Source organism: Choloepus didactylus, chromosome 24 (genome assembly GCF_015220235.1).
Source record: "Choloepus didactylus isolate mChoDid1 chromosome 24, mChoDid1.pri, whole genome shotgun sequence".
Lineage (NCBI taxonomy): Eukaryota > Metazoa > Chordata > Mammalia > Pilosa > Megalonychidae > Choloepus > Choloepus didactylus.
The window spans coordinates 2,540,910-2,654,014 of NC_051330.1; the positions used below are offsets into that span (position 1 = coordinate 2,540,910).

General features: G+C 47.5%; 4 protein-coding genes, 1 long non-coding RNA gene and 8 other non-coding genes across 18 annotated transcripts; 5 read left to right on the plus strand and 8 right to left on the minus strand.

The window, feature by feature from the left end:
• Positions 1-13,949: 13,949 nt before the first annotated feature.
• On the plus strand, positions 13,950-14,897 carry LOC119520049 (olfactory receptor 2V2). The gene has a single exon (XM_037817801.1). The coding sequence runs from the start codon at positions 13,950-13,952 to the stop codon at positions 14,895-14,897; it is 948 nt and encodes a 315-aa protein (XP_037673729.1).
• Positions 14,898-39,675: 24,778 nt separating this feature from the next.
• TRNAV-AAC lies at positions 39,676-39,748 on the minus strand. The gene has a single exon. It is a non-coding gene; the product is annotated as a tRNA-Val (tRNA).
• Positions 39,749-40,139: 391 nt separating this feature from the next.
• TRNAP-UGG lies at positions 40,140-40,211 on the minus strand. The gene has a single exon. It is a non-coding gene; the product is annotated as a tRNA-Pro (tRNA).
• A 2,864-nt stretch (positions 40,212-43,075) lies between these two features.
• Positions 43,076-43,148, minus strand: TRNAT-UGU. Its single transcript has one exon. It is a non-coding gene; the product is annotated as a tRNA-Thr (tRNA).
• Positions 43,149-44,930: 1,782 nt separating this feature from the next.
• TRIM7 (tripartite motif containing 7) lies at positions 44,931-62,003 on the minus strand. Of its 5 annotated transcripts, none has more exons than XM_037817565.1 (7): positions 61,444-62,003; positions 60,387-60,482; positions 53,677-53,907; positions 51,683-51,705; positions 51,288-51,397; positions 50,763-50,798; positions 44,931-46,667 (listed from the first exon to the last, which is right to left on the minus strand). In XM_037817565.1, the coding sequence occupies exons 1-7, from the start codon at positions 61,948-61,950 to the stop codon at positions 46,156-46,158; spliced, it is 1,515 nt and encodes a 504-aa protein (XP_037673493.1). In that variant the 5' UTR covers positions 61,951-62,003; the 3' UTR covers positions 44,931-46,155. The 5 variants fall into 5 exon arrangements, 3 of the variants coding, with proteins under 3 accessions (XP_037673493.1, XP_037673491.1, XP_037673494.1); XM_037817563.1 differs by having other exon boundaries at positions 44,932-46,667; positions 51,288-51,403; XM_037817566.1 differs by lacking the exon at positions 61,444-62,003 and having other exon boundaries at positions 44,937-46,667; positions 51,288-51,403; positions 53,677-53,965; positions 60,387-60,471.
• A 2,071-nt stretch (positions 62,004-64,074) lies between these two features.
• On the plus strand, positions 64,075-64,146 carry TRNAA-UGC. The gene has a single exon. It is a non-coding gene; the product is annotated as a tRNA-Ala (tRNA).
• Positions 64,147-64,190: 44 nt separating this feature from the next.
• LOC119519842 lies at positions 64,191-66,211 on the plus strand. Its single transcript, XR_005214091.1, has 4 exons — positions 64,191-64,218; positions 64,943-65,005; positions 65,508-65,656; positions 65,999-66,211. It is a non-coding gene; the product is annotated as an uncharacterized LOC119519842 (long non-coding RNA).
• On the plus strand, positions 64,587-64,659 carry TRNAK-CUU. The gene has a single exon. It is a non-coding gene; the product is annotated as a tRNA-Lys (tRNA).
• Positions 66,212-68,101: 1,890 nt separating the features above from the next.
• Positions 68,102-68,174, minus strand: TRNAV-AAC. Its single transcript has one exon. It is a non-coding gene; the product is annotated as a tRNA-Val (tRNA).
• A 3,287-nt stretch (positions 68,175-71,461) lies between these two features.
• Positions 71,462-71,534, minus strand: TRNAV-CAC. The gene has a single exon. It is a non-coding gene; the product is annotated as a tRNA-Val (tRNA).
• A 1,934-nt stretch (positions 71,535-73,468) lies between these two features.
• Positions 73,469-82,924, plus strand: TRIM41 (tripartite motif containing 41). Of its 2 annotated transcripts, none has more exons than XM_037817561.1 (6): positions 73,469-74,592; positions 77,881-77,976; positions 79,747-79,977; positions 80,557-80,579; positions 80,675-80,907; positions 81,272-82,924. In XM_037817561.1, the coding sequence occupies exons 1-6, from the start codon at positions 73,786-73,788 to the stop codon at positions 81,871-81,873; spliced, it is 1,992 nt and encodes a 663-aa protein (XP_037673489.1). In that variant the 5' UTR covers positions 73,469-73,785; the 3' UTR covers positions 81,874-82,924. The 2 variants fall into 2 exon arrangements, with proteins under 2 accessions (XP_037673489.1, XP_037673490.1); XM_037817562.1 differs by having other exon boundaries at positions 73,472-74,592; positions 80,780-80,907.
• A 982-nt stretch (positions 82,925-83,906) lies between these two features.
• RACK1 (receptor for activated C kinase 1) lies at positions 83,907-88,491 on the minus strand. The gene is made up of 8 exons (XM_037817567.1): positions 88,275-88,491; positions 87,382-87,553; positions 86,670-86,817; positions 86,363-86,458; positions 85,831-85,941; positions 85,079-85,219; positions 84,433-84,543; positions 83,907-84,022 (listed from the first exon to the last, which is right to left on the minus strand). The coding sequence occupies exons 1-8, from the start codon at positions 88,381-88,383 to the stop codon at positions 83,957-83,959; spliced, it is 954 nt and encodes a 317-aa protein (XP_037673495.1). The 5' UTR covers positions 88,384-88,491; the 3' UTR covers positions 83,907-83,956.
• LOC119520151 lies at positions 88,013-88,080 on the minus strand. Its single transcript, XR_005214142.1, has one exon. It is a non-coding gene; the product is annotated as a small nucleolar RNA SNORD95 (small nucleolar RNA).
• Positions 88,492-113,105: the final 24,614 nt, after the last annotated feature.

A 113,105-nucleotide genomic window follows, 5' to 3' on the forward strand; every position in this document is an offset into this window, starting at 1 on the left:
TTTGCCCATTTTATAATTGGGCTGTCTGTACTATTGTCATTGAGTTGTAGGATTTCTTTGTATATGCAAGATATCAGTCTTTTGTCAGATACATGGTTTCCAAAAATTTTTTCCCATTGAGTTGGCTGCCTCTTTACCTTTTTGAGAAATTCCTTTGAGGTGCAGAAACTTCTAAGCTTGAGGAGTTCCCATTTATCTATTTTCTCTTTTGTTGCTTGTGCTTTGGGTGTAAAGTCTAGGAAGTGGCCTCCTAATACAAGGTCTTGAAGATGTTTTCCTACATTATCTTCTAGGAGTTTTATGGTACTTTCTTTTATATTGAGATCTTTGGTCCATTTTGAGTTAATTTTTGTGTAGGGGGTGAGGTAGGGGTCCTCTTTCATTCTTTTGGATATGGATATCCAACTCTCCCAGCCCCATTTGTTGAAAAGACCATTATGGCTCAGTTCGGTGACTTTGGGGGCCTTATCAAAGATCAGTCGGCCATAGATCTGAGGGTCTATCTCTGAATTCTCAATTCGATTCCATTGATCTATATGTCTATCTTTGTGCCAGTACCATGCTGTCTTGGCAACTGTGGCTTTATAATAAGCTTCAAAGTCAGGGAGTGTAAGTCCTCCCACTTCGTTTTTCTTTTTTAGAGTGTCTTTAGCAATTCGAGGCATCTTCCCTTTCCAAATAAATTTGATAACTAGCTTTTCCAAGTCTGCAAAGTAGGTTGTTGGAATTTTGATTGGGATTGCATTGAATCTGTAGATGAGTTTGGGTAGAATTGACATCTTAATGACATTTAGCCTTCCTATCCATGAACATGGAATATTTTTCCATCTTTTAAGGTCCCCTTCTATTTCTTTTAGTAGAGTTATGTAGTTTTCTTTGTATAGGTCTTTTACATCTTTGGTTAAGTTGATTCCTAGGTACTTGATTTTTTTAGTTGCTATTGAAAATGGTATCTTTTTCTTGAGTGTCTCTTCAGTTTGTTCATTTCTAGCATATAGAAACATTACTGACTTATGTGCATTAATCTTGTATCCCGCTACTTTGCTAAATTTGTTTATTAGCTCTAGTAGGTGTATCGTTGATTTCTCAGGGTTTTCTAGATATAAGATCATATCATCTGCAAACAATGACAGTTTTACTTCTTCTTTTCCAATTTGGATGCCTTTTATTTCTTTGTCTTGCCGGATTGCCCTGGCTAGCACTTCCAGCACAATGTTGAATAACAGTGGTGACAGCGGGCATCCTTGTCTTGTTCCTGATCTTAGAGGGAAGGCTTTCAGTCTCTCACCATTGAGTACTATGCTGGCTGTGGGTTTTTTCATATATGCTCTTTATCATGTTGAGGAAGTTTCCTTCAATTCCTACCTTTTGAAGTGTTTTTATCAAAAAGGGATGTTGGATTTTGTCAAATGCTTTTTCAGCATCTATTGAGATGATCAATTGATTTTTCCCTTTCGAGTTTTTAATGTGTTGTAATACATTGATTGTTTTTCTGATGTTGAACCATCCTTGCATGCCTGGAATGAACCCCACTTGGTCATGGTATATGATTTTTTTAATGTGTCTTTGGATTCGATTTGCAAGTATTTTGTTGAGGATTTTTGCATCTATATTCATTAGGGAGATTGGCCGGTAGTTTTCCTTTTTTGTAGCATCTTTGCCTGGTTTTGGTATTAGATTGATGTTAGCTTCATAAAATGAGTTAGGTAGTGTTCCATTTTTTTCAATGTTTTGAAAGAGTTTGAGTAAGATTGGTGTCAGTTCTTTCTGGAAAGTTTGGTAGAATTCCCCTGTGAAGCCATCTGGCCCTGGGCATTTATTTGTGGGAAGATTTTTGATGACTGATTGGATCTCTTTGCTTGTGATGGGTTGGTTGAGGTCTTCTATTTCTTCTCTGGTCAGTCTAGGTTGTTCATATGTTTCCAGGAAATTGTCCATTTCTTCTACATTATCCAGTTTGTTGCCATACAGTTGTTCATAATATCCTCTTATAATTTTTTTAATTTCTTCAGGATCTGCAGTTATGTCACCTTTTTCATTCATTATTTTGTTTATATGGGTCTTCTCTCTTTTTGATTTTGTCAGTCTAGCTAGGGGCTTGTCAATCTTGTTGATCTTCTCAAAGAACCAACTTTTGGTGATATTTATCCTTTCTATTGTTTTTTTGTTCTCTATGTCATTTATTTCTGCTTTAATCCTTGTTATTTCTTTTCTTCTACTTGGTTTAGGATTGGTTTGCTGTTCATTTTCTAGCTTCTTCAGTTGATCCATTAGTTCTTTGATTTTGGCTCTTTCTTCCTTTTTAATATATGCGTTTAGTGCTATAAATTTCCCCCTTAGCACTGCTTTTGCTGCATCCCATAGGTTTTGGTATGTTGTGTTCTCATTTTCATTCGTCTCTATATATTTAGCAATTTCTCTTGCTATTTCTTCTTTAACCCACTGATTGTTTAGGAGTGTGTTGTTTAACCTCCAGGTATTTGTGAATTTTCTAAGTCTCTGATGGTTATTGACTTCTAATTGTATTCCATTGTGGTCAGAGAATGTGCTTTGAATAATTTCAATCTTTTAAATTTATTGAGGCTTGTTTTATGTCCCAGCATATGATCTATTCTGGAGAAAGTTCCGTGAGCACTAGAAAAGTATGTGTATCCTGGTGATTTGGGATGTAATGTCCTGTAGATGTCTGTTAAATCTAATTCATTTATCAGATTGTTTAGGTTTTCAATTTCCTTATTGGTCTTCTGTCTGGTTGATCTATCTATAGGAGAGAGTGATGTGTTGAAGTCTCCCACAATTATTGTGGAAACATCAATTGCTTCCTTTAGTTTTGCCAATGTTTCTCTCATGTATTTTGTGGCACCTTGATTGGGTGCATAGACATTTACGATTGTTATTTCTTCTTGCTGAATTGCCCCTTTTATTAGTATGTAGTGGCCTTCTTTGTCTCTCAAAACATCCCTGCATTTGAAGTCTATTTTATCTGAGATTAATATTGCTACACCTGCTTTCTTTTGGCTGTAGCTTGCATGAAATATTTTTTTCCATCCTTTCACTTTCAATTTCTTTGTGTCCCTGTGTCTAAGATGAGTCTCTTGTATGCAACATATTGATGGTTCATTTTTTTTGATCCATTCTGCGAATCTATATCTTTTAATTGGGGAGTTTAATCCATTTACATTCAACGTTAAAACCGTGAAGGCATTTCTTGAATCGGCCATCTTATCCTTTGGATTATGTTTGCCATATTTTTCCCTCTCTCTATTAATATCCTTTATTGTACCCATACCGAATCTCTTTAGTACTGAACCTTTCTCCAAGTCTCTCTGTCCTGTCTTTGTTTCTCTGTCTGTAGGGCTCCCTTTAGTATCTCCAGTAGGGCAGGTCTCTTATTAGCAAATTCTCTCAGCATTTCTTTGTCTGTGAAAAATTTAAGCTCTCCCTCAAATTTGAAGGAGAGCTTTGCTGGATAAAGTATTCTTGGCTGGAAATTCCTCTCTCTCAGAATTTTAAATATATCGTGCCATTGCCTTCTCGCCTCCATGGTGGCTGCTGAGTAGTCACTACTTAGTCTTATGCTGTTTCCTTTGTATGTGGTGAATTGCTTTTCTCTTGCTGCTTTCAGAACTTGCTCCTTCTCTTCTATGTTTGACAGTGTGATCAGTATATGTCTCGGAGTGGGTTTTTTTTGGATTTATTCTATTTGGAGTTCGCTGAGCATTTATGATTTGTGTATTTATGTTGTTTAGAAGATTTGGGAAGTTTTCCCCAACAATTTCTTTGAATACTCTTCCTAGACCTTTACCCTTTTCTTCCCCTTCTGGGACACCAATGAGTCTTATATTCGGACGTTTCATATTATCTATCATATCCCTGAGGTCCATTTCGAGTTTTTCAATTTTTTTCCCCATTCTTTCTTTTATGCTTTCATTTTCCATTCTGTCATCTTCCAGGTCACTGATTCGTTGTTCAACTTCCTCTAGTCTTGTACTATGAGTGTCCAGAATCTTTTTAATTTGGTCAACAGTTTCTTTAATTTCCATAAGATCATCCATTTTTTTATTTAGTCTTGCAATGTCTTCTTTATGCTCTTCTAGGGTCTTCTTGATTTCCTTCATATCCCGTACTAGGGTCTCATTGTTCATCTTTAGTTCTTTGAGTAGCTGCTCTAGGTGTGTCTCTTCTGGTCTTTTGATTTGGGTGCTTGGGCTTGGGTTATCCATATCGTCTGGTTTTTTCATATGCTTTATAATTTTCTGTTGTTTTTGGCCTCGTGGCATTCGCTGTCCTTGATAGGGGTCTTTTAGGGTTTGTAGACCAGTTGAAGTCCTTATCTCTAATTTATCAGATCTACAGCTTCGTGGAGTACACTTTCTCTAACTAACCAGCAGGTGGCGTCCACGAGCCACCTGTTCTCCACAAGCCAGATCTCCCCTGCTTAGCCTTTTTGGTGAGTGGGGGAGTGAGTCTTGTGGGGCCCAATTGGTGTCCCAAGCTTGCGTGTGTAGTTGGTGTTGCCTGCCCTGTATGTGGGGCGTGTTTCTGGGCAGTCGGGGAGGGGGGGTGGCCCTAACAATCAAATCTCCCTGATGATCCTAGAGTTTTAAAGCTACTGCAATAGTCTAATCCTTCAGTTCAGTCCTGCCACAGTTTGTCTCTGCCACTGACCCACAAGTCTTTGGTATTGGCGTATGGCTCCTGAGACTTGCAAGTGGGCCCCTCTTCCAGGCTGTGCACCCCGGGTCCTCTGTTGGGATGACTGTGCTATGTCACAGGTGAGTGCCGTCCCCCCAGGGCAGTTCTGGGCTGCTGGGCTGTGTTGGGAGGCTCCCAGTCTGCTCAAATGATGGCTGAATGGGGCTCTGTTAATTCACACTGCTCCCCCTTCCCAGCTCTGGGACATTCAGCTGAGGTTGCAGGGAAGGCTAATGTCCACGCCCAGTTTTGTGGTGTGTGCCTGTTATTTGAAGCACTTCCGTCACACTGGGTTGTCTGGGGCAGCTCTAGGCTATGGGGCTGGCGATGGGCAGGAGTGTTTCCTGTCCACCAGGATGGTGGCTGTGAGCGGACACCCCCCTTTTCTTGGGAAGTTGTGTTGTTTAGTGAATTTTCTCAGCCACTGGATTATTGCCTTTTGTCTCAGAGCTCTCTTAGTTCTGCTCTTGACTTGACGTGCCCAAATTTCAATTCTTTGAAGCTTTCTGTATTGAGCTTCTTAGAGTAATTGTTTTAGAAAAAGCAAAAAGGATTTAAAAAAAAAAAAAAAAAAAAAAAACGGCCCTCCTCAGAGATCTAATGGGTTATTGAAATGCTAATAGACAAAGCAACCAGGGCCATTAAGGAAAGGTGCCCTGGGCAGAGAGATCAGCCTTGCTTCGGGATTTGCATATGCGCCTCAAGGCCTGATCTCCGCCCTTCCCCTTTCTGTGTTCACCAGAACTCCAAAAATCCTCTGCTTTTACTTTGGAGCTTCTCGTGTTGTTTTCCTTCTATGCCCGTCTCCTCTCTGCTGGGCTGGCTGCTCTCAGAGTCTCTGGTGTCTGGCCTCAGTCTATCTATGGTTGGAGTTTGAATCAGTAGAATGAGTTTCCGATGAGAGCAGCCACTGCAATTCTCCCTTCTCCTTCCTGGAGCTGACAGCCCCTCCTCCCCCGGGACTGAGCCTGGCAGGGAGGGGCGCGGGTCCCCTGGCCGCAAAAACTTACAGATTTCGGTGATCTCAGCAGTTCCACGTTTTCATGAGTGTTGTATGAAGTATGCCCAAAGACAGATTGCTCTGTGGTGTCCAGTCCACGCAGTTCCTGGCTTTTTACCTACTTTTCTGGAGGAGTAACTAAAACATACAGCTCACCAGTCTGCCATCTTGCCCCGCCTCCCAACTTTATTGAATTTTGAAAGAACAAATTTTAGTTTTATTGTTTCTCTCTATTGTTTTTGGTTCTCCATTTCATTTATTTCCACTCTAATCCACTCTAATCTTTGTTATTTCTTTCCTTTTCCTTGTTTTTGGATTAGTTTGCTCTTCTTTCTCTAGTTTCTCCAGTTTTTCAGTTATGTCTTTGGTTTTAGTTCTTTCTCCTTTTTTAACGTACATGTTTAGGGTTATGAATTCCCCCCCTCAGCACTGCCTTCAAGCATCCCATAAGTTTTGATATGTTGTGCTCTCATTTTCATTCATCTCAAGATATTTATTGATTTCTCTTGCAATTTCTTCGTCCCACTGATTGTATAAGACCATATTGTTTAACCTCCATATATTTGTCAAATTCCCAGTTGTCCATTTGTTACTGATTTCCAGCTTCATTCCATTATGATCAGAGAAAGTGCTTTGCATAATTTCAGTCTTTTTAAATTTATTACATCCTGTTTCTTGCCCCAGCATCTGGTCTATCCTTCTCCTATTGGGATTTAAACTCCTTGGGACAAAGAATTGTGTACAATTTCCCACCTTTGATTCAAGAACATCTCACCTAGTACTCTCTTATTCATGGATGCTCATGTAGTTGACGTCACAAGACAGAGAAAGGACACATGTGGGTTGTGGGGTGCAGGAGAGAGCAAGCTGGGGCAGCTACTGGTGGAGACACCATGAGGGCCTGGGTGTCAAGGAGGAAGAGCTGAAATGTGGGGGGAATAGGGTGAAGGTGGAGCACAAAGGCAACTTGTTCCCCAACCTGTCCCTGGGTGGCCCCATGGCCCTGCCCTGACTGATTTCCTCACCCTCTCCCCACTGGCCCTGTGCCCAGTCCCACCCCAGAGCTCCCTCTTTGGGTCTCTTTAATTGTAAGCTTGGGAGCTCCCGTTCCAGGGCTGGAGTGTGTTGTCTCCTGTGGGAGTCATCAGCGTCACCTTCCTCACTCAGTTTCTGTGTTAAATTGTGGTGGGCTGAAGGAGATGGTTCTACAACCTGGGCTGAGGAGCAGCCCCTCCAGCCTGGGCTGAGGAGGTATTGTGGCAGGTGGGTGGACATCAGTGCGTGAGTTTGGATGCTCTGACCCCACGTGCCCACCACCATTTCCTTGACTAAGTCTTCTGTCTCCCTCTCTTCTTTGGCTGAACGGAGGCTATTGTCTGTCTGAGACCCACTGAGCTAAAGGCTGAAGCTGAGGGTAACGTGGGCATCTAAGAGGTCAACTGGTGAGAGGGGCTCCTCCCTGCCCCCTCTGGCCCAGTATTTACAAACACAGCAGAAGGAAGATGAAATGATTTTGGTGCTGGAAACTTCTCCATGGGGTTTCTCTGTAGAATGTTTTTTCCTCCAGTGGAATTACCCAAAGGTGAATGAGAATCTCTCCATTTTTGTACCCCAACCGCAACCCCACCCAACTTCTCTCTTCCTTGCAGTTCCTGTTATTGGTTGCTGGTTCATTTCTCCGTTTCTAATTATCAGCATTTATGTTTCCTCCTCCTGTCTACTTCTGTCAAGATTTCTTTCTTTTGGCAGGCTGTGACTCACCCACTGGCATTTCTAATCTTCATTTCTTTCACCCAGGTCCTCTTCCTTTGAGCTACTTCTCCTGCTCTTTTCTTCGTGTCTTATTAACTTTTTTCTTTTCTCTTTTCCTGGATTGTGGGGAAAGGGTCAGCTATGAGTTTCTGGGTTGAGAGTGATCCAGAGCAAGAAATAAAAAGACAGTAGGGAGAAATGAAGAAGAAAGAGACAGGAGAGAGACTGATAAAGAATATACAGTCATCACATCCCCAAGAGAATATTAAAGAAACAAGCTGATTTCTTTTATGCTGTCAATTCTAAGGAGAAAAATGAAGCTGAGAACTAAACAGAAGCAGAAAAGACTGAAATTAGGGAGCAAGAAAAATGAGTGTATGAGACACTAGAATAACGTCTTGAGGTATTTGTACTTAATACAATTATTATTCATTAAAAATAATTCACTGAAGTCATAATATATGCCAGGCACTGTTCTAGGACCTGGGGAGTCCACAGTGAGTAAAACACAGCATCAGGGAACATAGGAGTGAGCTAGGAAAGCAGAAAACAAACAAACCCTTAGAAATAACATGTGGCACATCTGATGGTTTAGAGAGCTGTGGGGAACATAAGGCAGGGAAGGGAAAAGGGAAGGCAGAGGGATTAAATATTAAATAGGATGCTGAGGGAGGTCCTTGCCGAGAAGGTGAGAAGGTGGTCAAACAAGGTGGAGGATGTCCAGGATGATCCTTCCGTGAAGAGGTAAGAGCCAGGACCCAGGTCTGCCTTAGCAGGGAGAAGCAAGTCTGAAAATCAGGGAGGCCAATGACAGAGTCTAGGGTACACCACGGAGAGCAGGAGGAAAGGGGTCTGGGCAGTGTGGGGGACCAGCTAGGAAAGTTTTGGTTTTATTCTTTTTCTCAAAGCACCCTAGCTTTTATTCTTATTGTGATGGGTCTGCTCCAGCTGGGTGGAATCAGGAGACAAGTCCAGTTAGGGGCCATTACAGTTCCTAGTGAGCAGTGACAATGGCATGGCAAAGTGGGAGCAGGAGAGGAGTGAAAAGTAGTCAGGGGGTAGACGTATTCTGGAAGGAGAACTGCAGGGTGTTCTGTTGGACTGGACGTGTATGAGAGATAGAAGAGTCAAGGATGACCCAAGTTATGGGGTCTGGGCAACCTACATGGACCTGCCATAAGTGACATGGGAAAGAACGGGGAAGGAAGACAGGTATTTCTCTAGCAAACACCAAGAGCTCTGTGTGGCCACTTAGGGAAGACAAGCTTATTAGGTATCCAAGTGGAAGATGCTGAGTACACAATGGATATAAGATTTTGGAGTTCAAGGGAGTTATCCAGGATGGGGCAATAAACATTACCAGTCAACCACATTGTATTGACGGATGAGTAACTTAAACTTTAGAGCCTTTTCCTGGAAAATTTCACAGAAACTTCTTTATTAGAGGCCCACAGGAGTGCAGTGATGGAGGATGCGTGTAATTACCCTCATCTCACAAATGATGCAGCTGTGTCTGGCAGAGGCTCAGAGGAAGTTCACCCTTCGTGGTAGCAGAGCTGGTTCTTGGACCCAGAGTTGCAGATGTCCTTTGGTTTTCTGCCTGTCATTTTTGCTGTTTCTGCAGATAAAATTCTCTTCTAGGGAAAAGCACCTGTTACATAAACGTATTGTGTAACAGTTTCTGACGTGAGAGATGTGTGAAAATTGCGAGGAGGGATCAGAGAGAGAGAGAAGAGGGGAGGGAAAGGAGAGGCATATCCTTGCAGGTGCATGAAGCTGATGTCGTCTGCACACGATGGACAGCGCTGTGTGTCCTCAGCACATAAGGAAGAATTGCTGCTGTGAGATGTAGCAGGACCTGACTTTCCTGCTGGTTGGTTGAACCTGGGGATAATGCAGCCAAGAAGGTGAATGCAAGCTGTAGAAACAGCGATATACTCATGTCAAAAACCTCTTCAGCATCACCCCTGGGTGTTTTGGTGGTGTGAACACCCGGGCATGGCTTCCTGGGCACGAGTCAGGACTGCTCCCTAGTGTAGGGACGAAGCTTGAGGGGCTCACCTTCCTGGTCATGGATCAGGGCAGCCCCATCCTAGTTTAGGAAGTTATCCTGGGTACCGAGACTGTGTCCTGAGTAATTCCCTCATGTCCTCTTTGCATGAGATAAGATAAACATGAATATATCAGTATGTGAATGTCTTGTAGATCCAACAATCATCCATTTGTGGAGAACACCCTTGGGTTTTGTACATAGCTGACAATACTTCTTAGTTTATCACTCAGTGTCCCTCATAGAAAGGAATCAAGCAGTGACCCCCTTTACATTCAGGTATAGGTGAAAGCCTCCTGCAGTTATGGAGGCAAGCTTTCTGCTTTCAGAAAATTTCATCTGCATTCAATTCAGTCAGCACATGTTTATAGTAGGAACTTCCTGGGGCTAGAACAATGAGCAAAGGAGACAGTACACCCTACTTTCATGATGCTCACCTTCCAATGGGATAGAGCTGATGGTGAAAACAAAAACAAAGCAAAACAAACCATCAGATCAGTAAGCATGCAGAGTGTCAGGGGGTGGTGTGAAAGAGGAGGAGCACGGAGCAGTTTGTAGGAAAAGGTAAAGGCCTAAAGTAGGAGCATGTCTGTCTTGAGTGAAGGGTGAAGTCAGGACACCAGGTTGGGATGTTGTCTGTGTGGAGAAGGTGGGGTAGGACTTGTGGGGTCCTGCAAAGATTTGGGCCTTATTCTGAGTACATTGGAAACCAATGACACGTCCTGAGCACAAGAGTGACATCATCTGACTTTTGTTTAAGATCATCATCCTGGTTGCTGGGTAGAGAAGCAAGGAGACCACCACACAAGACAGAATGTTCTTTGTGTCAAATGAATGTGACATGAAAAACCACAGGCATAGGGGCCACCTGCCATGGGGATTGGACGGAGGACCCTTCACACAGAAGCAGGGTTGAGCTGAGCCCTGAAGTGCACCACAGCATTGTCACAGGAGGAGGGTGGAGGGAGATATGCTGGGTAGGTGGAACAGCATGAGAAAAATCAGGAGGGGAAAACAGAAGTCATATTTGGCAAGCTGCTTGTGGCAGGTATGTGCAGCCTAAGGTTTTTTTGAGAAGGTGTATGGGAGAAAATTCAGGAAAGGGAGAGTAGGACCACACAGGGGACTTAAATCTGTTAGAGGCAGAGATCTGCTCAAAGTCTTGAGCAGTGAAGAGAGTGTAGTTTGAAGGTATATTTGGTACATGAAGAACAGGTAGGAGGCTGTTACAGGAAGCTGGTGAAACGACGAAGTTCTGAATTACAGACCTGACAACAGGGGTGAAAGTGGATGGCCATATAGATGTAGGAAGTAAGTGTTCCCATTAAGGGTACATCTGCAGGACCTGGAGATTGATTGGATTTGGGAGGCACAAGGGAACCCAATACGGGTAGTTTTGAACTTGAATGATTGGGAGAGTAAAGTGTCATTTTAAGGAAATAAGACGAGAGGGGAAGGTAAGAATTACAGCTTAGGTTTAGGTTTTTTCTGCTTGAGGTGCCGGCAAAACAGGCAAATGTATATAATCTCCAAGGAAACGCAAGTTTGGTGCTGAGGCTGGGGCTTGGGAGGGATGTCTGGGATATGAATGCAGATTTTGACATCATTTGGAGAGCTGACCAGACAGGCAGGCAGCTGGTTTCTCTCGCTCTTCAAACCAAGCCTCATCATCATCAGCTCAACATCTTTCCCTTAGTTGTGTGGGGTCCGAAGTGTAATTGTAATTTTCATCTAGGCTTGGAGAATTCCATTTAAACTAACCAAACTCAGATGGAGGAACTTGATAACGATAACTGATCATTTATTAATCTTCAACGAGAGCTTACGTGACAGGAAACCAGTCCTACTCTTTAGCAAAAGGAGCCACGGTTTTTAAGAGCCCAGATTATGGGTCAGAAGGCTTCTGAGTAAGCCAGGAATTGAGAAAAAGGAATTGGAAGTTCTTAACTGAAAATTTCTATAAGATAAGGTAGCTTGCCATTTGAAAGATGTTTTTGCTCATAAACAGCCTGATGTAATAAAAGTATCTATAACCTAGATTCATAAGAATCATAAGAATGATGTAATAAAAGTATCTATTACCTAGATTCATAAGAATCTAGGTTAAGTCTTGGTCCTCCATTTACTAGCCGTGTAACCTTGGGCAATCCAGCCAAGTCCTCAGAGCTTCCTCATTTGAAAAAGAGGGTCTATTTTAACAATCACTGTGCTTTCATTGCAGAGTCACTTTGAGGTCAAATGGAAAAATGCATGTGTGCACTGTGAGATGCAAAACTCAAACACTATTTTTAGTGATTTGTATTGCCTGTCACTAGACTCAGGCAGAGCCCTGACTTTTCAGCAGCTTAGAGTTAGACTGACAAACTCAAATCTTGATTCTTTGTTTTCAATGCTTTGTATCAATTACCATCTTTCTTGTATGACAAGATTATTTGCTAAAATTAATCAGAGTCCAGTGTCTTTATATTAGTAATCAGGATACACAAATGAAAGGGTGTGGTAGGAAGATGCTAAGATAGTCCCCGTTGGCCCTCACCTGCTGACATTCACGCCCTTCTGCAATTTTCTCTCCTTGAGTGTAGACTGGATTTAGTGACTCGCTTCTAAAGAACAGGATGCAGCAGAACTGATGGGATGCCTCATCTGATATTGGGCTATAGCAACTTCAGCTTCTATCTGGGATGTCTTCCTCTTATCTCTCTTGGATCACTCACCCTGGGGGAAGTCAACTGCCAGGCTGTGAGGCAGCCCTGGAGAGAGGGAAGAAGGATGTCAACAGCCACATGAGTGATCCCGGAAGTGGATCCTCCTCCAGTCAAGCCTTGAGAGGACTGTAGCTGGGCTGACAGCTTAACTGCAACCCCATGAGAGACCGTAAGCCAGATGTATCCAGCTAAGCTGCGCCCAGATGCCTGACCCACAGAAATGGTGAGATAATAAATGTCTGTTATTTTAAACACTACATTTTAGAGATATGTATTACACAGCAATAGATAACTAATATAAAAGTTAAGGAACAAATATTGCATTGCAGTGCAGTGCTACTTGTAGATCCACCAAAATGCCTGATAGAGCAGCCCCTGGATGGATAAAGGGACATGTGAAATTATAAAGATGATGATGAATCAGAGAGCAGGGAGGCTTAAAGGGACTGAAAATGCCTCTGAGGGTGGAGACAAGGTTCAGTTGGTGGTAGTGTGAGACCAGTAATAAAAGAGCTGTGGTTAGAATATGGTGATGTGCTCCACTCTGTGCTTTATAACTGTTTATTCCTCTATTTGCATTGGGTTCATATACTATAAATATCACCCAGGGAACTTTTTTTCTTATTTAAATATGCATGACTTTCATTTCGATTTGACTTCTGTCCATGTAAAATCAAGCCATGTCTCTGCTTCCCATCCATAATAAGGTGTTCAGAAAAAAATCCTTGACCAAGGATCAAGGGAAGTCCCTTTTCACTGGCAGGCCCCAAATAAATTAATTGGAACTTTTATATAGCAGTGAATAAATGGATCCAAAATCCAAGTGCAAGACGTGCATTGGAAGAATTTTATAAAGGCCCTTTGACTTCTAGTAATGACACCTTAGTCGGCAGATATTACCTGTCTTGGTTTGTCAGCCCACTTCTACCGAGACCCCATCCTCAAGTTATTTTCAAGGGTGAGCACAACTCGAGACGCTAACTGTCCCTGAGAGGTCTGTGAGCCAGGTCACTGCTTCTTCCCATTGACCCTGTGACTTTCCTGTCACTCCCAATATGATTGACAACAATGTCACCCAATTACAAATCCTCCTTTCTCATGTGGGACACTAGAGGAGGACTTTGTTTATATTATAAATATAATAGGGTGGCTAGCATAATAAAACTCTCTGAACACAGAGAAAAATATACAGAATAAAGAGCAACTCCGTTGCAGTACCACATTACAAATGTAATTAACACCACTGAATTGTAAACTTGAAACTGGTTAAAATGGTAAATTTTATGTTTTATATATGTCACCAGAATAAAAATTTTTTAAAACCCTAGTATTAAAACATGTAAAGAATCTCAGGAATGAAATGATCCAAGCCCTGTTAGAGCTAGTTTCCTAATTCCGTGTGATCCCAGATGAAAGTCAGTGTCAAATGGCAAAGCTAAGACTTTGCTGAAGGAAGATTGCCCAAAGATCCTATGACACCTAAAATAATTCAGTTTCTACTCTGCTTTGTGTGGATACATGCAAGTATAGATATGTAATCCAATTCAGTGAGCTAGGAGAGCTTGTTTTGCTCATGGGGATATGAAGGGGTCTCCCCTTTTATATCCCAAAGCTTGTGTTTTTGAGGCCTGATGAATTACAAAGAAAACAACTGGTGAAAAAAGTAGAATTCAGGGTTGAATAAAGAAATGTCAGTCAATCCAATAATTTTTTTGCCCATATTCTCAGGTGACCAAGAAACTAAGCCATGGGGACATGGTTCAACCAGTCATCCATGGAGGATTTCATCCTTGTGGGCATCTTTACCCACAGTCCAGCTGATCTTCTCCTCTTCTCTGTTGTCATGGTGGTCTTCACGGTGGCTCTCTGTGGGAATGTCCTCCTCATCTCCCTCATCTACAACGACCCTCGACTTCATACACCCATGTACTTCTTCCTCAGTCAGCTTTCCCTCATGGACCTCGTGTTGGTCTGTACCAATGTACCAAAGATGGCGGCCAACTTCCTGTCTGGCAGGAAGTCCATCTCCTTTGTGGGTTGTGGTGTACAAATCGGCTTCTTTGTCACCCTTGTGGGCTCTGAGGGGCTCTTGCTGGGACTCATGGCTTATGACCGCTATGTGGCCATTAGCCACCCACTTCACTATCCCATCCTCATGAGTCAGAGGGTCTGTCTCCAGATTGTTGGAAGCTCCTGGGCCTTTGGGATAATAGATGGTTTGATCCAGATGGTGGTAGTAATGAGCTTCCCCTACTGTGGATCCAGGAAAGTGGACCACTTCTTCTGTGAGATGCTCTCCTTGTTAAAGCTGGCCTGTGTAGACACATCCACTTTTGAGAAGGTGATCTTTGCTTGCTGTGTCTTCATGCTCTTCCTTCCTTTCTCCATCATCGTGGCCTCTTATGCTCGCATCCTCGGGACTGTGCTCCATATGAACTCTGCTCAGGCTCGGATAAAGGCTCTGGCCACCTGTTCCTCCCACCTGACAGCTGTGTCCCTCTTCTACGGAGCAGCCATGTTCATCTACCTGAGGCCCAAGCGCTACCGGGCCCCTAGCCACGACAAGGTGGTCTCTGTCTTCTACACAGTCCTTACTCCCATGCTCAACCCCCTCATTTATAGCTTGAGGAACCGGGAGGTGATGGGGGCACTGAGGAAGGGGCTGGCCCATTGTAGGATTGGAAGCCAGCACTGAGGCCAGGACATGCAGTGCCTGGCTCTGCTACTTCCTGGCTGTGTGATGTTGGTCTCTCCCCGTTTGTGAGAATCTGTTTCCTCGCCACTAAATGGAAATCATGACACCTGCCCTACTTCCCAGGGATGTTGTGGGAGTCACTGTATGTAAATCTAAAGCCTTATGATTGTCTCTTATTTTTGTCATGTCTCAGGCTATTATAGCCTCACACAAGAATCGTAGATGAAAAGTTTCCACATGGCAGAATATAAGCCTAAATAATCCTCTTCAAAGTATTCCAACATAAATCTTTTGTTACTGCAAACTTTAAAAAGACTTCTTCAAGGAATAAAAATGAGAAGGCATTGAGATTCATGATGAAAGGGGTAAAAACTTCTTTATTTGTGTATTCACAGTATCCAGCACATAGCAAATATACATGAAAGTGCTGTATATATACAACCTTTGTGCAAAAATTTCCACTTTTTATCATGCTAGTGTTTGTAACAGGAAAACTGGCCAAACTGATTCCCCTTTGAGAGATGAAGATTGGAACATAACAGAATTTGAGCTGTTATTTGAAAATTTATTTGTATCCATCCATCCAAATACTCTATCAGTCTTTTGTACATTTTGCAATTAATGCAAGTATTTTTTATTGGAAAAATTACCTCTGTTGAAGGAAGAAGGAAAAGAGGGTACAGATTAGGTTGTGGGTGTTAGGCTAAACCCAGGAAAGCATTTGCTCAGCTTTCAGGCTTGGAGAGAATGGGGGACACTGGCACTAATAATAACTAGCTTTCTTAGGTCCTTCCATGTGAGATGACTCTTGTCTATTCAGTTTAATTCTCACAACAAACGTTTTGAGGTGAACATCTTTATTTCCCGTTTATAGATGAGGAAACTGAGGTCCCGACTGGTTAAGTCCCTTGCCCTCACTGCCTGGTTTTCTTCTCCACCCTCCCCTGGGAAAGAGTTCATTTGTTGGAGCAACCAAGATGAGCAGAGAACAATTTTGCAGCAGGCTCCCTTCCCCTGGAGGTTAAATTGCCAGAGACTGGGGACAGAGGTGGGGCAGAGGAGAGGCCCCTGAGGATTTGGGAAAACAGGAGCAACTTTCCTTAGTCATAAGCAGAGAGGAGAACTGTGGGTGGGAGGGGGGAAGCAGGGAACAAAACCTCTCAGCCATGAAGTTCTGAGACATGCAGCATGGATGAACCTTGAAAACATTATACTCAGCGAAAGAGGTAAGGCACATAAGGTCAAGTACTGCATGATTTCATTCACATGAAATATCTAGAATAGCATATTCATAGAGACAGAAAATAGGTTAGAGGTCACCAGAGGAGGCCGGGGGGGGAAGGGGTGGTTGTTGCCTGGCAGATATGTAGTATTTGTAAATTTTGGAAATTCTTAAATAGAATTAATTAAAAAACAGAAAACCATCTCAGCTGAGCTCTGGACCTGGTCCAGGAAGGGGTCTGTTTTCCAGGTGAGAGGCCCTGCATTGCCTCCCTGCAAGGGGCCCCTCCCCACCACGTGCAGCCCACCCCAGACCTGCTCTGCTTTTGGACATGGGGGGCATTTTCTCTCTGTGATATCATTTTTGTTTCTGGAAGACTTTTTCTTAACTCCTCAAGATTTTGCCAAGGTTTTAGGATGAAGTTCTCCTTTCCATATTTTTCTGTGTTCCTTGTTTCAGAATCTGTTTTCTTCTCATTTTAGCCAATCGCAATGCATTTCTTCAAAATCTATCCACAGCCCTAGTGGAAGACATCAGGTATTTCCTGCGTGTGGATGGGGTGTTCTGCAAGCACTTCAGTCAATTCCTATTTTCTCATGATAGGAGGAGATTCTAGGATATTTCTGATCACACAAGCACTTCTTCCTCCTGGAAATTTCTCTTCTCTACCTTTTCTAGGTCTATTCTGCTTCTGTTTCAGGCCCGTTTCCTTCAAGAAGGTGGAGATGCATTGGCTTTTCTGCACCGAAAGAAACCCTATTGCAGACCTGACTTACACTCAGAGCACACCCCACACTTCACAACCCCAAATAGTGATGATGTTCTGTCTCAAGGACATACAGCTCCAGATAGGGACGCTGCCCTCTGGGTTCTCCAGCCTCTCGTGGAATCACTGATTAGTTATTTCTGTTAAAGGTCTTCCTTTCTGAATATATTCATTCACTACCTCTGTCATTAGATATTTTAAAATATTTATTCTTAATTCATTATCCCAAAAGGTGTTAAATAAAAGGAAGGAATGAAACAGTTGTCCTTTTTCTGTATGAACTTGTCAAAGGATAATTTTTTAAAAGTTAAAAATATGACTCTCAATCAAATATAGAATGAACAGAGATTTTATTAAATTCATTGATTAATGAGGAAATCAGACAATAAAGCTAGTTCCAAGAAAACAGTGTTTATATAGTTCATCAGAAATCTCATTAAAAATTAAAAGAATGTTAGAATAAGATTTTGAGTTTAGATACAAAACTGGTTGATATCCTATAGGAAAATAAAACCATAATCTTTGAAATCATATTTTATACTGGATATAAATCTACAAATTAATATGGAATTTCACAGATCAAGTCAAATAGTAATAGCAAAATCAAACACAGGTACATTCTCCAAAATTAGATAATTCTTGACTGAACCTGTGAAACAGTGACATCGAAAGAAAAAGCAATCACCCTATTTCTCTACTTTGTAAATTTTGATAAGTTTTCTTAACATGTACCTCTTCAGATCATAAATTATCTCTAAAGATTATTTTTAATCACAGACATAAAGGTTGACTCATATTTTAGCCTGATTATCTATATGGGTGCTGCAAGAGGAGTTAACACAGATAAGTTTCCTTGAATGGAAAGAATTAAGCAAACTAAAGGCAAAGAATTAACTTCTGTCTAGAAATTTTCATAAGGAATCTCAACTTGGACTTTTAGAAGATTCTGTTCTTCTCTCTCAAAGATAGGAAACCTAGCTCAAGACACTTTCTCCACCAGATTTCACCCACAGTACCTACAAATTTGGGTAAATTCCTCTTTTCTTGAGGTCCCCTAAATTTGCTTCGGTTCCTGGCCTGCCAAAAGGGGATCTTGTTCACCACCTGTAAGAGGCCAGTTTTTATGGGAAGACTTTGTAGGCATTGGCTCCACGTATGAAACAAAATCTGTATTCATCGATGTTGGACTTGCCACTCCTGTTTCAATGAGAATCATTCTCAAGCATGACTTTGCAAGTACGAACAATGCAATTGTACCCTTGTGAAAAGAACAGATTCTTACTGAACCCATGCAAATAACTGTATTGCCATGAAAAGTAAGGAAACTCAGTAAAGTATTTGTCTCTGATTTCTGAGGGTTCAGCAAGAATTGGATACTATTAAAAACATTTCATTTCAATTTGCATATGCATTAGTTACTAAACTGAAGGCAAAAATAGCTTTAAAAGAAAGAAAGCAGTCTTTCTCATATATCCATCAAAAAAGAGAACAACAAAAATTTTGCCCACTCTCTCAGCGGGTGAACTCACTGCCCTCCCCGCTATGTGGGACATGACTCCCAGGGGTGTAAATCCCCCTAGCAACATGGGACATGACTCTCAGGGATGAGCCTGGACCTGGCATCATGGGATTGAGAACATCTTCTTGACTAATAGGGGGAAGCGAAATGAAACAAAATAAAGTTTCAGTGGCTGCGATAAGAGATTTCAAATGGAGTCAAGAGATTATTCTGGAGGTTATTCTTCTGTGCTATATAGATATCTCATTTTAGTTTTTAGTATATTAGATTAGCTAAAAGGAAATACCTGAAACTGTCAAACTGCAGACCAGTGGCCTTGATTCTTGAAGATGATTGTATAACTATCATAACTTACATGGTGTGACTGTGTGATTGTGAAAGCCTTGTGTCTCACACTCCCTTTAACCAGTTTATGGACAGATGAGTAGAAAAATGGGGACAAAAATTAAATGAAAAATAGATTGGCATGGGGGGATGGAAATGTTTTGAGTGTTCTTTTTAATTTTATTTTTATTCTCATTTTTAAAATTTTTGGAGTAATGAAAATATTTAGAAATTGATTGTGGGTGATGAATGTACAACTAAAGGATGGTACTGTAAACAATTGATTGTACACTGTGGATGACTGTATGGTATGTGAATATATCACAATAATACTGAATTTTAAAACAATAATGCCCAAAATATCCCAACAAACAGCCTCAATTAAATTCCCCTTATGGGTTCATTCTATACTATGAAATGATTCTTGTTTCACTGGATGTGATGGTCAGCAGTCTGCTTTAGGGAAGGGCATCTGCTTCTGGATTAAAACGAATCCTTCTGTCCTCTGTCACAGTACAGCAGTTGTACCCAAGAGTCCGTTCTTTGAAATATCTACACGTAAGGGGACGTAGTAATGTCCTTTACACAGACTGAGTTATCCTTTGTTGAAGACACAGATTCTAGCCTGTAGCGTCTAGCAGAGTCTTTGGGCAAGTACAAGAGAGAAGACTAAATGGTCATAGTTAATTCATTATAATTAGCTAAAATATCAGAATGGAGAGTAAAATTCTCAACTGAGACTTTTAAAGTTCATTGAATACACAAGTTCATCATAAGAATTTAATAAGTTTTCCCTATCACTAAGAGCATTTTCAGCAGTATATATATTAATTCTCCAGGACCTTTCAATCATTCTGTAAAGTGTGCAGCATTTTACCTACATACATTATCCTTTGATTTGACAGCTCCTCCCATGCAGCTCTTACAAGAATATTGAGCCAAGTAAGAACTATGGAGCATTCCAAACAAATATAATTATTTATAGCATTTCTCTTTTTATAAGATGAAATGAACATCTTTGTTTTTTCCAGGGATCTCTGAGAAATCTCAAAAGAATTTGTAGGTGTAAAAGATATCCTGATGTGGCTTATGAGGGGTGACAATGTGATTGGGAAAGCCATATGGGCCACACTCCCCTTTGTCTAGTTTATGGATGGTTGGGTAGAAAAATGGGGGAAGAAAAAAAAAAGCACCCAATGTTCTTTTTTACTTTAATTGTTCTTTTTCACTTTAATTTTTACTCTTATTATTTTTGTGTGTGTGGTAATGAAATGTCAAAAATTAATTTTGGTGATGAATGCACAACTATATAATGGTACTGTGAACAATTGAATGTACACTTTGTTTTGTATGACTGCATGGTATGTTAATATATCTCAATAAATATGAACTAAAAAAAAAAAAGATATCCTGAAAAAATTTTTTCTAAGTGGAGGATCTGATCTCGGGAGGGCAAAAATCAAAAGAAAGTGTCAGAGTAAATTTGGTCACTTGACTGAGATAAAATCATCACAGCCTGATAAAAATGCTTGACTTAATAAAATGGCAATTCAATATTAAAATAGGCATAAAAGAAGGTAACGCTATGAAGGAAACTTTGGCTTTTTCAGAGGTGAGGAACTTTTGTTCTTTTTTGTTTGTTTTCATTGTTTAAATAATTGAGGACATGATAAAGTCAACAAAAAGTACAGAAATTATTCTGATAATATACAAAATATTTTCTAATTGAGCAGATTACACAGACGATAAAGAATAATCTTTTACCACCAGGCATTAAAAGAAAGCTAAATAGTTCAAGATTATAATTTTTACAGACAGAAAATCAAATCCTAGTTTTGCTTTACTATATTTGACAGTAAAGGATTCATAAGCTGCTTTTTAAAATTATCCTATGAAACAGAATTTAGCTCAGCAAACTTTACCAAAATTTTAATGCATATCTCTGTGTCATTTTAGCTCCAGTTATTATAAGCCAAGGCACATCGAATTCACCTCCCTTGAATGCTCTGGAGGGAAAAACACTCATGTTTTGTCCTTCATTGTGGTCTTTCATTCTGGAGCACAGGGACACTTTATTTTAGGACAAAACGTCTTTTTTTTCTTAATAAATAAAACTCATTCCATTACTAAGCACACACAGATCTTTTCTGTTATTATTGCTTTAGTCTTAATAACCCAAACTAACTATAACCGCTAAAGAAATTAACTAAGCATTTTTTCACGGAGAAAAATGGCAGGCAGGTCACCAAGAACGGTGTGTCGGATACCAACACTCCAGGAGAGCAGCAGAACTCACGCACACACACAGTGCAAACACCTGCAGCCCCCTCGACACTTCACACCTTCCGAAAGCAGCAGAAACGAACAGACTCAGTAACTCAGCCCCAGAATACAAGACTTTCTTGGACACATCAAAATAAGAGGCAAGTGCATAATTTTTAAGTTATGCTTAACAGTAAATGTTTCAATGTTCTGTCTCACTTAGAAATTATCCAGGAATCCAAAAAGTATCCATGAATTACCTCAAATTCTCAACTTTATTTCAAATTCTATTCCAAGCTTTGAAAGTTAACTAAGGATTTTAGAAATCATGTTTTAAGTTGACAAGCTATAAAACTAAATTGCTCTTGACTTACAAATTTTTTTCAGAATTATGATTCAATTTAGATGGATAACGATTTTACATTGTTCATAATTTAAACATTGCCTAGGAGAATTGTTAACTTGTTGGATCAGTAAACTAGTATAAGAAGTTTGCAAAGTTCATATTAACTAGTTTTTTCATGAGAAAATAAACCCAAATCTTATAAAAATAAAATAGACACTTGTATTATATGCCAACCTGACAAAACCAGGAGGAGATCATATAACTGTGTTTTCTTTTAGCCAAAACTGATTTATCCATGGATTCACCTTCACTCCCCAAACCTGAATTGTTATATAAAAAGTTTTCTAAATTAGCAGCTTCTGTAAGAAGGATTTTTTTCTTGAAAGTCTACTATATGTAAAGTATTAGAAGTTCATTTCTTTCATTTTCTCTGAATCTTGGAAATATTAGATTTATATAAGCACATATTGGCCTCTATAAACCAACCAGCACCAAGCTCTTTAATTTAAGAGGCTTTATAATCTAATTTGTTAATACCTCCAGAGGGAGGAAAATATCTCACATTTAAACAGATAAGACACACTGAGAGTCTGCACTTTGCATCTTTAGCCTCAATCACGGCCCAAGGGAAACACAGAAACACAAACCTCACCGGTCTAGAGCTCAAAAACTCAAAAACTGTTCTCCTTTCCAGTGAGCCAAAATAATTCCTTAATTGATTTGCGCTCACAACTCTACAGACTAACAAACAAACAAATAAACAAAGAGAACTAACAAACCAGGGTCTCTATTTTTTCCTAGTATCCACTCAGCAGAGACTATCAAATGGATTTGGTGATTCCCAATCATTGCTGCCACCAAAAGAGAATTTTACCCTGTTCTCTGGTTTCTGTAAAACCAGAAGCAAACTTGGCCAAGAGGCAAAAACAAAAATACAGAGTCAGAACAGCAAGAAAGAAAAACAGAGGCTCACCACGATAAAGTTCTTTTGCCACTGGGGAATCACTCTGGAAGCCAGGACAAAACACGCTAGATGCTTGGGCTCAAGCAGCCCGTGAGGTAGCTTCTTTAGCTAAGAAGTTTGCTTGACTCCATCAGGAGAGTCCACTCAGGCATCTGAGTGGGTCTCCAGAGCCACCAAGTTTTAATTTTTAAAAGATAAAACATGACTTTCATACCAATGTAAAATAAACATGTGCCGGCGATTTTATTTGACCTATTAATTACTGAAGCCACCAGTAAGATAGTACGGCTGACTCAAAGAGCACTCGAGTAGCTGGGGATTTATAGGCAATTTAATTAAAGAATGGGAGAATAAAACTTCCAGGTTAAGTAAAAAACTGGTTAATATCTTACCAGGCAATAAACCATCATCTTTGGGATTATTTTTTCTACCTGATAGAAATTAAGTTAATGGTGTAACTTCATAGTCCGAGCTCCAATCAAATATTGTCATAAATAGCAAAGCCAAACATATTCATAGAGAGTATACATACGGTACTCTCCTAGAGGATCCAGTAATCTGTAGTTGAGTCTATTAAACAATGACATTGAAAAGCCATCCAGCCATCCTCCAGCTTTATTTCCAAATGAATAATTTTTCTTAACACAAGGTACAGATGATACTTGAAGCCATGGGATTGAAGGAAACAGATTATGACTGTGTTGAACTTTTCCTGAGCCCTACATTGCCTGAAAACAGATACTGTTAGGAAATCCCCCTACCCTTCTGAGTTCCTAGAGATGACTAATGGGCTAACCACAAAATACTACCCTGTTCTCAAATATTCCAAGATAAGACCCACCTCCACCCTTCTCCAATGACTCCCTTGATTTACAAAACCCCAAGTTTTTATCCTCTTCTCTGAGACTTTCCTCATTAATGAACATTCTCCCTATTGCAACAGCCTGAGTAAATCATCTCCTTAATCATATGGTGCATTTTGTTTCTGATAATCAACTAAGGAGTAACTGTTAGGAAAGAAGAGACTTTACTTTGTCTCTGAAATCCTCCATTTGTTACCCACATTTTTGCAAATTAATTATTGTCTGCACTTTTTTATATGTAAAGCCTAACTTATTGTCACAAAAGTGAACAGCAGTGCAGCTACCACCAGGGTCAAAAAACAGAATGTTACCAGCCTCCAACAAGCCCTCGCACGCCCGGAACCCTCTGGAAGCGCGGGATGAGTGTCTGCTGCTGTGGATGAGCTGAGGCCCAGGAAACACGCAGCCACAGGAGGCCAGCGGAGAGCCGGAGAACAGCCTTTCACGATGGAGCAAGGAGTTTTTACAGAGGGATGGACTGGGCCAGACAACAAAGGGTGGGTGAGGGTTTTGCTGCTGTTGTTGTTGTTTGGTGGTGGTGGTTGTTCTTTAAGAAATATAGCGTCCTGAAGAAGGGGAAGGTGAGATTAGACACAAGAAATAGGCTATGTTTTGTTTTTAGCTGTTGTTATTAAAATGCAACATTGTGCCATCATACTGGTCTGAAATAACCAGGAGAGTTTTCATGGAGATTTGAATGGAGCCTTGAAGAATAGATCTAATGTTAGGTGGAAAGGAGCAGGGAAGGTAGAAAGGGGAGTCGAGACTATTCCACCCTACCCATCTGCTGCCCTTGACAAAACTCTTAGCCTCTCTGGATTTCGGTTTCCTCATCTGTAAAATAGAGACAATAGGTGTATCTGCTTCGGAAGGCTGTTGTGATGGCAAAATGAGTAAGGTTTTCGAGTGTAAGTACAGGGCCCACACAGAGCACGACTTTTGTTTTAGTTCTAACGTATCATTATTACTATTAGCAAAGACAAAGGTGAGGTTGAGTATGTGGGATTTGTGTAGAATGGGCCCTTTGGAGAGTGGTAGGAAACACATGTAGCCAGAGGCTGGGTCACGACTGCAGGGACCTCGAAAACCACCCGAGAAGCCTGGCCAGGGTGAGTTTGAGATGAATAATTATTATAATTAGTTCATATCAATGAGAATATACAGTATTTGTCCTTTTGTGTCTGATTTATTTCACTCAATATAATGTCCTCAAGGTTCATCCACATTGTTGCATGCTTCAGGACTTCATTCCTTCTTACTGCTGAATAATATTCCATCTTATGTGTATACCACCTTTTGTTTACCCATTCATCTGTTGATGGACACTTGGGTTGTTTCTATCTTTTGGCAATTGGGGAAGCTGCCAAAGGCAGCCTGAGGATGTTGTAATGGGCTCAGTCTCTCCTTTCTCTACTTGCAGCCACCACCAGTCCTGAGTTTCCTGGGACAGTGCTATGCTCATATGTGTCCGGAAGATCTACAGCGGAAGCTGTAAGATGTCCTCAAGGCTGGGGATTTACATCAGGGACCAGCCAGACAGGACAATTCCAGGCTTCTCTGTGGAGCAGGCAAATGTCCTCCCAGCACTCGTTTATTTGGTTCTTTCTGTGTGTGGTCTTGAGCTAGCTTCTGAGGGTGTTACACAAACCTTCACCGGAATGGAATGGAAAGGTGCCCTTGCCATCAGCATCTCACATTCGCAGCCCTGCAGGAACAGAACTCTGCAGGAAGAAGGAGACAGTGTAGGGGGTGTAGATGGAAGCTTTGACCTGTGGGAGTCCCTGAGCTCAGAAGGATGTAGAGGGTTTGGCTAAACCCACATTAGGTGCAGAGGGTGGGGAGGCCATTGCAGAAAGAGGGAGAAGCGGTCAGAGGAGTGGTGAGGCAAGAGGTGAGTGGCCAGTCAGCTGAGGCTCTAATCGTGAGGGAGACCCCGCCAGATGGAAGTGGGAGGCGGAATCAGAGGACAGCAAGTTGCATCTGGAAAGATGAGCATGGGCTAGAACGTCATGGTAGACAGCGAGAAAATGGGAGTCAAGATCCAGTCAGTTCCCCAAGAAATCCTCCTAGAAGCAGGTGGGACTGGGCTGTTTAGTGTCACTGGGGGTGGACAGCCATGTAAATGAGCTAAAAGAAGCAAGGCAAGGGAAAAGGAAGCAATGGAATGAGACGGAAAACACAATATCATTCTCATACATTATGAATATAGGCTGCTGGGCAGGCACACAGAGACCTGCTAACATGCCGGAAATGTTGACTGGAGGCAATAGGCTAACTGAGAATAAATAGATGAGTTTAATGAAATGAATAAATCTAAAGACTACATAAGGTTCTTGCACAGACCAATCATGAACAGCACTGACCTGAGGACGCTGATTAACTCTACATTTGAAGTCCAAAACCAGTGTTTTGTTTATTTTTATTTTTTTATCACATACCATGCAAACCATCCCAAGTATATAATCAGTGGCTCACAGTAACATCCCATAGTTGTGCATACATCCTCCTGATCAATTTTAGAATATTTTCATTACCCCAGAAAAGGAATAAAAAGAAAAAAAGAAAACCCAAATCCTCCCATACCCCTTATCCCTCCCTATTATTGACTCATAGTATGTCTGGTACATTTGTTACTGTTGATGAAAGAATATTAAGATACCACTGTTAACTAATGCCCATAGTTTGCAGTAGGTACATTTTTTGCACCTATTATTAACTCCTTGTAATAATGTAGTACATTTATTCTAGTTCATGAGAGAACTTTTTTATATTTGTACAGTTAATCACAGACATTGTCCACCACAAGATTCGCTGTGTTATACATTCCCATGTTTTAACCTCCAGCTTTCCTTCCGGTGGCATAGATGACTCCAAACTTCCCTTTTCCACCACATTCCCCCACTATTCAGTACTGTTAATTATTCTCACAATAACATGCCACCATCACCTCTGTCCATTTCCAAATGTTTAAGTTCAACCTAGTTAAACATTCTGCACATAATTAAGCAACCGCTCCCCATCCTTTAGCCTCATTCTATATCCTGTTAGCTTATATTCTATATTTTATGTCTATGAGTTTACATATTATAATTAGTTCATATCAGTGAGATTATACAATATTTGTTCTTTTGCGTCTGAATTATTTCACTCAATATAAGGTCCTCAAGGTTCATCGATGTTTTTGCATACTTCAGGACCTCATTCCTTCTTATGGCTAAATAGTATTCCATCATATGTGTATACCACATTTCGTTTATTCATTCATCTGTTGATGGACACTTGGGTTGTTTCTATCTTTTGGCAATTGTGCATAATGCCACTATGGTGCAAACGTCTGGTTGTATCACTATTTTCAGATCTGCGTGTGTATACCGAGTAGTGCGATTGCCAGATCATAGGGCCATTTTATACTTAGCTTTCTCAGGAGCTGCCAAACCGTCCCCCACAGTGGCTGCACTATTTTACATTCTCACCAGCAATTGAATAAATTTCCTATTTCTCCAACACTTGTAGTTTCCTGTTTGTTTAATAGTGGCCATTCTAGTAAGTGTGAGATGATATCTTACTGTGGTTTGATTTGCATTTCCCTAATAGCTAGTGAAGTTGAGCCTCTTTTCATGTGGTTTTTAGCCATCTGTATTTCCTCTTTGGGAAAATGTCTATTCATGTCTTTTGCCCATTTTTTAATTGGGCTGTTTGTCTTTTTATTGTTGAGTTGCAGGATTTCTTTATATATTCTGGATATCAAATCCTTATCAGATATGAATTTTCCAAACATTTTCTCCCATTGAGCCGGCTTCTTTTTCATCCTTTTGACAAAGTCCTTTGAAGCACAGAAGTCTTCAATTTTGAGAAGTTTCCATTTACTTACGTTTTCTTTTGTTCTTTGTGCTTTGGGTGTAAAGTCTAAGAAACTACTGCCTATCACTGTATCTTGATGATGTTTCCCTACATTTTCTTCTAGGAGTTTTATGGTTCTAAAAACTGGTGTTATATTTAGGTCTTTGATCCATTTTTAGTTAATTATGAAAAAAAGAGAAGGCTTCAGGTACATGCTGATTGGAAATTGTTGGCATGGGGATGCTGGAGGCAAACTAACTAGAAGAGGGGCATCTTATATGACTGGTTTGAGGAACATATCTGGCTTTCTCTGGTGAGGTGGAAGCAGCGGCAGAACAGGAAGCTGGCAGGCACTGATCGAGTCCAGACCATTCGGGGCAGATTGCTGCAGAGGTTATGATCTGATTTCTTATACTAGTGGCTGCAGAGATTGAGATTTGGCTTCAGGACTTGTGGCTGCAGAGGCTGTGGGACAATCTCCTGTTCTTAAACATGGCCTGGCGATTCTTCATTTGTATGTTCAGGCTCTTAGACCCATGGGTTATTTAGAAGTATAATTTTATTTTTTTTAATTATTTGGGAATATTCCTAACTTTTTTCTGCTGTTGGTTTTCTAATTTAATTTTGTTGTGATCAGAAATCATATCTTTAATGATTTCAATCCTTTATAATTTAAGACGTGTTTTATGACCTAACATACGGTCTGTCCTGGAGACCATCCACCTGCCCTTAAAAGGAAGGGGTGTTCCAGTTTGCTAATGCTGCCATTATGCAAAAACACCAGAAATGGATTGGCTTTTATAAAGGGTGTATTTGGTTATAAATTTAGAAACTGAAGGCTATGAAAATGTCTGAAGGCCATGAAAATGACCCTATAGAAATAAAGGGCATCAACACGAGTACACCTTCACCAAAGGAAGGCCAATGGTGTCTGGGAAACCTCTGTTAGCTGGGAAGGCACGCGGCTGGTATTGGCTGATCCCGGGTTGTGTTCCAGCTCCTCTCTCAGCTCCTGTGCATTGTTCAAAATGTTGCTCTTGTCCTCTCTTAGCTTCTCTGGAGCAAAGTGTCAGCAAAAGTCTGCTTTCAATGCCATCTCCAAAAATGTCTCTCTCAGCTGCAGCAGCGAGCTTCATCTGTCTGAGCTGTTATAGGGCTCCAGAGATTTAATTAAGACCCATGCTGAATGGGAGGGCCACATCTCCATGGAAACAACCTAATCCAAAGATTCCTGCCTAATCAACACTAATACATCTGCCCCCAAAAGATTTCATTAAAGAACATGGTGTTTGGGGGACATCATACATCCAAACTGGCACAAGGGGTATTCTGCTATTGTTGGAGAGTCTATAAATGTTAGACAAAGTCCCTGTTGTTTTCTGGTCTTCAGTCCACCATAGCTGAAAGTCCCCACATCACTGTTTTCGGCAATTATGCATATAACATGGATATATCGTGTGTTACGCAACCATACCTCTAGTGATACACATTTGGGCTGTTTCCAGATTTTCTCTATGAAAGTAATGTAAGGAATAGCCATAAATTTCTTAGAGCACATTTGTAGGTGTTTCTGTTGTTAGAACATAATTTTCAAAAGGTTAACCACACATATGCCCATCCTGCATATCATCAACATATCGTACACATATAGAGTAAACACATGTCAAGTATGTATTAATCCAGTGATGAAGGAACCATCAGGGTGGTGAAATTGATTCACAGGGAGTTAGAGAAGTAGGAGTTGTACAAGCAGTGGAAGGATAATGTTGGAATACAATTGTAAGGTTAGATATAAATCTGGTTAATGAATTCCAGTGTAATAAAACTATAATCTTTGGGGTCATCTTTTGTACATAAAAGATATCATTTGCTTCCCTACCAGACAAAAGCCTACACTTACCATGAAACTCCACAGAGTTTGGGTCCTAATCAACAATAAATAGTAAGCCACGCAAAGCTTACTTCTCCTGTAGCAAAAGTTCCCTAGATGTGATTTTCAACCAGCTACCACAGCATCTCCCAGGAACTTAACTGAAATGAAAATTCTTGGATCCCAGCCCAGACTTACTAAATCAGAGATTCTGGGGATGGAGCTGAGATCAGTGTTTTAACAACCTTTCAATCAATGCGCTCAATTTTGAGAGCCACTGCCCTAGATAATTAAATAATCTTTAGTGTGCCCATTAAACAATGTTCCAATCAATACATTGGAAGGACTTGCTACTCTCTCTTTGCCTTGTTTCCAAGCTGCAGATAATTTTTCCTAACCCAGCACAAAAGCTCCTGATGAGTGATACTGCTAGACTGTACAGCCTGGGAATTATAAACCCCAATGCTGCGAAACTTGCCTTTTCCTGATCACTAATGAAACTGCACAACCTTTTGTGGGTTTATGCCTCTTTATACATTTATGCTTCTTTTTTTCTGAGAACTTCTTGTTTCTGTCCTTTGCTCATTTTTTATGAGGTTGTTCAGCCTCTCATTTCACCACATTTTTTTTTGTTGTTGTTGTTTTGCAGATGGGGTGCAGAAGTCCAAAGCTTTGAAGTGATGGTGGCAGGGAGCGGGCCCAGGGCTCACCTATCCAAGGCTCCCTTGAGGGTCAGTGGGAGAAAGGGAGAAGAAAGAGAATGGGTTCTGGGGAATGGCCTTTATTGTCACCCAGAGGGGAGAGTGGGGTTTTCCGTGGATGCTGGAGATTAACAGCTTTAAACGAAATGGCATGAAAAGCAGAAGCAGCCAGGGCTTTTTGGAGAAGCTGAGGGTAGCTGTTTTCCATCCAAACCATGTGGAAGTACTTGCCTTACTAGTTGCAGTTATGCCCAGGGCAGGACTAACTGGGGTGTTCCCTCAAAAGGGAAATGTATGACAAGATCAGGCAAGATGACAAGATACCAAATATAATTTGTCTTATACAGATGACATATTATTACATATGTCAGGCTTCATCACAGGTAAATAAGGGGGTCCTCTGTGAGCCTTATCTAATACATATGGAGGAGGAGGATTCTTTGCAGTAAGCCGTTTCATGAAATGCCAAAAGGTGGGGGGATTTCTTGACAGTCACTCTTTTCCAGGAGCACAGGGCTTAGTGAAGTTTAAGCTTGTCCCTACAAAAATCAAGAAATCAGCCGTGCTCCTTCTGAAGGATCTAGTATGGATGAATGTTGAAGGTATCATGTTGAGTGAAATAAGCCAGACACAAAAGGACAAACATTGTATGACCTCACTGATATGAAATAATTAGAATAAGAAAACTCGTGGAGTTAGAATCTGGAATATAATTTACCAGGGGGTGGGATAGTGGTAGGGAATGAGAAGTTAATGCTTAAGTGGTACAGAGTTTCTATTTGGCTTAATCATAAAGTTTTGGTAATGAATGATGGTGATAGTGGCACAACATTATGAACATAAGTAACAGCACTGAATTATGTATGTGGATGTGATTAAAAGGGTAAATTTTAGGTTGTATATACATTACTAGGATAAGTATTAAAAAGATTGTAGGATTGTACAACACAAACAGTGAATTCTTTTAATAGTACAATTAATAAAACATTCTTTTGTGAATGGTAACCAATGTACCACACAAATGCAAGGTGTTGATAAGATGGGGGTATATGAAAACTCTGTATTTTATGCATGATTTTTCTGTAAACCTACAACTTCTCCAATAAAAAAATAACAAGAACATTCAAGAAGGTGTAGGGTGGGAAAAACAACAAAAGAAAGAAGAGGGAAAAAAGAATAAATTTGGAGAGTTGGAGGCATGATGGACAGCACTGTGGGGAATCCAAATGGAAATATTCAGTAGGCAGTTGGGTACGGAACTCCCAAATCCAAAAATGCCTGGTTGGAGAAATAAATTTGAGTCATCAGTATATTTACAGTATTTAAAGCCATTGTAATTAATAAGAGCCCAAGGGACAAGGTGTGAAGAAGACCAAGCCCTAAATTATGCCAGTATCCCAGGGAGGAGCTGACTAAGGAGAACGAGCATGAAAGTGACGTGAGAACCACAGAAAATCCAAGAGAAAGCCAGACTGCAAAGCTACACCAAGTGCCCAGTCAGCTGTGCCAAATCCTGCCAGGAGGCCAAGAAAGGTGAAGCCTGAAAAAACGCCCATGAGCTTAGCAACCTAGAGGCTGTAGCAACCTTACCAGGAGAAATGTGGAGGGAGTGGGGAAAGCAGAAGCTAGGCCAGAATGTAAAGGAAACAGTTATGGGGGCAATGCTCTTTGAAGGTTAGAAAGAAGGGGACCCCCCCAAGGGGTGCAGGCTCAAGGGAGCTGGAAGATACTTAATTTGACGGCATGCTGATAGGAATGGAGTCCTGTAAAGGAGAGAAGGCAGCTAGCAGGAACCCAGCTTCCTCTGGAGAGCTTGGCCGTCACCCTAGACTAGGCCAGGCCCCTCACACAGGATCAAAGTACCTTGTTCCTCTTTAACCATCTTATCACTTTGATAATTGAATATTTACATATTTTCTTAGAGGTCCAAGAGTGAGTCTAACTTGTTCTCAACTCTTTCCAGAGTCCCTGGGATGGGGCCTCGAATGTCATGTATATTCTATTAATATTTGTTACATGAATGAACCAAAGAGCTAGAACTTTAGTGAGGAAGGCCCTGGAAGTATAGGCAAACCTACTGTGGTAGTTTGAAGCTGTTATGTACCCCCAGAAAAGGCCATGTTCTTTTAAGCCCTTCCTGTGGGTGCAGACCTGTTGTGGGTGGGACCTTCTGAGTAGGCTATTTCAATTGAGATGTGACCCACTTCATTCACGGTGGGTCTCAATCCACTTACTAGAGTCCTTTATAAGAGGGCAATACACATATAAGAAGCTAAGAGAGATGAAATTAAGAGAAGCTCACAGAGAAGAGCATCAGAGAAGCTAAGGAAGGAAGCCACTGAAACCAGAAGCTGAAAGCAATGAAATCCAGGAGAGAAGGACCAGCAGACATTGCCATGTGGCTTCCTGTGTGACAGAGGAGTCCCAGAGGCTGGCAGTCTGTCCTCAGAGTCCAGGTTACCTCCTGTTGATGCCTTGAATTGGACATTTTCACAGCCTAAGAACTGTAGATTGTAAGTTAATAAATACCCTTTGTAAAAGCCAACCTATTTCTGGTATATTGCATTCTGGCAGCTTTAGCAAACCCAAGCACCTATCTAGCATCAGATGTCAACAGCTTAAGGTCTGGCATCGGCAGTCCTTTTCTGCTGTTTTTTCTGCAGCCCGTCCATCCTAGGGTCCTGAACATGGGCTTCCCCTCTTCTGACACTGCTACCTCCTCCCAAGTTCCCCTCTGGCAAGGCCTAGATCATGGGACCCTCAGTTTTTTGAGCCTTTTATTCCAAGCAGACTTGACCCCTGTGTTGGACAAATACAGGGCTCTCCTCAAGATGCCTTTGCCAATCATTGGTATCAAGTAAAAGGGAAGGGAGAACTATTATAGGCACTAAGCATGTGTTGGACATTCCACCTATCATTCTGTTCTCCCAATGACCCCATGAGGTAGCAGTTACTATTCCCATTTTATAGCTGTGCCAGTTTGGATGTGTTATGTCCCCCAAAATGCCATGTTCCTTAATGCAATCTTGTGGGAACAGACTTATTAGTGTTGATTAGGCTGTGACCTCTTGATTGGATGTTTCCATGGAGATGTGACCCACCCAATTGTGGGCAATACCTTTGATTAGATTATTTCCATGGAGGCATGGCCCTGCCGGGTCAGCATGGGTCTTGATTAAATCACTGGAGCCCTATAAAAGAAGTCACAGACAGAAGGAGTGCAGTGCAGCTGCACTTAGAGAGACATTTTGGAGAGACAGCTGTTGAAGCAGACTTTTTGGAGATACTAGCCCAGTGTTTGCTCCAGAGAAGCTAAGAGAGGACAAAATGCCCCAAAAACAACATTTTGAAGAATGCACAGGAGCTGAGAGAGGAGCTGAAACACAACCCAGGATCAGCAGATGCCAGCCATGTGCTTTCCCAGCTAACAGAGGTTTTCCAGATGCTATTGGCCTTCCGTTGGTGAAGGCATGCCTGTGCTGATGCTTTAATTTGGACATTTCCATTACCTTCAGAATGCAAATTTGTAACAAAATAAACCCCCTTGATAACAGCCGATCCATTTCTGGTATTTTGCATAACAGTAGCAAATCAAAGCTTGGAAAATTTAACTGACTTGACTGGAAAGTGCTGGACACTGGGTAAAAACCCAGATAGGAGAGAGAGCTCTTTCTACTACACCACATTCCCACACCCACACCTGCAACCCCATCATCAGATTAGGAATGAATTGCTAAGTGAAGGAATGACAAAACTCATCATCTTGGAAGCCACAAGTCTATCCTACAGACAGATGATCTAATGTGTGTGGATAGTAAGTCCATTTCCCACCTCTTTCTCATTCTGCTGGCAACAGTCTACTGGACCATACATTTGAGAGTGCATCTGAGAAACATTCTGGAAAAATCAGTGTGCTGGTTTGAAGCTGTTATGTACCTCAGACAATGCCATGTTCTTTTAATCCATTGCTGTGGGGGCAGACCTACTGTGGGTGGGAACTTTTGGTTAGATTATTTTAAATGAGATGTGACCCACCCCATTCAAGGTGGATCTTAACCCTTTACTAGAGTCCTTTATGAGAGGATAAAAGGCAGAAAAAGCCGAGAGAGCTTACAGAGAAAAGCTAAGAGAGGACCCACAGAAGCTCAGAGAGAAGGCACTAGAATCAGAAGCTGAAAGCAATGAAACCCAGGAGAGAAGGACCAGCAGACTACAGCCTTGTGCCTTCTCATGTGACAGAGGGACCCTGGATGCCAAGGGCCTTTCTTCAGAATAGGCATCATCCTGTTGATGCCTTAATTGGGACATTTCCATGGCCTTATAACTGTAAATTTGTAAAGTAATAAATCTGCATTGTAAAAGCCAACCCACTTCTGGTATATTGCATTCAGGCGGCTTTAGCGAACTGAAGCGGTCAGTCATGACTTGGAATAAGGAGAGGAGCCAGAGAGCAGTTCAAAGGAAGGTGATGTCCTGTTCTCCTGGCCACAGCATTTATCAATATAGCAGTCAACTATTTTGCCTGAGCACATGGACGTCTTGGGAACACTGCGGCCCTGCTTCGGCCTCCCTCTCAGGTCACAGCTAGCCTGGAGACTTTCGCCCTGGGCCCTGCACAGTGTGAAAGGCTCTGGGGACAAAGCCTGTGACAAGACGGGTGAGGATGAGGGGTCACGACACCTGCTCCAGGCACCTGGAGCCCAGCATGAGTGTGTCTCCTGCCTGGATGAGGGCCCACTCGGCGGTGGTGGGGGTGTCACAGGATGGTATCTCTACTGAGGAATCTGATAATGAGAACGCTGACTCCTTCATCTGCCACCTGATGTTTTCTGTTCTGATGGTGAAGAACCAGTTATTCCTTCTGATATAGAAGCATATGTAACAGAACTTTTACCTAAAAACACTTAAGTACAATTTCCAAATGATAAAACATGGAAAGTCCTCACTATAATAACTGGGATAGATGATACATGTCCTTCAAGTCCCATATTGGAAGATTATACAGAAGGAGAAGCTAAACAGTTAAAAAAAAACTGTAAATATTTTCAAGAAAGCAGAAAGGACCTCTCAAACTTCTTAGATATAGACAGCATGTAATCATCTTATCCTCTGTGAAAACAGGATGGGCTGCTACTGTTACTTTAATCTTAGATAAGTCATAAATAATGTAGCAAGGTTGCATACAGTCCTAATCAAATGTATGTTCATCAACATGATGTAATGGTTGAACTAATCATATAATAAAATAAGAAAACTATATTAACAAGTTAGAGACGTAATAGCAATCTCCCTTCCAATTTTTAGAATTTATATAAGTAAAAATATGTTACATTGCTCTTACACAACTCATAGCTTAATTAGTAAAAACAGTATCAGTAGAGTTTTACAGGCATTCAAGGCTAAGTCTCTAATAATGTTATGGATACTCTCCTTTGATCTTGAACCACTTGTGGATCAAGACGCTTTGCTTTGTGAATCACTCGTGGTTCACAATGCATCATTTACCACTCATGGTTTAAATGTAAAAATAGGATTTGGCTTAATTAAGGTACTCTAAATCAAAGTGCTATAAATTTTCTGTACTCAAACATGGGGAGCCCTCTGAGCTCATGTTCAGCTGTGTCTGGAGGACTGGGGGCTCCCAGGCTTGGTAAAGTATCAATTGATTTTTGTATTGTCAACTTGTTCCTTTCACCTTAAGTTCTCCTTCAGTAAAAATGTGTTGAAATTGAATTCTTGTCTTGAGTGCTCTTTACTTTTCAACTATTGTCTGTCCCCATACTCTTGACTGAGTGGGAGGTTACTTGATGAAGCCCAAAGGGATTGAATCATGACCTGATAAGGCTCAGGCCTTTTCTAATGGAGAACATAGGCTTGAGGTGTCAAGAGGCAAACCCATGACTGAGGGGCTGGGCAGTCTAAGGCTTGGAGGAAGACACTGCCAGATGAAAACCTGTCTGTATCAAGCTTTTCCCAGATCCCCACTATATCACCCCCACCCTGGGCACCCAAGGTTGCCCAAGGAGCTCCCAGTGGAAGCTGCCATCCCCTCTTCTACCGGCCAGGAAACCAGGCTCTCATTTGCCTTTCTGCAAGGCCATGCCCAGGTCATCAGGCTTTCTGAGGACTGAGAGATCCCCTAGGTCTCCCACTTGGGAAGACTGCAACCCTCACTGGGATTCTGGCCAAAGCCAGGACCAAAGCTCAGGGGTGGCATTTCATGACTGACACAGGTGCAATAGGGCAGGAGCCTCCGACACTGATGGCCACTATAGAGATGTAGCCCATGCACTCTCAGATCACCATCCTTATCTCCCCAGCCATAGCCGTGCAGCCTAGCACCATCCCTCTCCAGTGCCAGAGGTGGCTCAACATCAGAAACCCACTCCCCAAGGCCAAGACAGGTAAGATAGGTGGCTTGGTTTAATGCTCTACTGTCTTGAAATTCTTCATAATTTTCCCTTTGAACTTGTGTTTCATAAGTGAAGTATGATGGGACTCTGTGAGCAGAGGATATACTTACAATGTGTGCCTTCTGTCCCTTGCCCTGTTTCTGTTTGCTAAAGCTGCCAGCACGCAACATACCAGAAGTGGGTTGGCTTTTTCAATGGGGTTTTATTATGTTGCAAATTTAAAGTTCTAAGGCCATGAAAATGTGCAAATTAAGGCATCAAGAGGTAGATACCTTCTCTGAGGAAAGGCTGCTGGCATCCAGGGGAAGGCACATGGCGGTGTCTGCTGTCCCTTCTCTCCTGGGTTCTTGTTTCAAAATGGCTTCTCAATTTCCGTGGGTCCTTCTTGCTTCTCCCAGGGCATTTTCTTCCTTAGCATCTCTGTACTTTCTCCAAAATGTTTCTGCCATTTATCCTCTCATAGAGGACTCCATCAAGGGAATTAAGACCCACCTTGAATTGGTGAGGTCACATCTCCATGGAAACAACCTAATCAAAAGATCCCACCCACAATAGGTCTGCCCCCACAAGACGGGATTAAAAGAGCATAAGCTTTACTGGGGTACATAACAGATCCAAATCAGCACACCACCCCATTCATGTAAGTTAGTGATGCCCCATAGGCACAAAATTCCAGTGGACCTAGGATGTGTGGGAGTTCAGCAAGACTCAAGGAGAGTACAAGGTAAGCTGTGATATCTGTGATTAAGTTAGAGGGTTGAGTGTGTGCTGACAGCCCCGAGAGGTCCTGCTTTCCATTGGAACCAGAACATTGCCTCCAGCCATCACGGACATGACTCCCAGGGATGAGCCTGGCCCTGGAATCATGTGACTGGTTGACCAAAAGGGGGAAAAGAAATAAAACAAAGTAAAGTTTCAGCAGCTAAGAGATTTCAAATAGAGTCCAGAGGTCACCTGAAGGTTACTCTTATGCAAGTTTTAGCCAGATATTACAAAATGCCACAATATGCCAAGCCCCATCCAACACAGTCCCTGAAAACCCCAAGGAACACCCCAAGCTCTATTAAGTTTATTTTTCAGAGACTTAAAGCCTCTGGATTTTTCCTATGCCAATTAAGCCCTGAAACCCAGAGGAACCAGTCTCTCCAAGAACAACAACCAGTTTCATTCCTCTATCTCATTATGATGATGCCCCTTTTCAGCATGAAGAAGTCAGAATGGCCATCACCCACATATCCGTCAAGACTGAGGAATGGGCAAAAATAAAAGGGAGGAATTGTAACCAAGAAATTAAGATTTATCAAATGATTATGATTACGGAATCATTATATAGATGTTTTCCTTTCTATATTGTAGGCAGAAGTTAATACCTAAACTTACTGAAACTCAACTAGTCTCACCCTTGTTTATACTTACTAGTGTGGGGGTGGTTGTGGTCTGGTCTCAGCCCTGTTTATACTTTCTCCTGTAATGGTTACAGCTCCATTTCTCCTTGTTTGAATCTGTAAAAATCCTGAACTAACTAACTAAATAAATAAATAAATAAATGTAAATTATTGATGCAACTGGATGGATCCCAAGGGATTTATGCTGAGTGAAAAAGGCCAGTATCCTGAGGCCACCTACTGTGTTATTCCATTTATATACCATTCTTGAAGTAATAAAATTATAGAGACAGAGAACAGCTTAGTGGTTGCCAGAGGATAGGGGTTGGCGGAGATGGGAGGCTGGAGTCAGTGTGTGTGGGTATAAAAGGGTAGCCTGAAGGAGCTTTGTGGTGATGCAAAAGTTCTATATCTTGATTGTGTGGTAGTTACAGGAAGTTATGCATGGAATAAAATTGTTATATAGAAAACTACACACACTCGCACATGAATAAGGGCCTGACGAAATCTGAATAAACTCTGTGGATTGTACCAATGTCAGTTTCTTGATTTTGTTATTGTTCTACATATAGATTTCAACATGGAGGAGGGCTGGTGAAGGGTGCATAGGACCTCCTATACATTTCTTTGCAACTTTCCATAAATGTTTAAGTATTCCAAAATTAGAAGTGTTTAAAAGAAAAGATTCCAGATTCCAAGTTGGAGTTCTCTTGTAGGAAGTTAATGCTTTCAGGTGGGGAGATGGATAGATACTAAGAAACCTGCTCAAGGCAAGGGTTGTGGTCAACTCATGATGGTGGGTGGTTATTAGGGACACTTTTTCTAATCCACACTGAGAACCTCATTATTCTGAGGATATTATTATTAATAAATCACCAAACACTCAGCTGAGACATCTCTGCATGCTCTCGAGGCCTGGAGAGCACATAAGTTGGCTTAAAAACAGTTTACAAGAATCACTCCACATCTTTACCTTAAGTGATCACGTGCCAGAAAATATTTCCAGGGGATGTAGCAGTAGTCCCAGTTTATTCTACCTGATAACTGCCGGTCACTCCCCACGCCTGCAGGAGTGGAGCCTCACTCTTTCTTTCAACATCAGAGCCCCAGAGACAGAAACTTCTAGAATTCTACTTTCACCTTCTAGAATTTGTGCCGGCCATTCAAATGAGGTTTGGGAAGATTTAATGACACAAACCTAAGTTTAAAAAGCACAAATCAAATCTGTTTTTATAGCAACAACACAATTAAGGATATAGACATATGGATGCAGGGGAAAATCAACAGAAAAGCAAACTGGAGATTAGTTCACTAGACTTTAATGGTTTTCTCTGGGCTATGAGGTTACAGATGATTTTATTTCTCTGTAGGTTTTTCTTTATTTTGCTATACCAAAAAAATAATAATAATGGATTTTTAAAAGCGGGGGAGGGGAATTGTCTTACAATGTGTAATCAAGCGCGTTTTAACAACAGTCCTCTAAAAACCCAATGCCTCGAGCTGGAAAACTTTGTTTTAATGGTGGAAACTTCATGCAGCAGAATGGCATGCATGGAGGCCTTTGAGAAAGCAAAGTGGTCATTACCAAAAGAATGTTATTATTTTTTTTAAGGGGAGAAATGGTGCAGACTTTTCCCTTTCTGTTTTAATTTATAAAAGCAATACCTGCTCACAGTTTGAAAAAATAAACAAAAAGTGAGAGTGTACAGAGGCTCCCCCGGCCCCGGGGTGACTTCCGTGCGTCCTCCCACGGACCGGGCGGTGGGTCTGCGGGCTACGCGGATCCTGCTCCATCGCGCGCTGGCGGAGCGGGTGTGCGCGCCCGTGGCTCTGGCCGAGCGGATCCTGGGGTCCCGCCTCCTCCCGGCCGCTGTGGCCTGAGGACCCTCACTCGGGGAGGAGAGAACTCGCTTCTCTCCGGGGTGCGGCGGCCCCCAGGCCCCGGATCCTGCGGTCAGTCCTGCGGGGCTCGCAGTGCTGTTCCGGGTAGTTGAGCTTGTTTCTCCCCTGCTGCGGATCCCTGAGCGGGTGTGGACGCCTAAGGACTCGGTTCGCGGCACCCGCAGGTGTCTGGGACGAACCTGGGGCAGGGTCGGGACCAAGAGAACGCACGCATCTTCCCTAAACGTGCGGGTGGAGGGGGCGGGAGACAGCGGGGTAGGGGCTTTCTCCACCCGGTGAAGGACCGCGCACCTCCGGAACCGGGTGGAGAGGGCGGTGAGGTGACCTGGAGGGAGGGAATCTCTAGTGTTCTCCAAATAATAAATTACAATGGGATAACCAAAATGAACCTCGCCTAGGCGTGTTTCCGCCCGGTTTCGAACCGGGGACCTTTCGCGTGTTAGGCGAACGTGATAACCACTACACTACGGAAACGCACGACCGGCGTCTGCGCCGTAATCCTAATGGCTATGCTACTGACTAGTCCCATTGCCAACACTTCCTTTGGATTTGGTGGATAAATAGACCAAGGACTGCAAGAAGATAACTCACGACTCGCGCACTGCGACCAGCACAACGTTTCGCCCGCCGCGCACCCCACGCGTTCCTCCAGCACGGGCGCCAAGAGCAACCCTCGCTGGCGCTTTGCGCCCAGAGCTCGCTGGCGACCCTTGGTTCCGGTGCGGCCCACTAGCTCACCCACTTGCAACTTTTCCCAATCATTGGCGCCAACAGTCCTCCCGCAGGTCTTGGTGGTGCCCACTGGGTACTGCCCAGGACAAAAAGTGTCCATTTAGCCTGTAGGGTAAATTTGGGATGAAAAAACGGGCTCGTCCGGGATTTGAACCCGGGACCTCTCGCACCCAAAGCGAGAATCATACCCCTAGACCAACGAGCCAGTCAGCAGCAGCCCTCCTCGATCCTTTCATGAGTCTACGCCACACGCTCATGCAGTCTCCAGGAAAAGGGATCTCAATCTTTCGGAGCCTGGAACTGTCCTCAGGGTCTTCAAGCCCCTCACACCTAACCTATCCCTGCTCAGCCATATCCTCGTCCGCCTTTAACTCTCAGCCGCAAAGCTCCGTGCAGGGTAAATGCTACGTGTCCCTTGGCCCATCTAGATCGCCTGGAGTCCCAAGAGTGCCTCGCTTTTAGGGCTACCTTCCCCGGCAGCACAGTGGAGGCCTTCACGCCTCCGCTCCGGGGACCGGGCGCCCCTCCCAAGGGAGCCGACTAAGGCGCACGGTCCAGGTAAGGCGCCATCGAGCCCAAGTGAGGAGCCAGGGCGAGGCGCAGAGGCCGGAGAGTCGGGGTCTCCAGGAGAGAGCCCAAGGCGGGTTTGGGGGACTTGGGACCTGCTGGGTCTTGCGCCCGGAGAGGCGAAGTGAAACCCGGGTAGTTCCTTCAAGCAGGAGAGCCTGGCAACGGGGCGGGGCTTTTGTTGATTTTTTTTTTTTAATATAAAAAGCAACACATGCTTATTTAGAAAACGTTCCGAAAATGTAGGAAAGCGTGAAGCAGAAAAGACAAACGAGCCGGGAATCTCGCCCTCTGGGTGGCGACTGGCCTGGAAGTTGGTGCGTATCCTCGGCGTTTCCTATCAGCGCGCGCGCGCGCACTTGGCACTTTTTTTTGTCTTAAATGATGAGGACACCACTCACATATTGTCTCTTAACATAGTTTTATTTTTAACTGTCGCTCGTGGACATCTTTCCAACTCAACACGTGGGACACGAGGTTCCTTTAAATGACTGCACGTGTCCACGCGCCCACGCGCCCGGGTCTCCGGTTCATTTAAACCGCGTTGCCGCCGCCGGGGTCGCGGTCTCAGGCGAGGCCCCGGGCGGGGGGCCCAGGCCTCTTGCCCCTGCCCCAGGTACTCTCTGCGTTCTCCCGGGATTGCCCCCGAGCGGTCTCCAGCACAGGACAAACTAGAGGCCCGCGCTGCGCCGACGCTCTCCTCCTCCCCCGCGGGGAACCTTCTGTCTCCTAGAAGGCTTTGATTGCCCTGGGTTATAGTAGTAAAACAACAGTGATCCGGATTCCCTGCTGTAGAATTCACGACAACACACCCAGAACTTCGCAAAAGGTTTATTTTTATATCATCAGCACAGAAACTCCCTACGCAGATAGTCAATCCATTCCCATCTGCGTGATCGTCCACTGCCCTCTGCGCGCTGGCCCTGCGAACACTGCTGACCGCCCCGCTCTGAGCCCGTTGCCTGGACTCCTCCAAGTCCGCTTATGGGGTGGGAGGTGTCCTCCTGCCTCTCCACTGGCTCCTTCTTGTCTCTGGGCTCTCCTGGATTCCGGCCTTGGCGCTCCGTCTTCCCACGGTGAACATGCTCAGGGGATGACCTGACCCGCCCCAAGTGTCCACACCATCCTCTCCCAAAGCCTCTCACCCGCTCCTCCTCCACTGGCTGGACTGGGGCGAACGCCCGAGAGCCCCCCTACCGGCGTCTCACCTGCACCCTGCCTGACTCCGCCAGGTGACTCACGGCTGGATCCCCTCGCTCCCAGCGCCTCCTCCTCGCCCGGCCCTTAGGCAGGCATCGGCGGGTGTGGCTCTAACGCCCAGACTCCGATCCCCCTGAGCGCAAGGCCTGCTGTACTTTTCACCAGGTCGCTGAACTGCCTGTCAACCCACACTCACGCAGTCTGGAAATCCACGGTTTTAGTTGGGGGTGGGGGGGTACCCGCGATCTGGGGCTCTTCGGGGTAGACCAGTCCGGGGAACCCGGGACGCGCAAATGCCCAAACGTGACCAGGCGCCCATGGCCTATCCGGAGGGAGTCGCTCAGAGTCTTGACGCAGTTTGGCCCTTTGGGTGGCAGCTGGCATTAGGGAGGGAAGGAAGTGGGTGCGATGGGCCGCCGACTCCTGCACCCCGCCCCCGAGCACCCCATCCACCTCATTCGCCCCTCCTCGAGCCTCCACCCAGGCGCCGGCTGGTGTGCTCTCCCCTGGTGCACGGGGCCTAGGTTCAGTTTTCTGACCCTGGGCCACTCTGGAGCCGTGCCTGGAGTGGGCCGGATCCGTACATGGTGAGGCGACCCGCCTAAGGGCTTTCGGGGGTGCCCTTGGGCTGGAGTGAGGGCTCCCACGGCTTGGGAAACGAAACGCCGCGGCGATGAGGAGGGCGCCCCGAGGCCCGAAAGGGCCTGGCCCTGCCCGTCAGGCAGTGCCCTGCTTGTTTACAGAGGACTTAGTTTCAATTTGTAAACTTGAATTCCCTTAACAACAAAAATAAGATCAGCAGGTGAGCATGGATCAGGTGGACACTTTGTCGTTTTAGAAAATTAAATGGGTGAAAGAAAAGACTTTAAGCGAATGTGATGAAGTTACTCTTTGGATGTCACGTTTGTTTGCACTTTTCTTTATATAATTCCACAAAGAGAAGCAAATGCTCACAAGAAGGAGGCGACAGTGAGCGGGAGGAGGGAACAGCAGCGCAGAGCAGACGCACGGGCCTAACGCTCAGCGCGCGCGGGCAGTGCAAACACCAGTGGGTGCGCTGGGGACGCGCGCCCTGGGGACGGGTCCGGAGGGGCGTTGTACCATCATCGCTCCATCCCGGGGACGGGTGTGGGCCACCCCCAGCGAAGGAGAAAGGATCAAGACGAGGGCGAGCCCAGGGCCCCGCTGGGAGGCAGCCGGGGAACTGAAAGGCAGGCGCCCTCCGCAAAGGAAATTCATCTTTGCTTGCGCGTCTTCCCCGCTTTCCCAGTTTTCAGCACAGAGGAATGGGAAAAAGAGAGCAGGCCCCAGCGAGATTTGAACTCGCGACCCCTGGTTTACAAGACCAGTGCTCTAACCCCTGAGCTATGGAGCCGGCTGTAGCACGAGCGGCGGCTCACGGGCTGTTGACGCCACCGCCGCGCAGCCGCAGACCGCCGCCACGCAGAGCCGAGCGGCGAGGGGCGGGGTCAGCGTCCCTCCACCCCGGACAGCCCCGCCCGGCAGCGGCCGCCACACCCGCGGCGTCCATCAGTGTCAGTGACTTGGGCCGGGTCTCAGATCCTGGGAGAAAGCCCGTGGGGAGAGGGGTGGGGAGAGGGCGGGGACGCTCGGAGGACAGGAGCGGCGCCTCTGCAGGGCGGAGCTCTAGGAAGGGCGGGTGGGGGGGCTCAGAGGGTCGGGGCGTGAGGGGTGCGGGGCGCAGGACCGGGTCGGGGCTCAGGACCCCCGGCCCCTGCTGCACCTTCGCGCACATTAGGAAGAGGTAACCCTTAGGGCCCACCTTGAGTCACAGGGAGCTGGTTCTGCCAGGGCTCCTAAAAGGCCCGCAGGGGAGAGGGCCGAGGTGAGGGTCTGGGGGTCCCACGCAGGCAAAGGACAGAAAGTGGTGCAGTAGGTGGTGAGCCTTGGTCTGGCAGCCAGGAGCCAGCCTGCTCTGTTGTCTCTGCAAAAGCAAGTGCTTAGGTCCCTTGGCGGCCTGACCAGGGACAGCTCCCTGGGTGCTGTCCCTACACTGAGGAGCCCTGCAAAGGGGCTGAATTCTCATTGCTCTGCAGCTCACAGGCATCTGGGACTAATGAGTGGGGTCACAAATACCCATGTTAGGCCAGGCATTGTTCTCAGAGATCCCGATCTTACAGGGTCCCAAAGGATGGCAGAGGAAAATGCACAGCCACTTACTTACACATACACAACAACATCGTGACATTGTTGCCACACTGCCCTGGTAAACAGGAAAGAACATCTCTCCCCCTCCACGTACAGTTGTTATTGTAACTGTTGTTACAGCTCTTCAGATATACAGATATCTGTGTCGTTATTTTACAAACACACATCCTCTGATAGACACACAATCGCAGTCACAAACATGAAAGGTGCAAATGTACACTCAGACATCCACTCCCACCATCCCCAGACCTGGCCCCAGACACACAGCATCTCCACAATTCCTTGACCTGCACTGGACACCCACATCTTCTGTGACCTGTAAGTGTGTCTTGATACTTCCGCACAGGTGTTGGATGATATAAAGGGTAAGGGTACTACTCAATCAAAGAGCCACGCTAGAGGCAGCCCAGATAAACATCTGGTGATTTAATTAGCAAATGAATGAAATGGGTTTTCCTTCTGGAAATCAGTGGTTTTCAAATACATGAATTGTCTTCGATGTTCTAGAGCTATTCTGAATAAGGCATAGAGTTTAAGAGAAACTTCACCCTTGGGAATGTTGCTGAAGGCTGAACTCTTAAAACAGTCCTGTCCCCAGCTTGAAGGACACAGGATTGATTGATTCCCTAGCGCTGTGTCAACTGGGTCTGCCTCTAGAGCAGTGTCATGCCTGCCCCAAGAGGACATTGTATGCTAGTTGTGCTCAAAGCATCTCAAACGACAGAGCACTGAGACTCCATAATGCTTGCAGACCACACCATTCTACTATCACTGTCCTGCATGCCAACACATTTGTCTTAACAACCTGTGCAGAACAGAATTGGGTCTGAGACTTGCTTTCATTCTAACCTGCTAACCACATAGTGTGGGAGGAAACCTGTTGCCCTCTCCAAAATATGATGTGGCTAATATTTAACCAAACTAATAGTAGGGTACAACCAAATTAAGCTAGTCTGCAACCTCTAAACCCTACATACATACACATAAATGCCCTCTCCACAATCTACATGTCCTCCCCCACAATCTGAGATATAAAAATATGTGCACACGCTCACACACATAAACACACATGCTCACCCAGTCTGGCAGAAATCTTTGCTCACACTTGTGTTTCTGCACTCAGGCCTGGGGAGATGGGAATGAGTCAGGCCACCCTAGAGTTGAGCTTATAGTCTATATTTCCATCTCTCCATCCCCTTTCCTTTGGCAGCACCAAGCAGGGAACCCCTTACCACCAGCCTTACAGAAGCCCATCATAATCCAGAAACCGGGTTACGATTAGCCAAGGGATAATGATGGTGTCAGCTGAAGGTCCACCAGGGTACAAGCTGAGCAAGTTTTGGCACCAGAGTCCTGTTAGCGAGTTCCAGGAAGGGTCTGTCAGGAGCATGTTTGTGCTCTGTGCATTTCTATGCTGGTGCTAGTTGCATCTGTGAAATTATAAACGCCAACTTGCATTGCCAAATTCCAGAGCCTTTGATCTCCTCTCCCACTGGAGACTGTCCTTTGACACTTGCAGGTGGGGGTTTAGGTATCTTTGAGAACACGTGTTGGCCATCGTTGTGGTGGAGGATGCACATATCACTCTGGGTCAATGGGCTAAGGGGTGCTTTGGGGTACCACACCTATATGCTAAAGTTCTGGGATTTCTCATGTGGCTTTTCCCTCATCTACAGGTCAAGGATTTCCTTCCGTTCTGGTGCAGACTGTCCTCTGAGCTGGGAGTACAGAGCTCCTCCTCCATGAGCAGGATGACCTTGTCAAGCCAGCTGGATCCGGAAGCCAAGCAGAAGCGATGATGGACTTGGCTGGCCGAGGACAGCACGGGACCAGGACACGGCACGTTGTTCCATGGAACCAGAAGACCCAGTGAACCCCATGCAACAAGAAGCACCCCTGTCCCTCTCTTTCAACTCTTTTGGGGAGCCCGGCTTCTGTCCTCACTTGCGTCTCCCTCCCCACCGCTCAGGCCAAACCTTCCTGCCCCCAACACGGAAGGGACAGGCTCCAAGGGTGCAAGGAGACGCTTGCCTTGTTCAGCTGACCCTTTCCCCCCACTCTTGTGCCGCCAATGTTGTGTTCTGCAGAAGCCCCTCTGGGGCAGCCGGGGCATGAGTATGGACGGTACAGGCTAGAGTGGCCAGGACGGCAAACATCCCGTCCTAGGGGTGTCCAGGAGGCGGCTGCATTCACCCCTGACCGACTGACCCCCCTCAAGGCCAGATTCGCAAGTAGGTGCCAGTGGAGCAGACAGAGAAAAGGGGGAACACACGCCCCTGAAAGTTGACGCGGAAGGTGTAGAGGTGGCGCATGTCCTCCGCGGCGTGGAAGGACACGGCCCCCACCTCCAGGTCCAGGGCCACCCGCACGCGCGCCAGCTGCCCGCAGTTGAGGGCCGTGCGCTCGGGGCTGGTCACCGCCCAGTACTGGCCGCCGTTGAGCTGCAGCGCCCACACGCCCGCCTCGGGGGTGAAGGGCGTGAGACCCTTGCGGCGCACGCTCTCCAGGGCCACCCCGAAGGCCCAGCCGTCCTTGGAGCCCACTTCCACCTCCCAGTGGTGGCGGCCCGAGGAGAAGCCGCAGGACGCCAGGACCCGGGTGTTGGTGTCGAAGCGGCTCGGGTGGCTGGGCAGGTCCTGGGCGCGCTGCCCGAGGCGCACGCTCTTCAGATCCAGAGAGAGGAGGAGGCGGGGGTTGGCCGTGTCGGGGTCCAGGGTCAGCTCCACTGCAGGGCGGAGAGAGGGGCGGAGGTCGGTCAGGCAGGCCCTGTCCACAGCCCCCTCCTCTCCAGGCCGCGACCCCTCCCTCCTTTGCAAACTTGATTCCCCTTCCACGGGGAACCCTTCTGGCATCCATCCCTAACGCCCAGCCGATTCTCTATCCATCTTTACCAGGTACTGTACTTCCTCCTATCCCCCACTCAACAAGTCTTTATCGAGATCCTACAAACCTGCAATATATGGACCTGGTTTGTATCCCTATTCAACAAGATCAACCAATCCTATTTAAAAGACAACTGGTACAACTAAGTGAGGATAATGTGAGACATTGATTGTTTATTTTGGATCAAACATATGCTATGTGAAATTAGGGACCCCCTACTTAATAAGTCAAGCCCTCAGTCTTGAGGCTTGCTCTTATGAAACTTTCTTCCATAAAGGGGAGTCTAAGCCTACCTAAAATTATGACTGAGTCACTTCCATAGAACCTCCTGTGTTGCTCAGATGTGGCCTCTCTCTCTCTAAGCCCAACTCTGCAAATAAACTCTACCGTTCCCCCTACCTGGGACATGACACCCAGGAGTGTGAGTCTCCCTGGTGATGTGGGACATGACCCCCAAGGATGAGCCTGGCCCTGGCATCGAGGGATTGAGAAAGCCTTGCATCGAGGGATTGACCAAAAGGGGGAAGAGAAATGTAACAAAATAAGGTTTCAGTGGCTAAGAGATTTCAGATAGAGTAGAGAGGCTGTTCTGGGGGTTACTCTTATGCAAGTTACAGCTGGATATTGCAAATTGCCACAGTATGCCAAGCCCCAACCAATAGTATTCTGGAAAACCCTAAAGAATACCCAGGTCTTTATCTGAGATGCTATAAAAGTTTTGCTCACTAAGCATATTCTTTAGAAATGCAAAACCTGCAGATTGTACCAATGCCAGATAAGTCCCAAAACGCACAGGCACAAGCAGCGTCAAGAAGTTCAACCAGCTATAGCCCCCTTCCCCATAATGTCGACACCCTTTTCAATAAGATCAGGTTAGGGTGGTCATTACCTAGGTGTTCCTGAAGATTGAGACAGTGATCCAGTGTGAGGAGTAGTAGTGACAAAATAGGATTTAACGAAGGATTATGACTCCAGAATTATTACATGGGTTTATTTTTTCATCTCTAGTGTATTAGAACAGCTAGAAGGAAATAACTAAAATTGTGGAACTGTAACCCATATCATACTTTGAAATTTGCTCTATAACTACTTGTTAAACTATGCTTTGAAAGTTACCACTTTTCTATATACATGTTATACGTCACAATAAAAAATGTTTTAAAAAGCAACTGGGAAAATTTGAACACTGGATATTGGAAAGAATCATTAATTTTTCTAGGTGTGATGATAGTTTTGTGGTTATGGTTTTTTTTAAAGTATCTGTTTAGAAATAACATATTGAGATATTTATGGGAATGACAGTTATCTGTGATTTGCTTTAAAATAACCCAGTGGGAAGGAGGAGGTGCATATGAAAAATTTTATCCAAGAATTGATAACTGCTGAGCTGGATGATGGTTGCGTGGCAGTTTGCTCTGCTCTGCTCTCAACTTTTGTGTATGTTTGAAATTTTCCTTCCATAATAAAAAATGAAGATGTGTACACTTCTGAATGCTATGTTCCAGGCATGGTTCTAGGCCCCGGGCGTACCACAGAATTTATAAGACAGTCGAGTATCCTTGACCTGCTGTGGCTCACTTTCTAGAAGGTGGAGGGTGACAATAAGTGATAATTGAAGTAAATAATCGTTGTAAATCAGGAGAGCAGAGGGATCAGGAGAGGAGGCTGTAATTTTAACTAGAGTAGTGTTCCGGTTTGTTAATACTGCCTTTATGCAAAATACCAGAAATGGATTGGCTTTTATAAAGGGGATTTATTCGGATACCAATTTACAGTTCTCAGGCCATAAAAGTGTGCACACTAAGTCTTCAACAAGAGGATCACTGAAGGAAGGCTGATAGCATCCAGAACACCTCTGCCAGCTGGGAAGGCACGTGGCTGGCATCTGCTGGTCCTTTGCTCTCAGGTTATGTTTCAAAATGGCTTTCTCCAAAATGTGTCTGGGTTTCTCTTAGCTCCTCTCTCTCAGCTTCTGTGCATCCTTGTGTCTTTCTCCCAGGGCATTTCCCTCTTAAGTGTCTGGGGCTCCTCTCTTAGCTTCTCTGGGGCAAACTCTGGGCTTCATCTCTTAGCTTAGCATCTCTAAACGTCCTTCTATCTGCATCTCCAAGTGTATCTGTGTGGGCTCTTGAGCTCTTTTAAGTACTCCAGTGAACTAATCAAGACCCACCCTGAATGGGCGGGGCCCATACCTCCATGGAAATAATTTAATCAAAGGTCTCACCTACAGTTGGGTAAGTCACATCTCTGTGGAAACAACCTAATCAAAAGGTTCCATCCTAATCAAAAGACTAATAAGTCTGCCCCCACAAGACTGCATTAAAGAACATGGCTTTTGTGGGGGACATAATAGATCCAAACCAGCACAAGTGGTCAGGGAAGGCCTCTCCAAAACAGGGCTATTTAAGCAGGGACATAAGGAGGTGAAGAGTCTCCCATGAGGCTATGTGGGGGAAGTGTGTTCCAGCCGAGGGACAGCCCATACAGTGGGGGGCCCCCGAGGTCGGTGTGTTTTTCTGGCTGCAGGGAGTGAGCAAGGAGAGTGTGGCGGTGAATTCAGACCCTTGGGGCCTTGAAGGCCATGGTGAGGACTCTGTCATTTTCTGAGTGAGGAGCCAATGCAGGATTCCGAGCAGAGGCGGGGCCTGCTCTGACTTGGCTGGTTTAGCTTCTGCCCACATCAACTCTGACTCAGTCAACTGTCACCATCCAGAACCTGTGCTCTCTCCTCCCCCTTGGGGTTTGATCCCACTTACTCCAGAGCCATCTCCTTTCCTATTTCAGTTTCCCACTGCTTTCCCTGACCTCAACACACAAGCCCCATCCCCAGGAGATGGTTCGGAGCTGTTATGTGCCCCAGAAAAGGCCATGTTCTTTTAATCCATTCCTGTGGGTGCAGACCCATTGAGGGTGGGACCTTTTGGTTCAATTGAGATGTGACCCAGCCCATTCAAAGTGGATCTTAATCCTTTACTGGAGTCCTTTATGAGGACAAGAGAGAGAAAAACTCCCAGAGAAGCAAGAAGGACCCACAGGAGTTGAGCGAGAGAGATCCATTGAAACCAGAACCCAGGAGAGAAAGACCAGTGGACATTGCCATGCACCTTCCCATGTGACAGAGGACCCCCAGACGCCAGCAGCTTTTCTTCAGAGATGGTATCCTTCTGAAGGCTTAATTTGCACATTTTCACGGCCTTAGAATTGTAACTTGTAATTTAAGAAATCCTCATTGTTAAAAGCCAACCCCTTTTTCTGGTATATTGCATTCTGGCAGCTTTAGCAAAGCAAAACACTATCTGGGAGTGGGAGCAGGGGCAAGAGGTTCGTCCAGGTGACCCACAAGCCCGCCCCAACTTAAGGTTCCCAAGGCTGAGGGCACTGAGCTCCTGGCCATCCCACAGCTTACAGGCCATGAGCCCCCACTGCTGCCTGGGGGAGCCAGAGCTACTGGGGTGAAGATGAGGGGATCAAGGGGGGCAAACTGACTGGGTCGCTGAGGTGGGACTGAAGGAAGGAGCTGACCCAGGAGTGATTTTTACTCGACAAAGCTATAGGCTGTGTCCCTGACCCTTCCTGCTCCCTCCCCTTCCTGTGGCTACCTTGAAACTAATCTCACAGCTGTCTGACTGCAGGAAAAAAACACCAACAACCTCAGACACCAGCTATGCCAAGTCAAACTCACCCCCGCCTCCTCCCCTCCTCTCTTCCACCACTGCCCTTGCCCTGCCTGTAAAACTCCACCAACCCCTGCCTTCCTCAAAGCTGGGTTCTAGTCTCTCTTCCCCCCTTAAGTAATGTCATCTTTGCTCTGTTTTAACATTGTGCAATGTAAGCTTTTCTTCAACAGAACCAACCCAAATCCCTGAGAGAGTCACCTGCAGGGAGAGGATTCTCTACATTGCCAGGTAATCAGAACTCACAGTCACAATTATCATACCTTTCTCCTCTTTCTCCAGCTCTTCCCGAAGATCCTCTGAGGAAAAGAAACAAAACAGGGCATGCATGTGCAACACAGATGTTTGTTTGGCAATGACACCATCTCTTCCAACATTTATAGCCCAACTGACCTCACTCAGTCCCCAAATGCCCCAGAAACTAGACTGATGTGCAGGCACTGAGCCAATCATGGCAGGGGGCGTGGGCAGAGGTGGGGGTCAGACACCCTAGTGCTCCAGCTCAACCTCTCCCCACTTCTATCCTCTTTTGCTTGGAGCTGGTCTGAGCTGAGCAAACCCCTCAGCCCCTTTTCTGTCCCCAACACTCCTCCACCCCATCTGTCCCCATGGGAAGGTGCATAACCCAAAAGGGCGTGGTTGGATTTACCACCACTGCCTCTCCCACCAACCTGGCCTCCACACGCCCCAGGTGCTCTTTCCTCACACAGCTTCTGAAAGGGGGACACACTCAGAAACATACTCCCCCCACCCACGCTGCAGGGCCTTGCACCATGGGATGCCATCACCTTTGAACTTCTTGAGCAGCTCCTTTAAGACAAAAGTCTTGAGGGAAACATTCCAGACTTTATTCTTCATCTCGGAGGAGACGGTGGCTGGCTTGGGGCTGGGCACACTGCTGCACCTGCAGACAGGGTCTCTGAAGACGGCTCATAAACACCTTCCCAATCCCAATGGGCTCTGACAGATAGGATGGGGAAAGCCCTCTCTTGGGGGGAGAGGTGAAGGGGAGAGGCAGACCTGTGTCGGAACACCCACAGCCAGGCAGGTGGACATCTGCCTCAGAAGGTACACAGGTAAGGCCGCAGGGGGGTAGGAAGTGGGGTGGGAACGCAGGGATCATTCAGCAGAAAAAGAGAAGAGACAGCTTAGGGAGACACAAGGAGCCATCAGGTTCCCTTACCTGTTTAGTGTGTTTCTGAACTCCTGGAAGGAAGGAAGGAAGAAAATCAAATCAGCTTCGGGTCACCTCCATTCACCTTTGAGTGAACAAACCTGACCCCTTGCCCTGCCTCCAAGAGGAGTTACCAGTAAGCAGGTGTAGTGCACCCCACAGTCTGCTCGGACCCCTGGCGGTAACAGCTTCCCGCTGTGGCCAGCCTCCGGGTGTCTCAGTAACTGGGTGGACCCCCAACCCTGACCACACTTCTGCAGATACCCACTACAGATCTTCACTGCAGCCATCTGCTGGGACTCAGTGTTACCTCTGCCCTCAAAGTGACATGAGACAAAAATGTCAATAAGAGGGGCACATAAGGGGAGGGCATGGGATTCTTGTCATTGTTGTTGCTTCTCTTTATTTTTTCTTATTCTTGATTTTTTTTTGTTCTTTTTTTCCTCCTCTTCTTTATTTGTGGAAGGAATGGAAATGTCTTCATACAGATTGTTGTGGTGAATGCATCACTATATGATTATTTCAGAAGCCATTGATTGTTCACTTAGGATAGACTGTGTGCTGTATGAACTAAACTGTTTTTTAAAAAAATGACATGAGAATTGTATAACAAGGTAGATTACAAGGAGTGACAGTGTGATTGTGAAAACCTTGTGGATCACACTCCCTTTATCCAGTGTATGGATGAGTAGATAAATGGGGACAAAAACTAAATGAAAAATGGGGTGGGATGAGGGGATGATTTGGGTGTTCTTTTTTGTTTTTATTTTTTATTCTTATTCTGATTCTTTCTGGTATAAGGAAAATGTTCAAAAATAGACTGTGGTGATGAATGCACAACTATATGATGGTACTGTGAACAGTTGATTGTACACCATGCATAACTGTATGGTATGTGAATATATCTCAATAAAACTGAATTTTAAAAAATGACATGAGAGAAGTCATACAGCCCTTTGTAACCACTGTTCTTGATGTACTCATGACTTGCAAAATTAATTCTGTGGATTATGACCATTTAAAAAAAATTAGAATAGAAAACACCAAAGTGCATCATGGGTAGTAAAGGTAAATATTATTTTCTGAGACAGTTGTTCCAAATATGTGTATCCTGTAATAGAATGTAAAATACATTACTATGGATCATGGTCAAGAAAGTTTTATCATACCCCTTTAGCCCTCTAACTCTGGGAGAATCAGGGCACCTTTGCCCAGTCCCCATCACAGATTGTGTGGTTCTACTAAACCTGCAGGATCTGACTCTGTGCCGGTTTGGATGCATTATGTCCCCCAAAACACCATTATCTTTGATGTAATCTTGTGTGGGCAGACCTATCAGTGTTAATTAGATTGTAATTCTTTGAGTGTTTCCATGGAGATGCGCCCCACCCTGCTGTGGGTGATGACTCTGATTGGATAATTTCCATGGAGGTGTTGGCCTGCCCGTTGTGTGGATCTGAATTAAATTACTGGAGCACTATATAAGATCAGACAGAAGGAACGAGCTTGCTACAGCCAAGAGGGACACTTTGAAGAATGCACAGAAGCCGAGAGAGGAGCTGCAGATGAGAGACAGTTTGAAGACAGCCATTGAAAGCAGACTCTTGCTCCGGAGAAGCTAAGAGAGGACAAATGCCCCAAGAGCAACTAAGAGTGACATTTTTGAGGAGCTGCAGCCTAGAGAGGAACGTCCTGGGAGAAAGCCATTTTGAAACCAGAACTTTGGAGCAGACGCCAGCCACATGCCTTCCCAACTAACAGAGGTTTTCTGGACACCATTGGCCATCCTCCAGTGAAGGTACTCGATTGCTGATGTGTTACTTTGGACACTTTATGGCCTTAGGACTGTAACTGTGTAACCAAATAAACCCCCTTTTATAAAAGCCAATCCTTTCCTGGTGTTTTGCATTCTGCAGCATTAGCAAACTAGAACAGGCTCTGTTCACGTTGTCTTTCCAGTGCCTTGGGATAACCCAGTGGAACACCCGGCGAGAGAGACTCACCTGGAGAAAGTCAAGGTCAGGCTTGCGAGCCGTCTCCTGGATCTGGCTGCTGAGCTTGGCGAGCAGGGTGATCTCTCCCCCGAGCTGGGCCAAGTTTTCATTCTGCTTCTGTGTCACTTCCCTGGACAGCTCCTCCAGGCGGCCCAGGAGCCGACCCTCCTGCTCCACCAGGAAGGCCCGCAGTGCCTGGAACTCGGCCCCCACCTTCTCCCGCTCGGCCGCCATCTGCTTCTGTCCGAGGAGGAGGAGGGGTTGGAGAGAAGGGTACCCGGGTGTCCACACAGGGCATCTGGAGAGGAGCCTCCGAGTCACCTCACAGGGCAAGAGTCCATCCTCCTCACAGCCTGGGAGGTCAGACACCCCACATGTGAACACACACACACACACACACACACACACACACACACACTGTTTTAAATACCCCGACCCCGTGTACTCAGCAGCCTCAACAGATGCTCTCTCCTCTTCCCCTCATCCCAGACGTGCCCTCGTGCCTTTGAACCCGGGCTCTACCACCTAGCCTTGGGCAACTTCAAACCAGCCCCGGAACCACCAGGGCAGCAGTTTCCTCATTTTAGAAGTGTGAGGCAGTCAGCTAGGCCCCCAAACCCAGAGGCAATAGCCTCTTCACGAACATCAACCAGTTGCATCCATTTTCCCATAAAATCTACACCCCTTTTCAACATGAACAAGTTAGGGTGGCCACTGCCTGGACATCCCCCAAGATCAGGAAAGTGATTAAACTAGAGGAAGGGGAAGAAGCAACAGACAAGACAGAATTTAACAAAGGATTATTAATAATGACTCTCTATATAACTTTCTTTTTCTTAGTTGCTAGGGTATTAGAATAGCTAGAAGGAAAGCACTGAAATGGTAGAACTGCAACCCATAGCATTCTTTGAAATTTGCTATATAGCTACTTGTTAAATTGTAATTTGAAAGTTATCATATTTTTGTATATTATTTCACAATAAGGAAATACCTGAAACTATGGTACCGTAACCCATAACATTCTTGGAAATTTCTTACATAACTACTTGTTTAATCATACATTGAAAGTTATCACCTGTTTGCATGAATGTTATATTTCACAATAAGAAACATCTGAAACTGTGGAACTGCAATCAATAACATTCTTTGAAGTTTGCTCTCTAACTACTTGTTAAATTGCACTTAGAAAGTTATCACTTCTATGTAAATATGCTATATTCCACAATTTTAAAAAAGAAGTGGGATTGGGGTGATGAATGCACAACGATATGATGGTACTGTGAACAGCTGATTGTACACCATGGATGATTGTATGATGTGTGAATATATTTCAATAAAACTGAATTTAAAACAAAAAATGGGAGGCAGTGGCCCCGGCAGGGAGGGGTCAGGGTCTGCAGAGCAGATCAGTGGGAGGGAGAAGGCCTGACCTGAGGCTGGGAGCAGAGGCTGGCCTGGAGTTACCAACCAGAACATCCAGTCATGGACAAAAGTGAGCTGGTCAGAAGAGCAAACTGGTGGAGCAGGCTGATTTGGGATATGATGACATGGCAGCCTGCATGAAGTTTGTAACTGAGCAAAGAGCTGAATTTTCCAGTGAGAAGAGCAATCTTTTCTCAGTTGCTTGTAAAAATGTTGTAGGAGCTCGTAGGTCATTGTTTTAGTTTGCTAAAGCTGATGCAATGCAATACACCAGAAACGGACTGGCTTTTAACAGTGGAGATTTATTAGCTTACAAGTTTACAGTTCTACAGCCGTGAAAATGTCCAAATTAAGGCACTGATTGTATGATAGCTCCTCTCTGAAGACCGGATTTGGGTGATCCTCAGCCGTTCTGTCACGTGGCGCATCTGCTGGGCTCTCCCTTCTCTCCCTCGTTTCTTTGCTTACAGCTTCTGGCTTTAGTGTCTTCCTCTCTGTCTTCTGCGTGTCCTCTTTTTTAGCTTCTGTCTCTCTCAGCTTCTCTGGGGCCTTTTTCTGTGTCTTCTCTCTGTCTTTTATCCTTTTATAAAGGACTCCAGTAAGAGGTTTAAGATCCAACTTGGGGAAAACCTCAGCTGTAAAAGCCTCATGAAAAGGCCCCACTTATAATAGTTCTACACGCACAAGAATGGATTAGCTGATCTTTTCTGGGGTACCTGCAGCTTCAAACTGTCACAGTCATCTGGAAGGGTAGTCTCGTTTTTAGCAAAAGATGGAAGGTGTTTGGAAAAAATAGCAAATGGCTCAAGAATACAGAAAGAAAATTGAGACCAAGCTAAGAGATATCTACAATGTTGTATTGTCTCTTTGGGGAAAGTTTTTGCTCCCCAATGCCTTAAAAGCAGAGAGCAAAGTCTTCTGTTTGAAAATGAAAGGAGACTACTGTCGTTACTTGGCCAAGGTTGCAGCTGGTGATGACAAGAGAGGGATTGTGGATCAGCCTCAACAAGAATACCAAGAAGCATGTGAAATCATCAAAAAGGAAATGCAACTGATGTGTCCTATTCAATTGCGTCTAGACCTTAACTATTCTGTGTTCTATTCTGATATTCTGAACTCCCCAGGGAAAGCTTGCTCTCTTGCAAAGACAGCTTTTGATGAAGCCATTGCTGACCTTGACACATTAAGTGAAGAGCACACGAAGACAGCACACTAATAATGCAATTACTGAGAGACAACTTGACATTGTGGGCATCGGATACCCAAGGAGACAAAGCTGAAGCAGAAGGAGGGGAAAGTTAACTGGCCTTCCAACTTTTGTCTGCCTCATCCTAAAATTTACACAATAGACCATTTGTCATCCATGCTGTCCCACAAATAGTTTTTTGTTTACAACTTATGACAGTTTTATGTTACTTCTATTTGAAGTTTTGTATTTCCCATGTCATTTTTATATTTAATATTAGGGAATAGAGCCAGTTCACATTTAGAGGGTTAACTGTTTTCATCTTGAGGGGGCCAGTGTGGGGATGTAGAATTTTTATATGGGTTATAAATGTTTGGCATTGTGCTTTTGGTTACAGTGTGGCTTCACAAGAGCCAGTGTTGAAACTGTTTCCACGCCCAAGCAAAGAAAACCACTTACATTTTGGTTTGTCCTGGTGGGGGATAAAAGGGATAATTTGTTCCAGTCACATGTGTAGTTATCATGCACTTTTAAGGCTCTGGTAGAAATAGATATGCCATGGATATTACATGTTGAACTGTGTGTATCTGTGGAATACACAGTCTCAATGTGCCCACTTTTGACCACGGCTGCAGAAGTGCTCCTTCACACAAAATTGTGATCCTGTTTACTCTAGAGAAGGGCAGAAATGGCTCACATTCTGTTATTTGTAAAGTCAGCTGCTGTTTGCTCTCCTTATTTTTGCTACACTCACTTTATATGTATTTAAATGTTTTAGGCAACCTAAGAACAAAGATACAAGTAACAATGCAGTAAAAATGAGTTGTTTGACAGCCATGATTTCATGTACATCAAGCACAGCAGTAAAACAAAAAGCCTGTGTATTTAATTTTGTTTAGGTTATTGCTTTTGTGATTTTTTGATACTTGCCTAACATGTATATGATATAAAAATAGTTAACATGGAAATACTTGATGATGGCTGGGTTTAATGTCTTATGAAATTTTCATGAGCAATCCAAGCATAATTGTTAAGAACAAGCGTGTTAAGTCGATGTTAAGTGGAACAAAAGTTTTGTGGATGGACTTTTCAAATACTTTCTCTACACCTCTTCATGTAAATTAGTCTTTTGGTTCTGAAACTTCTCTAAACTTCTCTAAAAGAAATCATGCATTTTTGGACGTTTCTTCCTTATTCCCTTTTGGCACCTAATGGCAGCTAAGTTTAAATACAAGGTTTATCATAATGACAAAAATACTACTTATGTAACTACTGTTCCCAACCATGTCCCATTCTCCTTTCCCTCCCTCCTTCTCTCCTCCCACCCAAATCAAGGTCTGTGGGGAGGAGGAGCTGTCAACTGGATAAAAATAATGTGCTTCATTAAAATTTTTCGTATACAGCATTTTCTAACTGAGGAAACCTTAAACCACAATGTTCTTGGCCCATCATGATGTTGGGTAGCATTAACTGTAAGTTTTGTGCTTTCACCTTTGGTTTTTAAGAATTTCTTGATACTCTTGTAGGCTGCCTTCAATTTTGATCCTTTATTCTTTCTATTTGTCAGGTGCACAGGATCACCTTCCTTTTTTGGCCTTCTTCTGTCTCGTCACCAACCATTCCTACTTGGCATCCGTGTACTTGGAAAAAGGATGCATGATCTTTCTGGCTCCACTTAATGTCTAATATACCACCCTACTTCCTTTGCTTGCATCCCACAAACTAAATTGGTGCTGCCTGGGGTGACTGTAAGGATTACATTGAGGCTGTCTTCATTTCCCAAACACATTTATTTCGTTACCCCTCAAACTTTCACTCGTCACTTCTTTTTAAAGCGCACTTTATCCAGCAGTTACAAAGGTAACACATGCTCATAATGTAAAGCCGGAGAAACAAAAAGAAGCCAAAAAGCAGAAAGAAAAATCTGATGCTAGTGCCCAGAGATAGCAGCACAATTGCAATGACCTAAGAGAATGTGTTGCATGCAAGCTTTATATTCTATTCTTTCCATTAGCATTACACATACTATTTTCTACTCCTGTGTTTTTAGACACAGATTCACACTCCTGACTCAATTCTTTATGTAAACACATGTGTGGCATTCCACATCATAAAACGAGCAAGGAGCCAAAGCCCTAGGGCAGTGACAAGTGAGAAGGATTCAGCCTACTGAAAAAAGTCTCCTCTTCCCTGAAAACTCTAGAAAAAAAGGAAAAGTTGGTGCAAGAGGAAACCATGAGAAGAATTTGAAGTTACGAGACCTGGGTTCAAGCCACAGTCTCCTACAATGTCCTCTGCTCTATCTTCATCACCTGGAAGGTGAGAAAGCAAACAACAGCAGCTAATATTTCCTGAGGACCACATATACTGTGACAGCCCCCTTTCAAAGCACTTTACAGGTTTTATCTCACTTGACCCTAACAACTCAATGAGGTGAGTATCCTTATCATCCCATTTTACAGATGAGAAGACAGAGGTAGAGTTGCTAGTAAGTGGTAAGACAGGATTCTAACCCAGGGAATCTGACCCCAAAGTCTGCACTTTCAAGTGAAATAGCATTTGCCAAATTACTCTAAATCAGGGATTCTCAACCTTGGCACTGCTGACATTTGGAGTCAGATAGTTCTTTGTTGTGGGGGGCTGCCCAGTGCATCGTAGGATGCCAATAGCAGTCCTACCCCAGTGTTGGCAACCAGAAATAGGTCCATTGCCAGATGTGCCCTGGTGGGCAAAATTGTCCCACCCCACCCAGTTTGAGAAACATTCCTGTAAGTGGTAAGAGCAATCGCAAAGAAAAGAATTCATTCTCCTTGTAACTGTGCAGCAATAGACTTTAACTCTGGTTCATTAAGCAGACATTTTGTAATGATAATGTGTGGGTCACGAGTGGAGGTAGATTGGTGGGTGGTGGAAAAAGACAGAGGTGGAAGGTGCTAAGCAGATCACAGGGTCCTAACAGAGACTGAGAACTTCCCACGCTGTAGGAAGGCCTCCGGGTCATGGATGTAAAACAATGGCTGAAGAAACACGCTCACCCCTGTCTCCAGCAGAGCAGGGATGAAGGTCAGGACGTGTGAGCTGTTCCTGGTGGAGGGAAGTGGCTGATCAGATGGGACAGTCTGGGAGGAACATTGTATGCATTTGGGGGGCAGAAAAGGAACCTGGGGCGTCTCAACTGGAGAGTTCTCCCCCATCCCCTCCACTTCCATCTTTAGGAAAGGAGCATCCTCAAGTTACTCTTCTTCTAATTCCCAGCTCCAGAACAGAAAGGCCTGCCCTGACAGGCTCTAGTGGAGCCTTTCATTCAACACCCACTTATTGAGCCAGGAACAGAATTTGAAGTAGACAAATGACAGAGTCAGGGACACCCATTTGCCCATTTTAACTAAAATGAACCCAATCTCATTTTGCTGTTCTCAAGTGCATTTAACCTGTATCTTCTCATGAAATCTTCACTCCACTGTAAGGAAGACTCCATATCCCAATTCCCTGGGGCTCTGGGCGCCCTTGGCTGCACAGCTGGGGTTACTGTACACCCACGTCCCCGAGCATCCTCCTCTCTGTTGAGGTCCTGAGGCAGCCATGCTATGTCCCCAGCCACCTCTCCCTCAGCTTGAACTCCAAAATCTAAAACACTCCGAAAATGGATTTTTTTCCTGTAACTCATTTGGTAGCAAAACACGCACTGAACTAGCATGAAGATATTTATTCTATTTACACTCCCACTTAGTAAGAAAATTTACATGCTTCTCTGTAGAAATATTAATATATTCAATTGCAAGATGATGCCCCAGGCCCCAATTGGGGTGTTACCTAATATTAGGGTGACCATACTACCCAATTCACTGACATAGTTCACGTTTAAACCAGTTGTTCTGGAATGATTATTTTAGCACAACCTTTCACTCCCCAAAGCTCTGGTTTGTATAATAAATTATATGGATACTCTACATAGTACGCACTGTCTTTACTTTCTAAAATCCACCTCTGCTGTTTCACCAGCACACATTCCGACACCACACACACAGAGGGGGGAGGGGGTGTGTGGCTCTACTGTCATCCTCCACCCCGCTCCAGCTGGGGGTTGGGGGGGACAGGGCCACCAGCTCACCAGGAGCTCCCTGCTCTCCTTCTCCTCTGTGGACCTGAACGTCTCATAGTCCTCCAGCTCCTTCTTCAAGACCCTCAGCCTGGACTCCAGCAGCTCCTGCAGGAGGGTGAGAAGGGAGAATTAGTGGGCAGAGGATTCTGGAAGCCCCTTTTTTGGAGGTGCCTTACTGGAGACCCCCAGGAGAAACCCAAGTCCCTGCCCATTGAGGAGGAGGCTGGGTTGGTGGAAGCTTCCGTCAGCATGGATGGATACAGCGTGTCCAGGCTGGGCAGGACAGCTGCAAGTTGACTCCAAAGGCCCTGGGGTCTCACTTCCTCAAGGTCATCTGGCACACAATGCAGGCTGAAACACAAGGTCCTCTCCTCTGCTCTCCTCCCCACCATCAGAAAGCCCCTTTGGATGGGAGGGTTGGAGCAGGGTGGGAGCGCAAAGAAAGAATGGAGACGGTGCGCCCCAGGCCTGTACACCTACCTTGGCTGCGGCTCCAGCCAGGAGGCAGCAAAAGACGGTGGCAGGGGGCGGGGTGGGGGGCGAGGGGCGCCCGGGAATGGCAGCTTTGACACAGCCCACGTGGCTGTCAGCGCGCTACTCAACCCAGGGGTGCAACCTGGCTCTTGGCCCCCCTCCCCCAAGCCTCGCGGAGGCCGTTCGTTCATGACGTGAGGACGTTGGACAGAGCTACGCCCCGGGGAAAGAGCTGAGACCGGGGGCAGGGGGATGTGTGACCCGGACTTCCCACCCGCTAAGAGCTGCGATAACCCACACGCCGCTAGAGGCCAGGAACAGAGAGAAATAAAGTCGCCAAGTCCACGGGGGCGTCACGCAGGCGGCCCAGTATGGGGCCCAGAGGGAAATGCGTGCGTGTGAGGTGGTGATGGTGTGGGGGTGACAAGAGAATTGCGCTCAGCTCCGGAGGTGAGCTAGGTGGCCTGGGATAGGAGGAAGGAGGTAGGGACTCACCTGCGCCTCCTGCCTGCCTGCGGGTGGGACGCATTGCATGCGCGGGCTGGCAGGCCCAGAGCGCAAGGGTAAGGCACGGGTGTGACCGGTCTCTCACCTTGGCCTCTTGCACCGCCTCGTCCAGCGGCACCACGGCGTGCGAGCGGTGCTCGCGGGCGCGGTCGCACACCACGCAGATGGCGCGGCCGTCGTCCTGGCAGTAGAGCTTGAGTGGCTCTCCGTGCTGCGCGCACCTGGCCGCCGCCTCCCGCGGCCCGCGCTCGCCCGGGGCGGCCGCGGGCAGGCTGAATCGCCGCAGCAGCGTGGCCACGGCGGCCAGCTGCCGGTTGGGCCGCAGGTGGCCGGGGCGCGCAGGCTCGCGGCACTGCGGGCAGGGCAGAGAGCCGGACAGGGCGAGGGGCGCGGCGGCGGTGGCCCCGGACCCCGGGCGCTCCCAGCAGCGCGAGATGCAGGCGCGGCAGAAGCTGTGGCCGCACTCGACAGACACCGGCTCCCGAAAGAGCTCCAGGCAGATGGAGCACGTCGCCTCGCCCTGCAGCTCCGCCGCCAGCGCCAGCGCCTCGGCCCCGGAGCCCGGGCCCGTCCGAGGCCCCACCGCAGCCATGCGCGCCCTCTGCGCACCCGAGTGTGGTGCGCAGCTCTGGGCGCGGAGGCCGAGGCCCGCCTGCCAGCGACTACTGGGAAAGGAAGGGCGGGGCTGAAGCCGTGCAGGCGGAGCTGGGAGCCCAGGGCGCGCCGGCTGGGAGCCCCGAGGACAGGGTGCGCACCGACCACAGGCGGGACGGCACAGGGGAGAGGATTTAAGAGGCGAACGGTGCCATGCGCCCCTGGTCTGAGTCTCCCAGCTCCGGGCCTTGGCAGACGACCTCCCAAACTCCGAGGCGACCTCTCCCCGTCCCCTCCTCTCCAGGGCTCCCCCGCCTGACACAGTCAGCCTCGGGAAACTGGCCGCGACAGGTGGGCGCAGGAACCCAGCTGGGCGCTGCTCCCGGCCGCCGCCCGAGGCCGACCCAGCGCGGTCGGGGCAAAGGCCTGGCTCCCGGGCCACGGTGTCAGGTTCCCGGAGCGCAGGTTCGTCTTGGTCTTGTGCTGAGCTAAATTTAGGTCGGGAACCTGGCTCTTGCTCCCCAAACCCTAGGCCTGGCCTTGTGTCCACTTTTGCAGCTACCTTTCCGCGACCCACACTCTCCCGTTTATTCTTTATTTAATTTTGGTTTTGAACAAGTAATGCATTTACAAATTTTCCCACTTTATTCAGTGACATAGCTCCCTTCCCCTCCCCCATTCCAACCCTCTCTTGCCCCTCCAGCTCTGCTCCACAGCCCCTCTCCACAACTGCCTATCTTATCTGCTTCCACATCATATCTCCTCATTCACTTTCGATATCTGCACATCCATTCCCTTGTGACCTCTCCCACTTTTTTTTTTTTTTTTTTTTTTGGCTTGGAAGACCTCTTCCCTGCTTGATTCCACAGTAACCTCCAGGCCCTGCCTAGGACACATGGTTCCCACACACGACTCCCACGGGCATCCCCACCTGGCTAAGGGGCTGAATCCAAACTACTTCTGATCTGCCCCGAACCTGCCTTCTCCCAAAGCCTTCTCCATCCTGTTTAAGGCAACTCCACCCTTCCAGGTGCTCAGGCCAGAATCCTGGCATTGTCTGTGACTTCTTTTGCTCACACCCCACACTAAGTCCTCAGCACGTCCCCACTTCCTCACCCCTCACCCTTTCCAGTGCATCTCTTAGATAATCACAATTCTCTACCCTTCTGCCCGGTCACCATGCCCTGTCTTCTCCACTCAGCAGCCAGAAGAATCCTGTTAAATTGTTAGGTCAGATTATGGCCCTCTGCTCAAACTCTCCAGTGGCTCCCCTCTTACAATAGCTTAAAGGCCCCACCCTTCTGGTTCCCTAAGCCCTTCACCCGCTACTCTCCAGTCTTTGTCTTCATCCACTGCTGACTCCACTCCAGTATACGGGCCTCCTTGCCATGCCTGCAACCTGTCGGAAAGACTTCTACCTCGAGCCTTCTGCTGTGGCCTTTGCTGCACATGGGAAGTGGCATCGTTCACTTCCCACCGCCTTCATGTCTGGGCTCAGATGTCGCCTTTTCAGTGAAGCCTGCCGGGGTGCACTGTTTAAAATCACCATCTTAACACTCCCTCCGCACTGCTGGCTCCATTTCCCCAGGAGCACCTGCTGCCCTCTGGAATGCAGGCTCTGGGTCGGTTTTGTTCACAGCTGAACCCCGAGTTTCTAGAGCAGTTCTTAGCACATAGTAGACTCTCAGTAAATTATTCTTGTGTTGGCTCAAAATGCAGAGAACTCAGAAGGGTTTGCAGAGAAAAGTCCGCCCATCCCCTACGCTCAGTTCCCTCTTTATCCCAAGCAACCTTACAACAATTTGGAGGGGGGGGGGGCGGTTAATGCAAATATTTTACTACGCCCCCCTCCTTTTTTCTTGTTTCATTTTTTTAAGAAAACGTAGCATCCTGCACACAGTCTTCCGTACTGGTCATTTTCGTGTCGTAATTCCTCTTGGGCAGCGTGCCCAGTTATTTCTATCTCCTTCGTCCACCCCTGCTCCTAGGTGCTTATTTGGACCTGTTTTTCTGCATAGCATCGCAAGATCGGGAGCCTCTCGCTGGAAACCAGCAGAGCGCCCTAGAACAGCTTGCGCAAAGCAGTAGCCAAGACAAGCTTGAGCAAAGCGGCTTGGGTGACGGGGATGTAGCTCAGTGGTAGAGCGCATGCTTTGCATGTATGAGGCCCCGGGTTCGATCCCCGGCATCTCCAGAGGTGGCTCGGTCTGCTCATCCTTCCCTTTTTCTTCCAGTGCTGAAACGCAGTGTACCGGCAGAACGCAAGGTAAGCTCTAGAGGCTGGCGTTTCGCTGGTAACAGAGGGTCCGCCGCGGTCCTGGGTTCCACCACTAGGCAACAGCTTAAAAGCTCCGAGAGTGAGCTGGCCAGTGATATCGGGTTAAACACGTTTTCTTTTCTCCTCGCATTTACCCTTGTAAAAGGACTAGTTTGCAGTTAGGGTAATGCAAGCAGAGGATGGGAGGGAGGGAAGGGGAGGTCAGGAGAGGCGAAGCACCGAGAGGAGATTCCGGGGTTTCTAGACTGTAACATTTCACTAACGAGCTGAACACACGTCAACTAAACCCAAGCAAGCTCCAAAGTAGGTGCAGCCCCCAAATAACTTTGAAGTTAATAATACGTGTACCAGAGAACGCCCGGCTAGCTCAGTCGGTAGAGCATGAGACTCTTAATCTCAGGGTCGTGGGTTCGAGCCCCACGTTGGGCGTTTCCGGGAAGTGCGCGATGTGCGGGCTTATCCGCCCGTAAGTGACTTCTTTTCTCCGGTCTCGGCTAGTCTAGTTTTTACCTTTTTTATGTATATAAGGCTACCCTCCCTTCTACGTAACAACACTATGCCTGTATACATTTTCTTCCAGACTTTTTTGATGTCAATACAAGCAACTCTTTAATTTTCCTCTATTTTACACGAAAAGGTACCTATGGCTCTGTTATATTTTGGAGACCCTTCCATCTCAATACATAGAAAACATCCTCAATCTTTTTTACAGATGCATAATATTCCACTATAGATGAATCGTCGTTTATTTAACACGTCTTCTACTAATGGACAGGTATGTCATTTCCGATCTTGTGTCATTACAACCAGGACAGCAGCTAATTAGCATGTAGTTTATATTTGTGGAGAAAATGCCCAGAAGTGAGATTGCTGGATCAAAGTGTATATGCAATTGTAATTTTCTGGAAATAGGCAGATCACCACCCTGTGAGTAAGACGGGTTGATATTCCCTTGCACAAGCCATGTATGAGAGGGCCTGCACAATCTTGGGAGCAATGGGCTGCTTTAACTACAAAACTAAATACATGATTCTCCTCCTGGAAATTGCAGGGGTCCTTTGCTACCTGTCCTACAGGATAATGCAGATTACAGGGCGTACAAGGGCACCACCGGCTGAGAGCGGGCCCCCCTTTTGCCGCTCACAGGGGCTTACTCAAGTAAAAACTGCTGAAGATCCCAGGATCACTCTTGTTTTGGTTTCTTATCCAACTATAAATGACAACGTTGGTTTGTTGGTTTTCGTTTCGTTTTGTTTTGATTTTTTCTCTCTTTTCAGGTCTGTTTGTGGGAAGACTATTACGTTTTCTTCACTTGCAAAGTGAAATCATCAGAAAGCCTTCTCCGTCATTTCGTACTCTGCACATTTTCTCCCTCGGACAGGAAGAATTCAACACCAGACACACACATAAGAAATTCCATTTGTATGTGAGTTTCTTTTTGGCCTTGGTGTCCTTTGGGGTACATATAAGTTATTAGCTCATGCATGCACTTTGTGAGGTGGTCTCCAATAATGATTATATATAATTAAATATAAGTTATTAATCAACAATTCACGTGAATATTTTCATTTTAAAGAGAAGATTGTCTCCAGGTTTACTATATTCATGCTTATGATAGAACTAGTCTAAAAACATTACAGTATCATCTCTTTCTTTAACAGTATTTGGTTTCCCTTTACTGGACTTGAGCCTGAGTGGTATCAGGAGAGATGGCTCAAATGTAAAATATTCATCCCGTTATTATCACTGTTTATATCATACCACATAGATTTCAGGGTGTAAGTCCCCCAAATAAAAGACTGCCGTCAATCGCATATGGTGTTCTGAGGAATGTGGATTTGGGGTAAAGAGGAAGTCAAAATTTCAACCAGAGCAGTGATCTGATTCTGGAGGACTTCCTGCAAAAGAAAAAGTGGCCACAAAGATGACCTGGAATGACCCTGTCCTGAATCTTCTGTCAGGACCAACTGGAATAAAATCACTGGATATTTTAGGAAACTTATGCTTATCATTGTCATTCGAGACGTTTAATGTCTAAGGGCGGGGGCGGGGGACTTTGAATATCGAAAGGGATACGAACAGCTCACTGTTTGGTAATTAATAGTCAATTTGTTTCAGTTGTAAATATTAAAGCTTGGTTTTTCTTAAGGTTTTAAATCCAAGTTATAAATATTGTCAGTTTTCTACAAAGCTAGCAATTTTTGAATCTACAGTAATGATCCATTTCACCGGTTCCCTCATGAATTAAGTGTATCAAATCGAGTCATCTCGAACATCCACTCGATTGGGACATTCTGTTAGACGTTTCAAATTACACTGAGAACTTGATGTATCTGAAGGCTCACTTACAGATGAGGAAACGGAGGCACTGAGAGACGAGATCACCCAGCCAGGAAGTGGAGAGCTACTGTCTGAACCCAGTCTGATGCTATCGACTCGCTACTTTTAACCATTAACCTACAACACCTTTAGAGAGCCCGCCGGTATCCTTTAATTGCAACGTTGCAAATAAAGCTATGCAATTATTCATCTGTGCAATCTGCCGGCGGAACAAGAGCAGCTTTCCCTGCTGTTTTTCACTTGAATTTCTCTCGGCGCCTTGCTTCGTTTCCGCTTCCCTGTCCTCGAGCTCAGTCTTCTGTTTCCACTACCCCGCGTTTATGTCTTATTTCTTATGTCTGTGCCTCAGTGGCCTCATCTGGAGCAATAAATTACCCATCTTACAGGACAGAGGGAAACACTAACAACAGTGCCAGGCCCCTAATTAACACGATGTGTTGCTGATATTGTGGTTTTAACCACCACCATCTCCCCCGAGAACACTTTTCCCCAGCCTGACCTACCGCCATCCATTTCCGAATCATTCCTTCTTGCACTTTTACATGTTTCACTCGTCACTGCGTGTCATTCCCTTTTGGTGCCGGCGGCTGCATGTGATCCGCTGGGATTTGTGTGTGTGTGTGTGTGGTAATTTTTTAAAATTTATTTTTATTTTTATTTTTTAATTCATTTTTACTGAGATATAGTCACATACCATGCAGTCATACAAAGCGTACATTCAGTTGTTCCCAGTACCATTATATAGTTGTGCGTTCATCTCCAAAATTAATTTTTGAACATTTTCACTACCACACACACATACAAAATAAGAATAAAAATTAAGTGAAAAAGAACAATTAAAGTAAAAAAGAACACTGGGCGCCTTTTTTTTTCCCCCCATTTTTCTACTCATCCATCCATTAACTAGACAAAGTGGAGTGTGTTCCTTATGGCTTTCCCAATCCCATTGTCACCCCTCATAAGCTACATTTTTATACAATTGTCTTCAAGATTCATGGGTTCTGGGTTGTAGTTTGATAGTTTCAGGTATCCACCACCAGCTACCCCAATTCTTTAGAACCTAAAAAGGGTTGCCTATATTGTGTGTAAGAGTGCCCACCAGAGTGACTTCTCGGCTCCTTTTGGAATCTCTCTGCCACTGAAGCTTATTTCATTTCCTTTCACATCCCCCTTTTGGTCAAGAAGATGTTCTCCATCCCACGAAGCTGGGTCTAGATTCCTCCCCGGGAGTCATATTCCACGTTGCCAGGGAGATTCACTCCCCTGGGTGTCTGATCCCACGCAGTGGGGAGCCGCCGGGATTTTCAGTTCCTGGAAGGCATGCTCCAATCATACAGCTCAGCTTCTTGGCCCTGTAGGTCTAGCCTGGACTATACTGTATACTGGTTGAAGTGAACCAGCAAGGGATTGAACAGGACAAGAGTAGGGATTACAAAAAATGTTAACATCCGCACGCATGTGTACATATATTCCAATGCAAGGTACCGAAGGCTAAACTCATCCATCAGAAGCGGTAATAAAGTGGTAAACATGTTTCCGCCCGGTTTCGAACCAGGGACCTTTCGCGTGTTAGGCGAACGTGATAACCACTACACTACGGAAACCCACATGAGAGCACGTTTTCCATGAACTCTATAAATGCGATAGTCACCGCGGACCGCCCAGAAGTAAGGCACCTGTGTTTCAGGGTCGAGGCTGGCAACCCTCTTCATTAGTTCTTTCTCTTCTAGCAAGCCCGCCGGAGGGTGTAAATTTTCACGTAAGTTTGTCCTCTATTGATGGTAACAATCTAAATGATTAAAAAAAAACAAAATAGAAATTCTTTTAAAGTATCCGAGCTTTGAATAAATTTTCGTCAAAACAAAGTAAATGTAAAAAATAAAAACATTAAATTGTATTATGCATGTTTTCAAAAAGAGATATATTTGTTACGAATTATGCAAAATCATCTGTTAAAATAACGGGCAAAATTGAAATGAATAAATGTAAAATTTCGTCAACGTTCTTTGAACGAAACTGAAAATGGTATTAAGTTTTGAAAATGTAATGAAGTCTCGTAAGCATTTTTATAAAACTAAACTCATCAATCCTAGCATTCCATGTCCAGGGTAAAGAATTGAGATGAAGCTTAACTGAAGTTATATATAGATCTACATACACTCTGTTCTAGTTTGCTAATGCTGCGGAATGCAAAACACCAGAGATGGACTGGCTTTTATAAAAAGGGGATTTATTTGGCTACACAGTTACAGTCTTAAGGCCATAAAATGTTCAAGGTAACACATCAGCAATCGGGTACCTTCACTGGAGGATGGCCAATGGCGTCCGGAAAACCTCTGTTAGCTGGGAAGGCACGTGGCTGGTGACTGCTCCAAAGTTCTGGTTTCAAAATGGCTTTCTCCCAGGACATTCCTCTCTAGCAAGCTTGCTCTTCTTCAAAACGTCACTCACAGCTGCACTCCGTCCAGTCTCTTTGAGTCAGCATGTTTTATACGGCTCCACTGATCAAGGCCCACCCTGAATGGGTGGGGTCACACCTCCATGGGAGTATCCCACCAAAGTCACCACCCACAGCTGGGTGGGGCACATTCCAAGCAAATCTAACCAGCACCAAGAAGAAAGACCACAAAGATAATGGCATTTGGGGGACACAATACATTCAAACTGGCACACACTCAAATTGAAGAGTGACAGCATTTGTTGAATATTGCAAAAATTTTCTCTTCACCCACGCTGATTTCCGAATACCTGGGGAAACAGAAATTGGAAGGGAGGTTGAGTTCTCCTGGCAGAGATCCTTGATGCGTGTGTGCCCCGGGAGCCCCTCTTCCCCCGTGCGCCCGGGGGAACCCCCTTGTTAAGGTCACTCCAGGCAGCACAGGTCCGGGAGGCGGGGTTCCGAGTGCCCCCATCCCTCACACCCCCTGCCTCATCATTCCTGCAGGAATCATCCTAAAATGTAAATCAGATCAACCAAGTTCCAACGTGTGCTTGTCGAGCCTCTGAACTGACGATCGCTTGAATTTTGGGGGCACTTACCCCAAACCAGGCCTGGCCAGAGGGGCGGCGGCGTACGGGGCCAAGAGGAGAAAGAAAGGCAGTATTTGTAGCCAAAGCCTCCGACTGGCTAGCCCTCGGTTTGTTGGGGAATAGGGAAGAAAGTTCTGTCCACTTTGGCTTCCCCTCAAGCCAGAATGTTTAAAACGTTTTCCAGTCCCAGTAAAGGTGCTAAAAAATGACCTTGAAACCACAATTTGAAGATAAAATTGCAAGCATTTGGGCTAGACGAAATGCCAAATTTCAGTTGAACACTCGCTTGTTCAGACCCATTTTCCAATTTACAGGAACTCCCCTGGAGACTCGTGTACTAGCAACTCTGACGAGTGTACAAACTCCGACTAATCCCTATCCAGCCACCCTCACGGGCTGTCATACTCAACGAGGCTCCCCAGACTCTGAAAGCGACCCTCCCTAACTCCCTCCTTTGCCAAACTTCTAAGACTGTCAAGGTGATGCTCCTCCTCGGTCAGTGAGTTTAATAAATCCATTTCATCGGATCAACAGATTTTTCTTGTGGTCTGGTGTGTGTCTGGGAGCCTTCTACAGCCGGAAAACAGAAAGCGAGCCGAATTTGCAGGACTAAGAAAACAGTCAACATAAACGGATGAATTTTAATTGAAGTTAAGGAAGAATTTCGTGACAAGGCCAGTAAACTGAGAATGTTCCTATTAGGATGTTTCAAAATAGAGGGAATATTCACACCTGGGGGGGACGGGGTTGCGTGGAGACTGGAATGCGTGGAGCGACATTTCAGAGAAGTTTTAGTCTTAACATCAAGAGCATAAGGAGAATTGGAGATGAGGGTCTCCAATTAAACAGAGCACCTGTTCCTTTACAGGATATGGAAGCCGGAAACTGGGCGCCGAATCCTAAGCACTAAATCACCTAATAAGGCGGTTGCAAATCCGACTGCTATGGATTTGACGCTCACGGATGCAGCCCTGGGGTCCCGCCCGCCACCCCAAAGCCTCGGGAAGACACGCTCCCTGTAGCGGATCCTGCACTAGCCCGCGACAACAGGGAGGTTTTGGTAAGCAGAAGGCGCCTAATAAGTGTTGAACCTGGGTGGGTGGATGGATGAATAGCAGCAGCAGGCAGAACAGTGGTGGGAGGAGCAGGTAACCAGGAATTTACCCGCGGGTAACCACTGGTCACTTACTCGCTCACGGTCAGGGTGGGCCCCACGCTGTGAGCACTCCAACCTGGGGTCTAACACGACCATGTGCTGCCCGGGCGACCCAGCTGTCAGGCCACGCTTAACCACAGACGTAGATGCCAGGGCCCGTTCTTTTTGGTCCGAGGGTAACGGCATTGCTTTTGCTACAAAAATTCCCTTGTTAACTTCATTTCCAAAACAACCTCCGCCCAACGTGGGGCTGGAAACCACGACCCTGACGTTAAGAGTGTCATGCACTACCGACTGAACTAAATAGGAAACGGTGCAACTTTGTTGCTACTTCTATCCGAGCTCTACCTGCAAGGTTGCAGGCACACTTCCCAGGGCTTTGCAGAATTAGCTGCACATGTATTTATGGAGCGCCCACTGTGAAGCTGGCTCTGTCCTAGGCAATAGGTTCGGGAGATCTGAAGCCTAGGGCCCTTGGGCTTGAGAGAGGTGGCCGCATGGACTTCCACAGGGAAGAGAAGACTGGCTGAAAAATAAGCCCTGAATTCACCTTGCCAGCATTTATGAGGAGCCTGCTGCGATCTTGCTGCTTGAAGCAGAGAAGCGTACATACTCGGACCCTCCACAGTGACCTTCCCTTCTCAGGACAGCGGGGAGTCGAAATGAAGTAGCTGCCATTGAAATTAAAAACATGTCCCAAAGCCCTGTTTCCGCCCGGTTTCGAACCGGGGACCTTTCGCGTGTGAGGCGAACGTGATAACCACTACACTACGGAAACCGCCGCGAGACGACGCTCGGTGGTGGCTCTCTTAAAGGACGCATCACAGAGCATGACAGCTGAGGCCGAAACTCCGGTGGGGCAGTGGTGCGCGGCTCCGGCGGTCCGAGTCGGGCTCAGGTCCTCTGGCCGGATTTCTCAGGACGTAGCAGCCAGTGTGGCTCGGGTCCCAGCCGCCTCCGCCCATCTGTGCAGACCATGCGGGTTACTGACCTCTTGCTTTCCAGCCGGTGGTGGATAAGCCTCCTGGCTTAACGTTAAGCAGCGGGAGAAACTGTGGCTGGTTTGCAGGAACCCCGCTCGGTTCGTGGCTTTGGGGCGTTGGGTCAGACGTCAAAGCCCCCGCATTACCCCGCTCAGCAGCACGCGTTCACCTGGAGACTCCTCACGAGGCTGGAAGCACCTGGAGAGCAGGGCAAGCTCTGCAGCGCTCCTGGCACCGCGCACCGTCCGGCACCCACCGGGGATTCTGTACACAGATTGGTGTCTTCTAACTTCTCAAGAAGGTGTTTTTTTTTTTTTTTTTTTTTTTTTTTTAATTAAACGAGACATTTAAATCAAGCATCAAGTATTATTTCTATCGCACAAGGATAGAGCAGAGATGCGCAGGGTTCCACATTCCGGACAGAATTGTCTCAAGTACAGTGAATCGCACAAACCCAATCCGAGCCCCTGCTCCTGGAACCCGGGCTCCTTCGAGACAGACCTCGAGGCATTCGAGCACGGAGCCTGCGTGTTGCACAGGTCAGAAAGTGGTGGGTGGACAGATGGCACTTAGAAAAAAAGGTTTTGTTTTGCTTCGTTTTAGGATTATTCCTTCTCTTGGTTCAAAACTCAAAAGGGTACAGAAAGATGTCCTTGTTATCCCTGACACTCAGCCTCCCGGTTGCTTTCCCAGTATCCTTAGAAAGTATCCTTTTTACTAGTATTCTCACAGAGACGACGATATTGAGAGTAACGGGCAGCTAACGCATCGCGCTCACTATGAGCTGAGCAACATTCTAACTGCTTTACATGACATTAATTCTCACAAAACCCTCTGGGATAGGAGCTATCACCTTCATTTTACATGAGTAAACTGAAGTACCGGAACATAGAGATATCAAATACATCTAACAGCCCACCTCCTCTTTTTTTTTCAGATGGTAGCTACTCTACATACTTGTTCCGCACCTTGCTTTTTCACTTAAGAGTACGTCTTGCAGACAGATTCCCTTTCCACAGCTAAAGAGTGTTCCATTGTGTGGATGTGGATATACTGATTTGTCATCCTTGCTTTAGTGAGGGGCAGTTAGGGAAGTTCATGCAAACGATGCTACAGTGACTGGATGGAAGGTTTCTAAAATGGGAACGAAAATTGCAAACTAGGGGGTCGAACAGTCCCGGCTCCAGGTGCACTTCTCCAGGCCCCGCCCCCTGAACCGTCCGGGAGAGAACCTCTGAGTCCTCCAACAACAAAGTTCTCAGCCTAGAGGGGCCGGAAGCGCCGCAGGGTTCTCGTCCGGGCTCCTCCCCTCCGCTTCCGGCACCGGTTGTGGGGAGCTCCTGCAGCAGTCATCCGCGCCCGGTCGGTAGGGTCGCGCCGGACCGATGCGGTCATAGCACCCAGGACGGACGGCCGCCCAGCGCTTCCACCTTCCCCCGAAGTGTCCCTCCAGTTATGGAGAGGCGGGGAGGGCGGTCCTTCTGGTCCCTCTGTGTTCCTGGCTGTCCAGCATCACAGAGACAGGGGCCTCCCCCATCCTAGACCTGCCTCCCTGTTCCCCGATGCCTCCTAGAGCGTCTCCTCGCCGTTTCCTGTCGCCCAGGGGCCCCGGGAGGAAGAAGGGGGCGTAACACGAACGCGGGGGGGCACTCGGGAACCTGAGTAGCGCGCAGACGTCGGAAGTGTTGGGTAGAGAGCCGGAAGTTGGGGGGCGGGGCCAGGAAGTGAGGAGGGGCGGGGGTTTATGAGGAGGCTCAGGGAGCGTTGGGGGCAGATTTGCACTCAGGGCCACCTGAGGGCCTTGGCTGTCGCGTTCAGCTCTGTCCCCTGCCCTCGCAGGGACACGGTTGCCGTCCGGGAGTAGGCTCCTCTGTGTGGAGGGCTGGGTTGTCGGGAGAACACTTCTCTGGCGGCGCTCGGGCGAAGTGTGGCGAGGGCAGGGCTGGGGGTGGGGCCGGGTCGCCAGGGCGCCTGCGAGGGAAGCCCCCCGCCCCCCGCACCCCCCCACCCCCAGCGCACGTCCACACTGGCTGGCCGGACACTAAGATGGCTGCCGTTGCCATGACACCCAACCCTGTGCAGACCCTTCAGGAGGAGGCGGTGTGCGCCATCTGCCTCGATTACTTCACGGACCCCGTGTCCATCGGCTGCGGGCACAACTTCTGCCGAGTGTGTGTGACCCAGCTGTGGGGCGGGGAGGACGAGGAGGACAGGGACGAGTTAGACCGGGAGGAGGAGGAGGAGGAGGAGGATGGCGAGGAGGAGGAAGTGGAGGCCGTGGGGGCCGGCGGGGGCTGGGACACCCCCATGCGGGACGAGGACTATGAGGGCGACATGGAGGAGGAGGTCGAGGAGGAAGAGGAGGGTGTGTTCTGGACCAGCGGCATGGGCGGGTCCACCTGGGACAACATGGACTACGTGTGGGAGGAGGAGGACGAGGAGGAAGACCTGGACTACTACTTGGGGGACATGGAGGAGGACCTGAGGGAGGAGGATGAGGAGGAGGTGCTGGAGGAGGACGAGGAAGAGGAGCTAGACCCCGTCACCCCGCTGCCCCCGCCTCCGGTCCCCCGGAGGTGCTTCACCTGCCCCCAGTGCCGAAAGAGCTTTCCCCGGCGGAGCTTCCGCCCCAACCTGCAGCTGGCCAACATGGTCCAGGTGATCCGGCAGATGCACCCGACCCCGGGTCGCGTGAGTCGTGGGAACGAGCAAGGCATCTGCCCCAAGCACCAAGAGGCCCTGAAACTCTTCTGTGAGGTGGACGAGGAGGCCATCTGCGTGGTGTGCCGGGAGTCGAGGAGCCACAAGCAGCACAGCGTGGTGCCGTTGGAGGAGGTGGTGCAGGAGTACAAGGTGAGAGGCGCACGACGAAGGTGGGGGTTCAGTGGGGTGGAGAGCAAGCCAGAGAGCTTGCAAAGGGAAACCTCTCGCCCCCCTAAAGAACCTCGCACTGGTGATGTGATTCTCCTTTGCCAAGCGCTTCTGGCACTTAGCAAAGGGGTAGAAAGAGAAGGATCCTGTGCACACACAAAGGAGAGGCGCAGTGAAGAAGAGAGGGCAAAGCTGGGAGAGCAGGTCGCTGGGCTGGGCCTTCTGGGGAGCAGGCCCCCGCTGTCCCCTGCACTGTCCCCAAGTGTAAGAGTGCAGCTGACAGGTCCCTGGTACTTTACCGCCAGTCCCGGTTTCAGTCCTTGACTGAGGTCCGGGGAGACGGGGAGAGCTTGGGCAGCCAAAGAGCAAGGAAGGACGCTGAAGCAGAGGCATAGAAATGACAGCTTCTGCCAGACCTGACCGCCCTGAGTGGGATTCCCCTTCCCATGACGTGGCTTGGCCGTCCTGGAGGACGGTTGTTGGGTGTCCATCAGTTTGATGTACGGACCAGAACGTCTTCCCTTTCCTGGTAATTCGGGGAGGTGGGAAAGAGGCTTTTAAGTCAGAAGACCTGGCTCTGCCACTTACTCATTTTCAAATCTTGGGCAAGTCTCTGAATCTCTTTGAACTTTTCATTTCTCCAGAATTAATGTTTCTTGAGTGCTTGCTGTGTACCCAGGCATCATCCTAAGCACTTTTCACGGGCTATCTCGTTTAACACTCAGCCCTGTGAGTTTGGCGTGGCTTCCGTGCCCGTTGTGCAGGTTGGGACACAGAGTCCGAGAGGTTTAAGTAACATGCACGGGGCCACAGCTACCTGGTTGTGACCACCCCACCTACCCATATGCTGATAACAGCTGTCACCACCTCTTCAACGTTGGTTGTTAGTTTGATTTTTCTGACATGGGACCTCTCTCCCTGGAGTCTGATTGTGGTTCGGTTAATGTCTTGCCCCCTACTTCTGACCCTGACTCCTTTTGGACATAGGTAAAGATTTGTTTGTATGACAGCCAAACAAGTAGCATTACTTAGCAAAGGCGTGGATGGGTAGGACGAGTTGGAGGAGAGGATGGCTTCTTCTGTGTGATCTGCATAGTGCTTTTTCATCAGCATTATCCCAGTTTTAGAGTAAAGTGTCTAGGGTTTCTCACCTATGAGTGGTATAGTTAAGGCAAACATACATCCCCTCATTGCAAATAACTGTTCTTGCATGCAGTGATTGGCAAACCTGGCTGATCATCAGAATTACTAGCAGAACTTTTCAACAGTGCAGTGGGCCCTTCCAGTAGAGATTGTGAATCGATGATGGGGAGAGCTTTGGAAAGTCTACCATAGTTTGAGAATCACTGCGTTGTTAACATTGCCTGCTTTTTAGGCCCTACGTCTTCAGGGGAGGTTGTGAGCTCCTTTTACCTTTCTCTTTTAAATCCCCTTGGTTCCTAGAAACTGGACATCGTGCTTGTTAACTGGATCGGTGAGTGTTTCACCTCCTCTCCTCCATCCTCCCTCTGTAGGACTTCTCCAAAGAGCTTCTGAAACTGGATTGTATTTATATTAGCCACATCTATTGAATACCAGTTGCCTAAAAGTCCTGTGCTAGGTCCGGAAGGGGTATGGAATCAAAAGAAGTTCTAGTTCCTTTTTTGATCAGCTTCCAGGGCTCTGCAATTTGGGGAAGCCAGATGGGCACAAATAATCTGATATTAACTGATTAGCAAATATAAAATAAACATGTTTTGTTAGATAGAACTAATTTGAGGGATTTCCTTTCTGCTCTTTTATAGAAGGGTAGTTTATTCTTTTCAGATACATACACTAACCAACACTTGCTTGGCACGGTGCTGTTCTGTAGAAACTTTCTTTATTGAATAGGTAATGGCACATGAATGCTGTGTAAATAAAGCTCCTAAAAAGTTAAAGGTCCTTGAAATTTTCTCTTAAATAGTAACCTATTTGGATTTGTGCTTGCAAACTTTTTGTCATTGATTTAGAAAAAATATTAAGTGGTAAATTTACGTATTATAAATTCTGAATGGAGTATTAATTATTGACACTTTACTGTAGAACAATACAAAGTAATATTAGAAGGCAAACATTTTGTGAAGGTCATGCTGTTTTCATGTTATGAATTGGCCATAATCACTTCTTCTGTGCAACAACCGCTTTTTGAACTTGGGGTCAGTAACCTCTTTAGTTCAAGGGTTGTTACCGGGATGTCTCATAGGTTTATGGCCTAGGTAGCAAATGATAGATAATATTACTGATCTTTTGCTGCAGGCACTAAGGTATGTGTGCACTAAGCATACTGTTGACACGTATTGTTCCCATGTTAAGAGGAGAAGACTGGAAGCATGGCTTGCTTCAGGTTACTTAGCTGCATTTATGTCCAGATTTGAGTCCATGTGTGAGCTCTTAATTCTATCTAATATTACCTATCAAGGAAAAGAAGGAAAAAAGAAGAAATTAAAGACAGAAAAGAAAAAAGAAAAGAGCAAATAAGGGCCTATTTCACCCATTCTGGTGTCTCTTAATGACCCTTTAAAGAAAAAGACTTGGCCACAAATTGTTGGAAAGCAGAGCTCATTTGCATATGTGCTGTGAATGAGGAGAGGTTGGTTGTTTTTTATTGAGGGAGCAATAGAGCAGGAGAGAAAATAAGGAAAGTGGGGCCCCTGCCTCCAGGAGCCTGGTGTCATGGGGGAGGCACACTTGTGAATAGTTAGTGTCCTGGGGAAGTACTGTAAGGATTTTGTTCAGTGTTCCTTGGGATCACAGAGGAAATGTGGATCAGGTAGTTCTATGTGACAACACTAAGAGCCTGGGTAGAAGGGGAGACTATAAGAGGTGAGGCTAGAAATGTAGGAGCCACGAGAGCCTCAGATCCTGCAAGTGGTGAAGAACCACTGGATGATTTTCAGCACGGGTACAAAATCGTTGGACAGGTGTTTTCAAGATCATTGTTGGGCAGGCCGTGAGAAGCATTGCTTAGGGAGAAGGATCCAAAGGCAGCTCTGGATGTAGGCCCTACGGTTGGAAGGATCCCACCATTAGAAGCCACACTCAGGGCTTCTGTACCTAGGACAGGTGGAGGGTGGGAAGCCGTTGTCATGAAGAAAGGGGGGAAGGGAATGTGATGGTCACATTTTGCACTAGGGTGTGGGCCAGGCTTTGAGCCCCCACCGACTATGGGAGGACTGAAGAGGTGGGCTCAGGAGGGGCAGGGGCCTGTCCCAGCCCAGGCCTCTAGCCTGCCTTTCCCCTTTCCCTCAGGCCAAGCTGCAGGGGCACGTGGAACCACTGAGGAAGCACCTGGAGGCCGTGCAGAAGATGAAGGCCAAGGAGGAGAGGCGGGTGACAGAGCTGAAGGTGGGTTGAAGACTTTGGCAGGGGCTGACTGGTTTTGTGGTTGGGGGTGAGGAAGATGGGGCCGCCTGCTCTCACAGATGGTAGCTACATCCCCTGAAAAGGTGGCAGCCAAGGCTTGGGAGAGGGGAGCCTTTGAGGGTCTGGAAGCATGTTTCTAGGTCCCCAAATGGAGTGAACAACAAGGCCAGGCTGGGAGAGGTTGGGGCCCTGGCCTAAGGCTGCAAAGCAGCTCTCCACCCCAGACACCTGACCCCTGCTCCAGAGCCCGTGCTCCATGCTGCCGCCACTCACATGAAGGATCACACAGAGGGCAGGCAGGGGCCAGGCACACCCCGCGTGGCAGCCGTCAGAGAACCCCCAGGCTCCAGAACAGACGCAGGCCGAGGAGGCGGCAGCATGCGAGGGGCGTGGCCTAGGAAGCTTGCTGTGCCCCTAAGAGGGGCCGAGGAGTGGACGGGGGGGACTTAGTGGATGTTAGCATTGCAGAGACCTTGGTATCTTCAAGTCCAGTGTTTCTTAATCTTTTTTTTTTTCCCTCATTATTACTCCCCTGCCTCAAAGGAGTCTTTTTAGACACTTTTTTCCTTATTGTGCCCCTCTCCCCCCAGCCTGTTTTTGTAAGGCTGGCTGGCACTGCTGGAGGGGGTTGGCACTGTGAGCTGCAGAGACCAAGTTGGGGCATCGCCCTCTGTCCCTCTTCCTCTCTCTGCTCGCAGCGCCTGTCTTCCTGCCAGCGGCTGGGCCTTGCCACTTCCCGAGGCCTGTGCTCGTTGTCACCTGTGCATCAGGGACTCTGCAGTTGGCAGCTCTTGGGCATTGGTTGGTGGAATCTGAGTCTGGACGTCAGGGAGTCGTCTCATCTCTGGCCAGCTGTCCCTCTTTCGGGCTCTCTGGGAGGAGAGGAGGGTGCAGAGGAGGCTTGTCAGGATGTGGGTGACACTGGGGCAGAGTGAAACTGACTGTGGCGGCTGTTACCCCCACTCCAGCCAGGGCCTTCCTGCCCGCTCTGGCCCATCACTCTTCCCAGTGTCTCCAGCTGATGGCAACTGGGCAAAAAGCCCCCAGGCAGGTGGGGTGGGACTGGGCAGGAAGTTTCTCTGGTCATGTGAGTTCCTACATAACATCCCTGATTTTGCCTCTTGGCCCACAAAGGCTAAGATACTACTTGGTCCTTTGCAGAACTGGAGGAAGTGGGTGATTTTCCCAAGGTCACTGTGAGTCATGGTGTAGTCAGGAGCCTAACTTCGGTGTCTTGATTCTTGAATTCCTTCATGTATTCATTTCAGAAGGTTCTCACCAAGGCCTACTGTGTGGTAAGTGCTGCACCAGGGTCTGAGGCAACTGGAGCGAAGGCATCCTCAGCCCCTGCTGACAGGGATTGTGGTGCCACGGAGAGGAGAACATCGACAGATACTTCAACCTAGGTGTAGAATTTCATACTGAGATGTATGCCATGAAGGAATATAATTGTATTTGGAGAGCAGAGAAGGCTCAGGGAATATTTAAAACGTAGATTAAGGCCTGAAGGATGAGTCAAAGTTAGGCCGACAAGGTCCGAGGTTAGGTCTTTGATGCCGAGTCAGGTGGGTTTGAGACCACTGTGCGGGACAGGAGTGGCCCCGGTGAGGCCGAGACGTGAGGAGAGAGACGGGCCTCTTTCTCGGGCCTGGGGCACGTAGAGCTCCTTTGCCTTTGACTCAGGGTAGACTCGGTATTGATTTAGCTTCCTGGTGTCAAAATGGTATCCACCATTCCCTTTCCTTCAACCAGAGCCAGATGAAGGCCGAGCTGGCCGCGGTGGCCTCCGAGTTTGGGCGGTTGACGCGGTTTCTGGCAGAAGAACAGGCAGGGCTGGAGCGGCGCCTCCGGGAGACGCACGAAGCCCAGCTGGGCCGCGCGGGCGCCGCTGCCAGCCGCCTTGCTGAGCAGGCTGCCCAGCTGAGCCGGCTGCTGGCCGAGGCCCAGGAGCGGAGCCAACAGGGAGGCCTGCGGCTGCTTCAGGTGAGCGGTCTCCGCCCTCCGTCCCCTGCCTCTTGGTTTCCGCTGGTCCCACTGGCAGCCCCCGTGCCTGCCATTTGCTCTGTCGGGCGCTGGGTGCCAGACATCTGTCCTCCTTGGGAAGGAACCACAATGATTGAACCTGAAGACCAGAAAGTTCTTTGAGAACAGAAACAGAGTTAATGTTGGATGGTGTGTGAGAGACTGTTTTACCCAGTGGAAGGAAAGAACATTTCAGTTGTAGAAGGGGTTTAAGTGAGAGTTGAGGAAAGAATTCTTGACAGTGACATCCTGTAAAAGGTGACCAAGTCATGTTATGAACATTTTATCACTGGGGTTGATTTTAAAAAGCGCAGGGCTCACAGCCCTGTGACGGGATGAGGTAGTAAGTCTGGTGTGCCGAGGCATAGGTGTGACTGAGGTGGAGTCACGTTTTTGGAGTCCTGAGGGTGCTGCTTCTCCCTCCCTGTTCAAGTTTGGTCCTTTCTCTGGCTGGAGATGGGGAGAAAGGAGCCGCCCCTGTGCAGCTGACTTTCTCTTTGTCTCTTTCTCCCTCTCCCTTTTTCTGTTTGTTATTCCCAGGACATCAAGGAGACTTTCAATAGGTGTGTGCTCGCCCTTCACCCTCTGTGCCCCATGGCGTCTGCTCCCCCACCCCTGCCCTCTCTTGGGCATCCCTCTCCTCTCCTTCCTTCCCCAGGACCCGACTTTCTGCCTCCTGGACCCTCCTCTCCTCCCCCTCAGCTTCTGCGCTTCTCTTTGGGAATACGATGGTCCCACCCCCTGCCCGGTCCCCTCCCTCCAGGTGTGAAGAGGTGCAGCTGCAGCCCCCAGAGGTCTGGTCCCCTGACCCGTGCCAAGCCCATAGCCATGACTTCCTGACAGACGCCATCGTGAGGAAAATGAGCCGGATGTTTTGTCAGGCCGCCCGAGGTAGGGAGGTCACCTGTGCGACCTTCCTTTGCCTTGCCCTTCGCAGACCTGAGGTTGGGTCCTGAGGGGAAGTCGGTGCCAGGGGAGGGGGGCTGCGGCGGCGCAGGACACAGGCAGGCAGCTCTGGGACCTGGATGCCAAGGGGACCTTCTCTCCTACCCAGGCAGGTTCTGGGGGCGGGGAGGGTGAGAAGGGCCGGGGTCCTGCCAGCGCGCCCAGGGGAAGCGGTGGAGCCAGCAGGAAGCGGGTGGGGAGGGGAGCTGGGCGACTGGAGGGGCTTCGGGAGAGGCGGAAGCCACGGCGCTGGCTGCGGATGGGGAACAGCTATTCCAGCCCCGGCGTGTTTGTCCCCCCCCCCCCCAAGTGGACCTGACGCTGGACCCCGACACGGCTCACCCTGCCCTGATGCTGTCCCCTGACCGCCGGGGGGTCCGCCTGGCAGAGCGGCGGCAGGAGGTTGCTGACCATCCCACGCGCTTCTCAGCTGACTGCTGCGTGCTGGGGGCCCAGGGCTTCCGCTCTGGCCGGCACTACTGGGAGGTAGAGGTGGGCGGGCGGCGGGGCTGGGCGGTGGGCGCTGCCCGCGAGTCGACCCATCACAAGGAGAAGGTGGGCTCCGGGGGGTCCTCCGTGGGCAGCGGGGACGCCGGCTCCTCGCGCCACCACCACCGCCGCCGCCGGCTGCACCTGCCCCAGCAGCCCGTTCTCCAGCGCGAAGTGTGGTGCGTGGGCACCAACGGCAAACGCTACCAGGCGCAGAGCTCGACGGAGCAGACGCTGCTGAGCCCAAGCGAGAAGCCACGGCGCTTCGGCGTGTACCTGGACTATGAGGCCGGGCGCCTGGGGTTCTACAACGCCGAGACTCTGGCCCACGTGCACACCTTCTCGGCGGCCTTTCTGGGCGAGCGCGTCTTCCCCTTCTTCCGCGTGCTCTCCAAGGGCACCCGCATCAAGCTTTGCCCTTGATCAGCCTGCCACCCGCAGGGGCCCCTCTGGCCGCGGCTGGAGGGGCGGGTGGTGGTGGAGGTGGCCCACGACTTTTGGGGCTCAGGCCCCTCCCTTTGTTTCTGTTACTGCGTTGCTTCCCGCTCCCCTTGATCCCAGGCCCCTGCTTCTCCCTTTAGGAGCCTAAAGAACCCTCCTGGCCTCCAGCTCGGCCTTCTCTCACCTGCTCTGTCCAACAGGTCTGCATGGGTCCCAGTAATAACAGCTGCCTGGCCTGCCCCCCGCTGCCTGCCCAGCCCAGCCCAGCCCTGGGGTCTGAGTTGGGAGTAGGGGAAGTGGGGAGATTGCAACCTTTCCTTAACTTCCTTCTCCCCACTCCTGTTCTTCAGCCTTTCTCAGTTCTGAGGCTGGAGGGTTTGGGCAAGACTCATGTAATGTTTTTCCATTCCAGTTACCCTTTCTGGTGCAAATTTTAGCTAAGGGATTTGGAAGCTGTTTTGGGGAGGCAGGCTGGGGAAAAGGGTAGAGCTGGTAAGAGAAATGTCTACTCTGCTGGGGAATTAGGAGGAATTCTAAACTTTCCTCCCATCCCCAATTTCTACCTCCATAGACGGGCCAGAATTTAGTTTCAGTCAGAGACCTGGAGTGGTCGACATGATTGAAACTACATACAATTACATCACCCAATAAATTATTTTCTCCCTCTTCCTTTTTTGCTGCACTCCCATCTAGGAGCATAGCTCACCCCACCCCACCCCTCCAGGTCTTTCACTGCCAGGCTCCTCCTTCCCCCTTTGTTTAATGGAGTTGTTCATGAATTTCCATCAGTTTCCAGCCTCTCTCCATGCCTTCAGTTCCCTCCATTTGACAAGCCCTGATGGGGACCTGGGGACAGGGGCTTGGGTCCCCAGGATGACAGCCTTGGGTAAAATCTATTTTTCTAGTAACCCCTTGCCTTCTGCCACTTATCAGCTTTTGTCCTCTGCTTTGATGGCTGAGGTTAATTCATGTTCTTGGGGAAAGGGAGCAGTGGGCTGTGTTGTGGAAATGAATAAAAGTTTATTTGCTGCTTCTCTGAAGTCCATTCCTTTAGGTGAGCAGAAAGAATCGTGCTAGTCTGGATAGGAACTGGGACAGGTCCCTGGCCACCTCATCCGAATATCCTGTTTCTCACATTTACTAGCACACCCTTGGGTGTCGACCTGATCTTTTGCTGCTTCCTTGGCTCCAGGACTATGTGATTTCCCCAGGAATTTCCAGGAACTAGGAATACTTCATTTCCTGTCTTTTTATCAGGTTGAAGTCCCACAGTTTGAAGCTGCATTTATGACTTTCAAATCCAGCACACTGTTTCCTCAGTGGTGTGACCAGCAGCACTAGCTGCTCCACCTGAATGTGCCCCCCTGTGGTCGCTGTACATGAGGTTAAACCAGTAGAGCCAGCTGTGATCATGGTTTGCCTGTCTGAGTACCTTAAGCCCACTTCACACAATTTTTAGTCTAATTATGAAGGGAGACAAAAGGAGTTGTGACTAAGCAGCAGCTTTCCTGGTGACAGCTGCCTTATAACAGGTAAAAGGATTAAGAAATCCATTTTTACCAAAGACCCAAGTGATACAGAGTACACTAACCTGAGGGGTTGCAGAAAATTAATTTATATTCATACCTTCAGAGGGATGAGAAATTTTTTCCAGTTCGTTCTTTTGTGTTCTTCTATTTCCCAGCTGGTTGCAACTATGTAGGACCCTTTCTCTCAGCAAGTTTTTCCATAACTTAAACTTCAGATAGGCCCCCAGAATCTGTACCTGAAACTTTGGCTACCACTGTGATGGGTAAGTTTGGGAAACTCTCCTTTACAGCTGTCCAAGAACTCTTATCTTGTGGGGGACCTGCACAGACTCACCCCCTTGCCCAAAGCCTTATTTACTTGGTTCACACATCCCATCACCCTACTTCCAGTTTGCCAGTATTTATAATTAAAGTTTTTTTTCCCCACCAGGAAGCAGCATGGATATGAAGTGGCTTTTTGCTTAACAGAGAAAGACACTTTCAAAATGTCCGAAAACCAGTTTTTCCTTTATTTCTAAAGCTCTGCCATAAATGTTTTACCGGGTGCCGATGGTCACCTGCCACACTCGCACCAGGTTGTCTGTGTAACCAGCAAACAGGGTCTGCAAGAAAAGAGAAATCACCCCAGGTGAGGGCAGGTCTGCAGTCTCACTAGTGCAGCTAAAATGGCCCTCCTTTTAAGATCCCAGGCTGGGTAGCTGACTACATTCCTAGAGTGAGATACAGCTGGTGGTAAGGATTCATACGTTTGCCAACTGCTCAAGTAAGTCAAGGTATTAACCTAAAGACGCAGGTATCCAAAGCCCTCCAGACCACAGAATTTCCTTTGCAGCATACTCTGTGTTTGCTAGCAGGCCTGATGAGGTCCTCAATAATCATGGCTAATCTTTTCAGTGTAATTCTATCTTATGTCAGAGAGACGGAGCCTGTGCCTGCCAGACTAGTCACACCACAAGCAGAAAGGGAGGGGGGGAAAAGAAGCCAAATTACCCAAGAGGGCAGACCCACTTACCTGGCCATCGGCAGACCAGGCCAGAGAGGTGCACTGGGGTGGCTCTGCCTTGCTACTGGTACTGATAACTTCTTGCTTCAATTCATCTACGATGATCTTGCCCTCCAAGTCCTGGTAAACAGGGCAAAGAAACCATTAATCCTATTTAATGTCACTGACAACTTCTCTTATGAGGCCTAAAATTTCCAAGGATTTTCTATACCAAAGCAGAGCTCACTGCTCAAGAGCCCCTACATAGCTCAGTGGTTTTCAATATGGGAACTTGCCCCCCTCCCACCTCCCACATTTGGCCATGTTTGGAGGCATTTTTGGTTGTCATCATGGAGGGGAGTTTTCTACTGGTGTCCAGTGGGTAGAGGCCTGGGATGCTGCTAAAAATCCTAAAATGCACTAGACAGCACCCTGACAATAAAGGACCCAAACGTGCTGCAGTTGAGTAAGCTCCCGTAATTTTTAATCTCCCATTATCTCAACACCCCAATCCTAGGAAGTTTTAACTTGCCCTTCCTGGCCCTTCACAGACAAACTGATCGTGGTGTACAAACCTTAAATCTCAGCAGACAGAGGGCATACTGGAGTGAGCACGACATCGGAAGGTCTCCCGAAGCGCAGCCAGGTCCTCAGCCTGGCAACACCCCACACTCACCCAGATCTTGATGCTGGGGCCCGTGGCGGCACAGAGCCAGTAGCGGTTAGGGCTGAAGCACAGGGCGTTGATGATATCCCCGCCATCTAGGGTGTAGAGGTGCTTGCCTTCGTTCAGGTCCCACAGCATGGCCTGGCCATCCTGGGAAGACACAATCAGGTCAGTGTGACCTCTGCCCAGTGTTAATTCCACTAGTCCCCATGTTTCGTCCAGATCAATTCTTAAGCTTTCCCCTAGTTTCCTTTAATCAAATGGCTCAAGTATCCCCTACAAAAGGCATGCTCAGGTCCCAACCCCTGGCCCCTTGGGGTCCTGAGGGTGTGAACCATTTGTAAATAGGACTTGTGTTAGTTAAGGGGCATGCAAACTGAAGGAGGGGAGGCTTTAACCCTACATGGCTGAAGTTCTTGTAAGCAAACACAACTGAACAAAAGAGGAGAGAAGGCCATGTGGAAAAGCCAGAAGCCAACGGGGCCAGGAGAGCCAACTCCATCACGTGCATTGCCATCAGATGGAAAGACCAAGCACCCAAGGATCGCTGGCAGCCAGCCCCAGAGTGCCAGTCTTCGGGTAGAAAGCAACGTCTCCTTGGTGCTTTGATTTGGACCTCTAGCCTCAAACTGCAAGCCAATAAATTCTTGTGGTTTAAGCCAGTTCAGTGCATGGCTTTTGTTTTAGCGGCCAGGAAACTATTACCTATCAAGTATCCTTTCTACACTGCCCCGCTCTGAGGAGGCTCCTGGCCCGAGTACCTTGCCCCCAGAAGCACAGAGGGATCCATCTGGAGAGACGGTCACTGTGTTCAGGTAGCCCGTGTGGCCGATGTGGTTGGTCTTGAGCTTGCAGTTAGCCAGGTTCCACACCTAGACGGGCAGAGGACCACAGATGAGCGGCCAGACCAGCCAGACCCGGAGCCCAACAAAAACAACACGATACCTCATTTAAAAACACTCTCAGGTACAGTAATCATTTATCATTTTACAAGTAACAAAAAAGGAGGTTGAAATGATTTGTCTTGGCCACCGAAGAACAGTTGGGGTTAAAACAAATGCTGTGTGGAGTCTTACAAGGGGCTCTGGGCTAAATTAAGCTACTCCACATTTTTTTCCTCTTGCTATTAATACCAGAAACTTATGTCCAAAGTTGAAAACAATAGCAGAAAAAGGAAACACTCAATTGAGGGAACCTGCAAAACACACGAAGTTGGAGCCATGACCATCTGGGAGACAGCGGGAGCACATTCTGGCTGGAAAAGGCCCTTCTGCCCCCTGGCTCCAAGCTCACCTTGACCAGCTTGTCCCAGCCGCAGGACACAATGATGGGGTTGCTGCTGTTGGGCGAGAAGCGGACGCAAGACACCCACTCTGAGTGGCTCTCATCCTACAGATGGAAAGGAAGTAGAGGGAAACCTTTCTGTGTCATGAAATTCCAGCGGCCACACCCCTCCCTCAGCCATGTGGGGTGGGATGGATGTTGGCACCCCCAGAACCTTTAGGTTCCTGACAAGACTTGAAACCAGCACATGAGACAAAGAGAAATGGAAGAGGAGAGGACCTCCAACACGTGCTCTCCACCCATGCCTTCACTTCACCTGGACAGTGTATTTGCAGACTCCCAAAGTATTCCAGAGCTTGATGGTCTTATCTCGGGAGCCAGAGACAATCTGCCGGTTGTCAGAGGAGAAGGCCACACTCAGCACATCCTTTGTATGGCCTACAAATCGGCGTGTGGTGGTGCCCCTGAAAGGGAGGACTCGATCACTCTCTAGAAAGATACGCAAACACTGTTCCCCCACAGTCACACCATTGCCCTGTCTCAGTGGCGCTGCATTACTCCACAATGGCTCTGACCACAGCAAGTCCTTGGCTGCGTATGTACCAGAGAATCTCCTCAGAATTGCAGGACATGTCCTCACGTCCCCATGGGGATCGGCCAGACAATGTCGTCTGTCATCACCAGGACCCTCCATCGCTCCTGTCGCTTGCCTGACTGCCATCCAGGACAGTTCACAAGACAGAGCGTGTTGAAATCACAAACCACTGTACTGGGCAAAGATACTCATCAGACCACTTCTCAGCAAGAGAAAACTCAAAACTGAGTAACCACTCAATTCAAGCAAGGAGTGAGGGTCTGACGCCCCTCTTCTTTAGGAGCTCCGCCCACAGCCCCCACGATGCACCCGATTCTCCCCGGTGCCCCCACGATGCACCCGATTCTCCCCGGAAGACACCTCCCCACAGCCTCTGCTTCATTCCTGCCCAGCTCCTCCCCAAGGCCCCTGAGCTAAGTGAGCAGCTACTTGCGTTGTGAGATCCCAGAGGCGCAGGGTTCCATCCCAGGAGCCTGAGAGGGCAAACTGGCCATCAGAGGAGATGACCACGTCACTAACAAAGTGGGAGTGACCCCGCAGGGCACGCTGGGGGATACCGTAGTTGGTCTCATCCCTGGTTAGCTTCCACATGATGATGGTCTTGTCTAAAACGAGATAAAACAGAAATGGTAGCCCAGCCTCCCTGCCGACCTACTGGAGAATCCAGATCACCTCCAGGTCACGGATGGCTTTAAAAATGACAAATAATGGACTGGGACGCTGCAGGAAATCTGTAGCCCCAGAAGAGTCTCCTAGCCAGGGCTGAGTGATTCACTACTGCAGGGCAGAGCTGAGCCGTACCAGGAGAATCTGTCAAACCCACTGGACATCTATTTCGCATCTTAACCGAGGCCCAATGCAGACACACAGCAGTTCACACGCGGGAAGACCACTGGTGGGCCTTCTGCAACTGCTTCTGAGGGGCTGACGCTGGAAACGACTGGACGCTTCCTGCAAACGCGCCCCACACAGTGATGTTTGAGATTCAAGGCCAGCCTGACTCCAGCCTCAGGTGACTTCACACCGGGAGCGCTCGGGCCCGAGACGCCTCTGGGGTCGGGCGGCAGCTCAGAAACAGCCTCTGGGTCTCCGCACGGTCACTCAGACGGCATGTTGGGGTCATCACCGCCCCGCCCGAGGCCCCGAGAACCACACCCGCGGGGAGGGGTCCAGGGAGGAGAAACCCCCTGGATGCTCCTGGAGGCCAAGGGCCGGCTCGCGCCTTCCTCCGCAGAGGCCGGGCGCCGCGCGGGCTCACCCCGGGACCCTCCGCCATCGCGCGCCACCGGCCCAGTCCCGCCCTAGCCCCAGCCCTTGAGCCCGCACCTCGCGAAGCCGACAGTATCATGTCCGGGAACTGCGGGGTGGTAGCGATCTGGGTCACCCAGCCGTTGTGGCCCTTGAGGGTGCCGCGGAGGGTCATCTGCTCGGTCATGGCGGCGGCGGGTGTGGGGGTCGCCGCAGCGACGAGGATGGCACCAGATAGTCGGGAGCTCCGGGAGCCACAGCCGACACCGCCGCTGCCCCGCCGTGAGAAAGGAAGAGCCTCCCGTCGCCGGAACCGGAAATACCCTCCCGCTCCGGCAAAATGGCGACCCCCAGGAGACACCTCGGCCAAAGATGGCGGCGCCCTTGATAGCACAAAGTGTGAAATCTCGGGACATGACGTACCCTCCTCCCGCAAGAAATATTTACTGAAACCAACGCCACTGAAGTGTTTAAAAAGGCTCGTCATGTTTCATTCTCTTGCTTTCCTTCTAGCGACATAGACGACCCAGTATATAACGCAGTGTATGACAGGCTAGAACACAGTCAACCCTGTTGCGGACGATGACGGTGGTTAGGGGCACAAATACAAGTTCTTCCGTGACCCAGAATAAATGTCTGTCACTATTACCAGGTGTTAAGAATAGGGCGGCATGTGGGAAAAAAGATACCTGATGGACTATAGTTAACGGCAATATTCTAAGATTCCCCCATCAGTTGTAACACAGCTACCACCCCAATGCTAAGTGCCAATCATAGGAGGGGGAAAGGGGTTTTTCTTTTTGGAGCCATGAAAATGCTCTAAAATCGTGGTCATGAACGCACGACTATGAGATTACACTGCGAGGCACTGACTGTACCCGTTGCTTGGCTTGTATTGTGTGTGAATTAAACAGCTTTAATAAAGTCTCCTTAAACGTGGACTGGGGCGCCACGTCCCCGCCGCGGAGGAGCGGAAGCGTGCGGCCCTTTCCGCTGAGGGCCGCCTCCGTCCCCTGCGTGCACCGCGGGGTCCCGCCCTTTCCGCTCGGCGGCTGAGAGGGCAACGCGGAGGGCGCTGAATGCCGAGCGCCGCAGGGTGAGTACAGCTGGGCCATTTGACAAATACTGCATTAAAAAAGAACCTTTAAAAACTTTAAAACCGTGCTCAAGGGAACTGTAGGGGTTGGCGGATTGTCATGCACAGAGGGCGGCTCTTGCATTAGACGTTTATGAGCTGAACGTATTGGCGCAGGCACTCCATGTAAGACTAAAAATAGGTCTGTGGCTCCTGCTGCGGGGCTGCCACCCAACTCCCGCCTAGGGAAGAGCGTGGAGAGCCGGCAGAAACGGAAGGGTCCGGAGGAGGGACCTCGGGGTTCTCATTTCTGGGGACTCGGGTCAAAAGTCGGCTGCAGACCTGGTCATCGCACATAGAAGACCGCGGGCCCGGGGTCCCCGCGGGCCCTGAAATAGGTGTCCGCTGACAGCAAGGAACTCAGGTACCTGGCTGCTTACCGGCTTCCGAGTCAACCTTAAGGCGCGTGTATATATGGTGTCTCCCGCCCCTGGGTGGACCGCAGACCCCTCTATTTTTTAGTGGAGAGGAGGGGCACAGATCAGGGTGACGGCAGCCGTTATCATCTATACAAAATTAAGGGATTATTCTTAAGTATATACTTTTTATTTGTAACATGTGTTAACCTTACTTTCTCATTTGTGAAGTGAGTTTGGAAATAATAATAGTGCCTACCTCACACGATGTCGTGGAGTGTAAATGAGTTAAGATAGGCAAAGCGCCCAGCGCATCGCCTGGCAGAATAAATGCTACGTCGCTTCTTTAGTGGATAGGGGAACCTGTTTTAGGTCTTGGGGATACAGCTGTGAAGAGGACAGAGGACGACTCAGCTTTCTTGGAGCTTGCATTCTATGGAGGAGGGAATTCGAGGGGGGGGTTGGAGCAAAGGTACCAAGCAGTGGTAGTGTCCTGTGGATATATAGGGGGATAGTGTCCCATAGGAGGAAAGGTATATGGGAAAAGGATGTTTCCTTCTGCGGGAAGTCAGCGCAAAGGTCCTGAGCTGCAGTGTCAGAGGAGTGTTGGAGTATGAGGAAATGAGGACAGACCTGTAAGATGGGGGCCTGGGGGAGGCGGGGAGTAGTTCACGCTTCGCAAACTTGGGAAAGAGTCTTTGCAACGCGTCCCGGAAGGTCGGCGAGGAAGATTGCACAGTGGGAGCCGGGGGCAGTGGCAAAGCTGGCAGACTAGCAACCTAGGTGCTGGGGAGGTCAGGGTTCCTCCCTTCTGGGCGCTGTCTCCCGATCTCTTGCAGAACCCGCTACCTTCCTAGGCAGCCTCCTTAGGTCCCGCAGGGCTTTGTCCTGGCTGTGCTCCCTCCACGCCCTGATTGACGAGGGTCCTACTAGAGCCCCGGGGTGGACATCACCTGCCTCCTTGCCACCCTCCCTCTCCCCACTCAGGTGTTTATTTTCTCCTGTGGTCGTGGGAGCCCCCATTTTCACCCACCCCGGCACCCAGCTCCTTGGGTGTTCGGGACCGATGGAGAGGCGGCGACTCCACCGAGCCTCGGTGTGGGAATGACATGCGTCGCGCGAGGGTTTCGACAGCTTGTACGCGCGGGGTTCCCCCTGCCCTCCACTCCCGCTGATAACCCCGCAAGTCACGCCACTACATTCCACACCCCCGAAAAAGCTCCTGGTGCTGTTTCCTGAACTTTGCCCCGGGAGCCCCTGTGGAATCAGCATGCCTCATGCCTGAGGAAGACCAGCCTCCCAGACTCGCCTGCACGCGCCGTGGGAGAGGATCTTTCTGCAGGGCAGGGCCGGTTTCCGAAGCCGCGGGTGCTCCCGAGGCCAGCGCCTCCCTCCCCCGCCGGCTCCGCTAACTGCACCCCTGCCCTCCATGGGGCCGAGGGGGAAATTCTGGTTTGGCAGTGGATAGACCTGACAGTGCCAGTTGGGGGAGAAAGATGGAATGTTGGCCTTCCCTGACGACCAGCCCCGCTGGATTCGGGCTTTCCCCGCACAGTTTCTCCAGTCTTCTTCCCTCTCCTTTCTTGAGGGGGATGCGGCAACCCACAAAGGACGATCCTGCGGGGGGAGGACCATTTGGGGAGTAGCTCGCGGCGGGGGCTGGGATGGAGATGCTGCCTTCCCCCTCAGCACCCAGCCTCACGGGCTCCCTGCATGGCCCCTGGCCCGGGTCAGGGGCTCCAGCTGGGATCCTCATCCTCCTTAAGAGGAGAAATCGGTGGGACAGGGACCCCAGTGACCTGCCGAGTAACTCAGCCGTCCCTCCCGCAGGAAATCTGCCTGTGCCAACTTGGTGTGGATGTTCCGCCTCCTTTCTCCCCAGGGAAGGGCTCCTGTCAGCCTCTGGAGTTGGGAATTCTCAAGAGCATGAGCTCCACAAAGCTAGGAATCTCAAGAGGCTCTTCTGAGGGGGTCCATCTTACCGTGACTTCTAGCTGAAAAGAGCCACTCAGGCCACGGTGCCACGGGTCCACCATTACCTTGGAGGCCTCACCTCCCCACCCTGTCCCGGCATTCAGGCCCACGGGGGGGATGCCTGACAGGGTTTCCCTTGGAGGCCCAGGAAAAGGACCAGGGGCCCGCTGGCTGCCAGTTGAAGCTCTGCGGCAGGTGGCTTCCCCTTGTACTTTTAGATACCAAAGTCTTTACTGTCACCCTGTGTCCAGTGTGGCCAGCTCTGAAATGTCCCTCGTACTGTTTTGTGGTGACATGGCCCTCTTTCTTCAACTCATCAGTTCACTTCCCACACAAAATTTTACACATGCTCTTCTGTCTGCAAGGCCCACCATATCCCACCCTCTTTCTCTTAATTAAACCTAAGCTTTCTTTAAGTTCAGGTGGCCTCCTCAAAACAGCCCTCCATTACCCTCAGGTCTAGGTCAGGCTCCTTTCTTCATGCTCTCGTAGCAGTGGTAATGGTGTTGCTGGTCCTTCACAGCACTTACCTCGATTTGCAGTTACTTGAATTCCTCAGGGCTCCCCGAGTTCCCGGAGAACAGGGACTCAGGGACCAGGGTAGAGAGTTTTGCACGTGGGAGACTGCCTCACAGGCTCAGTAGTAGAGCTTGAGGATAGTGTTCCAGGTGGAGCTATCAGCACAGGGGAAATGGGATAGAAGTGGTTGTTGTGTGGAGGTTAAAGAGGGAACTTGAGAGGGAACAAAGTGTAGGCAGCAGATAGAGTGAAACCCAAAGTTGGGCTGGGAGCCCTAATCAGGAATCTGCGGCTAAGGAATCTGAATTTTGTCCTGAGGCTGAGGGCAATTTTTTAGGGTTCTGAACACATCCTTCTCCTGCCTAGACCTGATTCTACTGGAAGGCATTTGTTATCGGAGTGGCGGCAAGGCTGGAGGAGTAAGACCAGAAACGGGAATCAAGGCAAGAAATGACTGAAGCCTAGAGCTGAAGCCCTGGACAGGTGGATCTCTAGTAAGGCCATGAGAGTCCTACTAAAGAGTGCTGAGACCCTGAGAACTTAACCAAAGGCCCTGTGAGTGAGGAGTAAACACCTTTTCCAATCCATCTATCCCCTCCCTACTCTGCCTCCTTCACTCCAACATCTAGAATTGGGTTCTGTATGTAGAAACTAATGTTTGATGGCTGAAGAATTGAGTACAGAAAGGTTGGTGACAAGGAAACACGAAAGTATAATTATAGGTGCTGTTCCCCTCCTAGTGAGAGGGGCGTGTCATTATCAATTCCTGGAACAGTGATCACACGTTTTTTTTTTTTTTTTTCTGGTATGTCTATCCTGATACAGATTCAGTGTCCATCTTAGGCAGAAATCTGAGGTCTACTAGCCCCCTGAAAGCAAACCCTAAGCCATTCTGTTGAGTCTTCCCTAGGAGATGCGACTGTGGGATTCCCCAGGTCCTGGGTGCTTCTGTACACGTGCAGAGTCAAGGGCTGTGGAAATGAGGATAGTCCAGGCAGGACTGTAAGAAATTCTGAGAGAAGGCAAGCTTCTGGCTTTCTATATAAAGAATTTAAAGTAGTATTAGATGGTAGGGAGAAACCAAAGGTTACTAAAGTCCCCCTCTTCAACTTTCAACCAGGGAATTCCATGTGCCTAGGGAGACTATGCCAAAATGGAATCTTGAGGCCAACTAGCTCAATCCAAAAATATGAGGGCTGAAGAGGAGATAGTTCTCCATGTTCATACTAAACAGCCAGGGCCTGCTGAGAGTGCTGGGAAGAACCAGATTTCTATGCCTTCTTGCATAGAAATGCACACTTCAATGTGATTTGGTAGCCACTAGCCACATAGGGCTATTTAAATTAAAATTAAATACAATTAGAAATTGAGTTCCTCAGTTGCACTAGCCACATTTCAAGAGCTCAGCAGTCACATGTAGCTAGAGGTACCTACTGTTTTGGATAGCACAGATGGAACACTTCCATCCTTGCAGAAAGTTCTACTAGGCGTAATATCGAGGGCTAGTGCCCGTCTCCCCCTTCCTGTAACCCCATTTTACCAGCCAATGAATTTTTGTAGTAAATTCAATGTTACAGGGTAACTTAAGAAGGAGTTAGGGATTGGGGGTGGAAAATAGCATAGAATCTGTAGGGGTTTTAGGAGGTAGGACAGAGTCCAGGGCTGATGACCAGTGGGAGAGGAGCAATAGGTTTTTGTTTTGTTTTGTTTTGTTTTAATTAAGTATTGTGGATTTACAGAAAAACCATGCAGAAAGTACAGAATTCCCACTTACTGCCACGCCACTCCCCAACACACACTTGAGCATTACATTTTGAAGATGTGCTTTAGAAGCTAATATTGCATGTATTGGCCCAGGGCCAACACCTACCTGTTGCTGACAAGGGCAGACAGTTCTGGCCTTTTATGCATAAGCTTTAGCAGCATCCTGCAGTGCGGACAGCCCTCAACAAATAATCACCTGGTCCAAAATGTTAACAGTGCATAGTGCTGAGGTTGAGAAACCCTGATCTGAACATGGATCAGATCTTTATGCAAACACTAATCATGGGTTCCAGACTCAGTAGGTAGGAATCTGAAACATTGGGAAGGAAAAAAAATCAGGAGTGAATGGAACAGTGGCTTCCATAAAGCTGAAGGGCAGATATAACTGGAGTGTGTTTAAGTACACAGGAAGGCTAAGAACTGAGATCACTGCAAGTGGAGTTGAGGATTTCAGATGTGTAACAAGTCTGTGTGAAGGTGAGGTCCAGGGTACACAGCCACGGGAGTAGAGAGAAGGAAGATTCAACAGTATGACTTGTGATACTGTGGTTAACAGGGGAACCTAGTAGGGAAGACATTCAGCAAACAGGTGAGTTATCAGTGGATACGGATATACCAGTTTTTCTCAACATTTCTGTCACCTCACACCCCTACTTTTCCTGCTCTCCCTCTTTCACTGTTTAAAATTAGCATGACTAATAATTTCAGAAGGGAAAAATTTTTACTGAGATGATGTGATAACCACGTCACTGTTAAGCCTGTTTTCTAGCTAGAACACTGTTTTTCCTCTGAGGTGTAGAAGATGCAACAAACAGAACACGAGCTGCTTCAGTAACGATCTCGTACTGTTTTCTCTCCATGGCTAGACATACCACCCCTGCCCCCTCCAAATAGCTTTTAAGATGTAAGATGTGAGGAGAAAATAGCACAACTGACGGACTAAAGCTAGGGTATTAATATGGAAGTTTCTAGCCAACAAAATCAAACTTGAGTTCCACAAAGTCCTCTTGAAGCTCTTCCAGTGAGGACTGAACATCAGTGTGAAACACATTCCTCTCAAAGCTGCCACAGGTGGGTTTTATGAATAAAATAATTCTGAATATTTCACTTTTTTTCCTTGAAATAGCATTCATGAGTCCAGCTCCTGAAAGATTGGCCAAGTTAGGAAAATCAGGCATTTTTAGCACCAGTTCGCTATGTCTATAGCTGGATTTTCGGCAGGTTTTCCTTGAAGTATTTCATGTTGGCATTTGTCCCTTGACATCTCAGGATCAATTTATTTTACACTTCAAAGTGTCAAACTCTACTGAAAGTTTCACTTTTTTAAAGTTTTTCAAGTATAGAGTCTTTCTTGCTGGTGTTTCGAAATCAGGGTTGTTCTGTCCGTAAAGTCAGTTGAACGCAGTCCTCTTTGACAACCAAAGAACACTCTGAATGGCACTCAAATCTTCAAAAAAACAAGGCAAACAAACTGGGCTGAAATGTGCTGTTTTTCACAAAGGATTGTGCTGACAGCAAGGCTGAAGATTTCCAGTAGATTATGAGCAGAGTTGTAAAAGTGGACACTTGTGGTAACTGCTGTAGTACATCCTGAACACCAGTTTCCTTCAATTTTTGCCCAAAACCCAGATCTGAAACATGGCATTGCTGTACAACTAATAACAAAGAAGGATGAGCTGATGTTTTAAAATCTGAAGTTTGATATGTTCAGTCATCAGTTCAGAGATAAGACTGAAGAAGGAGATGAAGAAATTCTGGAATTCAATTTCCTCACAAAATTGTGGCAGCACTTAGAATGCAAGGTTTCAGAAGTTTCTCAATTTTTTTTCCCCTTGGTAATTAAAAGGCCTCTTTAATATTAAGCTTTCAAGGCCTCTGAAGATTCCTGTTAATAAGCCAATACTGTCCAATCTGAAAGGCTTCAGAGACTTGTGCTTTGCAGAACACTCCACTTTTTTTTAATGGCATGAATTTAACAGTGTTTGGCATGGTGTCACTGCCCAATACTTTCAGATAACTCAACTGAAGTTCTCCCTATCTTCTGCATCATAACGTGAATAGATACTTGATAAAAGCATCAAACAGTTTTTTTGGCTGCCACCTTTAGCTACCTCAAAAGAGAAGACAGAAGTACCAGGAGTACTGAAGATGGAAGCACCTGGTGCCTCTTGCAGAGCGATGAATGGTTTTATTGGCGGCAGGTGGTTGGCAGGGCGATCGAGGCACCCAATTATGCCTGAGCCCCAGTAAGTGAAATCTTTGTTCATTTTCTTTTTCACACACCTAACTGCCACCTAAAATCTGACACCATTTAATGGTGTCCTGGGTCAAATCTAAATGATCTTATTTTCATAATCCTCTGATTCTAACTTGCAGAGTCAAGGCGAACTCTAACTCACGGGATGGACAAAATGGAAGATATTTATAAGCTTTTCAGTGTTCAAAAGCCTCTTTTTATACAAAATCAAATTTTCAAAGCACATTATCTCCGAACAATATAACCGTACTGGATATGTGAAAGAAAGCAGTGTAAATAACACCATATTCACAATGACCATCTCCTGTAACTTCCCAACTTTTTACCAACCGATTAATTTATAGGCCTTACTCTGAATGCTTTCTTGCTCTATCTTTGTATTCCCCACCAGCCAAGGAGTTCTTTCTAACTCTGTTTCCTATATTATGAAAGATTAAGTATTTTTATCAAAATTAGAACACTGAATATGATTTTATAAACTATAACTCTCCCCACATCCTGCAATGCTGATATAATTGTAGGGGAAGGAGACAGTGCTTTTCTCTCCTAGTCCTGAAAATAAAGTCCTTAAGTCTATGAGTAACAACCTTCCTACTCAAGGCCCCTAAAACTAAAAAGCTTGATTACCTCTGAAACAGATTTTTTTAAAATGGCAGTTGTCTTAGTTTGCTAATGCTGCAGAATGCAAAACACCAGAGATGGATAGGCTTTTATAAAATGGGGGTTTATTTCACTACACAGTTACAGTCTTAAGGCCACAAAACGTCCAAGGTAACACATCAGTAATCGGGTACCTTCACTGGAGATGGCCGATGGCGTCCGGAAAACCTCTGTTAGCTAGGAAGGCACATGGCTGGCGTCTGCTCCAAAGTTCTGGTTTCAAAATGGCTTTCTCCCGGGATGTTCCTCTCTAGCAAGCTTGCTCCTCTTAAAAACGTCACTCATAGCTGCACTCCGTTCAGTCTCTTTGAGTCAGCATGTTTTATATGGCTCCACTGATCAAGGCCCACCCTGAATGGGTGGGGTCACACCTCCATGGGAGTATCCCACCAAAGTCACCACCCACAGCTGGGTGGGGCACATCTCCATGCAAACAACCTAATTCAAACGTTCCAACTTAATCCCCACTATTCTGTCCCACAAGACTGCATCAAAGAATATGGCTTTTTCTGGGGGACATAATACATTCAAACCGGCACAGCAGTGAATTAGTAGAGAGAATTCACTGCAACCAGAATGTGTGATGGGACATTGTACATACAATGTGCATGTTTAACAATGAAAGGAAGTGACAAAATGTGAATTGTAAAAAGAATGAAAGAATATATATGTCAGGTGCTTAAAGAATACCAGTTTACGTATATAACTTACATAAAATACAAATTTTTACGTCTTTAAAGTAATTCCTATAATTCTGGTATATGTTTGAAAATAAAACTACACTTTTACATATTCTCTATTTCAGAAAATGATTATCCCCAATTTGTTTAACTTGGTTTTACTGTTTATTTACACTTTCTGAAATGCTCTGGAACAACTTTTCAGGTTTCAAATGAGTTTTATCTGGTCTCCCCAGCTGAAGAGACCTTTCTCTTGTTTACACTGGCTTTCAATTAAAATTTGTTTCAAAATCCCTTTCCAAAAACTCTAGCTGAAAATTCCTTAGCTTCCCTGAACTAAAAACCAGAAACATAGAACATCGTTTTTTTTCCCCCTGGGCAAACTTACTTATTATCCTGGGGGAAAGCATGGCTCTAGGACTTGTCCTTAAATTCAGATTAATATGATGGAAGTGCCAGTGATTCGTAGTTAGAGTTGTCCCTATCTGTGCCATTACCCATAGTTACTGTCAAAATGGAGGTGATGAAAATACCTAATATATAATTCCTGTAGGGCAGTGTTCTGTGTGGTTTGACTGCAACCCAAAGTAAGACAATACATTTTGCTTTGAGACCAAGTACATACATATGTATAAATAACTTAAAAATATTTCACAAAACAATACTTACCCTATGTTTCATGCATCTGATACTTTCTCTTCTGTTCTATTTTAAAATAATGCTGAGTATGACCCACTTTATTTTAAGACCCACTAATTGGTCAAAACCCACAGTTTGAAAACCAGTGAGGAAATACATTTTACAAACCGTAAAGCACTAGAGATGGAAACAGAGGCTATTTAACATCCTAGTTGAGACTTCTGTAGGCCTGAGGACATCGCCTTCCCTTGGGTACTGCCAAGGGTCAAATCTACCCCGACTATGGGTAAGGAAGACAGTACTCATGCTGCCCATCACTAAGACAACACTCTTAATATTGAGAAGCTGAGGACTAGAAGGCAAGTTACTGCCCATATCACACCTCAACGAAGGGAAGACAAGTTAGGAGAAAGTCAATTATAAAAGCAAACCTCAATTTCGTGCTTTAAGGTTTATAAAATACCTTCTACATGAACTCTTTTAATTTGAACAATTCTAGGGAAAAAATTAAGTTCAAAAGAGATGGAGACCTGCCCAAGATCAGACAGCAGGTGGCAGGGCCAGGTCACCTAATTTCAAATCTCTCCTTCTACTATGGTAAAGTACCAGGAAAGGGAGGTGACGAGAACATGAGGTTCAGGCTCATCCACCGCAGATGCCCAAGACCTCTGCCCGAGCACATGGATCCCGCGGAAGGTGGGGCGCCCACCCCAGGCCCCGGAGGAGCGTGGCCAGATGCAGCCGCACCTGCCGCTCCAGTCACCTGCGGGGACGCCGCTGGTGTTCTGAGGTCCCACATGGCCCATCCCCGTCCGTAAGGTCCCAGCGTCCTGGCCCGGTGCAGACTCGGGCCTCACAGGGAGGCACCTGGTTCGCACTGACCCTCAGGCAGGCGATAGGTAGTAATAAAACGGCCTGCTTCCCCTGCCCCAGCACCTCCACGTCTCGGCTCAGATCCCGAGCCAGCCTTCACGGCTGTTTGTCTCCTGTGTCCCCCCCTCCCCACCCCAGGAGAAAGGGGTGCGATTGGCGAGCACTGAGATCTTCACTTACAAGGGGGTGGTCCCGTTTCCCAGCTCTCCAGGCCTCCTCTCCACTCCCTCCGACCCGCACATCCTCTCCCGGCTCCTCTCACCTTGCAGTCCCGCACCCCCTCCTCCATGCTCCGCACACCACACATCTCAGAAGGGTTTCAGGGTTTCCTGGCGTTCGGGGCACATGCCCTGCTCGCTCCCTCCACAAGCAGGGGCGCACCTGGCGAACCGTCCGGGCCACGCTGACCAGCTGCAAGTCGGAGCGAAAGCTGCGACGGGCAAAGCTCTGCGGCACTGGGGCAGGTGGGTGTCAGGCACGGCTCGTCCTCGTCTTCTTCCAGTGTCGCCTCTTCTCCCGGGTACACATCGATTCTCAGTCACGTCTTAAGCCTCCGGGGAAATCTTCCTCCGCTTCCTCCTCCCGATTCCACACATCGTCCACGTTTTCCCAACTCCTAACGCCGCCGTCACCGACCCCGAGTTCCTCATCTTGGTCCTGGAACTGCTCCTCGTCAGCAGTCCCCCGACACAAAACCTCTCGGAGGAGGCTGTCCCACCCCCTCGTCCTCTCCTTCCTCCCCCCATCCATCTTCTTCCTCGTCCCTGTCCTCCTCGTCCTCCCCGCCCCACAGCTGGGTCACACACACTCGGCAGAAGCTGCGCCCGCAGCCGATGGACACGGGGTCCGTGAAGTAATCGAGGCAGATGGCGCACACCGCCTCCTCCTGAAGGGGCTGCACCGGGTTGCGGGTGGTGGAGCGGCAGCCACCTTGACGCGCTGCAGCCGGAGGAGAGGAGCGGGGCGCGCCCGCAGGCGCCTCCACACCGCGCATGGGCCCAGGGCTCCGCGCCACCCTGCTCTGCCTCAGGCCCGCGGGGAAGCCCTGCTCCTCTTGCCCAGGCTCTCCCCGCCCCGGGGAGCGACGGCCCCAGGTCCTCACAGGGCGCCCCCCGCTTCCCTTCGAGAATCCCGCCCCGCTTCTCGCCTCCCTCCGGGTTTGCCCTCCCCGGCGTGACCCCGCGCCCGGCGGCGACCGCCTCAGCAGCCCGCGCGCCTCACATCCGGAGGCGACCGGAAACGACGTGCGGCGCTCTAGCCCGTACTCGCGAGGGGCGGACTGCGCCGGCGGAGGACCGCATCTCTATGGTACCCCTGGGAGGCGCGCCGGCCGGAACGTCGGCAGCCCGGGCGGGAAAGTCTGGTGGGGATGGGTGGGCGCGGAGGCGCAGAGAGGCCTGGTTTGTGCCGTTCGCTCTTAGGTTCTGTAACCTGACAGCCGGACACCGAGGGCCCAGCGGCCGCTCAGAAGAGCCGGTTGCCGGAAACGGACCGAAAAGGGTGGGGAGTGCGAAGTTGTGGGGCTCTCGCGCATTCCCGGACCTTCCAACCAGAGGGCTTTAAAGTAGGGAGGGTCCCGGGGCGTCGTCTGCAGGGAAGGGGCTGGGCCTGCAGAAGTGGGGGCGGCCGGGAGGATCTCGCTTGGGAACTTGGATGCTCCAACTTTCCACCTCAAACGAACTCAGCCCGCGTTGCTACCTGCAGAGCCTCAGCTCCTAAACCCTGACCTCTCCCGCGACCTTACCTTCCCGTGTCCATCGCTGCTATCTGAGGATGCCTCAGAAACCTCAAATTCAACACCGACTTCTCCTGTAGATCTTTTCACCTCCATTCATCCACAGCCCATCCACCCACCCATTCATTTTTTTATTTTAATACATTTTTATTGTGAAATTTAACATATATATATATATAACAATGATAACTTTCAAAGTACAATTTAACAAGTAGTTATATAGGTTATTTCAAAGAATGTTATGGGTTATAGTTCCACCATTTCTGTTATTTCTTAACAGAGGCTGTTCTTAAAGAGGCTGTTGCCTCTGGGTTTTAGGACTTGTCTGGCATAGGAACACTCTGGTAGATTTAAGTTTCTGAGAGATAAAACCTGGTGAGATAATCTTTTATAGAATCTCAGATGGGGACCTAGCTGTTTTGGGACTACTGATGGTATTTTGGATATCTAGCTGGAGCTTGCATAAGAAAAATCTCCAGAAGAGACTCTCAACTCTATTTGAGATCTCTTAGCCACTGTAACCTTATTTTGTTACCTTTCTTTCCACCCTTTTATTCAAATAAGCATTTTCAATCCCTTGATTCCAGGGTCAGGGTCATTCCTGGGAGTCATGTCCCACGTTGCCAGGAAGATTTATCCTCTTGGGAGTCATGTCCCATGGTTGGGGGAGGTTAATGAATTTATTTGCTGAGTTGGGATTAGAGAGAGAAAGGCCACATCTGAGCAACAAAAGAGGTTCTCTGGAGGTACCTCTTAGGCATAATTATAGGAAGGCTTAGACTCCTGTTTACAGCCATAAGTTTCACAAGAGCAAACCTCAAGATTGAGGGCCTGATTTATTAACTAGGGGGTTCCTAATTTCACATAACCTTGAAGACATAAGCTACCTCCTAATAATAGTCTTCAAGATGTTTCCCTACAGTATCTTCTAGGAGTTTTATGGTACTGTCTCTTATATTGGGGTCTTTGATCCACTTTGAGTTAATTTTTGTGTGGGGTGTGAGGTAGGGGTCATCTTTCGTTCTTTTTGATACAGATATCCAGTTCTCCCAGCCCCATTTGTTGAAGAGACTATTGCATCCCAGTTCAATGGATTTGGGGCCTTACAAAAATCTGTTGACTGTAGATCTGGGGGTCTATTTCCCAAATTCTCAATTTGATTCCATTGAGGCCTGGCCCTTCTGTGCAGCACCCTTGCCTCTCGGCTGTGCACACTGCAGGCTTCCATGGAGGAAGTGTGGTTTCAGTCACAAGTCCCCTGAATCCTGAGTTCCCTCACGGGAGCTCTCGGCCACAGGGTTGTGAAGGGTTATCACCCCAGCCAACTGCTGAGATGGGTGACAGGGCTTAGACAGTTGCTCGCTCCACATTCAGTGGCCAGCTCTAGCTGCCAGTCCCCATCATAGAGCTCTTGGCCACGGGGCTGCAAAGTATTATCACTCCAGCCAACTGCTGAGAAGGGTACACAGGGCATGGAAGGCTGCTCCCTTCTGCCTCATTAGCTGGCTCCAGTCACCCATCCTTGGCAGCATTCTGGGCTGAACACTCACCTGTCCTAAATGCAGTCTCTCTGCCTCTCCAGCTATGTCCTTGCTATGTGGTGTAGAAATTCCTGCCTGGCCAGTGGCACCCTGGAACGGCTGTTCTGGAGCACTTTCTTTCCTTTATCTAGTGTTTTTCACAGAGGGGAATTTTCCTTTGCCTCTCCTAATCTGCCATCTTTACAGTTGGATAGCTGTCTTCTGAGGCTAAGGCACTAAACCACAGTCACCCTGTGTTCTGATTTGCTAATGCTGCCACTATGCAAAATACCAGAGATCGATTGGCTTTTGTAAAGGGGATTTATTTGGTTACCAACTTATAGTCCTAAGGCCATATAAGTGTCAAAACTAACGCATTAACAAGAGGATACCTTTGCTGAAGAATGGCCAGTGGTGTCCGGAACACCTCTGTCAGCTGGGAAGGCACATGGCTGGTGTCTGCTGGTTCTTAGCTCCCGGATTGTGTTTCAAAATGGCTTTCTCGAATATGTCTCTAGGCTTCTGTCTCTCCTGGCTTTTCTCTCTCAGCTCCTTTGCTTCCTTTGCTTATTCTCACAGGGTGTTTCTCTCTAAGTGCCCGGGAGTCCTCTCTTAGCTTCTCCAGATCAAACTGTGGGCTTCATCTCTTTGCTTAGCATCTCTAAACATCCTTCTGTCCACATCTCCAAGCATCTCTAAGCGTCAGCAAGCATCTGGGTCTGTGTCAGCTCTTAGCTTCTCTCTTAAGGACTCCAGTTAACTAATCAAGACCCACCCTGAATGGGTGGGGACACACCTCCATGGAAATAATCCAATCAAAAGTATCACCCATAGTTGGGTGACTCACATCTCCATTGAAACATTCAATCAAAAGTTTCCACCCAACAAGGTTGGGTTAAATGATCATGGCTTTTGTGGGGGACATAATATATCCAAACTGGCACACCATGAGTATCTTCAGACAAAGCAGTCCACAGAGGGAAGGGTTTTCTGAAAACTGCTTCTTAGATAAGTCAGTGGCAAAACATTTTGAAGCCTCTCATAGAAGTCCAAAGAATTTTCTTGGGAGCCATAGCAAACTTGGAACCACTTCATTGCTCTGTGATGGGATACTGCAAAGCCTAATTCTGAGAGGGCGGGAGGGATGGAGGCAGGTAGGGAGGGGTGGACTCTGGAGCTGCTTTGCCTAGTGCCAAGCTACTCTAGCACTTCCTGTGAGTCAGCTGTGAGGGGCTCAGAGAGAGGAACCGACCCCTTCCCTTTCTACCAAACCATTAGCCAAGGATGCTGCTGTGGTGATGCCTGAGACTCTGGGGGATGGACCTGATGTCTGGGCCTGTGTAAGAGAAGGAGGAGTGGCACGCCTGGCTTAGAAAGCATCTGCCTCAAGTAGAAAACTGGCAACTGAACAGGTCCTCCCAACACAAAACCTCCAAGGGGGGCTGCCTGCTGCAAAAAGCAACAGCCCCTGCTCAACCTCCATCTCAGGTAATCTCCTGAGTGAAATGGTGTCACTAGAAGAAGGTGGCTGAAGTTTTTTTTTTTAAAGTTTGGAAACCATAGGTCCACAGTCCAAATCTTGTCTATTCTTGTGTTAGACATTGCCCAAAGTTCAATTCTTTGGGAAGCAGCTGCAGAAATGGAGTTAGGAGCACAAGAGGTCTACTGGGGTGAGGATTAAGTGTGGGAAAGCCAAAGGGGAAGCAGCAGAATGGGACAGGGATGTGGGTGTCAAACCATGAAGCAGAATTGACTGTCTTGGCCAACTCAAAGTGGAACTCTGGAGCAAACATTTCCCATTAGAGGAATGCCCTGTTGGGCAGATATGGCCTAGTCTTGGTACAAACTTCATGCTCAGTCTTGGCGACCGGCCATCTGGGAGAAGTATGGCCTCAGCTTGAACACCGTGACAGATCCTCCTTTCTGAATGGAGATCAGAGCAACCCGCATTGGTGGCTGCCACGTCGTCCATGACCTGGCCCGTCTCCCACTTCAGCCTCACTTCTGCCCCTCAGAATGTCCACTCTGGGAACACTGCTCTGTAGCTGGCTCATGCTCACAGCAGGCTGTTGCCTCCATGTCTTTGAGCTTGTTTTCTCCCTTCTTGGAGGCTCTTCCTCTCCTTCTCCCTGAGAGTAATTCCTAATGTTTAAACAAAACATTAGACAAGATATTACTTATGTGAGTTTATATGAGCAGTTAACAATTCAGAATCTGGAGACCAGATCATTTGGCTTTATGCTATTTTTTTTATTTTATTTAAAATTTTATTTCTGCTATAAGGTGTTATAATTCCTGTTGAATACATCCCTTTTGTCATTGCTTGCACTTGCAGGGTACTTTCAAATGGATTATCTTCACACTCCTTACCAGCATCCCGCCTTCCTTCCCCTCCTCCACCTTCTCCCTGGATTTACTCAGTAAATATGCACGCACACGGAGGTTGTTATTACTTTTTCTATTAGTCCTGTTCTTCTTTGCAGTAGGGGCTGGAAACGAAGTGATAAACAAACCCAACACATCTCCTGTGTTCATGTTGTGTATGGTCTGGGGGTGGAGGAGGGGAGATGGCTATTAAACAACCAGTCACACAAGGGATACTGTAATTAACCCCTCATCAGTGGGAGGGAGATTCGGGGAGTTGAGAGAGAGCAGGTACCTAGTCTGGGGTGGGGTGGTGATGCTGAATCTTTCCCAGAGTGCCCCCAGAGCCTAGGTCCATCGTTCCATACATCCAGACCGTTTTACTTCTCTCATCTATGTATCTGTCTTTTCAAAAAGCAGCTGTACTGAGGTATAATTGACATGCAATAAACTGCACATTTTAAAAGTAGTGTCCTCACAGCACGTTCTGCTCAGTGTTCTGCTGAATTTTCGAGGGGGACACTCTGCAGATCCCCGCATCCCCGCGCTGGCAGCTCTTTCCTCTCTGGTACTTTGCTTTGTGAACTGTAGCTGCCTTGGTCTCCTCAGACTCTCAGCTCCTCATCCTCAACTCAGGGACCTGCCAGACCATGCCCTGTTCCCCCTCCCTGCGCTCACTCTGGGGATAAATTATTGGGGGCAGAGTGAGCTGCCCTCACCGAGCAGGACTGGGGCGTGGGCGAGTCTCCAGTTGCATGAGGCCCTGGTGGGGCAGGGACGTCCCCTCCGAGCATCTCCCCTTCCTCAGCCTGGAGGGAGGACCCAGCCCCGCTGTGGTCAGGTGCATTCCCCAGAGCTCCCCCCTGGTTCTCAGCCCTTCCTGTCTGGGAGGCCCGGACACCTGCCCTAGGATCTCCGAGGTCTGTTACCTGCCGTCCCTACTCAGGACAGCCCATCCCAGGTGTGGATGTGTCAAAAAAGGACACTTTTTTGTTTTTGGTGTTGTTTTATAAATTGATGTTTTTAAATTAACTTTATTATTCTTATCCTTTTGGGGCTTATTTAATGTTGTTAAACATCATCTTTCAGTCAGATTCCAGAGGTTGTGGGTCCAGAGAATGTGGCAATGTGCTCTGTCACTGCTATAGACATAACATCCATACAGGAATGTACAAATTACAATTTTACAGCTCCAACGAATTTTCAGAGTGTGCAACAAGAGCAAGAGCTGGAACATGCCCAGAAACCCACAAGTCTGCATCCGCCCAGTCCCCACCCCCATGTACCGCTATCTTGGCTTCTTTTGCTATGGATCAGTTTTGCCTGTTTGCGAACTCCATAGAAAACCAAGCTGTTCTGCTTGGTTTCTTTATTTTGCATTTTGGTGTAAATATCCCATTGTGTAAACAGACCAAATTTGTTTATTTTTCTGTTGACGGGCACCTGACATGTTTCCCTTTGGGGGCTCCTACAGTGCAATGAATTCTCACATCTGTCTTTTGGTAAACCTAAGTGTGCATTTCTGCTGGGCATAAGATTTAGGAGTGGAATTGCTGGGTTAGAGGTATACGTATGTTTAGTTTTTAGAACATTATTAATTAGTGTTATTCTTGGAATAAGAACCCTGCTGAGTTTGATCGTTCCCCTGGGGCAGGTTGGCTGGATCAGGCTGGGGCATCACAGAAGGGTCAACCAGGTGGTGGGGTTTCTGCTGGAGGTTCAGAGTAAGAGGAAGCCATCCGAGCTGCTGGAGTACAATCCCAGGTGCCTCCTTGCCTGGCACTTCCCCGAGAGTGGGCCAGGCCAGCCGAGCACGCGCCACACAGGACACGAACGAATGGAGCTAAGGAGCAGGGTATTCGGAACATCCTTCTGTGATTTCAGGGAAAACCTGGAGCTCAGTCTGTGCCCTGACTCATGGCTATCAGTGAGTTGCCTCCCACCTCCTGCCTCTCAAACTTCCCATTATCCCAGCCGCCCTTTGGAGTTGGAGACTGGCACTGGGTGCCTCATCTCCAGATGTGGATGGAGCCAGGAAAGGGAGAGCCAGGACATGTCACCCTGAGTCCTCTCCCTTGGTGCATGGTCAAAGAAAACCAGGGAGGCCGTCCTGGAGAACGAGCTGGAGAGCCTCTGAGAGTACAAACTTGGAGCTCCTCCTCCTCTCACCCCCATTCTGATTGAGGTTAGGCCCCCTGTCTCTCACTGCAGAGACCCCCCTCCCCCATGAGCCTGCAGGGTATAATTTCCCTCCCCACCCCCAACATTCCCAGCTCCCTCCCCCCAGCCCTCCTCTGTTTCTTCTCAGGCAAACTCCTGAGGTGTCTACAAGGACTTCCCCAGTTTGCCACTTGGTGAGCTGCTATCAGAGGAAGAGGAATTAAGGCACAATCACTCTTTTTGTTGACCCCCCAACTTCTCCTCCACACCGTCCAGCTGTAGTGTCATTGGCTGTGTCTTCTTGGGTCCCCTCTGCGTCCTGGACTCGGCTCCGGCATTGGGCTCCATCCCAGCAAGGGGATCTGGAGAGGCCCGGCCGGGGGTGTCAGTCTCAGTGTAGGCAGCTGGCAGGCTGACTGCCTCCTCCTGGGCATTTGCTTTGCGCCAAGGCTGTGTGGATCTCACTATTCATTTATGTGGCAGTAGGGGGGCAAGGAGGCACAAAAAGCCATGGGTGAGATCGCCTGAGTCCTTAATCACTCTCCTGCCTCCACCCTAGTCTGGAAGTTCTTGAGGAAGTTAGAGGAGGAAATAAAAGACAAATCCAGGGTTGGTGCCCTTCTTTGTCACTGTGTCCCTGGAACCTTGTCTGTGCCCAGGTGAATGAACTCATCACGGGACCACGGCAGGCCTGGGATACCATGTGACCCCAGAGTACATCACCCAAGGTCTTCAAGGTGGGCTGTTTGAGCACGATTCTTGGAGGGCGAGCAGCAGGACGAACTTGGAGAGGGCAGGGGTGGCATTCCAGGGAGGCGAAGTAAGAATATAAATGGGGGAGTCAGGCTGCATTGAAAGTGGCTTGCAATTTCCTTGCCATTTGGTGTGTACGGATTCTAATAGCATTCACTGAATACTCATTATTCATTATTATTCATGAATGAATGAGTGACTTCATCCGTTAACCTAACACATAATCACAAAGCACCTGACTTGAGCCAGGCCACATTGAGCAGCCAGGAAATTCTGTTCTGAGTGTGGTGGCTCATGAAACGTCATTGGTTTGGGACCAAACTCCAGAGTGCTTTGAAGGAGAGATTTGTGCCAGTGGTGAGTATATCGCAGGGTATATTTCTACCTGCTATCCATAAATTGGAGTTAGGAGTCTACTCGTGGGGGAGATGTCCGGCTTTCTTGGCAGGGGAGAACTTGCATGGGAGCAAAGGGGCTTACTGGACTTGGCAGGGCTGTGAGGGGCAGTCTAAGCCAAGGCCAGCCCCGTTCCCAGCCAAGGGAGCTCCCAAGAGTGGCTGGTTGCTGGACGGGGTTGCTGATTTTCCCACGGATCTGTGATGTGGGGGGAAGATTTCTTGCAAATCTGCTGTCAAGACCGTGCCAGATTCTCAAGCCCCTTCTTGGCTTCCAGTGGTGCTGGGAGCCCTCCTCATGTGCTCACCTGCCTCTGTTCATCGCGGAGACCGCCATGGTGGTGGGAGGCTCCCAGGGGGACACTCAGCACTACGATGAACTCCTTCTGTCTCTCTCCTGGCAGGGATGGCTGAGGAAGGAACCAGGGAGGGAAGCGGGCATCCTGCTGGCCTCTGCTGGTGACCACTTTCAAAGAAAAACAGCCACAGGGCAGTGTTAAACAGGCAAAGATGACCTTATTCAGCAGGTGGTGTAGGGCAGGAAGGAGAGTAGAACTCAACCCCATCAAAACACAGCAGCTAGCTTTTTAAGGGCTTGGAGGAAATACACTGGAAGATAGTAAAGGGGGTGGTTCATTGGGATGAGTGAGGAATTTACTGAGGTGTCACTTAGGACCATCTGGTTCACAATGATTTCCTTTGTGGTAGTTAAGCCAACTGGAGTCTGTAAGGGCTGGGAGAGAGGAGGAGATAAGGAACTGCCCACCTAGGAGCCTCTCAGGTGCTTGGGTGAGGAGGAGTGGGGAGGGGGAAGTCGGCGGTGAGATTGATATCTAGAATAGTTAGGGTCTGAAGTTATCTTTTTCCCTTCTATTCCCCCCACCCCTGCAGTCCAAGTTGTTTTTCTTTGCAGTCCCACAGCTGCAAGATTAGTTTCAAGGTAGTCAGGGCAGGAGCACGCAAGGAGTAAGGCTGGCAGCTTGGTCAAGAGAAAAGTGTACTGGTCACTACTGACCACCCTTTGCCAAGCTGGGAGACAGACATGGGGGTGGGAACGAAGCCCAGGCCATAACTCCTCCATAGAATTAGACTCAGGACCCCTGGGTTTGCATCGTAACTGACCGCATGGTGGCTGAGTCATGTTCCTTTGCAGGTGCACAGGATGTAGACTAATATGTGCCAGGGGTGGGGATGGGAGTTATGAGGGTGAAAGATATGAAATATGAAGAGCTTACAGCCTGGAGTTTCTACAAGTGTATTTCTTGTAGATGACGTATAGTTGAGTCTTATTCTTTTATCTTCTCTGATAGTCTCTTTTAATTGGTGTATTTAGACCATTCACATTTAAAATGATATTTACAGCAAGGACTGTAACATAAAGAATAACATAAGAATGGCAAATTCTATGTGATAGAGACTGCAAGACTTCTGTGGAAGGAGGCAGCACGATAACGGTGGTGAGGGGTGGAGTGTGTAGAATCATCAGGCTTGCAGAGAAGCTCTCTAGGAGTCCTTTGGTTCTAAAGTGTTCTGTGACACTGAACTAGCTACTAAGGGAAATATGATTAAAAAAAAACAAAAACGATTGCCTGGAGGATACCGAAGATCTCATAATCCAGTTATGGGCCAAGACACTCCCCAAAGGTCAGGACTGGGGGCTCCTTGGGCAGCAGGAGGATCAGTTTTGGGAGAAGGTGTAGTTTCTGTCTACGGTGTCCTGTCTGACTAGCCTTGGGGGCAGGAAGTCAGGAGGCTGGTCCAGCAGGGGCAGGGCAAGGACCCAGGGAAGTGGTGGGGGAACCTCTAGGTAGATGTGGGGCTGTAGCGCCCCACCCCGTCTGCTGGGGCACTTCAGGTGGAAATCCTCTGTGCTGGTTTGGCTATATTATGCCCCCCCAAACACCATGTTCTTTGATGCAATCTTGTGGGGGCAGACGTATTAGTGTTGATTAGGTTGGAACTTACTGATTGTTTCCATGGAGATGTGACTCAGTCAACTGTGGGCAAGACTTTTGATTGGGTAATTTCTATGGAGGTGTTCTCCTATTCAGGGTGGGTTTATTTAAATCACTGGAGCCATATAAAGGAGCTGACAAACAAAAGGAACTCAGTGCTGCAGCTTAGAGAGTCATTTTGAAGACGGCCGTTCAAAGCTGACATTTTGGAGAACACCATGTTGAAAGGCAACCTGGGAGCAAGCAGAGGCCAGCCATGTGCCTTCCCAGCTGACGGATTTTCTGGATGCCATCTGCCATCTTGCAGTGAAGGAACCTGATTGTTGATGTGTTACCTTGGATACTTTATGGCCTTAAGACTGTAACTTTGTAACCAAATAAATGCCGTTTCTAAAAGGCAATCCATTTCTGGTATTTTGCATTCTGGCAGCATTAGCAAACTGGAACACCTTCCTCCTCCCCACCAGCCCTCTGCCCTTGGAGCCCCCAGGGTTCCATGCAGGTGTTATTCCTTGGTGAGAAGACAGGAGGCCGGGTGGGCGGACAGGCCTGCACTGACCACCCAGGTTAAAAATGCCAGCAGGAAAAGGCAGTGACATATGGAAACAAAGGTTTGTTGATAGACATTGTGATGGTTAGGTTTATGCATCAACCTGGCTAGGCTACAGGACCCAGTCACTCACTCACACACTCGTCTAGGTGTCATGTGAAGGAATTTCATAGATGAGATTAACAGCTACAGCCAGTTGACTTTGAAAGGAGAGTACCCTGGATAACGTGGGTACTTCATCCCATCAGCTGAAGGCCTTAAGAGCCAAAACAGGTTTCCCACAGAAGAAATTCTGCCTCAAGGCTGAAGCACAAATCGTTCCTGAGTTTCCAGCCTGCTCTGCATGTTTCAGGCTTGCCAGCCCCCACATTTGCGTAAGCCAGTTCTTTGAAATAAATATATTTATGCTATTGGTTCTGTTTCTCTGGAGAACCCTGACTGGTAGATTTCCAGGACAGACATAGAGAGTTCAGTCCTTGCCCTTAGGCAGTTTCTAAACCAGGCAGTTAACGAGGACACTCAGAAGAGTGAAGTGACCTTCTCTGTAGGAGGCAGGTGGCCCGGGCCCGACTGCTGTACGGTAGGAGCCGTCTGGGGGCTGTTCTGCCCTTTTTCTCCATCTGGGAGGGATGGTCCTACAGTCCCACAGCCCCAGAGGTGTTCAGGATCCTGGGTGTGGAGACATTTGCAGAATGGGAAAGCTCCCCTTTTACAGAAGCCAATCCCAGTGGAATGAGGAGAGTCCCAGTGGGACGAAGTTCCTCTGTCTGAGACTCCTTGCAGTCCTAAAAACCCGCTGCATCAAAAAGCAGGGAAACCTCAGGGTCTGAGGTTTGCATTCACCTGGGTGGGCTCCAAGGCTGGGGATTGGGGGATGGGCAAGGCCAGTGGGGCACCTCTGACCCACAGAGCCTGAGTGGGAAGGACTGGGAAAGTGGACAGCTGTGTCGATGTGGAGACACGGTTGGTTGGTCAAGAGTGCAGCCTCCAACCTGCTTCTCCCCAAACACACTTGGCCCACTCCTTTCACAGCCCCAGGGAAGGTTGAGCTTCTGCTCGGGAGGCTCTGGGCGCCTTCGGCCTGAGGGAGCCCCGAGGGTCCGCTCCCCATCCCCAGGTCCCGTCTCACTGTACAGCCAGACAACCCGGCTTTTACCAATAAAAAGATAACACGTTTATTACTGCAGAACCTTATTACTATAGGTTCACAGTCTCTTACTCAAATCTCTTGGGGCCAAATGTATTCCAGAATTTAGGAATTCTTTGGACTTTAGATGGGTAGGAAGGAGTAGATGTTGAATATTATGTAATGCTCCCAGAGGAGTCTGGGGTGATATCCCATAATCAAATACATTAATATTTCTGCAGAAAATGGTGAAAAGGCACACTAGAGGAAGTAAAAATCAGGTCACATTTTGATGCCAAACTTAGGAAGAGACGTTCGGGTTTTGGAGGTTTGGGGAAGTCAGAACTGCGGATAAGGGGTTGCAGACCTGCCCTTACCGCCCGTCTGCAGAATGGCACAGCCGTCACTGAGGCTTTTCGGGAAGTGACCGGACAGCAGCCAGACGGCGCGGCCTCCCGTCCCGGCTCTGGCCTGAGCCCCTGTGGACTGTGGGCCGTCTCCTTATCTCCCTGGGCCTCAGCTGCCTCACCAGAAGCACATATTAATTTTGCTGCATAGATCAAGTGGTATAGCAGATGTGAAGTGCTTAGAACCCTGCTTGGATCATGGTTAAAATAATGTATCAGCACATGACGGCATCACTACAGACGGGTATTTAAGGCATCCTTCAGTGACACCCATCAGGTAGCAGCTCCTGCCGGGGCCCGCAGCCCACAGTGCCGGCTGAAACTTCCTAGTCCCAAGTCTTTTCCATCCTGGGGCTCTGGTCTCCCAGGACTGTAGGACACGGAGGTTTCATAAGTCCCTACAGGGAGGTCCACCATGCCTTGAGGTCAGGAAAGCTTAACTGGCAGGAACTTGTCAGGTAGGAGAGGCAGAGGGTGCCGTGGGAGAGCGGGAGCTGGTCTTGGGGGCCTTTGTGTGCTCCCAGACCCAGCAACCCCACGCCGTGGAGCGCTGCCTCGCCGCCTCTGGGTCCGAGTCCCCAGCCCCTTGCACACCATGCGGCTGGTTGACAGAGACTGTAACTAATTTGCCAAATAGACACCTGCGGTCCCAGGGAGATTCTTATTCATGAAGGAGGCATGGGTTTCTGCTCGGCTGAAAATGCAGGGGAGGGGAGGCTGGGTCTTCTCCCAGATCACACACTTAGAGCATTTCCCCAGGATGCAGCGAAAACAGGGTTTTTCCTTATTGTAGAAGGAACACGTGCTCATTGTAAAAACTCCAGCCACTCAAAAGAAGTGGAAGGAAAATATGGGAATGTGTAGTTTGCCATCCTCCAGCCACCCAGGTGTAACTCACAGGCCCCTGGGCATCCGTCCCTCCGAGCGTCTCACATCAGCAAGGGCACTCACCTCTGTACATATTCACAGCCCCCCCCACTCACCCCCATATTCATATACCATCCCTGCACACCCACGCCACCCCCATCTCCTCCCCACCCCCCCACCCCGCCTTATAAAAGGGCAGGCATTTGTGATTTCTTCCAGA

Bases quoted from the DNA above. Each gene is read 5' to 3' on its own strand.
- RACK1 (XM_037817567.1), bottom strand. From the start codon at position 88,383: ATGACCGAGCAGATGACCCTCCGCGGCACCCTCAAGGGCCACAACGGC. The intron at 86,459-86,669 runs GTGAAGTGAAGG...TTCCATCTGTAG, and splicing joins TCTGCAAATACACTGTCCAG to GATGAGAGCCACTCAGAGTG. The intron at 84,544-85,078 runs GTGAGTGTGGGG...CCTGTTTACCAG, and splicing joins GCCCCAGCATCAAGATCTGG to GACTTGGAGGGCAAGATCAT.
- TRIM41 (XM_037817561.1), top strand. From the start codon at position 73,786: ATGGCTGCCGTTGCCATGACACCCAACCCTGTGCAGACCCTTCAGGAG. The intron at 74,593-77,880 runs GTGAGAGGCGCA...CCTTTCCCTCAG, and splicing joins AGGTGGTGCAGGAGTACAAG to GCCAAGCTGCAGGGGCACGT. The intron at 80,580-80,674 runs GTGTGTGCTCGC...TTCCTTCCCCAG, and splicing joins ATCAAGGAGACTTTCAATAG to GACCCGACTTTCTGCCTCCT.
- TRIM7 (XM_037817563.1), bottom strand. From the start codon at position 61,950: ATGGCTGCGGTGGGGCCTCGGACGGGCCCGGGCTCCGGGGCCGAGGCG. The intron at 51,706-53,676 runs GTGAGTCTCTCT...CCTTCCTTCCAG, and splicing joins CTGACCTTGACTTTCTCCAG to GAGTTCAGAAACACACTAAA. The intron at 51,404-51,682 runs GTAAGGGAACCT...CCCTGTCTGCAG, and splicing joins TTCAGAAACACACTAAACAG to GTGCAGCAGTGTGCCCAGCC.
- LOC119520049 (XM_037817801.1), top strand. From the start codon at position 13,950: ATGGGGACATGGTTCAACCAGTCATCCATGGAGGATTTCATCCTTGTG.